General features: G+C 38.7%; 6 protein-coding genes and 1 long non-coding RNA gene across 16 annotated transcripts in view; 3 read left to right on the top strand and 4 right to left on the bottom strand.

The window, feature by feature from the left end:
- Positions 1–4,474, bottom strand: part of si:ch211-191i18.2 (uncharacterized protein LOC564095 homolog) — a 16,333-nt gene extending 11,859 nt beyond the window's left edge. For both annotated transcript variants that reach the window (XM_041967124.1, XM_041967123.1), the window contains exon 1: positions 4,259–4,474. In XM_041967124.1, coding sequence (XP_041823058.1) covers positions 4,259–4,325 — 67 coding nt within the window. In that variant the 5' untranslated portion in view covers positions 4,326–4,474. The remainder of the gene's footprint in view (positions 1–4,258) is intronic.
- A 33,412-nt stretch (positions 4,475–37,886) lies between these two features.
- On the top strand, positions 37,887–49,243 carry vps45 (vacuolar protein sorting 45 homolog). Of its 2 annotated transcripts, XM_042012150.1 has the most exons (16): positions 38,258–38,331; positions 39,098–39,209; positions 39,615–39,749; positions 39,856–39,916; positions 40,235–40,314; positions 41,235–41,303; positions 41,485–41,622; positions 42,273–42,383; positions 42,798–42,932; positions 45,209–45,322; positions 45,406–45,573; positions 45,736–45,894; positions 46,124–46,231; positions 46,570–46,691; positions 47,960–48,091; positions 48,247–49,243. In XM_042012150.1, the coding sequence occupies exons 2-16, from the start codon at positions 39,117–39,119 to the stop codon at positions 48,332–48,334; spliced, it is 1,713 nt and encodes a 570-aa protein (XP_041868084.1). In that variant the 5' UTR covers positions 38,258–38,331; positions 39,098–39,116; the 3' UTR covers positions 48,335–49,243. The 2 variants fall into 2 exon arrangements, with proteins under 2 accessions (XP_041868085.1, XP_041868084.1); XM_042012151.1 differs by lacking the exon at positions 39,098–39,209 and having other exon boundaries at positions 37,887–38,331.
- Positions 49,244–54,245: 5,002 nt separating this feature from the next.
- On the top strand, positions 54,246–79,230 carry plekho1a (pleckstrin homology domain containing, family O member 1a). Of its 3 annotated transcripts, none has more exons than XM_041967245.1 (10): positions 54,246–54,456; positions 56,128–56,277; positions 64,938–65,078; positions 69,362–69,466; positions 69,632–69,733; positions 69,822–70,127; positions 70,479–70,567; positions 71,195–71,357; positions 71,481–71,593; positions 72,055–79,230. In XM_041967245.1, the coding sequence occupies exons 1-10, from the start codon at positions 54,430–54,432 to the stop codon at positions 72,863–72,865; spliced, it is 2,007 nt and encodes a 668-aa protein (XP_041823179.1). In that variant the 5' UTR covers positions 54,246–54,429; the 3' UTR covers positions 72,866–79,230. The 3 variants fall into 3 exon arrangements, with proteins under 3 accessions (XP_041823179.1, XP_041823180.1, XP_041823181.1); XM_041967246.1 differs by having other exon boundaries at positions 72,058–79,230; XM_041967247.1 differs by having other exon boundaries at positions 69,632–69,730.
- A 5,870-nt stretch (positions 79,231–85,100) lies between these two features.
- Positions 85,101–98,451, bottom strand: anp32e (acidic (leucine-rich) nuclear phosphoprotein 32 family, member E). Of its 3 annotated transcripts, none has more exons than XM_042012033.1 (7): positions 98,268–98,451; positions 95,289–95,438; positions 93,960–94,082; positions 93,708–93,870; positions 93,532–93,623; positions 88,980–89,019; positions 85,101–88,889 (listed from the first exon to the last, which is right to left on the bottom strand). In XM_042012033.1, the coding sequence occupies exons 1-7, from the start codon at positions 98,319–98,321 to the stop codon at positions 88,804–88,806; spliced, it is 708 nt and encodes a 235-aa protein (XP_041867967.1). In that variant the 5' UTR covers positions 98,322–98,451; the 3' UTR covers positions 85,101–88,803. The 3 variants fall into 3 exon arrangements, with proteins under 3 accessions (XP_041867967.1, XP_041867966.1, XP_041867968.1); XM_042012032.1 differs by having other exon boundaries at positions 93,496–93,623; XM_042012034.1 differs by lacking the exon at positions 98,268–98,451 and adding an exon at positions 97,459–97,586 and having other exon boundaries at positions 93,496–93,623.
- A 3,463-nt stretch (positions 98,452–101,914) lies between these two features.
- gabpb2a (GA binding protein transcription factor subunit beta 2a) lies at positions 101,915–109,477 on the bottom strand. 3 transcript variants are annotated; one of them, XM_042012070.1, is made up of 8 exons: positions 109,375–109,477; positions 106,673–106,780; positions 106,302–106,469; positions 104,977–105,171; positions 104,307–104,475; positions 103,728–103,904; positions 103,535–103,653; positions 101,915–103,015 (listed from the first exon to the last, which is right to left on the bottom strand). In XM_042012070.1, exons 2-8 carry the CDS (start codon positions 106,778–106,780, stop codon positions 102,668–102,670), a joined length of 1,284 nt encoding a protein of 427 aa, XP_041868004.1. In that variant the 5' UTR covers positions 109,375–109,477; the 3' UTR covers positions 101,915–102,667. The 3 variants fall into 3 exon arrangements, with proteins under 3 accessions (XP_041868004.1, XP_041868003.1, XP_041868005.1); XM_042012069.1 differs by lacking the exon at positions 109,375–109,477 and adding an exon at positions 108,632–108,850; XM_042012071.1 differs by lacking the exon at positions 109,375–109,477 and adding an exon at positions 108,513–108,536.
- LOC121656876 lies at positions 108,294–111,370 on the top strand. 2 transcript variants are annotated; one of them, XR_006013486.1, is made up of 2 exons: positions 108,294–108,640; positions 110,801–111,370. It is a non-coding gene; the product is annotated as an uncharacterized LOC121656876 (long non-coding RNA). The 2 variants fall into 2 exon arrangements; XR_006013485.1 differs by having other exon boundaries at positions 110,804–111,370.
- Positions 111,371–111,465: 95 nt separating this feature from the next.
- On the bottom strand, positions 111,466–113,833 carry mllt11 (MLLT11 transcription factor 7 cofactor). Its single transcript, XM_042012072.1, has 3 exons — positions 113,697–113,833; positions 112,486–112,661; positions 111,466–112,370 (listed from the first exon to the last, which is right to left on the bottom strand). The coding sequence occupies exons 2-3, from the start codon at positions 112,648–112,650 to the stop codon at positions 112,278–112,280; spliced, it is 258 nt and encodes an 85-aa protein (XP_041868006.1). The 5' UTR covers positions 112,651–112,661; positions 113,697–113,833; the 3' UTR covers positions 111,466–112,277.
- Positions 113,834–114,266: the final 433 nt, after the last annotated feature.

Consider the following 114,266-nt stretch of genomic DNA (forward strand, 5'->3'; position numbering starts at 1 on the left):
GAAGGTTCTGGTGACTTTTGAAAGTTTCTTTTGGTCCTATCAGGGCTTCTAACAATTGTGGTTGTAGATATCCTTGAAAGGTCTTGAGGGAGTTCTTTGCAGTCTTTAAGAAGCTCTTTGTACAGGTGTATTGTATGGTAAGTGGATCTGATGATGATTTAGATGAGTGTTTTGGCCATGTGGGTGCTCATAATTGTCGTTGATTAAATTAACGGGTCCTTAAGGAGGTAGTGGACTTAAGGTGGCTCTACTGCTGCTGTAGAGTATTCTTGTGGACCATTTAGAAAGTTAAAGTAGTCCTTTATTTGCTAGTGGAGGTCATTAGTGTGGTTTTAGATGTCCCTAAGGAGTTTCTACTGGTCCTCCAGTTGGACGAACTGTATCTTTAGAGTGTTTTAGTCATGCTAAAGGTGCTAATTTTTTGTCATTCTAGAGGCTCCTGTTGCGTGCAACTGGTGATTAGTTCTAGCAGTTTTGGAGAATTTATGTCTCCTTGTGGGAGTTAAATGGTCCTTTTCATGCAATAAAATATTGCGTTAACCTCCAGCACACTTATTTTCATGGGATTCACTCAGACAACCAGGAAGCCTTACATCAACTGGTTTCCATCTTTATCTCACATATATTTTGAACGAGTTCTTGGAGAACCAGCACCAGAGAGGTTCAATTAAGGTATATTTATATCTATATAATATAGTATTTATCATATTATATCATATTCTTCCTGTGTGCATACCATCACCTGAACATAATTCTGTACATCATGTAATCTGTATAATAAATGGAATATTTTAGGAATTACCTCCATGTCCACAGCTGTTACTTGAATCTGAGTTAATACATTAACAGCAGGTGGGGTTAATTCTCCAGTCAGTCCAACTGAATCAGGTGGACGGAAAACAGCTTCAGATATGAATAGAGATGTTTTAAGATTGAAGAGCAAAACTGATGAGAAAAGCCCTCAGTTACAATCTGATGGGAAAGCTGCTCCCTGTGGACCATCCTCATCCTCCCTCACATCCATCAGCTGCATGAGTCCAAACCCTCCGAGTCTTTTCCTGGGAAAATGTTTCTGCTCATCCTCATGGTTTCACATTGTAACTCAGATTTATCAAACTTGTTAGTGTCTGATAATACCACAGAGACATCTGATGTTTCTTTCCTCCCAAGCAACAGGATTTATTTAGCTTTTATCGCATTTTCTGTGTACATTAATGTAAACACATAAAATTTATGTTGCTGTTTGGTCTACAGCTCTCTAACCCTCATCTAAAGCAGCTGCATCCTAATGATATCTCATAAATTTGAGAAAACTGTGTTGCTTGTTTCTCTGGCAGTATATAATTTTGATGGGTGAGAAAAAAAAAGATCAAAAGCTGTGATAAAATAAGGGTTTGAAATAGGCTTTTTTGTTATTACCAGCAGCATTTACAAATTTCTAAGCTTAGATAAATTCTGAGAGCTTCATTTTAATGACAGCATTATTTTTGATCACTAAATGAATATCATATCTACAAACAAACACATATCTTCTGATCATTCAACGCCAAAATGCATCTGCCTTTCTACTCAGAGTCAAAAGTAAAAACAGCTGCTGGACTCTGCAGGTGAGTCCTGACACTACTTCCTGCAGCTTCCTCGCTGCTTCTCCTTTACAATACACACATAAAGCACTCTGAATTTTCAAAAAGCCCTTTTAACATATGTTATGTGTACAAAAATTTGAATAAAAGTCCATATGAAGCGGAAATGTCCTCACTTTTCCACATATGTCCTCAGAGGTCAAACTGGTCCTCAAAAACCCAAACAAACACACACTGTAAATGAGGTCAATCTGTGATAATCTCCAGTCTTTAATCTGTAAAATCTGATCTGATTTGTGTCCATCATCGTGTCAAATAATAAGAATATAAATGAGCTGTGACACTCTGATGGAATAAATAACACTGAGGATACAGACCAATGTCAGGACTGGTCTGCTTGGTCACTTGGATATGGTCGGGTCCACAACTCAGCTGATTTAGGACTTGCTCAGTTTATCTCTGTTTTTGTACGACAGGTGGTCTGAATTTTTTGGTCTCATCTCTTTATTGCTTCTGTCAATTTGATAGGATTTCTGAGATTTGAGTAACATACAATCATTTTTTTTCTATGTCTCTGCAGTAACAAAACACATAAAGCACACACACCCACACACCCACACACACACACACACACACACACACACACACACACACACACACACACACACACACAGACATAAAGCAGTCCTATACAATAACCTTAAAACCCTTAGTCTAAACCATTAAAAAAGGGAACATGAGGTCCCCACGGGTCATGTGTTGTCATTTTAAAGTCCCCACTGGGATCTAAACTCTCATGCAATCATATGGTGGACTGATGGGAAATTAGGGGGTGGGCTGCTAATAAATCATCAGATAGGAAGTGTGTCATCTCTAACGGCCTGTCGATCACAGAGCTTTGTGACTGCAGAGGAAATGAAAACCAGCTGATACACATACACAAGCACAATGGTTGATATCATCTGTCAATCAAACTCTGTGTGGGTGAAGCTGGGAAAAATGGCAAATGAAGATGGGGAAAAAAAAGAAGAGTAGGGAATAAAGAAAAAACTAAAATAGACGGGATGATGAGAGGAAAGAAAAAACAGAGATGAGAGAAAATGTTGGTAGGTGTGGGAAAAGGAAATTGGGAAAGCCAGGATGGGGGAAGTAATAAAGAAAGAAGGAAATGAGGGAGCAAAGTTGGGAAAGGAGGGACGAGACAAAGAAAAATAGGGTGAAGGAGAGGAAGTTAAGGAGAGTATAGAAAAGGAGGAAAAGAAGAGGAGAAGAGTGACAGGAAGTCAAGCAAATATAAGCCTGAGGGGGTCTGTTACAGCGCGGGGGTGTTTGTTGGCAAAGTCACATGATCCTTTGAGAAACTTTACAAAATCCAGCTGTTTAACACACACTCACTGACACACACACTGAAACACACTTTCACCTTGAATACACTAAGTAAAAAAAAAAGAATTAACTGAAAGCAGTGTGCTGTTCAGGGACTGTTAAGTCATTCAGATCTGTAAAAACCAGCATAGTTGGTTGAATTCTGGCGCCACAGACAGCTGTTCATATCTGTCCTATACAGTCAACGCTGATCCCTGTAACCATGACGACCCTCTTTCACCAACCAGAGAGGAAGTCAATCGGGAAACTGTCACATGATCCATGAAGAAGCGCTTCAACTGCTACACTGTGATTTGCTATGATTAACAAACTGATTATTAAAAACTAAACTGTGAAATTAGTGTAAAGCAACAAAATCAAATAAAACCTCCGATCAGCCGTCTGGTCTGTTTTTCTTTTCTTTTTTTAAAAAAAGTGGTTTAATTTGGACTTGTGGAACACATCACCGTTACCAGGTGGGCCTTAAAACTGCAGGAAGTAAACAAAAAACAGGATTTACAGCAGGTTTAATTGCTTCTAAACACAACCTCCATTTTCTGCAGCTAGTGTTTGCTAATCTTTATGGTTGTCTGATTTTCCTCTTCAACAGCTGTCACAGCTCCATGATCCCAAAGTCCTGTCAGATTTACATCTGATTTGACTTGAAATGTACGCAAACACCAACAATCTCTTGCAGAGCAGTGGATATTTGCAGAATTACTGCATTTTCCACAAATATCCAGTGTGAGATGACAGACATGGGAGAGAATCTGTCGCAGTGACCATGTTGTGTTTAATCTCACATGGGAATCAAGTCAGAAATCTGCAGCACTAGAAGAAAAAGAATGTTTTCTTGCTAAAGTAGAGGCAGTAATACCACAGAGTAAATGTACTGTATTAAAAGCCGCAATATCTAAAAAGTACATGGGTTTGTTTTTCTGTGTATGCTGCTTATTTACTAAAAAAAAGTATCAGACTTAAACCTCTGAGGATTATTTGCATTTTAAAAGTAAAAAAATATTAGAAATTAAAAGTTTTTTTACTTTTAAAAAACTGCAGTTTCTTTTGCAGATTTAAGTTCAGTTAATTTTTTTTAAATAAATAAGTTTAAACAAATATGCACGTGTTAAAGTCAACATGTGGGCTGATTGTGTTATCCTCATACAAACATAGAGCAGGACTTCCAGTGGTTGCAGGAGGAGGAGGAGAGGAAGAGGTGGTTAACATGTCAGCTTACAGTTAACAGAAAAATTATTTCACCAGAACAGGAAGTTGAACAGCTGCAACAGTCAGACAGTTGAAAGACTTACCAGCAGTCAGCAGCAGCAACAGCGAGCCTCCAAGCAGATTGACTGAGAGAAACCTGAAACTGGACATTATTCACATGGGCAGGGAGAGAGGAGGAGGAAGGATGGATGGGTGGATGGATGGGTAGAAGGATGGATGGGAGACTGCCAGAGAGACAAAGAGTGAGCAGAGACAAAGGACAGGGAGGTGTGATGGTCGGAGCGACTGAGCTCTGAATGAACATGATCACATTTTAGAGAAAAGGGGAGGAGAGAGTGTAGGAGGGGGAGGAGAGGGATGAGAAGGGGGGAGGGTTGTCCTGGTTTTCCTGCCAAGTTTTTCCCTGTTTGTCAAACATGAAGAAAGAGACATTCACAACCAAAAACTGATTCACAAGGGCAAAGTAAAGCAATACACCTCTATTACGTTTAGTCATTTTATATATATATATATATATATATATATATTTGTTTTTGATGTTGTGCAAGCTGCTTCAGCCTGCTATTTATTCTCAACTCAAAGGAAAATTGTAGTTTATCCTAAAGTGGTTTGTTTCGCAATAGCATGTCTGTTGTGTCTATGAGTCATGCTTACTCTGCACTCTGTACCTAAACCAGACGAGGAGCATGATATATTGGGGGAAAGCTGCTTCCCTTAAAAAAAAGTTTTATTTGTTTAATTTTACTATCCCTTTAAGATGGTTTAAATCCATAAAACTCACCAATTGTCAAAAAAAATACTTGTTCGGTAGTTACATTTTTTTAAATGAAATGATTCTTCTAATGTTTACACAGGCCGAGTTGTAACTTTACCTCATTTGACATGCATAGATCAGAGAATATGCTAATTGGCTACAGCTGCTGAGCCTTCTATACAGCTCTAACAGTCCATCTTCACTTAGACTCTTTGTCAACCAAAATTAGTCTGTAGATGTGGGTTTTTAAAACAGTGGTACACCTGCTAAAACAAAGCGATTAAATCTTTTCACACTGCCAGTAGTAGCATGTTTTAGCCCAGTGTTCAGAGGGCTATGCTTGTACTCACAGAGCTGTCTAGTAATACTACTACCTCCCACTGGTACAACCATTCAAGCTTCAACATCAAAAGATCTCATTACTCTCTATACTGAACCATAGCCTTTGATGCACATGTTTTTGAGATACTGAAGCTAATTTATTATGTTTTGATTGGACAGTAGAAATCAGCCTCACACAAGGGGAAGTGAGAGTAAGCTCCCAGCTTGCAGAAATTGTGAAATCAGACAGTTTGTCCTTTTTATCTGCATGTTTTCAACTTTAGGGGTTTTCTTTAAGGCTTTACAAGAAATCATACGTTTCCATGAAAAAGTGATCCGTGCACTCCCAGTGAAGCACCCTCGTTTAAGCGAAAGCTTTTAAGATTTTATATAAGATTTTTACCTAGCAGACGATGCTAGAGATTTCAGACAAATGACACAAATCTGAAGTAAAATAGGTGATTATTTTTTTATCTTGTTTTATCATCTGATATATAAGAGGTGAGGAACCTATCTGAACCTGAAGAACCTACAATCTGATGAGGAAACTTAGAAACATGTTTAAATACTTGTGAGAACACACATTTCCATTATGAAGAATTATTACAGACTCAAGAGATAAGCCATAAAAACTCCAAATTTTCTCCAATAAATAGATGAATTAAATAAAATTAATTATAAATGTCATGTTAATGACGAGACAAAAAGAGACTGCTTGGTTGAGCTCAATCAGACAAGTTGAGGTGTAGTCCTATAAATAATGTTAAATCTGCCTCCCTGTCACAGATCAATAATGTAGTGTGAGCACGCTATAACGTTCATGAGAGAAACACTTAGGGTATTGTGACTAATGCAACAATCCAAAGAAGCTGAAAATGTTGCAGTCTGAACTTGGATTCAGTGTTTTCACCCTGCTGCTGCGTTTCCCATCAATAGCTGATGAGAGTCAGAGCAGATGCAATAGTCATTTAACACAAAAACTGGATTCAGATTAAACCCTTTGCAGTGAAAGGGTAGGTTTAAGCTGTTTTTTTCATCGGTAGGAAACTTGCTTTAACAAACAGCTGGTAAATTTTATGAAGTTTAACAATATTATGTCCCTATTAGGTGTGCAACATTAAATGTTCAAGTATGTTTTACAGCAATGCAGTTTGAAAACAAAAATGCTCAGCCATGTGTCTTTCGGCATTTAAATATGTAGACTGAAATTAGTTTTTCTTCATAAGGAGGATTTCAGGCTAAATGGAGCAGAAATTTGCTCGCTGGCTTAAGGATCTTCACCTGGGACAACCGGCTCTCATCATATGATTCACAAAGGAGGCAATAACAGCCAATAATGACATTGAGAGAATTTAACTTGTAGTGGTTGTAAAACTGGTGCAAATTGTGGTGACTGTAATGTAGCCCACATAATATATTTTGGTCTTATTTATTTATTTATTTACATTAAATAAGTTTGTAATCGCACCATGCATCTTCTTCTTCAGGAGAATTTTGTGACCTGTTAAAGGAAACATATTTGTGCTTATATATAAAAATGCTCATTTGCTCATTATGAACTAATAGCAAGCTGTTCTTCAAAATTCAAGACGTAAACAGAACATGAAACTAAATTGTAATGTTGCAGCTGCAGAACTGGTTGTGTTCCTCTAAAGTAAACCACAGAAAACAGTTTTCAAGTTGAGATGTTATCTGATGATATTTTACATGCTGAATTTGGTAAGTTATAGTCTCTGAGACATCAATAAACAGCCAAACTTACACAAGCTCTAAACTCTTTCCATCATTATATTTTAAGTGTGTTATCAGTGTAATGTGCATTGATCTCCAAGCAAGAGAACAGCAAAGAAAAGTTTTCCTGTTGACTTAATGTTTAATATTTTTATTAAGGTAAATAATGAAGCAGTTTATTGGTTATATATAATTTCATGTTTTTCTGAAATTCTAATGCACACCTCTTTACCTTCACAGATGCGTAAACCATCCAAGCCATGGACACCTTGTATAGATAACAGCCTGGCAGGTATTTCACATTGTTGGCACACAGAAATACACGTCAGTTTTTTTTTTTTTGTTTGTTTGTTTTGTTTTTTTCCATAAGCACCTGAAATAGAAACTCATCTGACTATAGACCACATCCCTGCTATCTTTCTGTCCTTCTGAGATGAGCTTGTGTCCAGAGAGCTCATTGGTGTTTAGTTAATATAGCTTCATCCTAGCGTAATTTTCTTTCAGGTTACATTTCTGGTTGCAACACCAGACTGTGTTGACTAAAAATGGTTTCCCAAGGTACTCCAGAGTCTGTGATGATATATTAGTCACAGAGGTAAAACAACCTCTTCCACAGTACTGCCTGAGGGTTTCTGTCCTTGACCTTCACACACAGAGATTTCCCCAGACTGCCATAATTTTTTTCCACACTATTATACACTTTAAATGCTGAAAGACCAATATTCTTTTAGTTTTGGTGTTAGGAAATCTATTTTATAAAGCTTATTGGTTGTTTCAGTGAGCCACTATTCTGGTAAAGCTGAGCCTTTCCCAGTCCATGCACCCTTACCTGCCGCCATTTCCTCTGCTGTTTGTTGAATCCTCCAGATTGTTATTTGTCTTTTTCATAAATTGCTTCTTCAAATTTTTTGTTTTAGTGTTGATAGTGTTTTGCTGGTATTCAATATTTTTTTTTTTTATTTTGTCTGTGAAACTCTAAAAATCATTTAAATCTGTGTGGTGAATAAAGGTTTAAACAAATTAGCAAAATATGGACAAAAGCATTTGCTACTTTTTTAAAAAAATTTACATTAAAATTTTTAGCTTTTATTTCTGTTTTTATTACGTTTTGCAAGACTGATTTTTTTTTACAGCCAGTCTGCACAAAAAGCTGCAGAGAATAAATGCATCAGGGATAAACTCCTGCTCGCTCCTTCAGAAATGTTTTTATTAGATTTTTCTTGTCTGGTCTTGCTCGTCCCCTTGCCCCACATAACACCTTATAATAAACATGCAGGAAAACCCACTGCTGCAGCAGAGACCGAACACAACACCTCAGCAGTTCATGTTTCAGAAAGTCTGCAAATTCAGTTCAGCAGACATAAAGTGCAAGCAGAGCAGCATCACACTGAACCAGTTGGTGTGTAGAGGGTTAAAATCTGTAAAGAATTTGCAGTCTGACCCTTCAAAGAGTAATAAAAGCTCTTTGTTACTTGTCTTACAGCTGGATGTGAAACAATAGACTTGGGTTTCTGTTTTCAGTTCTCAGGGAAATCCACCGCTGGGTGACCTAATCAGTGATGTCAGCTTTGACCACATAAGGACATCTGAATGTTCAGTCTGTGAGGAAACATGATCAACTTTTCAGTTTCCATCCTGTTTCAGCCTGGAGACAAGAGTTGCTCGACAAGAGTTGGTTCTTTTTGAGTCTAAGACCTTTGTTTAGGGAAAAAAAGAGAAGAGAAATAGTGGAAATTATAAATAACCCTCCAAAAAAGAGGAAAAACTTAAATATTGACCATAGGTGGTTTTGTTGGGCCACATGTACTGAACACATTGTGAGAAAACTGATCTATTTTAAAGGAATTATCCAGTGACTAATACAAGAAAAGCAATTAGTTGAGTAAAATGAGGAAAAACAGCCTAAAACTACAAAAAAGAAGAAATATTCATCAGACTGCCTAAAGAATATTATTGTCTTTCACAATGCTCAGCTCAGCTGCAAAGCTTCTACAGCATTTATCTAAAAGTTAAGTTTAAATTCTAAGATTGATTTTTTCTGACAATAAAGATTTTTATATCTGTTGCTGTACTGAAAGCCAGATCTCTTTCTTTAAACCCTGTCTAATAATTAAGTTAAGTAAGCTGAAACTTAATGATGATCCCAGACTAAACACAAAACTGTAATAAGTGGAAGCAGAAACAAGAGATATGGTAAGATTTATAACTTAAGTGGGATTTATAATGTATTTAACCTGTTAAATCTGATAAGGATGCACAGATATAAACCACACTTAGCATTGGCAGTTAATCAGCATGCTGACTGCAGTTAGTGTATTTTTTTATTGTAACATTTTATGCTAAGTTTTTTTTTTATACATTTGAAACTGAGCTGATCCAGAGATAGTAAAGTGAAGGATGAACTACTTTTTATTATACGTATTTCAATGTTTTCCAGGCATTAAATTATAAGCTGGCGACAAAAACAATCTGTATCAGCTACTGGCCATCAGCCAAATTATTATCTTTGTTGGTACTGGACTTGTGCATCCCTAATATTTGACATGCAATTTGATTTTCAACAGGTTGGGACAAGAGAAAGACATCATTTTAGGTGATAAAGATCTATCTTGTATTTTAAGCAATATTTTAGAGCCGTTTTCTCAACCATTAGATTTGAATTTTGTCTCAGGAAAATAAATGTTTTAATCAACATCACTATTTTTTTTTTTTTTTTTTTTCCATGGATTATTTTAAATTTCATGACTGGGAAAGAAAATGTCAAGCAATTTAAAAGCTGTCTGTCAAGGCTTTATGAGGAAAGCCTACCCTGAAAACAAGTTTTTATTTTTTCTAAGAAGATTTGACTCCCTTACCAAATACCAAACTCAGAAGCAAGCACAACACAAATCAGTTCAAGCTGTATTAGATGGAGCTGGATTAAATCAGATTAAAGACAAATCAACATACTTTTTTGTCACACACATATCTGAGGTTCGTCAAGACAACTGAGTAAAAGAAAAAAACAAAACAAAAAGGTTTTTTCAGTTTGCAGGTTCTCACAGAGCAGCGACTCACTGTGAGGTCTGTAGATGATTCCTCTGTAATTATGACAAATCTGCAGGTTTAACTTTTGTGACAGCCATAATCATCAGATTAAAGTCAGGAGCAGTTTTATCTGAGTGCTAGCGCCTAAAGTCCGCTCTGACTTTTATTACAGTTGGCATGTGAACAAGAGCAGCTTAAAATAAAACAAGTCAAAACATCAAAGCTGCTATGATTGACTTTGCAATGATTGATTTTCTTCCTTGGCCTGAAATGTCTTCCTGCTGGTCACAACAGCAGGCTGCATGCTGGGACACCTTTCACAGTGCTAATGCTAGTCAGAGAGATGCTAACAAATGCTAATAGATGCTAATGGGTCTCATGCTGGACAAATTCTCCAGCTGTGCCATCCAGAGGTTACACTGGAGCTTCAAAGAGAAACACAAAAAATAAAATAAAAACAGAAAAGAAAAGAAAAGAAAAAGGCTGGAATAAATTGCTTGCCGATTTAATAGACTCGTGTCAGATTCCGATCAAGACAATCTAAATAAATAAATAAAGTTCGCTTCATTTCTGTGACAAAAATCATGACGTCATCTAGGAAATCCGAACATTAATTTCTGACAAGGCTCAAAGTCGAAGTGAAAACAGTTCCAGGTGACAACATCCTGATTATTATTAATATATTTAGTAGGCCTTTGCACCGTAGGCGGTTTTGTTTCTGCTGTTTTTTTCCTTCTTCTTGTTCTTCTTCTCAAAAATGAATTGCATTTTTGGGGACCTGAACATGCTCGAAAACTGATTCACATTGACATATGCTGGAAATATGGCTCTATAGCAATAACAAGGTCATGAATGTTTCAGATGTCATCACTGGTCAGACTAAGGTGCAAGTTGATCCTCTCATGAGGAAAATCACCCTTTAATACAGAAAACCTCTGGTAGAACGTGCATATGGCTGCGGGCGACAGCGGCCGTGCTGTAGGGAGGTTGCCGCATGATGGGGCGGTGCCGGAGCGCCACCGTAGGTACGAGGGCCTTCATCGCTGCTAGCAGCTTTAATTGTTATTATTATTATTATTATTATTATTATTATTATTAGACTCCTGCATCCACACAGATTATGGCGACTTTGAGGAATTTTAACCACAAAACTAATATTTAAAACAAATCTTCATACCATCTTAAGATCTTAACCCATTGATCTGAACTCTCTAAGGATTGATATTTGTCCTAAATCTGAAACTAAATTTAAACAAGGAACAGTCAAGGTCCTGAAATCCTTCCCACTATGCGTCCCCCAGCTGGCTAGGGTTGTCCTTGGGGGTCGCTGCCTTGCTCCTGGGCATGCTGGGAAAGTGACTGTTCTCATGGTTTCTAAATTTAAGTGTCAGCAGGGATGCTGATACCACTGAAGTTAGACTAAAACATGTGGGAGTTTGCACATTACTTTCTAAAAGCTGCCTACTGCTAGTTTAGCTGCAGTCAGTATTTTATATTTCCTAGTTTAACACATCTGTTTGGCTCCAGGCTTAAAATGTCATATTATCCCAGTGAACCAGTTTAATCTGACTTATATAATATTTAGAAAATGAACATAATTAAAGATTTACTTTAATTTTGTGAAAATAAGTCAATAAATCATTTCTTTGTGACAACATTTTATTTTCTTTAAAATACAACCCATGTAATAATTCATGTTCCAGTATAACAAAGTCTTTTTACAAAGCAAACACCAGTGTGAGAATAAAAAAAACATAATTGGCATCAGAACTTGTGGGGCTGAAAGTCCGGGATGTGTTTTTGACAAAGTAAAAAATCAGAGGACAAACCTGAACTTCAGGTTGCTGTAACAGCATTTTAATTATTTTCATAATAAAAAAGAAGTCACGTCTGTACATATAAATGTAATTAAATGTGGTAAACGTGATGTATGTACAACGTAATGTTGTAAAGCAGATCTGCTGCGCAAGCAGTAATGCTTCCAATGATAATTTTTGTATAAAGTGCGTTGTGGCTCTTGATTTCAGATAAAGCTTGTTTACAACCAAAAATGATCACATGACACAAGACCCATTTAATTTTTTTCCAGCTCCTAAACCATTAAGATTTCTGCCTTTTTATATAAATTCACAACATTTGTTTGCCCCTCCCTACTATTAAGAAAGTCACAAACACTAAAATATTAATGATCAACTTCTCAAAATGATTAGATAAGCTGAGGTCCAGTTTGAGATGCGTGATCAGTTCCCTTACACTTATTCCTTAAAAAAAAAAAACAACAACAATAAAACAATATTCAAACAAAAACAAAAAAAAACCCATCACATTATCATTGTTCCAGCTCATCAAAATGTCAGAATTTGCTGTTGTGTTTAGCTCTACAGTTACTCGGTTAAGTGGGACTACTGAAAAAGGTTAAATTAGAAACATGTTTTTATTGTTTCCTTGTGTTTCAGAACCACATGAATAATTTAGTAATTGACCATCTATAAGATCAATGCTCAGCTTTGCCTCTGGAGTCTAGGTCTAGGACGATGTCATAGTTCAGCAGCAGTACATATTTCTGAAGCAGAAGATGATGAATCAATCATCCAGAAAACCATGAAATGACTCCTGATCGCTGTCGTTGTTGAACACTTCAAGCAGAGCAGATGGACTTTTGACAATAAAGTCTGGCTCTTCCTCCATGTTATCCTCTTTTTCCTTTTCACTTCTGTCCTCAAGTGCCTCCACTATCTTCTGATCGTCACTTTCATCCTTCTTCTCCTCTTCCATTGCCATCAGTAGTGCTAACTGATCTGGTTCTGGTCCTCTGGTCTCTAAAGGCTGGATAAGAGCGTTGGTCAAAGCTGTGATCATCCTTGCTGCCTCGCCTCGACCCTCCACAGGGTGCAGGCTGCACGCCAAGCTGAAGGATCTGAGTGAAAATACTGACATTAATACCCAAACCAAAGAGGAAGAAACCCTGAAGTAAGACCATCACATGACCCAGTACTGTGAATAATTAAAATGATTTATTATTAGCTGATAGTTACAACCAGAAAATGTTATAAGGACTAGCAGAGGTTCAGTGTTGGAACTGAATAACTTTAAAAATTCAGAATCGTCTTTTCATCAATTTTTGCCTTTCTCATGACGTCCCTCTCCATGGTAGCACACAACTATACAACTATACTAGTGATGGGATGTTCTGCTATTTTCAGAGAGCCGGCTTTTTTGGCTTCCGATTGGCTCTTAATTTAGCATCTTTTGTAGCCCCATAATTTACATTAACTTCTCAAAAATTAATGGTAAATGTATTTTTTGCATTATTTATAATCTATTGTAATTTAAAGTTGAATTTTTCACTAAAAGTTGTTGTTTATATACATAGTTTGTTTATAATTGGTGCAATAAAAGTACATGTTTTTCCAAACATGGTGAACGATCATGATTTATAATCGTGATTACAATATAGATCGAAATAATTGTGAGTACTATTTTGGTCATAATCGTGCTGCCCTACTTAGCAGTTGGCAACTGACTGGTAAACTGTTGTTTAAGGAAATGCCCTGGAAATAAATGTGATCCGCAGATTGGTCTTTTCACTGTTTCACAGTCCAAGTGCTGTGTACTTCCCCAAGTAGTGACGTCCAGTATCGGGCGTTTTGGCTGCTTTGTGCTGCTGTTCTATGGCGAGTATACAGATGGACGGTGCAGAACGTTGACGTGCACATTTGGATAAACAGCAAGTATATCCCAGCCCTAAACCAGACAAACTGCAAAAACAACCAAATCATGACATTCACACCTGCGCAGGAAGTGCCTCTGTGAGTTCAGAGTGGAGGAAATTTCACTGAGCCAACAAGCCATAGTCAGAGCCAGCTGATTCAGTCCAAGACCATCCAAACCCCCATCGGAGACTAGTTGATTCCACCGAGCCTGACAAGACAAGGACCGTCAACCCCTCACGTTAACAGTGAATAGGACAGGTGAGACAGAAAACAAGTGTGAGAGATGAGAGTACCTGAAGGAAGCCTCTGAGCACTTGCGTCACACAGATGTCGAGCGGCTGCACGCGGCAGCTGCATCCTGATGGGATGAAGGTGATGGCAGTTTTGACAGCAGACAGACTCTCGCTGAACTTTTCGCTCAGGTGACCTCGATGGACGTCCATCACCAGAAGAGTGTTGTGATTATACTGCAAGGTCACGCTGGGACACCATACCTGTGGGACAGGGAGGATAGTGTGAAACAAGGGGTCACATGACAAGCAGCAGAAAGATCATGTGACAGCAGGATAAAGTAAAAACTTTAAGATTTTGGAAATGCAAGAGACTTATCCTGAGGAATGACAAACAGCCCACAATTTATTTGAGGATAAGAGAAGCAGTTGGTCTACAGATGGAAATGAATAAGAAACCAGAACTCCAGACTAACTTTGACAACTGGTTGTTGAAGTTTTTGGGAGCATTCCAAATAAACACAATTTATTTGTCATTATAATTTTTATCCATCATGGTTGTCATTTGAAAGACTCCATGAAATCAGACTTGATGTTTGTATATGATGTGTCTGTTCTAGAAGACGGCAATTTCTCACTGGGAAATATTCAGGTGGAAATATCGCTGTGTGGCAACTTTAATTCAGTTTTAATTTTCTAGATTATATTATTCTAGTATTGAACCACTGGTGTTTCTTTTTTAAAGTTATGTAGAAGTAAATAACCCTCCCTAACCTGACTAAATTCAAACATATAAAAATATATCAAATTGAAATAAATCTCTTGTTCCCTTTCTGAATGTTGCTAAATATTTCCCTTTAGTATGAAGTTAAAAATCTTGGACCTTATCGATCCAGATTTGCAGTCGGTCCTGGTCGGTAAATCCTTCCTCACGAGCTTCCAGCAGCACGTTGTCAGGAAACCCATCTGGAACAGATGATGACGTTCCTGTGAAGAAAAGCAGGGGGGGCAGAAAGGTGCCATCTGACAGAGCTGAAAGGACGATGTCGAACACTGGTATGTCCTCAGAAGAGCCAAACAGCTGGAAGGCTGTTGGGTTTTGACAGGAGAACCGATCAGAGTTAATGAAAACTGGGACCTCGTCCATGCAGCCCCAGCAATGATCAGGCAGAACCAGACTCTGGATCTGAAGGAGGTGGAAAACAAATGCACGATTACATTAAGTTTTAAGACTGGTGTGTCTCTTACATTAGACGGTGAGGTTGCTCACAATGAATGAAAACTAAGTCATGTGAAGTGGTAAATTAAAAAGGAAATGATGTTATTGTTACTGGGGGGGTGAAATGCCTGTCTGTTTAATTTGCGTGATTGTGAGTTTCTGATTGACAGTCATCATCAGTCATATCTGGTGTCTGACCTGTGAGTAGAGATTCTGTATGAACAAGCTGCTGCTGTCCCGGATGCTCTTCAGTCTGTTGTTGTTTGTAGTCTGTAGTCCGAGGTCGTGTCTCAGCATGAAGTCTACGGTCCAGCTGTAACACTCCTCTGCCTGGCTCCTCTCTCCCAGGGTCGCCCTGGCGGTCAGCAGCAGGATGTCTTCGTTCACGCTCAGCTGTTGCTCCCTTCGATTGAGCACCCACTCTGCCATCTTGTCTGTTCTCCAGCACCACTTCCTGTTGGACAGCCCGCACTGCTGCTGAGAGATCCAGGACCGGATGGTCGCAGGAGAGACACGGTAACGTTGAGACATCTGAGAGATGCCGTGACATAAAGATGAGAGGACGACGGAGAGCTGGGAGAGTGACAGAGGGGTGATCGGAGGCTGAGGAGGAAAAATGAGACGTTAATTATCACCACTGTCATGACTAACATAATCGTCACCAACATCTTGGGTTGAAATACTCAGACTCACCTGTACAGATTGTGGCTGGGGCCCCAAGATCTTAATGGTCATGGCTGGTATAAAGGAGGGAGAGGAAGGGGAGCTGAGGGGTTTGACGGACAGCTGGGTGGAAGTCTGGCCAGGGGGGATGAGGTGAATCGGGACAAAGGCTCCGTTTTGATCACGGACCGGTACACTGAAGAAGCAAAGAAAGAAAATCTATAAGTATTAAAAACTTAAAAAAAAAAGAAAAGTCTGTTTCTGAGTGAACTGATTTCTAATCACATTTCAGTGTTTGTTTTTTTTTTTTTTTTTTATTTTAAACATCTTAACCAGAAGACAAAAAAAGGCTCATCAGCTAATTATCGCTGATCCATGGAGTGACGTGTAAATTAAATCCCATCCAGGATTCAGGTTTGCTACCATTCATATTAACAGTGTGGGAAAAAATGATCTATAACAGATTCTGAATTGATACACAAAACAAAACAAAAAAAGCCACCGACTCAGTCACTGCTTAAGTTAAGTTGGAGTCAGTTGTTTTAATTTATATAGTGCCTCGTGTTTGGGCACACTTGAATAATATAAAATTCCACAGTGAAAGAATTGGGAAACAGATGTCAAGCATTTATCAGCTCATACCATCTGAAAGAAGCATTAGAAGTCCCACTGCTATCTAATTACACCATGTTACTTATCCCCCAGCAAATTCTGAAAGCTAAAAAAGGAAATCAATTGCCTCTTTCATTTCAAAAGACCTACACCCACCCAGCATTACTTAACAATAAAGGCTTTATATTCATGATGCAGAGTTGAGTAAAACTGTCACGCCCACAGCATCATTTCTTTTCAGTGGAGACTTTATCTCAAACACATTCTTTAAAAATATGAATCATATAGGCTATGAAGCTTGTAATTAAAATAGTCTGATATTTTATATTGTTTTTATGAAATATTACTTCAGCATCTGCGATGGACCGGTGACCTGTCCAGGGTGTACCCTGCCTCTCATCTGCTAAAATGCTGGGATGGGGTCCAGCTTCCCCGCGACCCGTAATGGACAAAGCGGTTGAGAGAATGAATGAATTACTTCAGTATAATGATGCACGCATGCGTCGCATGATAAGGATGGGAGGCTGCCACAGATGCAAGATAAGCTGAGTGGTGGCACAAAGATCTAAATATTTAAAACTTTTATCATTTATCTCATTATGTCCTGCTGCAACACATTAGCTTTTACATTTTAAGTCAAACATGGTGTGCTACCACTTTAGAGGCAAAAAAAAAAAAAGATCGATAAACACAAGGACCAAGTTTAATTCAAATTAAGGCTGAACACTTAAGCTCGTTTCATCAATCTTTTTTCAGAGAAAGAAATTATCCAGGTTTAAAACAAGCTTTAGATCATAATGGGTTCAAGTTTTATCATTTGTTTCATATTGAAGAAATAATTTAAATTCAGATGAGATGTTGATGTATTAAAATAAAGAATTTTTTTTATTTTTTTTGTTTAATTACCAGAAATCAAACATCCTCTACCAGCTTAAGTACTTTACTACTTCAAACTTAATTTGTTTGGTTCTGTGTTAATATCATTTTAAATACAAATATTTCACAACTTTGCTCATTCAGACCCTTTCAGGTGTGCTTCTGCTTTCTTGGACTTGAATACATTTCTTAATTAGTACTTTTAGTCACAGACTTCTCTTTTTAGCTCATCATTTATTTTGCATTATGAACTTACAGTTTTTTCAGGTCTTGATGCTGGTTTTCTTGATTAGTCTTAGTTTTGGGTGTTTGCTCTGTGTTTACCTGTCAGAGTGGTTTTCCTCCGTTCCTTTCACTACCCGCTCCTGCTTGGATCCACAGGTAAACTCACCTGAACAGAAAACACCACCTTTAAACACTTTGCAATTTGATTTATATTACTTTCATCGGGTAAAAGCTACATCAGATAATTCTCTGATAATTCGGTCCAATTTTAAACAATCATTTTTACTTTGACCCCACCTTGTGGTAATGAATGACACTGCAGGGTAACTAAACCAGTAAAACCAGTTTAGACTGCATCATCTTCCAAGTAAAAACCGTCTTGACAGTGCAATAACACAAACAAGCTTCTCAGTTTATCTTTAAATGCATACAAGTGGGATTAATTTACGTAAACAAAATATAAGCAGTTCAATTAATACTACTGTCCAGAAATGTTTGAATGAAGAAACCATCCTAAGGAATATCTTGTGTCTTCCGAAATTTTTTGTGTGTTAGGTCTAAGGATACACCGATCCGATATTGGTACTGATATTGAAGAAATTTCTAGATCAGGTATCATGACAATGGGCCCGATCCATAGGGGCAGATCTTTTTAGTGTAATTCTAAGCTGTGCGCTTTGAGTGACGTTGTGTGCTTTCGACAAGCCATGCAGAGGCTCACATTTGTGAGTGACAAGATCAGCCATCTGCAACACTTTCAAACTACCTCAGCCAACACATTCAGCGGCTACGTGTAAAACCTGCGCGGTGAATGAGCGGGTGGTTGAGAGTCCTAGCTGCAGTTTAAATCTATGCTAGACCACAGATTAATACAATAGAGCAGAGACGTCGATGAATAGCTGTTAATGTTGAATAAAACTACAATCAAACTACGCTTCATCAGTTCTAGCTGCAGGATGGAAGGTAAATTAGTGAAGCCTGGTTATCATCTGTTATTTACGACACATTTTCCGACACACTCACCTGCGTGTACACGTGTCTTTGCATATCTGGGCAGAGAAGAACCGTTAATGTGCGACCATGTAGAGCAGGGGTGTCCAGCTCCGGTCCTCAAGGGCCACAATCCTGCAGGTTTTTGATGTGTCCCTGCTCCAAAACCACCTGACTCAAATTGATGAGTCATTGTGCAAAATTTAATAGGCTGTTGGATCGATTTTATTTGAGGAAGGTGTGTTAAAGCAGGAAACACCAGAAAATCTGTAGGACAGCAGCCCTCGAGGACCGACTTTGGACACCCCTGATGTGGAGTCAGAAAGGACATGCCATCATATATAATAATCATTATATATGATGGCATAAAATAATCATTCAAGGTAAACAACTTGAGGCTGGTATGTTTTTAAACACTGGTGCTACATGCCACGGTGGTTGAGCGTGGATGAAGAAATAATACAACAGCTGAACGCCAACCGCTAATCGAGATCAAAATAAATACAGACAATAATTAATAATTAAATAATTGCAAAAAACTATGGTTGATTTCTGTTTAGTTTTAATATCTACTAACCAAGATACTGGTTGACTGGTGGAGCTAATGTTGCTTTGTTTTGGGTTTTTTCCTTAATTACAACTCCTTTATTACTTATTTAACACTGACTGAACCATTTAAAAAGGTTTTGTTCTTGTTTTTACATGTTGTTTGTCCACAGTAGTCAAGCTATTGTGTTGTTTTTTTTTTTGTTGTTTTTTTTTCAGTTTCAGAACTTTATTATTTTACATGTAACATGGGTTTTATACTCCTACTTGCACTGACTGAACCAGGAGAAGTTTTGTTATATTTTTACGTTTGACCAAGCTCGTGATGCTTATTTAAAATGGTTAAAGTTGATTTAAGATTGCTGTACTGGTGCTCAGTTGTTAAGTAAGTATTTCAGTACATTTATATCTGTTGTTTTTAAAAAATTAGAAAGGAAATTTTTAAGTCATGTCTGATGTTTGCGTAAATCTGTATCGGTATTGGCGGAAACTAAATCTCAGATATTGGTATCGGAAGGGGAAAAAGTTGATCGGTGCATCCCTAGTTAGGTCACTGATATATATGTTTATAAAAGCCAATACTCTGAGACAGTGGTATCCCTGTGCACATAGCTGCTGATGTACTTTACTCATCTCTGGGATTATAACTGCCTTTGCCAGGATACAAATTGTAGCTGACAGAAAACAACACTTCCATAAGGAAGTTCAGCATATAATCAATGTAAAGAGAAACCACGGTAACACTTGCAATTAATCAAAACTGTGTGAAAAGCCACAGCAGTAAAGTTTAGTCTGGTCAGTTTGGTCAGGAAATGCATCGTTCCTCCACCTGTTAACTTGGCGAAGGTGTGATCTGGTCTCTCTGTCAGGTGGTTGGCCATTGCATCTCCTCTGTGTGTGGAAAGTGTACAAGACGCACATTTTATTGTCTGTGAAGACCTGAAACACAAAAACACAATAAACCCAACAGCAGGTTAGTTTCTCCGTATATGAAGATTAGCAAAAAGTTTACAGATTTATTTTGGTCTCATTGTCTCAAGACTTACTGTGGGTCTGACTTGAAGATGGTTGGAAACTGAGGGACTTTCTTGCAGGTGGCATGATTACTGTGGAAAAAAACAAAATTATGATAAGAATAATACACTTTCATAGGAGGTGCATTGAAAAGACACTAAATGGAAACAACTGTCAGAAAAATGACAAACTTCATGAATGCAGTCATACTTGATCATGTGGTTGGCGTAGGAAGAGGAGCAGCAAGTGACGAATTTGCAGAGCGAGCAGTGAACCAGAGACGGAAAGTGAATCTTGAAGTCAGGGACTGAGCTCAGACACTCAATACAGAGTTGAGGATGACCAGAGACCCTGAAACAGAAAATCATTCTATTCATTTTGATCCTAGTGGGTCAACTACAGAATAAATTATGTGTAAATCAAGCTTTGTGTATTCAGTGTCACATATTTTCATTCACATATGGTAAATGGTAAATGGTCCGTATTTATATAGCGCTTTACTATACCTGGGATGATACCCAAAGCGCTTTACATTATACATCACATTCACCCATTCACACACACATTCACACACTGATGGCGGAAGCTGCCATGCAAGGCGCTCAACCACGACCCATCAGGAGCAATTAGGGGTTAGGTGTCTTGCCCAAGGACACCTCGACATGAACTCGACTTGGCCGAGGATCGAACCTGCAACCCTTGGGTTACAAGACGACCGCTCTACCTCTAATACTAATAAGTATTGTTTGTAAATTTAAAGTACGCTCATCAGTGAAGTCGTTTATTGTGGTTCTGATGTTTATATAAGACGTGGTCCATCATCAAATTGTAGAGAGTCAATTCAGCTGATCCAGGAGAATAAAAAAAAAACAAAAAAAAAACAAAACAAAAACTGGATTTTCAATCAAGTGGAAACTCAAAAAATATTACACAAGAATCCCAGTCAATGACTATCAAACAAAATACCTCAGCATACTGGAGGCCTTTACATACTATACATACATACTATTTTTTTTTTTCACTCAACTTTACCATGAACTATAGTTCAAATCCACGGAAAATCAAAAGATTAGATTTTCAGAAATAAGTCTTGTTTTTCTTTTGCTGCTAAAAGGAGACTTGTTGATGCTACGTTTATGCCTCTGATTGACTATGGAGAAGTTTTATATATGCATGCATCCTCGCAATGTCTTAAGTCACTGGATGTTGTTTATCGTGGAGAGTTGAGGTTTATAACTAATCTCGAAAGACAGTTTTTGTTTCATTATGAGAAGAGACACATTACATAATTTCATTGATAAAGACCATGTATATGAGTTGCTGATGTTAAAATTACACATGAAAGAGCATGAGGTTTGACTTGTCTGTTGACGTAGCTTTGAGAGCTAGCTTCATCCAAAAGGCACTGATGCAGAACTCTGACCAAACATCTTCACTTTAACTCATAATTTGGATGTTTTATATAATTTATTTGCCAGTCTGTAATTAGTTTAACACTGTGATCCACCATCAGTGTTGAAATGTAAGTAGGACTCCTTTCAGAGGGTCAACTGTGTCAGAATGCAACATTCAGGAAGACACCAGGAACAGCGGCGACTCTGTTGGCTCTGCTGTCACTTACAGGACAAACTACAGGCTATTTTCAAGAAAAAAAGACCACTTCAGCTTCATTCCCATCACATTACTAATAATGTTACAATAAATATATAGTGTATGATCAGTTTGCTCAAAAAAATGAGCTTATTTTTCTTTGTTTCTTTGTCCATCTCTGTCTGACAATTAATGTTTTATAATAAAAATTAACAAAAATGGAACACAAGTCTAAACTGTTGTGTACTGAGGCTTAACTGGAGTATCACGATTTATTGATAGTATTTGTACCTGTTTTTGCTCAGACCAGCCAGAAGCTGTCCCAAACTTTCTACTGGTTTCCTCCTGGGAGGCTCCTGTGTGGGAGGCGGCGGGGCAACATCTACCACCTGATAACCAGAGGTAGAAGAAAAACGGACATAAGGACTGAAAAACACAACAGCAGGTCTGGAGGATGCAGAGCAAAGACATAAAAGGTATTTCCACCTTGCATGGAGCGATTATCTTCTTCAGTTCATCTTTACTTTCAGATTCTCCAGTCACAGAATATGTTCTAACAGTCACCTGCAGACGAAAAACATTTTTCAGTTATCAAAACTCCAACCTCATCCACTGACTCAAACAACAAAACAAGTTCAGCTAGTTTACGAACAAGATCCACGGGCAAATCTTGCCAGTTAAATAGTTTTGTTCTCACCACACATTCGGTCTAGTCCTGATGATAACTTTCCATCTTTTAGCACCTGCATGATACCATCCAAAATCTTAAATCCAGATGCTCATGCACCCTTCTGATCAGGATTTAAGATTTTATGATACAATGTCCAGCTAATCCTTTAGTCCAAGGTTCTTACATTTTTCCCCAAAGTCAAAGTTAAGCACATTTAAACATTTTTAAGGTGAAGACTCAAACTATTACGTCAGATTCATTGTAAAAGTAAAGGAGTTTCATTTCCAAGCTCAGTCAGTGACTTCATACAAATGTTAAGCACTTTTCAAACGTTGAAAAGAACATTTTATATTGTTGTAATTTAAAAGGATTTATAATATCTGTTTTGTTTTTTTTTAGTTTTTTTTTTAGCCTAAAGATAAAAATTGGGGGGAAACAGTTTAAACGTTGACTAAGAAAAATGTGGTATGCTAAGAAAAATTCTCATTTTGGTTTTATTAACTGGATACTCCCACTCCTGGATACTTTTTCTAATTTGAAAACAATTTCTTTTTATGAGAAGTTCTCTGTTTTTAGTGTGTTTTTTTTTTTTTTTTTTTTTAGATTGACGAGGATTTAATCAAGCAGGTGAACAAAGCGTACAGGGGCCTGGCATACCTTGGTTCCAGGTTTGAGTCCGCAAAGTTGAGAAGGTATGATGTGAGTTTTGTGATGCAGCACTTTGTGTTCAACACGTTCCTTAACATACAGGAAGTGAAGACGACACTTGTCACAGCTAAACACATGTTTCTTCTAGAGGCAAACACAGACAAAATTACACAAATTACACACATGAACAAACAAAACTGGAGTGATCCATTTCAGAGTGATGCATCATTTTGTGAAGAAGTACACTGTGCAGTATTTATCTGCTGCAGTGTTTTGTGTACCTGATGACGTGCAAAGTGCTTCTGGTAGCAGGTGTTACTGCGAAGTACTCTGAGGCAGTACTGACACAGCAGGTGTCTGGTGTTGGCGTGAGCCTCCTGGAAGTGAGACCAGAGATCGGAGTAGAAAGACGACCGGAAGTCACACACCTGCAGACAGAGGGCAGGGCTTAGCGATCTCGTATTAAACTGACAATGACGAGAAGGGCGTGTTTTTGCCAATCAGAGACAGACCTGGCAGACATAGGGCATTTCTCCTGGTTTGTGGGTGGTCTTCATGTGCCACAGGAAGGCTGGTTCATTATCAAATGCCATCTCACAGATCTTACATGTCACTGTAAGGAAAAGCAAAAAATAACTACAAGTTAGATGCTTCGTCTTCACCCAAAGTGCTTGTGATGTGCTTGGCTCTAGCAGTCTCCTGAGCTGATCAAAGCTAGACTTGTGTTTCTGGAACATCGACCTCACCCCTACCAAACTTGTCCTCTCCAGATACCCAAGTCTTCTCCTCTTTCCTCCAGTGGAAAGGGAGTCAGGGTGGGAGACTGCTCCATTTCAAGTCATAAACCTCATGACAGGCCTATATATACACAACAAACCTCAGTGCTTCAGGTTTATTGTAGCTGCACAACTCTGACCTAAACATATCTCTTCATGTTATTAAAAGAATACTTGAAATTTCAGGCACATTGGCTCACATTGGTTCACCCCCAGACATTTAAAGCTTGTAAGTATTCTCTAAGAGTAGTATTAATACTAAAAAAAAAATCTGAAAATTGAGGGAAGACTGTCTAATTTTTCTCATGCTGAGAGATTCTGGATGCATCACTACTAAAGTTATTATAAGCAGTTTATTTAGGTCCAACATCAGGTTATGTATGTATGTTGACTTAACTGTATGGTTAAACACACAGTTGAGGTAAAAAACAAGCTAACTTTATTGAAGGTTCAACTGTATTAATATACATTTACTCTTTACTTTTTTTTTTTTTTTTTACAAGAAATGCTAAAAGACGAAACATTAGAGCATGTGTTATCTGACCCAGAACCACATTATCTTTTAAGGCCCATTTATGCTCCATAAGGCCTATTTACGTACGTAAATAGGTATGTCCGCTTCAAACACTGTCATACGCTGCAGTCTTCATACTTCCATGCATCTTTTTATGTTGCCACGGTTGTTAAGTCAATTCATCAACTAGTGGGCGGTGCTGAAATTAGAGTTCACTTCCACATTCTGACATCAGTTTCAGACACCAGTTGGTGGCAGTAATGCACCAGTGTTAAGTTGTTGGACACCTCCCAACACAACCAACATTCTCACACAGCCTTCAAAAGCTCCCACTATCGGGTGACCCGCAACCTCTACAATGGTTTGTTCCTTTTGCTGGTCACATGTCAGCTTTACTGTTCAAAACGGTGTTATTGCTCCGTTTGCTACATCAGTTGACGGCTCCACAAGGCCCCCGAAATCTGACCCAAATACGCACGTAAACAATGCAGGAGACGGACAAAAATGCTTGTACGTCTGCCTATCCATCTTCTGAATCGAGCATGAATGTGCCTTAAAACTTGTTTTAAAAAGTACAATTTTTAATTAATTAGGTCAGACCTAAGGCCCATTTATGGTGCCTTACATATGTAAACAGCAACATCCGTTTCATACGTCGCCATCCATGCGTCTTTTGAGTTGCCATGGTTGTTAGGTCAATCTCTCCGCTAGTGGGCAGTGCTAAGTTCAGAGTTCATTCCCGTGAGCCGACGTCAGTTTCAGACACCGCTTGGCGGCGGTAATGCACCAGTATGAAGTTGTTTCCAGCTGCCCAGCACACCCTAAACACTCATATCCTTTCTTCAAAAGCTTGCGCAATTTCTACAATTGTTGTCCTCGTCTTCATTATTCTTCTGTTTTTTTGTTTCCTTCCTGATCCTCTTCTTCTCTGGTTTGTTGATTTCACTGGTCGCATGCCAGCTATTCGGCTCAGCACTGCCCCCTGCCATTTCCGGTGGTATTGCTCTGTCTTCTGCGTCAAGTGACAAAAAGCTAAGCTCCCTAAAAACTGACCAAATTATGCATGTAACCAACACAGGAGACGCACAAAACTGTCTGTCCGTCTGTTAATCCATCTTATAAGCATAAATGGGTCTTAATGAGTTCACATTTATTTTAAAAGTCAGGTTTTGGTCCGACAGACACAAAAAATTGTTTTTTCCTTAGTGTCGTGCAAACTTGCTTTATAACGACACTAAAATGCATATTCTGAGAAACTTTAATTTACATACAAAGACAAATAACTGGAAAATAAGAGAAACTGGAATGAGGCTTTTACTTTTTTGTTTTTTTATGCGTTACAGACCTGTGGACTCATACTTGCTGTGAACAACTTCCAAGTGACACTGAAGCCTGAACGGAGATAGGAAGGCACGGAAACAATGTGGACAGGAGGTCTCCGAGCCAATTTCTCTATCATTCTGAGGCATAATGGACACATGCTCCTGCATGTGATTCATCAACCTGGAACACAGAGGGGGTGTTATTGCAAGGCATGTAGCTCTACGAGGTCACGGGCTCTTCCTTGCCTAGATCTATTCTTTCTTTTAAAACATAAAATGCCTAGTATGAAATGTAGTACACAATATTACATAAATGTCTGTTGCTAAGTCCAAAAATTTCAAATACTGCCATACAGCTGCTGCTGAAAATTAAGAACAGAACCAAAATGTCAGGCTATTAGTCCTTATATGAAGATATCGATCCACATAGGTTATAAACAGCAAAACATTTAATTTAAGACTTTATCCTGTGCAAGAGCAAACAAGATGTTCTGTATTACTGAGGCAACTGTTTACCAGATTGAGCTGTTATGCAAGAGGTAAACATAAACAAACAGAATATAAAGTCTAATAACAGAAAAACTGATCCATATCGATTCATAACACAATCTATTTACATATTAGTTTGCTGTAGGAAATCCAGTCAGTTAACCTTAGTTTGGCTTTACTCTCCTCAATTTGGGGGTTTACAAAGAGAAGTACTAACACTTATTATATATCCATAAAAAAATGTCCAAATAATGAATATGTGATCCAGCACCTCAACTAATTGTCTATTTTGTACATTTAATATACAGTAAAGCCAAAATATGTCAGAGTAAGAGTGTTTGTGAAATGTTCGCCATTAAGAGTATCAATTTTTCTGGCATGTGGAAGCATGTAAGGCAGTCAGGCAACAACATCCACCATCCATCACATCATCTCTTTTATCCTCTTATACCCAATCCGTCCCTGCCGACAGGATTTTAACACGCGTACTTCTCATAACCATACCTCCTGAACCGTTTAAGATATCTTATATATCTATCTTAGGCCAGTCCATGGCGGTTTGAGGTGTTCAATGTGAGGCTCTTTCTGTAGCAGAGGAACTGCTTCAGGGACTACCACACCACATAAAAACTACTGCCTTTATTGTAAAAACAGGCAGAAAAATTAAGGCCTTGACTGCCAATTTCTTTTTGTACATATGTAAAATAGTTCAAAGTTCAAATTGTTCATGTGAAATTGTTTGTTAATGTTATTTCAGAGTTCTTATACTGTTGTAAACAGAAAAAATTAGATTCCTTTGTTTTTTTCTCCTCCTTTTACCTTTTTTTACAGGCCATAAACACACAATAATGCTGAATCATAGCATAATAATAATATTAATAATAATGCCAAATACTTCCAAGTTGAGTTTATCTTGGAAAAAGCAGCAGAAGTACTCACTCATTGCACATTTTTTGACAATTCTACGGTTATAAAATCAAACCAAATCCAGGCGGTCTGAATATTAATTTTGGTCATGAGAGGGTTACGTTTACTGCTAAATCTAATTGTGCCAAATTATTATCATGCTCAGTGTTTCCCCTAGGCTTTTTCTTCTTTTTTTCTCCCTGGGTAGGTGGCTGGGTCTATCTATCAAGCTCTGCACAATGTCTAATTAATTTGAATCAGGTGAGTTGGAGCAGGGATACAAGGAAAACCTGCTGGATTGCAGCTCTTGTAGGACCGAATTGAGTAGCGCTGATCTAAACCGTGCCTCTGCTACAACTGATGTGGGTGTGAGATTGTCCACTATGCACTGACACACTGGACTGATATTACATACAGATGATTGGGAACTTGTTCACATTAACTATTGTTCTTCCAGTCCCAGCTGCTCATATTAGTGTGTCTGTTCAAATGTGTGATTTTTGCCTTCATTTGTTTGATGGTATTTCTTAGTAGTCTTCAGACCATATCTGAGGCTCAGATTAAATCTTTACAGTCCGGTGAGATTAGAGATTTTTTCAGCAGGTGCAGTTTACAACTGTATAATGCACCAGTTTTACTATGCAAAAAAAAAAAAAAAAAACTCAATGTGAAGCTGTCAATAAGTGAAACCAAATATTATGGCATGGTAGCATGTATAGGTGTGTCTGTGGACACGTGTATGAATCTCACTTGATGTTGTTGAGGAGTGTCTTGGAGCAGTGGATGCAGTGGTACGGTCCAGTGTACTTCTCGCCTGGCTGGCTGGGTTTGATGATGGTGCTCCCAGGGTCACAGCCATAATAAAAATCCTCCACTAGTATCACCATTTTACCCTGAGGGAGGTCAGCTGGTGGTCCAGACTCGTGTTGTCCCAGGGGGCTAAAGGTGTTGGAAGGGGTGGCAGACCTGGGTAAGTCATCTGACGAGACGTCATCAGAATATCTGCAAGTCCTCTGAGGAGGAGAGACGACTTTAGCCTAAAAGAGATACAAAAGTAAATGATGTGAGGCAAACACAAATGCACAGATGTTATACCACTGGTGGTGAACTGGGTGAGGTCTGCTATCTGTCACAACCCACCCTAGCAGCAGCAACCAGCGACAACCATGCTTATTAGTATTAGAACCCAGTTATAACAAAGAAATGTCTCCACCTCCACTTCCATCATCTCAAGCCTATCAGACCAAAACTGCAGTAATCCACTTGTGTCATGGGATCAGACGCTGCTGAACCTGCTTTCAGTATTATAACTGAACATCCTAACAAGCTGCATATGTGGTGCTGACAGTAAATCCTGCTACTTAATCTTACTAAATTAAAAATATTAAAAAACAGGGAGACCTATAAGAATAAGACATAGTGAATGACTGCTTTTCACAGAGTGAGAAAACATTAAAATTATTTAACATTTCTTAATCAGACATGTGGGGATCAGATATGTAGATCGTCTGTGGATCCAGAGTCTAAACTCACAGCAGAGAGCCCTGGTCGAGTCTTGGGAACTTTATTGGAGTTTTGAGAGTCTCTGCTGGTTTTTAGTGTCTTGTTCTTGTCTCTGCTCCTCCTATGGTGCTTCTTCGACTGCATCTTCAGGTTCCTCAGACTCAGAGCAATGGCAGGACTGCATAGCTGGAGAAGGAATATTATTGTGAGGAACTGCACTTCGAAGTGTCCACAAGAACAGATGTAATGGGCATACTGTGGGACTTACACACATAAATCCTCGCAGCTCTGTTATGAATTTGTATTGAGAAGTGCAGACAGTACAGTTTGGGGGGGAAACTGGTCCGAGGTCACCTGAGGGGAGATACACCACATTGGAATCTGGATCACTAAGCCACATTAGAGCATTACCGTTGATTGTGGGGATTAACTTCCTCCACGATGAAACTGCCTCATATATGATAGATCACCAAAATCACAAAAGACTGTTTTTCATTAAATTTCTTAAGGCTCAATGGTGCCTACTAAAAACCCTTTTTAGCTAAAATGTTCAGAAGGACATATTAGTATGGTCAACTTTAGAAATAGCTAAAAAAAAAGGCTGACACAGACACAGATGATTATTATTACTAGCTGTGGTGAAAACACTGCAAAGCATTAATCTGATGAGGCAACATCTGAATTTCCATAACTGAAAAGCAGCTTCAGATGAGGAATCAAACCTTTTCTTAGTAGTTTGTGAGGAGCTGGAGGTCTGCTGCTGGGACTAGGCTTTGTTTTGAGAGATGCTCGGCGTTTTCTTTGCTGTGACTTGGCTTTCATGGTAGGGCTTGGTTTGAAGTTTACTTTGTGGTCATTCAAAACCTTTTGAGCTTCTTCCCCTGAGACCACACCTGGATCAGAGAGTGGGGTTTAGTTTAGTTTAAAGAGGATCTTTTGTTTCCTAACCTGTAGCTGGTTGCAGTGAGTACCTGTGATAATGGGGATGTAGTCAGGTCCAGGTCTAGATGCAAGTTCAGAGGAATGAACTACAGCAGTAGAGGAGGTGACAGTGGCAGTCAAGGAGGCGGTGGTGTTAATATGGCGGGGCCCACTAGGGCTGTGGACAGTCAGGGTAACGGGAATCTGGACTTTGGTGAAGCCACTGGCTGAACCTTCAGGATTAGAACACAGCCTCAGCTCTGCACCACAACCTACAGGACAAACACAGAAACCCTTTAAAACAAAGATTAACACTTATTTCAACGCCAATTATTCCATAGCTGCTGACCAGAAAATAGTTTTCAACGTCAATCTCCATTTCTAAAGATTAATTAAAAGGTTTCAACCTTAATTTTTGATTTATCATCAATGAACAAGTTTCATACTGTAAGTAACATTGACTGTAGATCATGTTAAAGCAAGATAAAGTTAATTTATTTATATAGCAGATTTCATTCATTTGGAAACCAAATGTGCTGTAAGGCTAATACAGATTAAATAGTTTACTGATGTTTAGTATAAATGTGAATCCTGATAGTCTCTTTGTGGCTGAATCAATTGCAATGATCACAAAGGAACCAGTTTGTTACTTAATTATATATATATAAATATAATTATTTATGTAAAATGTTTATGACAGGAATTAATAAACAACAGTGACCATTCACTAGCTCTTACTGGTTATGTGTAAAGGAACTGTGCTACTATTTACACAAAAAGTCTTACAGCGTTGGTTCAGAGCAGAATGTAGTTAATCTACTAAAAACACTAAAGCACTGGTTCCAGCCCCTAAAACTAGTGCTGCAGCAGCACTAACTCTTTGCTGGGCTAGAGAAAAAATAAATGCTTGCATTGGAAGCCAAGGGCAGGGTTAAAAATGCTGAGCCAGTTTAGCATTAATCTCTGCTTAATTCAAGACAGCATAACAAAAACCTGTTCTTGAACACAGCTCTGTTGTTTAACTTTTCTACTGATATCTTTAACTATTAATGTGAAGACAACAAATATTTCTAACCAGTTGCTTGTTGTGTAAAATGTTAATTGTAGCACACGTGTATAAATAGAGAAGACTGACCTCCAGGCAGCAGGGGGACCGGTCGGCCGTTTACCGTGAAACCCAGAGCAGAATCTGTAGACTGAACACATCAGCTGTATTAATACAATGACCAGCAGCAGATCCATCCATCCATCTCATTATGTGAAGTATCTCATTACCGTTACTGTACCGCTAGCTGTGGGGGAGCTACAGCTAGTTACAGACTGGATTGGGATGGGAATGATCCTAAATGGTACAGGGTTCCTTTCTTGCTCATCCCTCATCAATGTGACTGAGGACTGGACACCTGCACACACAAGAGAAATAAATTAAGTTTGTTTCAGACGCAGTTTTAATATATTCAAAATTTATTTTATGGTAAGTAGGATAAAAATCTATATATTTAATAATCTCTATCCCATATTTAAAGATTTACATAAGACACAACTGATGTAATATTTATCCAAGTGAAAATCATATCAGCTTTACATGCAACAACAATTTTAGTGTAGAAAAAAGTAACCACGTTTAAATAATCTATTCATAGAATTATTACATCTAATGTTAATTTGACATGTTTAAAGGGTATTTCTATTTCATTTCAACCTAGAATATTCCTTGTCATTGGGTTTATTATAGCTGTATGGGTTATGCTCAGCTTCCACTCTCTACAGCCCAATAGTTAAACCTGAAATTAGCTTAAAGACCAACACCAAGGCTAAAATTTGGCTAACAATGTCTCTTAAAACAGATAGTTCCAATTGACAACTAAGGAGGTTTTTGTTTCTCAAAACTAGGCACATAAAAGTTTGCATAGGCTTTTGCAAAAGCTTAACTGGGCAAACTGGAGAGCTTTTTGTAATTGTTACTAAAGCTAGATTAGATTTAAAAATTAAGACACAAAGCTTTCATTCTTAAAAAAAAGGAAGTAGCTGACACCAAGAACACCATCTTAATTATACACAATATAATTTACATCATAAAGGGAGCTTAAAGTGTAACTCCACCCACTGCCAAATTTTGGGTGTGGGGGTGATCGGGAAGGGCAGAAAGTGGGTGGCCACTTGCAAGATGGAAAGCAATACAGTTTCACAAAGCTCCTGTGCCAGGGAGCCATGTAGATGCTAACAGCTGCAGCACTAGAGCACATGAGGTGAGCTTTTTGATGGTGGAAGGAAAATATGGATGCTAAACAGAACAGCATGTTGGCTACATGGAACTACGTTGGTTAGAGGAGTGTTGATACACTACAAACACAGATACTCTGTAAAGGCGGATTTATGCTTGCACGGCATCTGAATAACCGCCGTAGGCTCAGTGTAGTGCCGCAGAGGCTCGACGTGCACCTCTTTCAGACCTGACGTGCACCCCTGCTACGCAGACGGTTAAGTGGAGGTACTCCCTTGTGATTGGTCAGTTTGGGATCACGTGTTGCCGGATATCTGGATCTACTCGCTGAATTTGTATGGTAACCACCGTTTTTAAAAAACAATAACCAGTGGATCAAGTTGATGAGAGGCTGATTGAATTATTTCTATATTTTCTTTCACAAGCTAATAAAGACACTGGACCATACTGGACACCATTGTTGTTTTAAAACAGAAAATACCTACTGAACTGAAGTGAACCTTTAAAAGAGCTCCAACCTGGTGAGTTTACCGGCCGATACGACCCCTGCTGCCACCCCAGATTAGGAGTAGAAACTGCAACACAACACCAAAAGACGCGTACCCCCTACGCTCGAGTGCAAGCGCAAACTCACCAGCGTCAGCTACACCGTAGCCGACTGCACGCAGACGCTGCGTGCCCATTTTTGGATTTTCTGGGAATGACGACACGCATGCCGCCCAACAACCCAACAACCCGATGAGCTTCAATTCAGCTCTTCAGAAACCTACGGGTGACGTCACGGAGGCTCCGTCCATCTTTTATATACAATCTATGGTTGTGACACATCTTTATTGTGAGCCCTAATTACCTACCTATCTAATTATCTGCCAACAAGGACAGCACTGTAGATATCTGGACTGATGACTTTAGACAATGGTCCACAGTTACTGATGAGGGCATCTTATCTGGAGTTATCAAATATATTCTGTTTTTCGTATTAGACATTGTAATACAAATGTAAACTGCTTCAATGGACAGAAACTGCTTCAATACACACTGGAATATAAAACAAATCTTATAATTTATTAAAAGTTGATATAGAAACAGCTTCAGACTTTTGCAAAGGCTGTCAATTTTCTATCTTATTTCTAGTCTTTATGCTGAAGCACATCATAGTACATGATCTGTTTGTGTTGCTGAACAAATTATTTTTATTAAGAAGAAGAGTTACTAAAATTTAGCATAAGCTAAAAGAACGCTACTAGCATTATTACAGCACAAGCTATAAAGTTCAGCAGATATCTGTGTATAAGTGCCAGTACGTAGCTCATACGTAGCCAATGGAGCTACATATGAGAAAACATCAAAGCAGTAGTTTAATTTATTTTCTTTATCAGAGATGATGTCATCATCGCAACTTTCAACAGTGTTATTGCATATCACATGTTTTCCTTATATCGTGAAGCCCTACTAGTGAATCTACGCCAGATAGTTTATATCTGTACATGTGCATCGGTGGAGGTGGTTTCATTGCCTGCAAGGGGGAAACCTGCCTTTTTTTTTTATCTAGAGGGAGGGGGCTGTGTGTGTTTTTTCATTTTCATTTTCTCATGATGTAGAGGAGCACAAGCTACGGCTTTACATCATGTTTGAGCGTGAAAAACAAAAATTGGTTTTACCCATGTAGGGAGTAATTTTTGTTTTGAGTAATTTTTGACCCATAAAAATCCTGAATTTTAAAGAAATTTTAAAAAATACAAATTTTAACAACAATTTAGGTGGTTTTCATCACAATCAAGAAATACTATGTTGTTTACAGCTCAAAAAACACATTTTAGGGTGCACTACCCCTTTAAATAAGCCCTAAGCTGGCATTTCCGTTCAACAATTAAGAGTAAATGCACCACTAGTGGAAATGGGGAAAGTGTTAATTTGCCTCTGCACTTGCCGCAATGAGTATACCTGTATTGGGAAAAAAAAACAAAACACTTGTTTAAACAATACTTTTGATGTGACATTCAGTGAGGGTGCCACTCTGACATATGGGCATGTGAACTAAAGCTTGTAACATATTCTGCAAGAGACAAGAACTTTGTTTTGGTCCAGTCAATTCACACTCCACGAGAAGCTTAGTCTGCGACGAGGCAGGGATTATTACCATGTGGGAGATGTCTGTGTTTTCTATGTGCAATGAAGAATTATGTAAGTATATATATATACCATTATATACTGTTATTATTACACTATTACGTTTACTATTATTATATTATCATCTCACAAGTGCCCTATTCTATTTTTCTACTTTCAAAATGTCATCTTATGGTATTTTTTATGTATTTTTGTGTACTATCTATCTATCTATCTATCTATCTATCTATCTATCTATCTATCTATCTAACTGGCAGTTTACCTATTTACATTTAACAAACTATTAATTTTATAGATATTTATCCTAATTCATCTTTTCATTTAACATTAACATCAGCTATGCAAATGTAAATTTTCACATAGGAAAGGCCTGGTAATATTGTCAATGTATTTGTTCTTTGCAAATGTGTGCTTTTGGAGGCCAAGAGGAAAACCTGGTGGGGGTTTTTATTTGAATACTGTTTTCAAATAAAAGTGCTTGTGACATGATGCTTATGGCACTGGTTAAACCTAAACACCTTGCCCAATTCATATGAACTAACTTTATAAATTTGATATAGGCATTCAGTCTTAAATTACTGAGATATGAATTCAAGTTTTTATCACCCAGCCCTAATCTTTTATGCTTTCCAAACAAAATTTGTGCATGGCAAACACCACACGACCACAGTGACACAGGTATGCAACAACATGAAATCATTAAGTGTTTAATCTTAGTGTCAGTCTACCAAGCGAAGCAGAAATATAACATTTCAATCAGTTTCACTCAGTTGTTTTCAAACAGGTGAATGAAGATGATTATGCTACCGTGATCAAAATTAACTGTGAATCTGCAATTTCATTGATCGTGACAGGCCTCACCTTCACCCAGTCTCTCGTCTTGTTGTTCTTCATGCCCCTTTTGTGGTGGTAGCAACACATTATGCTCCTCCTCATCACATTCCATCAGAAGGTCAGCACCATCTCCAGCAGCAGTTTCCACCCCTGTCATCATCCACTCCTTACCTGCAACGAAAACAGCATCCATAACATTTATCATGCATAGACCACCTACTAAACTGAAGACTTAGCAAATAAACTATTTTAATATTATTTAACATCCATATTAAGGCAGGATTGCTTAATCCATTGCAAAGGGTTTTAGCATCTTCAGCACCAAATGGTATTTTTCTATTGTACATTACAGTAAGGAACCATACGGTTTAACATTGCACAACTCTCTCCATAATTATTTTCTACAGAAAGTGTGTAGAAAATAATTATTATGTTATTCACATCAAATTAGATGTGAACAATGTTTTGTTTTAACTGCACTGAATAGGTTTCCAAGAGCCTTTAAGGATTTCAATAGATTTTAAGGTTGATTATCATGACTTTGAGCTAGAGTTTAACTCCGGTTAGTGGAGAGATAAAAAAGAGAATAATTTGTGAATTCATATCAATGTTTAATAATCCATTCCATAAAACAATAAATCCATGCATGCAAATGAAATACTCATTATGTTGTAACATGTGTAGCAGCCAAATGTGTAAATATGTGGACTACTGCAGAGACCTTGTTGCATATGCCTACAAAGGATAGCCCTCTTTGACCAACCAGTTTATACCACCACCTTGTCTTGTGTAGAACCTCCGTTGAAGCACTGACAAAATAGTAACATCTAGCATCAATTATGTGGTATTATGTACAATATAAAATAAAACGAGGAGTCATACCACTCAATATAAAGGAAAAAATTTAGCCCTGAGGAACCACTACACCCTATACAGACACAATTCTTTAGCTGAAAATCCAGGATAGGCTTAAAAACTCTTCTATAAAGCACTGTCAATGAGTACAAATTATCACTACATCGTCAAATGAAATGTTTAACTCAACCACGGATAACACTGGCTGAAATGGAGTGGCAAACTGGACTGGTCTGATTAATCGCTTTAAAATAAATAAATAAATAAATAATCTCCTGAGACATTCAGGCAAAAAAGAGGAAAGGGATCCTGCTTAACACCTCTGTTCAGTTTTAAAAGTCATATCTTGATGACATAGCAAAGCAATACTGCACGTAGCATGGGTAACTTGAATATCAGGCACATGTAATGCTAATCAACAAATTCAGTCTTTTATATAAAAATGTTATTTCAACAATGAAATGCCACTATATTAAATATTACTCACTATATTATACTATACTCTGTGCATCCTGAGTAATAATAAAAAAAAAGCTAAACTGACACGTATGCGGGCCTAAAAAACCACTCTGAGTTGCAATATATAAATATTTATATATCACAGCAGGTTATTCTATTAATTTCAAATGTGTAACAATAAGGTAAATGACCAACAAGCTAACCAACAAAAGAATAACAACAAATTAATGACGCCATGTTTTAAATATTTTATACATTAACTTCAAAATTCATTAAAAATATTCTAGGATTACTTAAAACAGAGACAACTGCTGAAGACCAAGTGTTTTATTTTAATGATGCTGAAAATTGGAGAGAAAGTGTAACAGAAATAAAGAAACATCAAAAATACATTTAAGCAAACAAACACAGTTGAGTTATTGTTGTTGTTTAACAACCAGATCAATCTGGTGGATTTAACAGACCTGCATAACATGAAAACACGCAAAATGTTATTTCAAACATCCATTTCACACCTGCCACTCGCATCCTATGAATCTCCTGCTAAGTGTTGCGTCCAAATTTGACAAATGAAAGATGTTGATGAAGTTACCTTTCAAACGCAGGTTTTACTAAATTTGACTTAAATTACACTAATGACCAATGCTATTTAAACTCATCCTGACTAAGTTACTGATCTGTTAATTGAACTAGAAGTAAGATGACTTTTTAGGATTTAACAGTCAATTAGAAAGCAGAGCCAGCTGACTAAAGAACTGTCCAAACATAACTATAACACTTTAGCTAAACATAACAGTAACACAGCATGCTAAATGTTCAAGGTAGTTGATTGCAATTTTCCTTATACTTCTCCAAAGTTACTGTAATAAAACAAGCTCGGAATGCTGTATAGTGTGCATCTCTCTTCCACACGAGCATATCCTCACCCCCAGTGCACCCCTCCTTCTTCAGCCTGCTTAGCAATGAGCTAAAAAAAAACCTAGCATTTTAATGACTAGCCAACAGCTAACTCTGTGACTTTATTAACTCTGCATGGTGTGAGTTTAAGAAGTGTGCTACGTTATCGCTTACCTTAGCCCGATCTTTAATATGTGAAATGAATGTTTATTCCGTTAAAATTCCGATTTTAAAATGTGCGCTTTCTAAGAATAAAGAGTGAATGTCTTATCTTCACAAACTGGAAGCTGTTAGCTGGTCCTACGGAAAACACGTTGGAATATGTCTGTTGCTGTTAGAACGCTGATGTATCCCTCCGCCTTTCGAGATTTGTGGTCTCTTTCAGTGGTACTACGTTTTGACGGGGCGGAGTGATATGCACCCGTAGTGCACTGCGACTTCAGTAACTTTATTACGAAATCTTAAAAATACGTTAAAACTATCACTATCACACACTGTTACTACCATATACTTATGCACATAAAACGCTTATCTTTCATTCGACATCAGTTCAGACCACGTTCAGCCTGAGGTAGATGAGAGCCTCACGTCTGTATGCTAACAGCGATTAGCGTCCATTATCTAACATAAACTGATACATCTGGCGCTTTCCTGACCACGTTATATTAGCTTTATTTTAACGGATAACAAACAGTTCAAACTCTAGTGAAGAGAATTCGATTAACATGAATGGTTTTTCGATATTAGTGCTTATTGTGTAAGCTGCACGCTACGAGCAGTTAAACTTGGAAAGATGGCTGTTCACGGGCAGCAACAGCTACTTATCATGTGTTACTCGTTGCTAATAACATACATCATATTAAAAATAAAATTGCTTCTGGGTTTAGCAATAAGGCAGTTAAATTAACTGAAATTAAAGTCTAGTTGGCTAAATCGGGTTGAGGTTAATCCAGTCTAATATAACCTAAATTGGCTATGTAACATAAATAAAACCACCATAAAACTAAACATAATAAACAAATACCTCAGTTGTATTTTATTGCTTTACTAATTAAAGTGTGTTAGTTGTATGATGTTAAATATTTTGCAAATGGCTTCCTCCTGGCAACAGCTGGCGTTAACTTGCCAAACAATTATTTATGTGAACTCTATAAAAACTCGCATAAATTACTATAGCCAACAATTAACACATGTAAGTACAAATTGCTGACCTTAAATAAATGACTGAAAACGTTTACCACCATATACAATTGAATTTTCAACCATTTTCTTTAGCAGTTGCTAACAGGTGTTAGCCTAGCTAATGTCATCTGCTAAAATGTAGTTATTCATTCGACATGTATATTAAACCTCTAGATTTATAGGTTGTATAAAATTTTAACTTTTTTATAAATTAATACAGAAAATATATAACACTATGATATTTTAATAACACTAAAATCATTATGTTATGGAAAAATGATAAAACAAAATCAGCTTCAACAACAGAACACACAGGTAAGGATGACAACGATTTTCTGCGATAGGTCGTGGGACATGCTCAATCTTGAATTTTGACAACAGACTCATGATTTGAATTACAAATATGTTTTTAAATGTTGCAGCATTTAAATTGCATTCTTGAATGACATATATCAATAAATTGTTTAATCTATTTGTTTTTAAATCCTCTAATCCTGTTCAGGGTCACAGTTAAACCAATGTTCTTTAGGCTTTAGCCTACGACGTAGCATGGAATGTATACATATTAGCCAAATGCTTATCACTTGTTGTGGGAATTAAATATATTTATTTTAATTGTTTGCACTAATACTAAACCACAGGTAAAACATTTCTTGTTTCTTTAAACCCTTTATAGTGTATCTTTACATTAAAGTGTCATTTAAGCAAGTTCTGAAAAGCTCTACCAAAAAAAAAAAGAGAAAAAGAAGGAAATCCGTTTTCTAATCAGAAATGAATTAATGTAAAATTAGAATACAATGATGAATTAATCAGCTCAATTGAAATATATAAAATACCTAAAAACTTGATATTTATGAACATTATCTGGTCAACTTCGATACATATAGGTTATCGTCACATGCGCTGTCGGCGTGGTGACGTCAGGGACCCGGAAGAGGCCCGCAGTTCTGTTGTTGTCACAACAGCTCAGCTGATAGTTCCCTAAAAGAACAGTAATAGAGGGTAAAATCCCCCCAGACAACGTGAAATAGGCCCTCTACGGGTGGTACCGCTTTTGTTTCTTTCTTTGTTGTTATTGTAATTGTCTTATCGTCGTCATCATGAACGTCACTCTTGCGGTGAAGCAGTACATCTCTAAAATGATCGAGAACAGCGGGCCTGGGATGAAGGTGCTGCTCATGGACAAAGAGACGGTGAGACATCGGCGGTGCTGATTGTATTACTTTGTTAAAATGGTACCTGGACTTATACCTTGTAATCTTAGTTACTGTGTAATAGTTGCTTCACTGCGACTGTGCCACACTGCTGCTGCTACACGTTTCTACTGTACTTTTACCAGTACTGTGTGGTCATCAGTTCCAGCGGTACGTGGTGGTGGTTCTGATGGAAGTTACAGAACTGGCGCTCATTGCTACTGTTATCTGTACCCTGTAGCGAAAACTGTACCAGTCCTCTTGCGCAGTGTGATCGAGTTCTGTTTTTTTTTCTTCAAATATTTAAATTGCTACTCTGTTTCCAAGTTGGAATTGAGCAATGTTTGCAATGGTTAAAAAAAAACAACAACAAAAAAACACAACTAAATATATGTCTATGCTTAGACCAGCATAGTGAGTGTGGTGTACACCCAATCTGAGATCCTGCAGAAGGAGGTTTACTTGTTTGAACGGATCGACTCTCAGAACAGAGACAGCATGAAGCACTTAAAGGCTATCTGCTTTCTTCGCCCAACTAAGGTACAAAACAACACACGTACACAAAACAAAACCTTTCTCTCAGTCTGTGTGGGAACATGGATTTTATACCTATGATATTTACACTTGTTTGTGTTTCTTCCTGCAGGAGAATGTGGAACACCTCATCCAGGAGCTAAGGAGACCAAAATACAGTGTCTACTTCATCTGTAAGTCACTTCGGCAACGCTGGCAATCATCATTAGGAGAGATGAAGCGAAGATACACAGCAGGGTGACAGTAACTTAGTTTGTCTGGTGGTGTGGCTCTTTTTCTCAGTTAGCTCTGTCAGATTTCCTCTCACAGTATTGAAACATGCATGTTCACATTCTTAGATTTGTTTTCACCTTCTGGAACATGTTCATTTTAAGGCCAACACCAACAAAGTTCCTAGGAATTCTGTCTTGGTAGAGAGAATTCTAAATACTATTATTCTGTTTCATATTTTGCTGGACATTTCCTGAATAATGCTAATGTGTGTTTTTCAGATTTCAGTAATGTGATCAGTAAGAGTGAGATCAAAGCTCTGGCTGAAGCTGATGAACAAGAAGTGGTGGCTGAAGTCCAGGTGAGTCAGATCTTAATTCTAGGACAATAATTCCAACAACCTGCTTTACTGTGACAATATTCTCATACAGACAAGTTAGAGCTATTCACAACACACTGACAGGATCTAACAGACTTGTTTACATTGTTGAACATTTTTTTAGTGGAAGCTGAAACAGGTGTGATGTAACTCTTAAGTTGCTAAGGCCTCTTGTGCATTTCCACCAGCATTTCCACCAACTTTTTTCAGTAAAAAAACAAAAAACATTGATTGTATGCAACAAAGTCTGTACAAAAAGTTCAGTCAGTTTAAAGTCACAAAGGTGCTGGTGCCACTATAATAACCATTTACTTTTCTGCTTAGACAAACTCCTTTTGTTTTCACTGCAGTTTAAAGCCTTGTTACATACATTCTTGTGATACATTCTTGTTGAAACGTGATACAAAACAAAAACTAAACTAAGTTGTCCTCAGTTGCATGTTGTTAAAATTATTGTTTGAACATGGTGAATAGAAGAATGATTAGGAGGATAATTATCAAAATTCATCAAGATGCTTAATCTTGAGACTGTCATAACCCCAGATCAGGAGTCATTTGTTGGTAATATTACCTCTGATTTCTTTAGAGGAAACACAAGTAGTGGAGCTCAGTTCCTTACAGGATACTTGTTGTAGAGACATGCCTACAAATGTTTATCGTTTCTCACTGATGCAGCACGAGTCAGAAACAAGCTTTTTGTATGAGAATGGCCCACAGCGATGGAATACCCGAATGATGCTGGTCCTGAATCGGTCTATTAATAGATTCTTAATAAAGTTCTTCTGTTGATTTGAGTGCGGCTAATTTGATTCTTTTTTTCTATTTTTAGTACGGTTGTTCTTAAACCCAAACCAGTAAAATCATAGCTTATTCAATGTGTGTGTGTGTGTGTTTTTCTTCAGGAGTTTTATGGAGACTTCATTGCTGTTAATCCTCACCTCTTCTCCCTCAACCTGCAGGGAGTTGCCAGGGTAAGAAAAATGGAGGCACTTTAATAATTTACTCCTTCTGCTCTACATGATCAATATTTATTGAAAAATTCTGAATTAAAAATGTGAAATCAGACAAGCACAGTGTATGTACAGTTTGTGTGTATGTATCTGAGCTTGTAACTAAATGTTGTGTGTCTCTGTATGTGTGTGTATGTTTTAGGGTCGGAGCTGGGAACCCTCCATGTTGTCTCGCTGCACGCAGGGTTTGACCTCAGTCCTGCTTGCTCTGAAGAAATGCCCGATGATCCGCTACCAGCTGTCCTCGGACATGTCCAAACGCCTTGCAGAGAGCGTCAAGGTTTCCACGACAACAACTCCATCATACCCGCTCATGTTATTTACTCAATTGGAAGTCTTTATTACTGCCCCAGTTCCAGCTCAGTTTTGATGGAAATTTTACACTTTGTACGTCCTCACAGTTGGTCTAAACAGTTCAACAAAGCATCCATTTCTATCTGCTGTGACTAAAAAGGATGCAGCAAATTTGGCAGTTTAGTTATTTCTGAGGACAGGTTTAATAATTAACAGATTGACTCACCAGCTGTCGAGCTTTAACTGACTCAATATGTAAAAGTGTCCTCAGGCTGAGGATCCCCCCACCCAATAAACAGCAGTCTTAAAAAATTTAAAAAATTTAAAATTTAAAATTATATGACAGAAGCATTGCTGCAGCATGTGTTACATGAAGTTTAATCTGAGTTTCAGCACAACAATCAACCTTAGTTTGTGTTTTTTGCAGCTAAAGACACTTTTATGCTGTAAATTTATTCAGAAATATCTTAATGAAACTGAAGATTACAGATAAAGTTCATACATTTATTCATCGCCAACAACAATCTCATCATTTATGTTTGAAACAACCTTATTGAGCATATTTAGTCTATTGAGTACATTTAACTCATGTTACTTTGTACTTTTATTTACTGAACCTCATCTGTCTCATGTCAGCAAATCATCACGAAGGAATACGAGCTGTTCGACTTTAGAAAGACTGAAGTTCCTCCTCTGCTGCTGATCCTTGACCGCAGTGATGACGCCATCACTCCGCTGCTCAACCAGGTGATTGGTCGCAGCGCTGCACTCAGTGGCATCGTCAAGTTTTTAGAGGAAACATGGCGTATACTCAGTTCTTTTCAAAATCGTAATCACTTTTCAAGTAATCATAATCTTTTGTGCAATTAGTTTCTGTTCAAGATTTTAGTTGCAATAAGATTTTTATGGTGTTTTTGCAAATGTTCACATTTCAAATCAAGAACAAAATATTATTCAATATTATTATAATCATATTTGTATTTGAATAGTCGTAGTTAATTACCTTTTACCCTATAATTCGGATGTCTGTCTCCTCAAGACAAGTATTTTTGTCTATGCTTTAAATATTTGTGTTTTAAAGATTTAACATGATCTGAAACTCTTTGCAGCCGCTGTATGGATGTTGCTACACTGTTTACAAGGTGTTGGTGTGTGTTGCAGTGGACGTACCAGGCGATGGTTCACGAGCTGCTCGGTCTAAACAACAACAGAATTGACCTGTCCAGAGTCCCGGGGATCAGTAAAGACCTGAGAGAGGTGGTGCTGTCTGCAGAAAATGACGAGTTTTATGCTAATGTGAGTCTTTGAACAGACAGGACACAATGTAACAATTTGTAGTGGTCTCTTTATTCTCTTTTTTTCTTTAAATTTGAGAATTTCGACAGATTAAATCAGGACAAAATGATCTGCAGGAGAAGAAACAAACAGCCACATACAGACATGATCCTTGTACTCCCTTTATGGTTGTACTGCATTACTATGGTCATTCTGTGGGAAAAGAGGATGGATATTAGAGGGTAGATACCAGTGCAACAATCTTTGAGAGTATTCCAGCTGTCTGGATGTCTGTAGAAATGTTCTTTTGTATTAGATTAAAAATGGTATTGATGACTGAATTGACTGCAGTTTTTGACAGTAAGGACACAGGGAAACGTCTGACTCTTGTTTGCACTTATGGTTTAAATTTATGTGTCCTCTCTGTACAATTGTTAAACTGGGATTAAGGTGAGATGACAGACTTCTGCACAGTTTTAGTAGCTATCCTCTTCTAACACTCTTCTGTGTGCTGCCACCAATCCGGCATTGAAATATGTAAGGTACTAATGCCAGTTTTTTAGGTGCTTTTATCATTGTGTTTGTTTCCTCCCTCACACTGTCTTCATTCTCTTTCACTAATGTTGGTTTCTCTAACAATATACATTTATCTGCCACTTTATTAGATACACATTGCTAGTACTGGGTCGATCCCCGTTTGCTTTCAGACCTGCCTTAATCCTTGGGGTCATAGATTCAACAAGGTGTTAGAAACGCTCCTCAGAGATTTTGCTTAAAATTGACATGACAGCATCACACAGTTGCTGCAGATTTGTCTGCTGCATCCATGATGAGAATCTCTCGTTCCACCACATCCCAAAGCTGGTCTATTGTATTGAGATCTGGTGACTGTAGAGGCCATTGGAGTCCAGGGAACTCATTTTCTTGTTTAAGAAACCATTTTGGGATGACGTAATCTCTGTGACATGGTGTATTATCCTGCTGGAAGTAGCCATCAGGAGATGGCACGCAGTGGTAATGAAGGGATGGACATGGTCAGCAACAATACTCATGTAGGCTGTGGGGTTTAAATTATGCTAAATTTGTACTAAGGGGTCCAAAGTGTCCTAATTATATCACCATCAGCAGCCTTAACTGTTGATATAAGGCAGAATGGATCCATGCTTTCATGTTTATGATGAATTCTGACCCTACCATCTGAATGTCACAGCTGAACTAAAGACTTATCAGACCAGGCAACATTTTTACTAAACTTCTATTGTCCAGATTTGCTGAGCCTGTGATAACTGCAGCCTCAGCTTACTGTTTTTAGCTGACTTAAGAGATGTGGTCTTTTGCTGCTTTTGCTAATCTGCTTTAAAGTTCACTTGTTCCTCTGCAAGGTATGCAGGGACGGCATTCTGCATACCTTGGTTATAACCAATGGTTATTTGTGGTACTGTGTTGACTTTCTGTCATCTCCAACTAGTCTGCACATTGTCTTCTGGCCTCTGACATCAACAAGGCATATTCATTCAGACAACAGCTGCTTCACCATGTCTACATGCCTAAAGGCATCGAACTGCTGCCATGTGATTGGCTGATTAGCTATTTGTGTTAACAAGCAATTGAAAAGGTGTACTTATTAATGTGGCCTGTGATTGTATAAGAAGAAACATGACTGGATGAAATATTGTGATACATTCAGTATGTTTAAATACAGAATTCCTGGGTTTTCTATTAGAGATGATACAAAAATTATTTGATATACATGTGAGATTTTAAGTAATAGACCAATCATGTATCTTAAGTGTTGTCATCCCTCTAAGAGCCTCACACTCTTTACTTTTCATGAACAATCCATTAGGTCGTAGAATGAGGTGGGTGTTCGACAGCTTTGTTCAGGGTGTAATAATGTTATTCATATGGATAAATGTAATGATAATCATGATTGCATTCTGAGAACTTAATTTATATGTGTGTTTATCATAGGTCACTCATTTATGCTCAACTTTCTGCACTTGCCCATTCAGCTTGTAGTGTGTTTTTGCGATGCAGTCACATTCATCATCCTTGTGACTGTACTCTCATTAATCACCTCCAGTTTTGTAAAAACTTTTATAAATGGAATTAGGTCTGTCTGCTCCAGAGTTACACTATTTTTCTGCTGACTCTGCTACAGAATATAAAACACATTGAAATTGAAGACGCTATCAGAAAACTGCCCGCACACTTTTAACTACAAACTTCACAAAGAGCAGAAACTGTCTGAGTTGGTGATTGAACGTTGGGATTCTGTCTGTCTTTGTCTATATAAGAACCTGTACCTCAACTTCGGTGAGATCGGCACCAATATAAAGAACTTGATGGAGGATTTCCAGAAGAAGAAGCCTAAAGGGCAGCAGAAGCTCGAGTCCATCGCTGACATGAAGGTCAGAGTTGGATTCTGTATGAAAGTAGCTTTTATCCAGTGAAATGTACTCGAGATGTTCGAGTGTCTTGTGTCATCCTGCAGGCTTTTGTAGATAACTACCCTCAGTTTAAGAAGATGTCAGGCACTGTATCCAAACATGTGACGGTGGTGGGGGAGCTGTCTCGGCTGGTGTCAGAACGGCAGCTGATGGAGGTGTCTGAGGCAGAACAGGAGCTGGCCTGTCAGAATGACCACTCCAATGCTCAGCAGGTACTTTATGTTATTTATTTTCCTGCTGTGCAGATAGCACTGCATTTTCTTTTGTTCTTTACTTGTTTTGATTTACAAGTTAGATTGAAAGCAATGAACACTAAGAAGTTAAAGGGTGTAACAAGATGTGATGAGCTTTAAAACAAATCTGTTTGCTCCCAGAGCGTTCGGCGCCTGCTGCAGAATCCCCGTGTGGCGGAGCTGGATGCCGTCCGTCTCGTCATGCTCTACGCTTTGAGATATGAACGCCACAGTAGCAGCATCCTCCCTTCTCTGATGGATGAGCTGAGCAGGAGGGGTGTTTCTGAGCGCCACCGCAGGGTAAGGATGCTATGAAAGCGCTGCCTTCTGTTTTACATAGTCAACCTCTGTTATCTGATTTGACAAAAAAGACACATTTTAGTGAGAATATTTTCCTCAGTTGTAAAACAGTTGTAGGACAATCAGAAAAAGTGACTGATTTTTAACAAACATGAAGTTTTCTGCATTTAGGCTGGAGATGGTGGAAATGTTTAGCTTGAGGGATTTTTATGTGTCCTGTCTTTCACAGATGGTTCAGTCTGTGGTGGAATATGGTGGGAAGAGAATCAGAGGAAGTGACCTCATCACGCCGACAGATGCCGTCGCTATTACAAAACAGTTCTTCAAAGGTCTCAAGGTACCAGATCACACACTCGCATCTGGTATTAACAGTTCTTAAAATGACTTTTTTTCCCCTCTAATTTTCTTCCTCATCACCTGACTTGTTAATGTTATACAGTAAGATTCCATAATATGTTTATTAGTAATCTGTTTATTTAAAATCTTGTTGGAGAGCATATAAATGTACATATTTTATGAGTTTGACTCATGTTCACATATGCCACAAATGACAAAAAACCTACAGAAAGTACATGTTTTCTCTATGAATGCTGTTACAGCAATGAAAACATAACAGCAGAGTGTATTTTTTTACCTGTGCACATACTTGTTTGAGATTTTAATGTTTGTTTTCAGGGTGTTGAGAACGTCTACACTCAGCATCAACCTCTGCTCCATGACACTCTGGATCAGTTGATTAAAGGCCGACTCAAAGACAGTCAGTTCCCATACCTGGGAGCCAGCAGCCTCAGAGACAGGTAACACACCTGATGGGCTGTTAACTCACACATAAGACAAATTAAATACTATAATAGGCAGGCGAGATATATCCAAGACCCACAAGAGACTGAAAACAGACATCTGGGAGATGGGTTTCATGTAAGAGTCAATGTTAATATGTGCCTGACACAGTTTACTTGCACTTGTGACACTTAACTTGTACCTAAGAGATGTGTAACATCCCGCAGAGGCACGGTTAATACGCACCTCAAAGACAGATTAGACATGTTTAAGACACACTTTAGACAGATAAGATCCACCTGATAAAGATTACACATCCATCCACCTGGGAGGGAGTTAATGAGACCTTATATTTAGGTGTGTCTGAAACACCTGAGACAGAGATCATACAGCTAAGACAGAATACAAGAAAAAGTGTCCCTGAGATACAAATAACAATCACCTCAGAGATGAGTTACAACTACAGAACAAAAGCTTTGCAGGTACTATTCCTGGGGGACAATTAACCTGCACCTGAGGCCTGAGTACACACCCAACAGCTAAGAGGAGACTCACATCCCTCTGAAAAAGATTGTGTGCTCCTCAAAGACATATGAGATATTTGGTAGATAATATTCACCTGAATGTTCATGACAGACGAGTATCTTCCATCAGAGAGCTGCACATGAGAGGAAGTTAACTCACACCTTTAAGACAGGTTAGTCCTGTAAACAGCTGAAAAAGTTAACATATTTTTAAGATGATAACACATCTGTGAGAAGTAATATGTACCTTAAACGTACCTGAGACAAATAATGTACGTCTCACTCAGAGGTGGGTAAATCATTTCCTAGAGACACACATATGAAAAATACTTTCAGAGGGCACAAGACAGATAACTCAACATCAGGTTTGTTATATAGAAGGGAAACCTTGAAAGGAACACCTAAGATGGATATTACATACCTGAAACAAGTATTAAATCCAGTCCACTTTATTTATATGCCATAATGCATGGTTGCCAATGTGTTGTACATATAAAACATAATTGTTGAACACAGAGACACACACCGTTAGAAATCATCCAAAAGACAATAAAATACTAGAGAAACAAAATACACTAATATGTCTGAAATATCCTGAAGAATTCTAGAAACTAAAGTACACTAAATACGCTAAAAGATTAAGAAAGGTAGAATACACTAAAAGAAATTAACAGACTAAAAGACAAGTAATACACACATGAGAGAAATAAGCCATAGCTGTGTAGAAAGTCACATGATGAAAATATGTGTGTGTGTTTCAGGCCTCAGGACATTGTGGTGTTTGTGATTGGTGGAGCCATGTATGAAGAAGCTCTGACTGTTTACAACCTGAACCGTAACACACCTGGAGTCCGGATTGTCCTCGGAGGAAGCAGCATCCACAACACTAAGAGGTATCAAACATCTGAAACACTGTTTATTAACTTTTTAGTTTAACTTATCAGAGATCCAAGTAATATGAAAAGAGGTCCCAGACCACAGTTCATCTTATAAAGACACATAATGTCTTCAGTTAAATTTGACCCCTCTCTTTATTTGTCTCTATAAGTTTCCTGGAGGAAGTGATGCTGGCGACAGGTCACAGCGGCAGCAGTGACAGAGCGCAGGGAAGCGGTCGGCATAGCAGCAGGCGCTGAACATTGATGCTTGCTCTTCCTCTGCTTCTTCACTCCTCTTCGTATAAACAGCATCATTCCTTCTGTCTAAGTCTGTGCATTTGTGTGTTTGAAGGAACAGTCCAATATTTCTGTGAATCCTCTGTGCCTCATCCTCAGACACAGAAGCAATTCTGTTTACAAACAAGAGGTGGACACAATATCAGAAACACTTAACTACCATAAACAACAACACGTTGGCACAACAGTTTTAACTAAGTTTGGTTATGTCTGATATGAAGCAGTATTATGACACAATGTTGATTTTTATTAAGCATAGTACACTAAATTTGTGGTTCAGTGTGCGTAAGTCACCATTATTAAAAAAAATAAATAAAAATTTTTTGAGCATTCAAGTGTCTGATTGAGCTCCTTATAGGAGTTTGACAGTGTGAAAAAGAAACTATTTCTTGCTGCAGAAAGTTATTAAAACCTCTAATACAAATGAATATATAGCAGTTATAACAAAGACACAATGTTTGCAGCTTCAAAGGTCAGCTTTGCTAGCATCATAAATCTAATAGATATATTGTTTTGAGGATGGACAGAATGTCAGTGTTAAGAAATGTCTGACAGAATCCATTGAGAACTGTTCTAGCCCAAGAAACCAAAACTATCAAATCAGGATTGAGTCTGTTTCACTGTTTTCATGAAGTTGCTCTCCATGCAGTCCTTTTTTAACATTTTGGCTCCAAGCTTCTCAAGATTTTGGAGTCTAACTGTATTTTTTGTTATTTTCTGATTCTTGTTTTTGTCTAGTTAAATGAAACACATTCAGTCTCTGTTGGATTTGTGCATTTTCTGAGTGGGATTTCTCTTTAGGCTTTTGTGTGATTGAATGTGATTAATAAAAGGTTAATATTAAAAAATACAAATAAGTTATATAAATGACATGCTGTGTTTTGTTGTTCATAAAAAGATCACACATTCTAATATTTTGTTGGACCGCCTTTAGCTTTGATTACAGCAGCATTCTCTGTGGCATTGTTTCAGTAAGTTTCTGCAACATCACAAGATTTATTTCCATCCAGTGTTGCATTAATTTTAACCAAGATCTTGTATCGATGATGGAAGAGTCTGATCCCTGTGCAAAGCCTTCTCCAGCACATCTCCAATCCATGTGTGAAAATGGTGTTGCATGCTCTCTGAATCTCTCTTTCAAAATCTGAGCCCGATGAATCCTGGCATTGTCATTTTGGAATAAGTCCGTGCCATCAGGAAAGAAAGTTCATGGATGGAATAACCTGCTCATTCAGTATATTCAGGTAGTCAGCTGACCTAATTTTTTGGACACATAATGTTGCACTAGGCATGATGGCTGCATCACTTCACCTGCTTCTCTTCTTACCCTGATGCTCCCATCATTCTGGAATGGTAAATCTGGACTAATCAGACCACATGACCTTCCAGCTCCAGAGTCCAATCTTTATGCTCCCTAGCAAATTGAAGCTTTTTCCTCCAGTTAGCCTCATTAATTAGTGGTTTTCTTATGCCTAAACAACTGTTTAGTCTTAATCCCTTGAGTTCCCTTTGCATTGTGCATGTGGAAATGCTCTCACTTTCACTATTAAACATATCCCTAAATTCTAAACATTTAGGGTTTTTTTCTGACCAAATTTCTACCTTGAAGCAGATGGTTTTCCAAAATCCTTCCAGATTTTAATTATGTGTTGGACAGTTCTCAACCTAGTTTTAGTTGATAAATTTCCTTTGATGTTTTCTCTGCTTGATTCCAGTGATTTGACCCTTTTTTAATCAGACTTCATCTTACCACGACCACGGGCTGTCTTTCCACATGGTTGTTTAAGAACTTGAAAGCTACTCGTGGCATCTGTTGGGGTTAAATAACTTGTTGCCAGCTGACAGATAATTGGCCATGCAGTAATTATCCAATAGGAGACTCATGCCTATTTGCTTAGTCATCATTCGATTGGGAAATTGGGCTCTGCATTGGACTCATCTCTAGATGAACTAGAGAGCAATGGTACATCTAGAGATGAGTCACATGCAGAGTAGAATTTCCCAATTGGGATTAATAACAAAAAACTATATATTATTAATCATTATTATTATCACAGAATCATTACCATAATAAGATTTCATATTTTATTCAAAAGCACTGTAATTTCTCCTCTTTTACTCTTTTGCTCTGTCTGGAATTTGGCTTCCCATGTAGTCTGAAAGCCAAGTACAAGGGCTTTGGAATCTCAAAAATATTCCTGTAGCTTAATAATCCTAGTAGTAGTGTCCTTATCTGCAGTGCACTCTAAGCTCATCCATGTGCCACAGACTATGAAGTGAATAAATGGTTTATAATTACTTTTCCTCAGTCTCCGTTTCAGTTTACCCCTTTCCTCTCCCCTTTCATTTATTTAGGGATTTATTTGTATTCAGAAAGCTCAGTCAGCTCCTCCCACTTGTGAAGCAACCTTTCCATTGGCATCCTATTTTTTATTTATTTATTCATATTTTTTCTATTTTTATAAAAGTTGTTTTACAGTGGTATAACGTAAGTAAGAAGTCTTACCTCTGGATGCTGATGAGATGAACGCTGCTGGGAGTGAATACAGGAAGATAGCGGAGTGTGTAAAGTTCAACACGGGGACAAACTTCCGCTACGATGGGAAAGCAGGTCAGAGATTAAGCCACGCATGACAGCTGCTGTGACCTGAATGGTCCTGTGGCAAACACTTGGTGTTGGATCCCTTTAAACATTTCAGTTTCATAATTTTCTCTCACAAACACGAACCATATAATAATTTACAGCATAAGGCACTAGTCAATATCTATAATATAATATGCAGAAGTTTAATCAGCAACATGTGATCACTTGGTTGTCATTTGAGCCATTTTGCCCTTTTGTTTTTATTGTAAAGAACAGCTGAACAACAGGGTGATTCAAAGCGCTTTACAGAGACATTAAAACATCAGAAAATAAAAAGCAGAATTTAAAATTACAAACAAAAGAGAAAGGAAAAAGGAAGAAAGAACGTCAGATAAAACTATTAAAACATGATCAAGTCTAAATATTCCAGCTTAAAAGAGACAGATGCAGATTTGGGCTTATAAATTAAAACTATTTAAATGCAGCAGATAACAGGTTTTCTCTTTAATATGGATTTAAATAAACTTGTGTTTCAGCTGATCTGGAGCATAGAAGCTGAACGCAGCTTCTCCATGTCTGGTTCTGACTCTGGGAACTGATAAGAAACTGGATCCAGATGACCTGAGGGTTCTGGTAGGTTCATAGTGGGTCAAAAAGTCACTGATGTATTTTGGTCCTAAACCATTCACAGCTTTATAGACCAGCAGCAGAACTTTAAACTCTGACGACCAGGCAGCCAGTGTAGACCTCAGAGCTGGACTGACGTGGTCCACTTTCATGGTCTTAGTGAGGACTCGAGCAGCAGATTTCTGAATAAGCTGCACGTGTCTAATTTATTTTCTAAGTAGAACCTGTAAAAACGCTACAAAGACATTAGGTCTTCAAAGAATGAGTCAATTTACCCATCTACCTATAGGGAAAATAAAAACAATAATTTTATCTATTGAACAACTCAATGGCTTTTAAAATAAAGTGTCAAATGTATTGATAATTGCTTTTGGCTGCAAAGCGAGGCAGTTTGTCTGTGATGGACCAATAACTCAGCGTTGTTGATGTTCTGTGTGTACTGAAACGTGCAAAACAAGAACTCAATGTTACATCACAACATTGCACCAAATAAATTCAGGATTAAGAAAATTAGAAAGATCTTCGACGAAATATTCACAAAAGATTTCCCTAGATAACAACTACATGAAGGTAGTTGGCACACCTACAACTACCGTTAATGCTTAAGGTGTTTCTGAAACTCATGTGGCTTCAGATTGATCCTATGAATCACTATCCAAGATGAATTATTCTCTCTCTGAACTCGTATACAGAAATAAATCACTTTCATGTTTGATTCCTGTCCAATCCAGTTAATCAATATCTATTTCTTAGTGGAAAAGGACCGACTGTTTGATTAAATTAAATTATTCCTGTTCTATTCACTTCAAACTGTGCTGCAGATTTAGCCTTAATGTTTTAGCCTGTATTTGACTAATTAAATAGTTAAATGATCTGGTAAGAGTTATTAGACGCAATTATGAGACCATGATCTTGTAATCATTATTATCATCTCATGAGTAGGAGATTATGTACAAAATGGTAATGATGCAGAACTAAACGCTTCAGGCAGATGGTGGGATTTCATATTTCTCGGGAAGCACATAAATCAGACACAGTCTCCTTTTGTTGTTTAAGATCTGGTAATCATGCATGATTCAGGATCCCTGGGTGTGGCTGGTGATCCAGGCCATCATGGATGATATTCTGGACAAACTGTTGACTTCAGTCTTATCTCTGTTTCTCTGCAAAGTTTCATCCTGATAAGAAGGAAGGAAAGGAAAGAAGATGGAAACATGATGATGAATGTTTGTTTTTTTGTTGTGTTGTTTTTGTGCTTTTTAAATCTTGTGATTAGGCCATTAAAACACATCCAATAAACTTTATGTATCTGTATTGATTTTACAGAATTTGTAGTTGGAAATGACTATAAGACTGAATGTTATTGTATCTGCGTTTAGAACATTCATGTGAAATCTGAAATATTTACTAACTAATACACCGATCAGTATTATGATCACCTGGCTGACGCTGAGTCTTCAGGACACCCAAAGAGCTCTGCCCAGTCAGGGTGTAAACAAATATGAAGCTGTCCTGGAATATAGGTAAGCATTAGATCAATCGGGCCTCGTGGGATGGAGTCTTTGTGGGATGTACTTGCTTCCCACACATTACCAGATCCCATCAGATTGACTTCTGGGTAGTTTGGAGGCCTGATAAACACCAAAGACTCTTTGCCATGTCCTTTAAACTCTTCCTGAGCAGTTTTGGGTGGCACACCGTTTACATGTCCTGGATGCTTCTACAGCAGTGATGTTGGTCCTCAAGGACTACAGTCCTACAGGATTTAGGTGTGTTCCTGCTCCAACAACATCTGACTAAAATTGTTTGGATTTCTTTCAACAGTTTGTTTCTCAAGTTTAGCCCAAACCTATTAAACACATTAATCTGTGTCAGATTGAAGCAGGAATCATCTAAAACCTGCAGAATCACCCCTTGAGGACTGGAAGTGGACATCCCTGTTCTATGGCAGTTAATGCCGACTGATTGTCGTGTGAAATGGACAAAATTTCTGTTTCAGACAGTTAAACCCATTAAAATTTAAGTGATCAGAGATAATGAAAACACTACAGACTTATCCTGTTTAAAAGTATTAAACTGCGATTCTTAGTCATTTTAGGACAGGTCTGACATATTAAAATATTTTTTTCATAATACAGACACATTTAAAATGTAAAATGTTGATATAAATTAGCATACCTGAAATTAAAACTAAATTCACACAAACTGACACAATAATGTTGAGTGAGATAAAAGTTTAAGAAAATAAATAAAATTTTAGGTTTAAAAAAATCCTTTTTTTGTTGTTTTCCTATAGACTATAGCATCAGTTTACATTAAGAAGTCTGAGAATTTACTGTTTTTTTACCTAAAATATTTTAAATGTAATTTCTGAAAAATATTAATTTAGTTTATTTTCTTGGTGCTCTAACGATCTCATTAACTTTTACCTTAATTTTACAGTCAGATGTTTAATTGTGAATGTTGACTCTTTCTGTTCCGTCTTAAATGTCGCTACTCCTTATGTCCGCTAGATGTCGCTCTTGGGTTCCATGTACCAAAAAAAATAATAATAACAATAATCGTGAACCGTGCGCGTCCGCGTGAGAGAGAACGTGCATGTAGAAAAAGAGCAAGAGCATCTGCTTCAAACGTGCGCGGACGCGCTGGGAGGATGCATCCTCTGTTCAGACAACAGGGGCACCGCTGAAGAGGAAGAACCGGAGCGGACCGATCGGGCGCAGTAACACCGATATCTGGATCTGCCGGGACCCGACCCGGGCTGCAGCTCCCACCCCGGACCGGACCGGACCGAACCTCCTCCCCGTCGGTGTGATTGTTCGCGGAGCCCCAGAGTGGAGAGAAGATGAAGAAAAGCAACCAGAGCAGACGGGTCAGTCATTCACAGCTTTATTCAGATTTTTACGGGTTTCTTTCTGTAGAACCGAGTCAGTTATAATCGTTCATTCGGTCATAATTCATCACTCATCTGTAATGTGATATTATGATTCTTGAGAGTAAAAGATGCTCTCCAAAAACTCAACCCACAGATTTCTGATCAGTATTCATTATTCATCAATATGCTGCTCAGCAGATTAAAAAAAGAGAAAGAAAGAAAGAAAGAAAGAAAGAAAGAAAGAAAGAAAGAAAGAATGAAAGACCCACATAAAAAAATTAAATAAATCTGTTTCTTTCTTCTGGCTCTCTGGCTTGATATGATTCACTCATAAAATCAAACAATAGCCCTTGATTAAATATTGATTATTGTCAGTAGGGTGTATTCAGGTTGTTTGTGATTTTGATAACTTTCTTTTAAATTAAGCTTCTGTTCATCTTCACACTTGTAGTAAACCCAGGAGCTGTTGCTTGAATATGGTTTAGTTCTTTCATAATTTATTTATTTATTTTATTCACCTTTATTTAAATGGCTGAACATTAAATCCTTTTAACAGTTAGTCACAATAATTCAGTTTTTGCCTTCCCTTGTTAACTCATTCCTGATATGGACTGTTTAAGGTGGCTGATTTTCATGCTGCATTTAGAACAAATGAAAACCACCCAGTCTGAGACCTGATAATGACTTTCTGTTTGAGCAAGTCAAAATGTGAGTTTTTAGAGAAAGTCACAGGGGAGCTCAAATTAATGCTAACAATAAAATCTGAGCTCCATAATATCAGGAACAACTAAATATGTTGAATAAAAACAGCAGAACAAACTATCATGAATACATGAGGTATTTTTCTGGCTACGAGGAGAATGTTTTGTGATATCATGAGATGAAATGAAATCACAAGCATTTCTAGGTTGTTCTAACCTACTCTGAGGTCGCCTTTCATCTCTTTAAGATAGTTTTTTTTTGTCTCTGAGGTTTTTTTTTGAGTCTTGTCTCTTAGGTTATTCCCAAACACTTTGAAGTTGCTTCCTGGTTCTTTGATGCTGCTTTATTATTTCATTTTGCTGTGCAGCTCTTTCAGTGACATCGTGCTCGGTTTCTTCTATCAATGTGCTGTTATGTAGTTAAACTGGGTCAGACTGACAGAGAGCAGCGGGATCATGACAAACATGATCATCACGAAGACGATCACTCCCCCGTTGATCACATGTTATTCCACTTCTTCACTTTCTCCTCTTCAGTCTGAGACAGAAGCTTTAATCTAATAACATCCTCTTCCTCTATTATCCTTTTGAAATGAACACACTTCATCCTCACTGCTGTTTCATCCTGTCTTCATCTTTCTCTAAGCTTAATCTCCTCATCCTCCTCCTTTATCTTAGTTTTAAATATCAGACACAAGGGATTTCCTCTGGATCTTCTCTTATTTCCCATTGATTTTTATTTAATTGTATTCCAAATAGAAATTAACCTTTTTCCTTCCCTCTATTTTCATTCATTCTGTCATTTCCTTCCTTTACTAACCACTGCATTGTTTTATCATTTCCTTCCTTGTGCCACTTGTGAACATAAATTAAACATTTTGTAAAATGCTTACTTGATTAATTCACATCTATAAGGATCTCTGCTGGTTTCTGTGGTCCAGCTCTAACTCTTCACGCCACCTTTCAGGGCGTTCAGGACTCCGGTCCGCTGGCGGTCCAGCAGCCTGAGAAGGTGGGCTGGATCAGGAAGTTCTGCGGCCGGGGGATTTTCAGAGAGCTGTGGAGGAGTCGATATGTGGTACTAAGAGGAGACCACCTCTACATCTCTGACAAGGAGGTGAGGACAGAGGACACTGAAACGCATTAAGGAAATAAATAGAGTCCAGTCAGCTGATGAGCTGCTGGTCTCAGCCTGTTGCACAGGAAAAATGGGATTGTGTGTGGTTTTCTGGCAGGTTTGTGTGTCAGACTGTGACCAGCCCCTGAGCTGTGGGTTATGAGGAAAAGAGACAGGACAGTTTGTATCCTGAAGCTGCAGCAGAGAAGAAGAACAGCTACCGATTTAAGTATCCGATTTGGGATTTTTTTTGGTCAAAGTGATTCCTCTCTCTGTCAGAGATTACAGACAACTTATGTTATTACAAAGAATGAAAGTTCACAGGTGCTTCAACATGCGAGATTAAAGGTTTTTATTTCTAATATTGACAAAAAGAAGTTTGGTTCACTTGCATTGATCAGAGCCTGAAGCATTGGAGGGACCTTTTGATTAGTGTCTTTGTAATTTTTAACACATCCTGATTAAAAAAAATAAAGGCAAACAGAAGTAAAAGGGCCACAAGGAGACAAGAAAGAGATGTAAAACAACTAGAATGGGACATGAAATAATCAGTGGCCACAAAAAGATCTAAAACAACATCTACAAAGTGATGTTAAACAGCCAGAAAGAAAAACAATACAACCAAAAACAGATGCAAAAACAATAGCCAAGAGACAGGTCAGCTATAAAGAGATGCAAGATGTTCTTTAATCCTTTGAGTGATGTGCCTATCTTTTAGGCCTCTGCTCAAAAATTGCCTCTCTGCTATTATGAGGTCTATATGAATCCCATTGGGAATATTGATCAGATGTGTAAATATCAGTGTAACTAGGGAAGAATGAATGAAGATGGCACACAGCACTATTGAAAAAAGTTTTAGGCCTGCTGAAAAAACAAACAAAAAAACAGACATTTTCAGGATAAATATCTGTTTCAATTTACACAGCTGCAGCTCTAAACCTAAAAAAATCACATTATAGTACAAAATCTGAACATTTTATCTGCAAAGTTCAACTCTGATAAAGGGACACTTAACAAAATTAGAGAAGTTTTAGTACAGACAGTTTAGGAAAACTGTCTGTTCTCAAAAGTCTCTCAATGGGGGACCCCAGGCTTTAAAAATGTAAGAGACATATGAATGATGTCAAAGATACATAAAAGTACAAAGAGGCACAAACCCAACACTATTGCAGTACACACGAGGAGCAAAACATCCCCAAATAAGATGCAAGGCAAAAAAGTGCAAGATCATGATTGAGAAAATAAATAAAATAAATAAATAAAGATTAAAAATAAAAAACAAAACCACTAAGAGACAAGCAAAAAACATAAACAATGCACAAAACTGTAAAAATCAAATCACTCACTGAGAGCTCCACAAGAAGACATACCCAAAGAGATGGAGAAAAAAAGACTGCTAATAAATACAAATGAAACACCAAAAAGATGCACAATGACCTCAGAAAGGTAGAAAATCAGCATTAAAAGATGGAAAAAATACAAATGAACAATGACCACAAAGACAAACAATAAAATCTTGCAGTCACAGGACAGAAAAGAGGGAAAAAAATACCTCAAAAAGTGTCAAAACAACCTGAAAATTGACTTATTTAACTCATGTGAAAACTAACAGATTATTCCACAGTTGAAAATGGTCTAACAAATATGCTTTTCTCTATTTAACAAACAGCTGTTTTAACCTTGTTTTCTTGTAAACAAAACAGTATATTTATAAAACTTTATGAAACATTTAAACCCTCAGTGGGAATTTGTGTGTTGAGATCAGAGTATGTTGGTGTGTAACAGTTATTTTATTGGGTCATAGGAGGAACAGACCGCTCCTCATTTATGTTTATTTCCACCTCAGATGACACTTAGTCTCTTCTATACAATGCAGAGTCACATATATCATATGGACCGACCTGTCATGATCCTGCTTTACAAAAACCAAAACGTTCTAATAAAAGAAGTGAATTTATAGCTACAATGACAGAGAGAAGAGGTTATGTTGTTCATGTTCTCAGGCAAAACTGAGGGCAGGAAGTTAGTTTTAATGTCAAATGTTTCCAGAGGATATGATTATCTCTGATGTTCTCCAGATTTACTCCCAGCTGAAGGTTTGTCTTCCCTGGATTATCTGATGACAAGATTTGTTGGGTTTTACAGTTTATCAGCGAGCCCCTGATCGTGCAGAGTATAGGTGCACAGTAGCTGCAGAGTGGGTTTGCAGCAGGGCTGGATGGATACTAAAGTGCTGAGTGTTCACACTGACTCTTTTTCTGCTTCACATTATGTAACAGTCTGTTACACAACTGCACACAGAGGCTTGTGGGATGCTGAGTCAGGCTTTCTCAGGAACACTTTATTCTGTCTGTTACATCAGGTTTTAGGTGATGATGGGTCAATGGACAAGACACCCAACTCAAAGAGTTTATGCCACAAATTTTATGTGTGTTTTGTATGTCTTTCAATGCCTGTCAGAGCTACTTGCATAATGTTGGAATGTGAAACCACAACAAATTGGCCTGAAGAGCCAAAAAGACACAAAGGAAGCTCAAAGAGGCACAAAACAACTCCTAAGAAGTGCAAAAAAAAAAAAAAAAAAAAAAAAGGTGGGGGGAATTACAGAGTGACATAATACAGTTACAAAGAACCACAAGCCAAACAGAAATAAAAAGATCACAAAGACTTTAGAACTGAGACAGAAAATCACCATAAATTAAGGGTTGAAAAATGCTTTAAAAAGATGGATGACTGCCACATGCAGACATAAAATGAAACATAAAAAGAAACAAAATCACAAGTCTCACAAAGATGGATACAAAGAAAGACAACAGACGTGCAAAATGACCAAAGCTAAATGGTGATCAACCACAGCCAGATGCAAGACAGCAACAAAGAGACTAAAGAAATCTAAACACAAAAATGACCAGAGACTCAGAACAAAGAGACAAAAGACGATTATACAGAAATGTAAAATCATGCAATGATAAAGCATGACAAACTACAGGAGAATCTGCTTTGAGGTCTTATATATCTGTAAGGCTTTGAGCCCGGATTGTGTTTGGCGCAAGGGGCCGGGACCAGGGTCCATGTCTCTGTGTTGCTCTGACATCATTAAGTTCATGCTTGTGACGTTTATATAAAAGTGACTCATGCAGTTTTTCATCATCTACATCATCTGCCTAAGAAACATAATTTCAGCTAAATGTGGACCGAATGTCAGAAAAATACAGTGTGTGTTTATGTTTCCCACAGAGGTTTTATTTTTGTCTGTTCAGTTTGATTTCGGTGGAAACTCGCGTTGTCGTTCCTGTTGTTCTGCGGAGATCGACCAAGTGAACTGAGCAGCACATGATGACTCACGTTCACCCCGTCTGTGTCTGTGTGGATTCCTATTACTCATAATGTGTGGATCAAAATCTGTTTACACAGTCACATTATGAGAATGTTTCTTTTCTCAGAGCAGAAAATGCAAGTATTTATATCACATAATTTAATTTCAGGGTGAATCTATGCTTTAAGGTTGGGATTAGCATGTTTAAGAATCCAACAAATAAGTCAGTGTAATGTCCTCTGAATGTCATGACAATAAGACTTTGTGTTTCCTGTAATTAGGATTTTTTTTGTGCCTCATCTTGTTTCTGTGTCTCAGCACATTGACCCAGGACTTATAAATACAGCAGCCTGAGGGAAGCTTCACAGTGTGTGTGGAACAGTGTTCCTCTATCACTAAGAGGACCAGTTCTACCATTAAGCCTTTGTAGTGGGGACATTTCTATTCTGAGGATGTAACAGCCTGTCCATGCTTATTCAGGTTTTGGCTTTAGGTTAGGTTCTCTCTGCTGCATGCTTTTGTTGTGTTTTTGATTTAAATTACCTAAGATCTGATCGGAGAACAGTGCAGATTTGGCTCACTTGATCATCAGAATGAATCTCACGTTTTTTCGCAGGGCTGTCTTTCTGGTCTAAAATGTGTTTGTTGAGCAGAACTAAAGCTCGGGCATCGTATTGATCGTATAGATTGCGATATTGACAAATGTTCGGCTCCAACGGCTTCGACATGTGACTGCTGGTCGCTCCAAGACCCTGCAGGCATTGAACACTCCATGTGACTTTGAATGCACACAAAATGACCATTATTCTAATTACTGCTGCATTCATTAAGTTTAGATTATCTGCACTACTTGAATCTTATTGATGGTAATGTGGAAGATATAAATTTTTAATTCATGTACTTTTATCCATCTAAAACATTCACTTTTAAAGTATCCCCCATGCTCATTAATATTTCCCCAAATTCTAGCAACCACGGGCTGAAACTGAAACTGAAGACATTGAAAATAAAAGTGTAAGACCACCAAGAATCAATAGACACTATATGTAAAACATTACTGGCTCCTTTTCAAAGAACTTTCAACTTCTCCCATGAAAATAAGACATACAAGACATTATGATGTTAGATTAATTAAAACCTTTTGATTAACTATATTATAATTAATTATATCCATCATAAAGTAGATAGAAGTCCTCAGAGAGATGTAGACTTGGGGTGGTGACTGGCTTGACAGACACATCTGGAAGTCTGTTAACGGAAGTGGGACATTTTGAACACTATAATTTGACCAGTTCTCACTTCCAGCTCATCACATTAAGTCAGGAACCCATTTGGTTTTGAATGCAGACGATACATTCAGTTTCACTTTTAGATGTGCAGGGTTTCCTGAGCTGGAAACATACCAGTAGTGGGACTCGTTGCTCTGGCAATATTATAAATCTTGATGAAGTTTTTCCACATATTATGGCAGAGCTCTTAACATCTGGTCCTTGAGAACCACTGTGTTGCAGAATTTAGTTTTTTCCTGCTTCAATACACATGATTAAAATCAAGCTGATCTCTTCAACACCTTGTTCACCTGGCCCAACTTAATGAGCCACTAAGTTGGGCCAGGTGAGTGCAAGCAGGGAAACATTTAAAACCTGCAGGGCACTGGCCCAAGACCTCCTGAGTTGGTGATCCCTGATCTTATAACTTCGACAAGGTACCCTGTTTTTCATATATTTTAGCCATGTTTTTCATTATTTTTTTATGTCAAATGAAGCAGGGCAAAGGAAAATCAAAATATGTCATGGGTGGGTGAGTTGTGATGTTCTGCTCAAGCCCATCTGCTTTACTCTGTATTGATCTTATGAAGCAGAAGTGTTGTTTCAGCATGCCAAATGTCACGTAACCATACCAACCGAGGCCACGTTGTATCAGACACGTGTCGGGCTGCTTCATAGCGCTTTTGAAGGGGCTGGTCTTGTCAGTGTCAGTCCTTTAAAAGCAGTTTCAGTCCTTTACATCATAACTTTATTAATACAGTAATACAGTCACCATCCCAGTGGCATAAGCACCCTCCTTCTCCTATTAGACATTCTGCATAAATTCTGGACTCATTAAAGACATTAAAATTTGAAAAATAAAAATACATTAAAAGTAGAACACCAAACTATGTCTAAAAGACACTAAAATATTAAGAAAAACTAAACTACACAAAAAGATATTAAAAGACTAAAAGAAATAAAATGATTAAGTAAGATACACTAAAAGAAATATAAAAGGTAGAATACACAACAATAAATAAAAGACTAAAAACAATAAAAGACTTAAATACACTAAAAGCAATTAAATACAATAAAATAAATTAGAAGGCTAAAATACATCAAAAGACAAACAGAAACTGCACAATTCTCAAGATAAGGAGTAAAAATGTGTTTTAAGGTGTGATTTGAAGTTTCCAGAGTGGGGGCCACTTTGATCTGAGTGGGGAACTTATATTCCACAGTATGGGTGCCAGTAATGACAAAGCTCAGTCTCTTCTGGTTTGGTGTCTGGATTTAGGAATAACAAGCAGCAGCTGATCTGCAGACCTCACTGCCCTTGTGTATAACATGTCTGATATGTATGTTGGTACCAGTTCATTGAACAATTTAAAAACACAGTAAAATCTTAGAATGAATTCTATGACTGAGATTAAAATCACTTTCCATTTTAACACCAAGGTTTTCCAAAAGCAGTCTAAGCAGCCTCAAAGAGAAGTCTTACACTGTTGGAAAATCTATTTATTTCCCTTTTAAATAATCGTTAGGTAACATTAGACTTTACATTTTCCAAACTTATAGGCTGTTGTAAAATCATTTGTTTCGATTAGTTTTAGGTTTGTCTTAATGATGACTTGAAACACATTAAAGGGAATCTCTTATTCATTTATTTTAGTCAGTAAATGTTTATTTTCTTCAAGATTTTCTTCATGATTTAGTTTGATGGACCTATTGGTAACACAGTGATGATGCTGTGTATCTTAGTTTTGTGTTCCAGTAAGGTGCTAAATGTCACTTATTCCCTCCTCCTGTCTGCATCTGGTAATAGATGACCATAACATGATAAGATAAGATAAGATAAGATAAGATAAGATAAGATAAGATAAGATAAGTCTGTACAAAAACTATATAGACTATCAAGTCAGCTCTGGTGCAAATCAGTGGGCGAAATTACTGCTTGCTACATCTTATATTTTCTCTAGTTCTGTTTGTTTACTATCATGCAAATAAAACTTACTTTAAAATATTCATAAGATAAAGATAGAAATTAGAAGCAGTCTGCAGAGTCATGAGCATGGTGAAGTCTGTAGGCTGAGTGGGAACACGGTTAGAAAACTAATGAGGATGTGCTGAGCGCCTTACAATGCTCACATGATGGGAGAAATCTATTCAAATGAGCTGATATTAACTTTTAGTCCAGTTTATTTACATGACTGTAGTTTAGTAACATAAAGACGTGTATTATTCAATTAATCAAGCTTGGCTCCTGAGTCCTGTTACTGCTTTGTCTGATTTTATTAATTCACATTAACATTTTTGGGTGAGTTAAGTCCTTATTATCGTCTTCACATCTCGGTCAAAGCCTTGCTGAAGTGGTGATAATACTCCCTCTTCACTCCAGTCTCTGCAGCTGTCCTCTTATGAACTTTTTAAAGATGAACGAAGGGAAAATGTCTGATGAATGAAACATGGAAGCCAAATGCAGAGCAAGTCGACTCATTTAACTCCAGCTGAACCTTTTACTGACTCCATCTTAGTTTTTTTTATTTAAATTACATCTGTATCGTTCATTCAGAGATAGATATTAATCCAACATATGTTGTATTTTTTTTCCTTATTTGTTTTTTCAGTCAGACTAACTCAGACAAAGAGAGACCCTGAGCTGACAGTATCATGCTTATTTATGTGGATCAAATCAGCCAAAATTCTCAGGCTAATGAGCCAGATGTTTAACCTGATCTGGTGGAAAATGTGATGCAGAAAAGACACATCTGGTCCGAGAACAGACTGAGTTAGAGGGGTTTTTTTACACAGTGAAAATTGACACAATGATACAATCAGAGGACAAATCTGCAATAATGATTATTTAATAACAGTTGATCTGTTGATTATTATTATAAATCTATCATATTGAAACTAGTTCCTCACAACCTTGTTAAGGAGAAATCTAACTTTAAGTATAATAAATATAAACACAGAAAAATTGAGTGATATTTTAATTTCAGGTATGTTCAGCTATGAGGGAGCAGCTGCATTTCATGTTTTCACCAGCTGTTACAGTTAAAACACACACACACTTATTTCTGTGTGACTTCTTTTGCATGTGTTAATGTGTGTTAGTATGTGACAGATGTACACAGAGTTGTTTGTGCATAATTTCTGAGTGAACATCCAGATTACTCCACAGAAAGAGACAGGAGGAGAGGACACAGGGGGTGTGTGATGTGTAGCAGGGGTCTGCCAAGCAGGAACTGAGCACAGGGGACATTGTGGATGCCATTTACGGTTTCTGCTTGAAGAATAAGTAACCAACCTGGATGTGAAGAGCAATGTGAGATTCAATGTGCCAGATTCTGCAGCTCTGGTTTTGATCAGAGGTTGTGTTAAGAGGTTTAACCCAGGTATCCCACTTAATTAAAAGAATAAAATAAAATAAGAAAAAAAAATTGTAAATTAATTTGTGCATAGTGCTGTGAATATACTATATATTTGAGATGTCTTTTCGGAATGCTTAAATATCCTAAATATGCTCAATATTTATATGCAACCCTTCTGTAGAAGTCCCTACAAGGTGTTGAGTAATTCTACTCTGATTCTATTATTTATTCTTTATTTTCTACAGATTCTTCTTCAACCAGAAAATAAATAAATAAAAACAGCCCAGTCTCGTGTAAAAATGTGAACATCTGGTGTGTCCATCATATTTTGGGTGTTTAGCCAAAGGGTTAGGTCTCTGCAGCCAGTAATCCAGGAAGAGGATATTTTGATGCCATATATTATTAGTGTTGGTTTTAATGCAAGCCACAATGTTTTCCAAGTCACGAAACAGTGACTGAATCCTAAAATGACAGTGGTTGGGATTTGCATTTGACTGTTAACTCCAGCCCCTCTGACCTCCAAAACGTCATCTTGGTCAGCTTGCAAATACGATGCTTTTGTTGCAGTTTTAATAATATTTTTTTAGGTCATGTGTTTCTGTGAGACTGGGAGAAAACCTAAATGTGGAAACAATTTGAGGTGGGGACAGTCTTTCAAAAGATTGTTAATATAATTGAGCGAGATAAAAAAAAACATTGCTTCATGTTTTGTGTTTGCAGGTAAAGGATGAGCGTAAAGCACAGGAAGTGTTCGACCTGGCTGATTACGAGCGTTCTGAGGAGCTGAGGAAGGCGAAGAGTCGCAGCAAGAAGAACCACAGTCGCTTCACAGTGCTGCGCTGCAGGCAGCCAGGAAACAACGTGAGTCCACCTGTCTTGTCTTTTCCACTTTGAGTTTAAATTTCTGTCTGTCCACGTGCCTGCCCTCCTGTATGTGTCCCATCTTTCTGTCCACCTCTCTGTCTTTTGTCCTGTCTTTCTGTTCGTGTATATATCTTTCTGTCTTTCTATAAGACTTGTATAATCTCAAGTAATTAACACAGTAAATAAAAAAATGGTGTGTTTTTGTTTCTGATGTTCTTGTGTGGCCACCAGTTCACCTTGACCTGGCTTACTATGTTTCTATGTCCTGGTCTGAAAGAAACTTAATTCTCTACGCTTGCATTATATATGCATTATTATATGCTAAATAAACATAGCTGCAATATGTCTTAATTTAATTTATTGTCGATTCAACAAAGACATGGAGAAGTAAGTATCAGTGTTCTTATAATGTATCACAATATCAGCTCCTGCCTATTTCTAAAGCCCATCCCTAAATGTTCCACAGTGTAAAACAGCAGAGACTTTAAAGATCTCACCATCTACAGTAACATCATTAAAGGATACGGAGAATAAAATGACGATACACAATGCTAGAAATCACTCTGTTCCAACTTATTTTAGATGTATGGCTTTTTAAATTAAATAAAAAATAAGCTAATATTTTCCATGATGTGGCAAAATATCTCAGTTTCAACATCTGATTTGCTGTTTATGTTCTACAGGGAAAAATATGAGTTTATGAGATTTGCAATGAATTCCTTTGTGTTTTTATTTAATTTTTACACAGTGTCCCTACTGTTTTGGAACTGTGGTTTTATCTTCTTGTGTACACATACACATGCGTACTTTATAGGTGTCATTTAGTGCAATAAACAAAGGAGACAAACACATCCAGAGTAGTGAACTCTGATCAGAACTTGCTGGATACACGTCATTAACGAGACAATTTTGCATAATAGTTTTTTAAAGCACACTATTTATTATTTGTCCAAGAGTTTACCGTCACATCACTCTTTACACTTTACAGATGTGCTCTTTCAGCCACTTACCAGTTAAAGATCGCTCTATGGTTTTGTGCTGTAAAATCTTTCCACTCAGTTGAAAGCAAGAGCAGCACACAGTGTCCAGGGTGGACTGACGTCAGAATGCAAGTCTTTGTACAACATTAAAATCAGTTCATTAACAGAAAGAATAACCATTTAATCAGTACCCAGTCCCAGTTAGTGTAAAATAAAATAACATTTGTTTTTCTTGTTTTCTTTTCCTCTTTTTTTTTTAAATGATCTGCTTCTTGAGTCAGATGATAGCAGTTCTGCCAAGTCTGAGTACAAAGAGACAAACAGCCTTCATGGAAACTGAAGAATATATCTCAGTATGATCCATTATAATGCATCCTGTTAATGCATTAACAATTTTCCTCAATTAAGGAAACACTTTGAGATTTGGTGCAGCATCCTTAAGTAAAGGGCGCCTCCAGTGGATGTATAAAACATTATGAAATAGTGGTCATGGGAAATGTAGTGATAGCACTACCAGGACAATTAATTGGTATTTTTAATTTATACCCATCAAAATTTATTTTAACCCACATTCTGCAGGATGATGGGTATTCCTAGTTGATAAATCAAAGCCCTATAGCAGTTTTATTACATCACAGACAAACTGAGGAGCCTGGCTATATAAATGGATATGGATTTTCATTATCTGACCTCATTAACTCATTCATGTTACATCACATGAGTGAATTGAGACCTCAGACACTGGCTATGAGTACTTTTCTAACCTTTAAGTGGAACAGATGCCACTTGATGACCAATTACAAATAAATCAAGAAAAATAAGAGGTGCATATTTGTCACAAAATTAGCAAACAACACAAACTATAGCCACAAAATAAAGAAGGGAGGTTGTAAAAACAAGCAAACTCTGCTGAGTAAATGAGTTTATCAATAATACTTCATATAAAGTACTTTGTAGCTCTGACTATGTGTGTTGCAGGTGTTTTTTTTATGCTGTGTAAGACTAACTTTACTGTTTCAGCTGCAGCGTTGATGATATTATATTGTCTTGGGATCAAGCAAAGAACAAATATAAAAACACAACTTTCAAATTGGAAAGTAGGCTTACTATCCTATAAGGTCAACATGTACAAGCTTTAGTGCTACAATAAGTCTGTCTTAGATAAGCAGTTCCCACTGCACTACTGTATCTCACATAGATGCTCATCAGGGAAATCTTAAAGGGCTTAGATTATCTTTAACTTTATCCGCCTCGGAGACTCCCCCTGTTTTCCATTTATTCCTTTTCAATTTTCTAGTAGAATTGATTGGTCAGGCAGCCATGGTGATCTCATGAAGCATAGCTGCTCTTAACCTGAGTATGTTGGGTATATTGAACAAATGGTATGAAGTAAACATACAGCAAACTATCGATGGAAACTAAATGTTACATCTAGATTCTTGTCCTGTACCACAGGTTTCATTTTAATGTATTTTAAGCAGTCTGTCCAGATGTGAAAGCTCTGTACTGCAGTTTGTCCTCTCTGTGTGTCTCTTTTCATCCCCGTCCGTCCTCTGGCTCAGAGATTACGCTGTCCTTCCTGACTCAGACCGCCGCCTCATTGGTGGATTTCCTCCTACATCTGCCTCAAGATTGGTGGAACTGAGTTTGTATCACCCACCCATCGTGTCTAAAATGCTGTGATTGGCTGAGCTTTGCTGTTTTTTCCCTTCTCAAAGGGTTTAATCTGCAGAATCCCATTAGTCCATGAGTTACAGCAGAATAATCCCTGAAACACTCTTAACGTCAGTCTAACCCTGCTGCTCGTTCGGTTCAGCTGCATTCATGTTGCATCAAAATGTAAACACTAATTCTGCTTCCTCTTATGTGAATACTCTGTCTAAATAATGTGTACTTATGTCTGTGGAGTTTAAAAAGATTCCTCACCTGAGGTGATGTGGATGAAGTAGCAGTTGTTTGAAGCTATAACCACATAACACGCGTTTAATAAAACCTCCATCCCACTTTATCCAACTGTGATCTCTTCATTATCCACATGTCAACATTTGCATCAAAAGCAGTCATTCAGCATTTAAGGGGATGTCTCCATTTTTTTAAAGAAGGGTTGTGTGAAATGCACATGAGCAGTCAGTATATTACCTGCAGTGATTAGAGTCCTGTTAGTTTGGAAGATCAGACGTTTTCCTGTCAAGCGAGCTAAAGCTAAAGGTTACCATGAAAAAAGCAAGTTTTTCATCATTTACAACACTCCAACTTCAAACATTGTAAAGCTGTAAACTCTATATTTCACACATCACTTTTGTATAAAACAGCTACATGGTGTTACAACCTGGTGCTTCTCTCGCTCCTTTGAGTCAGGTAGCAGCAGGGTGGTGGATGGGTACAGGTATGAGCTTCTGTGTTGCTGGAGGAGCTTGTTGGAAACTTTCAAGCTGAATATTGACTTAAAATAAAATTTAAAAGCTTCTTTTAGTTTCTGGAAGAAAAATGATCTCAAACAGTAGTAGCCTACAAGAAGTCTGCAGCAGAACAATGGTCTATAGCCTCAAAGTACTCTTCTGTTTAAGTTGGTGATTACAAAATAAAGACCTGGGCCACTTCCTCAGAAAAGTTCTCTCAAAAAAATCTTTTAAAAACTTCTCAGTAAGGCAAGGCAGTTTATTTGTATAGCACATTTCATGTACAGGACAATTCAAAGTGCTTTACATAAAACAGTAGTGAGTTTTACTTTAAGAAAAGACAAACACTTCTTGTACAGTTGAGGGAAGTGGTTATTGCCTGTGCTTGTGGATGCAGAGTAAACATTTAAGTGTAAACGACATTATCTCTAAGCACAAAGAACTGTCCACTAAACCAATTATCAATTGCTCTCAAGCAACAAATATGGCAGACAAAAAAACATGCTATACAATGCTAGCAACAAGCTAGCATATATTGTAAATCAATATACATGTTAGCTTGTACAGCACCTAGATAGTACCTGGTGCTCTAACAGTATTTTACAGTATTTCAAGCTCTTTAACACAGTGATCTTTAACAACTCAAATATACTCTTTTATTATTTTTATTATTTACGTTTTTTGTTTTCATTAAATGTACTCTAAAGCTAACTTCTAAAGCTAAGTTCAACAAGAGCAAGATTTCTAGGTTCAATTAAAAAGCAGCATCAAACAACTTTTAAAATTTGAGTTAATACAATATAACAAAAGGTTAGTTAGTGAAGCATTTTGTGGATAAACAACTGAGGCATGTTGTTTTTTTATGATGGGTTAAATGTGCTAAAATTCTGTCTTTCTCCAGGTACCTAACCTGGTGTTTTTGGCTGTGAGTCCTGAGGAAAAAGAGTCATGGGTCAACGCACTCAATGTAGCCATTATTAAGGCCAAGAACAGAGTTTTAGATGAGGTATGAGTTGGTTTTATTTGTAGTAATTATAATTACATATTTGATGGTAACTTGTCCGAAACAATGATAAGCCTTAATGTTATGAATGTGATGAATATCTTAATTAATGATGCCATAATTGTCTTTAGATATAAAAAGCTCCAATGTGTTTCTGTGTCTGACCAGGTGACCATCGAGGAGGAAAGTGCTTTAGCTCATCCCACCAGAGACAGAGCAAAGATCCCTCAAGGCCGCCGGCTGCCGACCAAAGGACACCTCATGGCCGTGGTACTAGCATCCCTAACTCAATCTTTCTGTTGCTCCAAATAAACATTATCTTTAATGAGATCATATTGTCGTTAATCTCCAACCACAGGCGTCTACCTCCTCCCACGGCATGTTGACCCTTGACCTGGTTGCAGAGGAGGACGGCTTCTGCCCTGAGTATGATGATGACTTGGATGAATCCTGGGAGAACAGCTTCCGGATTGACCTGCAGAAGGGGGGCTCTGGTGAAGGTGTTGGAGGTCGTCAGCGAGCTGGAACAGATGTTTCAAAGCTGCGGGTGACTTCCAAAGAGCCCAAGGTGAAGACAGGAAGTCTGCCCAGGGGGAGTGAGCGATCCTGGGGCAAACAGTCCCATCTGGAAGCTTCCAAGGCTCACAAGAACCAGCAAGTTCAGGTAGTACATTATTTTACAATAGATTATAGTTTTTTGCTACACATATCTGTGCATGTTACATGAAACTGACCTACAAGACTAAAAGCTAGACCCAAAAGGGTCTGCACAAGGCCTGGACCTGAAGATCCACTAATACTTAACTGATATTACTGAATTTCTTCTTTAGAAATCATTGCTGACAGTTTCTAAAACACAGGTTTTTCTCTTGGTGCAGAGACATAAGAAATGTTTTTTTGTAAGATTTTCATGGACTGTCTGAAAGTTTTTGTGTCATTAGCTGGTTTCTGTGAACCCAGGTAAAAAGAAAACTGCAGATATAAACAACAGACCTGTTTTTTTCGGGTCCTTCAGGCTAAATCTCGGACACCACAGCCAGGAAAGAGGTTCAGCATGCAGGGTCGAAGTCGCTGCGCTTCCATGGATGAAGTCCTCTCCTCCAGGTATTCAGACACCTGACAACTAAGAAATTATGAAAACACATCTACTTAAATAAAACATGACTTTAATTGATAAAGAAGAAAAAAAACTACTTACTCATTCCAAACAACCTACCTTCATAATACACATCTTGAAAAAGGACTTTTCAGCATGGAAATTGTTTTTATTTCTTTTGTCTATTTGTTTTCAAGGATTAATATCAATGTGGCACAATGTGACCCTACACTAAGCAAAGGTTACATGGGTGTTCAGTTTCATAGTTTATCTTGAATGATGTTAAGATATTTCCAGAAACGAATGGGGTGTCATCCCACTGGTTTTCTACAATCTTCTCTAAATTGAATGCACCAGAAATATGTAGCTCTAAATAGACTTAAATCAGATGACCAGATCATGGCATCTTTTTGCAGGATTTATAAAATCCTTGTCTTGATTTTAAGCCGGCTCCTGGCATCTATCCAGCGTCATAAACTAATTTGAGATTCTTTTTTTTTTCTTTTTTTTTTTCTTTAAGCCACTGGCCAGATCTCAGGACTGTTGATCCATTTATTAAAATGTAAATTTATGATCTGGCTTTATCTGTTCTTTGCTGCTGTTTCTGTTACTCTGTTTTCATTTCCTTTCTTCAGACCAGCAATGATTCGTTCAGAGTTTCGTTCTGCTCTTCGTCGCTGTCCAACTGAGGAGGAAGCAGGGGGCGGAGCTGCAGCCCAGCCTGTCGGTCAGCTGCAGAGCCTCATTGCTCAGAGGATGCAGAGAGCTCAAGAGCTGCTGGAGGAGATGAGACTGCAGGTCTGAAATCTTCATTCATGAGAACTTCAATATAAAAAGTTTATAAAAGTTCAGCTGCTGTGAAAATAATGCAACTGATGGGGAAACAGAATGAAGTTGAAACTAATACACTGTGACTGACAGGAGCTGCAGAAGGCCAAGGCGGAGAGGGAACGAGGCGGCAGTTCAGCTTACATGAAGGGTATCGACTCCCCTCGACTCCATCACCTCAGGGGCTCTGACTCTCCCCATTCCAGGTTTGTTTAATCAGATTCATTTATGTTTAATCATATTTCTCCTGTGAGCTGTACTGGTATTAAAAAGCAGCAAGTAGAAGGATCAGAATGTCTCAGTGAGCCTTATCTTAACTATGATTGCCAACACATTTCTAGGTGATTACACTGAGACTTAATGGTACTTGTTGAGTTTTGAGATTTGAAAATATTACCTTGAAATAATGTTGAACATTAATAATTTTGGTTATGACACCAGACAAAGATCAAGTTTGGCTCATTTCATGATGTTACTGGCTTATATGCAAAGTGAAATGATAAAAATAATAGAGGTTGAAAGCTTTTCATTGTGCATATTTGAGTGGACTCTGTATTTGAAATGGTCGGTACTCCAGACTGCAGATTGGGTTGCATAAAGATGGATTCTACAGTCTATAAAAATTTAAGTTTAAGATTGATATTCAATAGATTTCTGTCATCCTCAGCAGGTCATCGGGATCTCCGAGGAGCAGGAGTAGTGATTCTCCTCGCCTCCGGGGCAAAGACTCTCCTCGTATGAGAGGACGAGAATCTCCTCGATCTAAAGCAAAAAAGAATCGCTCAAAAGGAACCGACTCGCCACGCTCCAGGGGATCCAACTCACCTGCAGCTAAAGCCACAGACTCTCCTCGACTGAAAGATTCACCTCATCTGAACGGCTCTCCTCGACAGAAAAGTTCTGACATAGTTTACTCACCAAAACTCAAGGGATCGTCCAGCAACTCTTCCAACAAACAAAACAACTCCCCTGTACAGAAGTCCCCTGAATCGTCTCCATGCATCAAAGGATCTGAGTCCTCTCAGTTTATAGGATCCGATTCACCACGAGGCAGCGAAACTGGCTCCCCTCATTCAGAGAGCAAGAAGGAGTCTGCTTGCCATAGTCAGGACTCCCCAACTGCGTCCAGATCCTTTGATTCATCACAGCCCAAAACCACTGAGAAGCATCGCCTGTCCCCTCCTCCGTCTGCCTTGCAGCTGTCAGAAGAGGACTTGGAGGTGGAGAAGAGGAGAGCTGAGGCAGAACGCCTCCTGGAGGAGGCTGTGTCATCGTGGAAAGAAGCGCAGGAGGTTCTACAGGAGGTGAAGGAGCTGCAGAGCCAGACGCTGAGACGGCAGCGTAGGAGGACCTATGAGAAGATGACATCGTCAGCAGCAGCAGCTGGACTGCCCACAGGGACCTCAGCAACAGAAGAAGATGACACGCCCGCCTCCCCAACATCACCTGAGGATGACGACGAATCTGAAACACCTTGATGAGGATTTTCTTGCATACAAATATCTATTCAATTATTGAATTTTCTCAGTGGAGGTAGCAGCGTTTTTCAGCATGCTAATGCACAGAAAAAGACAAGATTTGCTTCATTTGGAATTTTTCCAAATCTATTTGTGAAATGATTTTTATCTTTCAAAAAAGGAATGACGGATTGCACGTAACCACCTCCGTAAATATGGATTTAAAAAAAAAACAAAAACAAACAAACAAAAAAAGAAAAAACAGTGAAACCGTTCTTCCGAGGAGGTTTGATGACTTTAATCCTTCATAGTGCACTATACCGTCACCGAGCAAAAGCCCTCTCACTTGTGCTACCCATTTATTCCAGGAAGCCTCCCTATATGGCAGATGGGTCACATTTGTTTTCAGCAAACACAGATTTAATGGAGAGGCCCTCCCTTTCACCCCCTCAAACAGCGCTGCACATTGTTTTTTTAGTGGAAAGTGAAGCAAAAAGCCTCACTGTTGATGTCAAAGATGGTTTTTAGAATGGAAGTTTTGGGTACATTTTTTTTCAAACAAAGATGTCAACATTTATACAAGAAAAAACTTTTAAATATGGCAAAAACGTGTACCATTGAAGAGCACTATGTTTCCTAAGACCACAAACAGGGAGATTTGCTGCAAATTTCTTCTTTTTAACATAAAAAAAAATCCTGAAAAATGGACTTCCAATATCAACAGTTATTGTTATTGAGATTTTATCTATTTATTTGCTAATATAGGTTTAAGTCATCTTTGTTAAAACAATCTCATTAATTGCTGGCTTCCAGTTTTGTTGTAGCCCTCCACATGTGTCCTAAAATGTCCTTTCAGCTCACTGCTCATGTTTTTTACAATTACAGTGAGTTTTCTCAAGGTGCAGCCGAAATCAGGGATTTTAATGTTGTACACAGTGAAGAGAAAACAGCAATAATGAACATGGAGAAAATGTTTACTTGTTTATCGTTGAAACAGACGAGCTTCATGTTATAAATTCTGCACTATGGACTGAACTCCTTTTCAAGAATTTCGCTTCACTCCCTTTTTTACTGTGATTAAAAAACAACACAAAACAATTAAGCATTTTATCCTGAAACTGAAATCACGAGGATTTCATTTGCACTGAAGTAATCTGACAGATGTTGGATATTTGAGGATGACACCTTATTTGAAACACCCAACAACAACGCATGGTTTCTTTTCAATAAATCCTCATAAAACTTTTAATATGTTCAGGAAAATTTTTGTTGGATGTTGTTTTCATAGAATTATAATTTAGATGTGGGGATGTAAACATTTTACATCAATAAAATTAAAACTAACATCTCACACATGAACCAGAAGTGACTAAATTAGTGACAAATGAGAACATATAACTGTTAGTGATGAAAAAACTCATGTATCCTGAATTAAACAGCAAAGCACACAATTTCAGATCTGACAGACCCAAGTATTATTTATGAAATTTCAGTTCCATGAATATGCATGAAAATGTTCGGTCATGGAGATTAAAGTGCATCCTCTTGCAGTTCTACGGTTTTAAGTATGATGACACAAATAAAATATCTAGGTGCAAAGCAAATCTCATTCATGTTTGGTCCTGGTTGCGAGGCAGCTGAAAAGCTATCCGGGAAGTAACTCCTTTTTATAGCTACAGACTTGGATACAGGACTGATCTGTCAAGCTACCAAGAGGAAAGCACTGGCATGACAGGAAATCTCATGGCAAGATGGAGTTTGGAGGGTATGGGCTCATCCAGGAGCTGTGACTGCTTCCAGCTCTATTTTGGCCTGAGTAATTTGACAGCCTGTTGGGGAGAAGCTTACAAAAAATTACAACCAACTTCAGGCAGCCATCACTCTATGAAATGTTTGGCAGACATGAGTCTGAGTGCCTCAGACTGGATGTGTCATTATACAGTGCTATTACAGTCATTGAGACAACTGCCAAACGAAATATTCTAACGTCAGTTCAGCATCTAAAGCTTGGCTCATAGTTGGTCATGCAATGGGACAATAATCCCAAGCATTTTGTGAAATTGCTGCAGTTAAGCATTGCAGCAAATTAAAAAAAATGGCCATAAAAGTAAAGAATCAAGGTGTTGCAAAGTTCCAAAGTCCTGACCTAGTGGTAGGAGCTTAAGGGAGCTCTGCATTAATGAACTGCAATTGAAGCAATCTAATAAAGAGTGGTACACAATTCCTCCACACTGATGTGAGGGGCTGATAGCATATTACCACGTGATTACTTCAAGTTTTTGGTGATGTAGTTGGTTGTACAAGTAGTACTTAATTCTTCCCACAATGCTTTAGCATTTCAGTTTGTTCTTGTTAATTAGATAATGACACTAAAATATGCCTTATGTTGTCGTTCATTCAGGGTTTAGCTCATTTTAAAACCTTTCAGATTCAGATTCCTTTGTTGTCATTGTATATTTAAGTGACCAGGAAATTCTTTTTATGTCCTGATAAGTAAAACCTTGGAACTGAAAGAGGATCTACCTTCTTTTTTAACATGGCAGTATGTTGCTAACAGGATGAAACTTGATGCAGACATGAAAGCAGGTGGTGAAATTCCTGTGTCATGGACATGAAAAACAAAATTACAAGGTTGCAGATGGGCTGCTGACAAATTTTTTACACATGAACAAATTAATATGTCACATGAGCTGTGTGACAAGTGTTGGCAAACGTGACAAAAGTGGCGTGTAATAGATATAAATGGCCCAATTTAAATATTGTAGATGGGATTAGAGATGATAAACTATACACAGATCAGCTTAAATGTATTATTTGCTTAGGAATGTCACTAATGGTGGAGTTAAAAAATATAGAACGGCCATTCTATTTGGTTTGTCCTCTCTGGGCTACTGTAGTAACAAGGCAGATCAACATAGCACAGGGATGATGAGGCCTACTTACTATATTTTTTGACAAATTGCTTGTTTTGTGGTAGTTAAAACACACTCATACTCATAGTCACGCAATTCAACACTACTTAAAACCTAGCTATGAATATTATATTTTGTTTTTGCTAATAGATTGCCTTAAATGTTACACACTGGATCTTTAAATATGTTTTTCAAGAGTGAGAAAATGTGCTTGGGTCATTTTATAAAGATCAACTTCAGTTTTACCTTGTGAGCAAATTTAATTTAAACTACAATTAGAATGACATTGAAATGACTTTCTTTTTGATTGATAACATGATATATATAAAAAAGAAAAAAGTAAAAGCCACATCTGCACTGAGAAAATACCTGCAAGTTTAATTATATGGTAAACTCAGTAATCAAAGAAATATAAAATGCTCAAAAGATATTAGAACTGCTGATGTTTTGTTTGGTTTAGATATCAGCTGATAAATAGATAGAAATAAACTGACTCTGCTTAAAATAACAGTTTTTAACACACAAAAAAATGGACATCTGAGTTTCTGTTGGTTGCTGGTGTCACAACATTTGACCCGTTTTTTCTCCAGTAGGGATGTTTTTGCACATTTGTCATGACTGTTGAGAGCATGCATACGAAGACACTGACACTGAAAGAGCTAAATCATTTAACAGATTCTTTGTACTGTGATTTACATTGATGAGAGGATGTTGAAAAAATTGTATTTATTTTTATTTATTTTAATGTGTATGCACATGTGAAACAGCTTTTATGAGCAGAATCCAATGCTGTATTCATTGTTAATATGAGAAAACAAATTACATTTAACTTCTTTTGTTTGCTGACTTTACTTGACTGTACATGTATTTGTTGATGTTTTTGAATAATGTTTGAACTACTGCGTTCAGCAATGCATTGTGCGTAAATAGTGGCAAAACAAACACTGTTATTTACTGTCTGGATGGATCCAGAGCTCATTGTTTCATGCAAACCAAGCCAAGCTAAGCTAAACTGTATTTGGGTGTGTCACGAACTGGTGCGAGTTGCTGACTGATGTGTGTTGCATATGCTCAAATAAGACTCCTGCATGGGCCATAGAAATAATAACACCTGGACTTCCAAATCTACAATAACATTTTCAATTCTTAACCTTTTTTTTTTTAAAATAAAATAAATTTGTGCTCATAATAAACATGGGAAAAAGAAGTCAAGCTAGTTATTTTGAGGAGGTTAGTCAATGTATGCAGATTAAATGAATCTTCTAAATAGCCACAACTCAATGTGGGCCATTTATAAACAGCATTTAGAATTTAGTAAATTAGGTTGCCAAATATATATATATATATTAAGCAGACTCCTGCAGGCTGAATACCATTATGCAAACCATGTCACAATCATTTACCTGAAATATTTTATTTATATATTTAATAGTTGCTATTAAAATGGTAAAGGTTTGTCATAGAGGTGATTAAAAATGCCATTAATCACTGAATTTAATACTGGTATAAAGGTTCAATTTAAGTGACATTCATGTCTCACAACAGGCAGCAACTCATCAGATAGTGATAGGGTGAAAGCTTTCGCCTGCTCTGGCATGTACACGCAGGTTTATGGTCATTTTAACATGCTGATGCAAAAATGTTTGGGTTAAAGTGACTCAGATCAGGTGGATGCCTCTCATAGCACAGGCTACAGGTTTTTCTTGTTTGAATAAAACAGTCTTGAAAGTAAAAGTTAAGACCAGTGTGTGTGTTAAATTTGCTATTAACTGGTGATGGAAGTTGCTGTGTTGACACAGCTCAAAAAAAAAAAAAGAAAAAAAAAAGAAAAATATTATTGGTACAGTTTTTCCTTCACCAATAGATGGGTTTCTGTGCAAGAGGTGCCCAGCAGGCAAAAAGCATTGCTTAGCTTGGTTTGTTTGGCAGAACCAAGCTCAGAAATGACAGCAGTTTACTTAAAATATCACCTAAAAGGATGGATGGAAATGATTCAGAATTAATTTGCTAAGAGCAGAAGAGAATTGTAGATCCAGGTCAATTGAAGAACTGACAAGGATCTGCAAATCCCAAAGGCAGAAGTGTAATTGCAGTGTTAACTTTGTGCATCAAAGCACAAAGAGCATGCATGCTAGGATTCTCCTGCACGCAAATTTTATTGTGTAAAAACACTCAGTGATATTCTCAGTGACATGTATAAGGCCATATTGCTCATTAGGAAAACAGCTAGCTTGGTCTATGCCACTTTTGTTTTTAAATTTTTTGGAAATCTGTATCAAAAGTCCTGAACTCTGAAATGTTGTTTCATGATTGCAATCTTTAACAATAAGCCTTTGCACTTCCTGTGTGTTTGGGCCTAATAATGTAGTAATAAAGAATTGAGACAGAATAAATTAATAACAAGGGTTTAAAAAGACTGATAAATTCAGGAAGTACTTGTGAAAATGAATTAGTCTTTTTTTAAATCACTTTATGTGAGGCTAATAAGTTAGCCAAGCAAATTCATTTCCTGAAGCTAGAAGCTGTCATGCTAAGCTAGCTAGCTAGACAACAGAAAATTGTTCGCACACTCTAAACAATTTACCCATTCACACATAACACAAAATATCCCTTTCAGACATGTTTTCACAAGTAGTAATAGTACAGAGTATCCAGATTAGTTTTTTATTAGATTAGTTTACAGCTAATTTGGCAGACCAACAGTTTTCACATACTTTTTCAACATATTACTGCAAACTGCAAGCAAAAAATATCATACTTGATCAATTTAAAATACACTTGCCTTTACTAGATATATTTACTTAGTTGCTCATTCATGCATTATCTGGACTTAATCTGGACTCCCTGCAGGCCCTAGCCCTCATCACACGCTGCCCCTCCATGTAATGTCTTTAAAAATTGAGGATGACACGGCACGAGTAAAACTACTAATGCATTACTGCTAATGCAAGTGAATATAGTTAGATTCCTTAGCAAAAAGTAAAAAAACAGGTATGGAATATGTCACAGGTTGCCTCAGAGAGACATGCACAATGCAAACTCTCACCAGCGATTAGGTTCCAGTTTTTAAAAACTAATTATCTATATTACAACCAGCTCCAAAGATAATTGTTAATTGTAAAGATTTTTTTATTGTTTGTAATCACCATAATCACCATATCTGTCCCACTGGTTTATGTGTGCTGCAGGTGATGTTTCTTATTTTTTGTGCACGTGTGTCCATAAGGAAGTTGAGCCTCCATACTGCTACTTCTCTCCACGTCAACACAGACACTCAGAGAGTGGGTCAATGAGCAGTGGTGAAGAGCTAAACAGATGTAGGGCAGGACAAACAGCATTGCTCCATTACACAGCTCCACCTCCACAGCTACACACACTAACACCCACTCTAAGGCATCAGTCTGTGTCTGTGATTGTGTATGCATGCAAGAGCATTTCTTAATGACTAATCTGCTGCCATTATGTGAGCTGCATTTGCACCACCCTGCCAAAACTAGCATGAAAACTAGAAAACCAGATCCACCTTAAAGGAACAGTCTGCCAGCTTTAATAAAACATCCTCTCTGTCTCCATCGTTTCATCTCTGTGTGACAAATTTACAGGATCAATGAACCAGATATAAAGTGCTTACTGTGCTTTCTGGACAGCAACAGAGTCACGCGTGAGGGTTTATATTTAACCTCATTCTGCAGCAGGAAGTGCAGCATGTTATTAAGGACGAAAGTGATTTTTTTCTGCTCCAATATTTTCTTTTATTGACGGCAGTTTGATTATCATTCCACATCTACAAGATAGATTTGATATAAAATAAAAAAAGAGGATATTGTTGTTCCTTACTGAACAACAGCAATATTTATAAACATGAGTTCTTAGAGAAATTTAGTGCTCACACACCTGTGTTTTTGAGGCTGAATGTGTTGCAGCAGAATAAGTGTTAACACCTTATTATTGTGATGAGAAAGCATGTGTCTCTCCTGGTTTGATTTTACTAATTTGTTGTTGTACAACTACTTCTACTAATTTCTGTCTGTAGCATTATTGCTCAACTTTCTGCATGTAAAATATGAATGATAAAATATTTACTACTGAGATGCTGAAACCAGAAAACGTTGGTGTTTCTTATTAAGAATTTTTATTGGATGTTGTTTAGGTGATGAAACAATTGTATATAATGAACTTCCCGACAATAACTGTGCGGTTCTGGGCCCCTCAGGATGTCGATCCAGCCATGAGGCTTAGGTGCTTGTTCTTTCACAGAGTTATTTACTGAAAGACAGTCGGGGCTGATTCATGTTCACATCAGAATCCAGTAAATTATTTACACTGATTCTCTCCGTGTATCATCACGCTCACTCGCTCTCTGTCTGATGCTTCTAGTTTAGTTCTCTGTTGGGAGGAGGAAGGGATAGGGTAGCGGAGGGGTGTTATTCCATGTTTTATTAAAACACGCACACATTAACACACACTCAGAGGCCCAGTGTACCAGGTCAGTGTTACAGTTTGTTCTCAGTTAAAGCAGGAAGGATTACAGAGGGAGGTGGGGGATGGTAACCGTGTGAGTCAGAGCCCTGCAGCGTCTGTTCAAAGCCTCGACCTCGTTTATTCCCCTCAATCCTGCTTCCTTCCCCATTTCCTTTCCTATTTTTCCTTTTGTTTCCACTCCTTTCTTCATCCTCCTTCCTTTTCCTTTAGTTGCATTTCCACTCTCCTGTTATCATGCTCATTTTGCACAAGTTGCTCCTTTCCAACCTGACGATATTACCTACGCCGTCAGTCAGTTACTGATCCAGACATTTTAATTCACTTCTGAGGAGCTGTCATATTGTCCATCTTTATTCATAGTTTGTGATTTGAACATCTGAAGTGGATTCACTATCATTCTGAGGTTGAGCTTCTGAATAATAATCTGCTGAAGCCTCTGCTTTTTTCTATGTAACTTTTCTTTTGAAACAGGAGTGAAACTCTTCATAATCAAGGACAGATGCTACTTAATCCAGGACATTTTGGAGAATGGCCAGCTATCACTGGCTCCCATCACTCTGTTGGATGCTCTTCTGGATCATCAGGCGTATCAGTTATTTCATTTTCTGAAAATCTCTCACTCTCACATATGGTCCAGGGGTCAGGATCAGACTATTCACTTGATCCCAATCTGCAGCATCGTGATGATCCTATGACGCCGTGAAGCCCGAAGGCCCTTCACCACAACTCGCTTGGTGACATCATCAGGAGGGAGAGGAGGTTCAGCAGCAGTTTGTCATCCTGCAGCTCTCGTAGCAACAGAACTAAAAATACTTCCTGTTTATCATCCACATGCAGACACACTCACACATACACGTACACGTCGGAGGGCACTTACTTACATGCACTTCCTAAACCTTAACCTTAACTCGAAGAAACATCTTCATCTTTTGATTTGATTATTGGTTTTTGTCCCAGTGAAGACAGCATGTCCCCAAAATGTGACTGTGTACACAGACATAGGTCCAACATGAGCACACACATACATGATGCCAATAAATAAGGAAAGAATGTGACATCAGACCAACTGTAGTGATAAGTAATAGTGATGTCACTTACCCATCCTTCTGATTGTGTGCCTGCAAGGATGTGCATTTCTGTTATGTGTGCATGCCAGTGTATCTGTGTCTTATAAAAATAACATGACAACCAAAAGTCTTTTAGGTTAAAGACTTTACATTTTTCATATGATCTAAGACACAAGAAGCTGGCACTCTTAACACACACACTTTGCTAGCTCAAGGTTGGACCCCATCTTGCTCCAGTTGCTGCAGATTAGTCAGCTGGACATCCATGATGAGAATCTCCCGCTCCACCATATCCCAAAGCTGCTCTATTAGGTTGAGATCTGGTGACTGTGGAGGCCATTGGAGTACAGTGTACAGTGTTTCTAGCTCATTATCAAGTTCAAGAAACCAGATGATTTGAGCTTTGTGACATGGTGCATTATCCTGCTGGAAGAAGCCATCAAAAGATGCTACACTGTGGTCAGAAAGGGATGGACGTGGTCAGTAATAATACTTAGGAAGGCTGTGGCGTTTAAAATCCCCCACACCATTACACACCACAACCAGCCTAAACTGTTGCTACAAAGCAGGATGGATCCATGCTGTCATGTTGTTTATGCCAAAACTCTGATCCTACCATCTGGATGTTGCCACTTAAATCAAGACTCATCAGACCAGGTAACATTATTCCAATCTTCACTTTTTCCAATTTTGGTGAGTCTGAGTGAACTTCTAGCTTCAGTTTCCAGTTATTAGCTCAGTTATTGACACCCATTATGGTCTTCTACTGCTGTAGCCCATCGGTCTCAAGCTGGACATGTGCATACAAAGATGGTATTCTGCACACCTTGGTTGTAACCAGTGGTTGTTTGAATTTCTGTTGCCTTTCTGTCATCTCTGGTTTGCCCATTCTCCTCTGACCTCTCACATCAAAAAGTAATTTTTGTCCAGATAAGTGCTGCTCACTGGATATTTTCTCTTTTTAGGACCTTTCTCTGTACACTCTAGAGATGGTTGGGTGTAAAAATCCCAGTAGATCAGTAGTTTCTGAAATACTTAATCCATCTGACATCAACAACCATGCCACATTCAAAGTCACTTAAATCCCCGTTCTTCCTGATTCTGATGCTCAGTTTAAATTTCAGCAAGTCGTCTTGACTACATGATGTAATGCATGAAGATGCTCCCATGTAATCAGCTCATGAGTTATTTGTGTTAACACTTTATTGAGCAGGTGTACATAAAAAGGTTGCCGGATTTTTATTTTGAGTTTTTAAGGGATAAAAAAGAAAAAGAAAGGGGAAAAAAAGTCTGGATATGTCTGGCAACAATTAACAATACCAATGCAGTCACGTCTTCCTGTTTTGTAGAGGCAAGAAGGTGGTGGCTTTAAAAAATTTTTGGTACAATTACACAAAAGCTACCCAGCTGACTGCCATGCAACCTGGTGGAAAACTGTAACATCAGTAAAGGAAGAAGCAACAGTATGTTTGATGTGTTTCGGGATAAATTTCATTAGAGATTGTGGTGTGCAGATTTGAATTTAGGGATGTGTGCATTGTGACAATTTGATCACAGAGCTGCAACATCTGCTGGCTAAAGAAGAGATAAACTCTGACCTAGGAATCTGTTGAGCAGCTGGACACAAACTGAAAAACCTGGATTTATGTGTCAGACAGCTTCAGAACAAGAAAGATATTTGGAAACATCCTGTGACCTCAGCTGGAGCTCTCCAAATCGACCTGCTTAAGCCAAATGGACTTTGATTTAACGGGACTTAAAGAATTTGCTTCACATGAGGGTAAAATAATTACATGTATTTAAAGATGTAAAATTATATCCTCACAAAAAGGACCCTCCACAACAGGGAGCCACAATGAATGCCTCCTTTATGGCCTTGTTTTATTGACTTTTAGCCTTCCTCAGCAAATATATCAGCTTCTGATGACTGATTGATCCTTTCACGTTTCTTTCTGAACTCCACACACTCATACTATCACCTCATCCTAAATGACCCATTGATTCCCTGATTGATCGCTGCAGCTGCGGCTCTAATTTCAAACCTTTTCTTGGCTCCATGATTTGCCATTACTAGATATAAACATATTACAGTCATAGTTGCTGAATAAATCTGAGACTTTATCACAGCGTGTCATTCTTCTGTGATCAGCTGACCTTTAGTGACCAACCAGAACAGCTGTAGCCTGCAACTGACTGCTGAATAATGAGCAGTTTGAAGCTTTCTCTCCTGGGAGGCGGTCAGACAGGAAGCTCCCGGGGGAGGCTGCAGAAGGTGGGGGACATGCGTGTAAATGTGTGTGTGGTCGCAGCTGTTGTCTCCATCAAAGAACAATTTATGTGTTTGGCCACGGTTGATCAAGAGGAGAAGAAGAAGAAAGGGGGAGGTGTCAGGGGTCACAGTGTGTATCCTCATTTCACCTTCTTGATTCCTTTACTTGCTCACTTGTTTAAGAGTAACAATAAGAAACTAATAAAGACTTTTATTAGTCCCTCAGTAGGGAAATTTCTTCGTTGCAACAGTACTGGGGCAGTAAGCAGAAGCACACGCGTGATTTCAAACAAGAACACACACAAATAATAAATAATAATATCTACAGTATATGGTCTGACAGGGTGAGTATGTACAGTATATACATATGTACATAAACATGTATATGAATATGTAAATACAGTTTACATGTGCTCATTGTAAAAAGTCTGACAGCAGCAGGAAAGAAAGACCTGCTGTATCTCTCCTTCACACTTTTCTGCTGTAATCAGAACAGAGCATAATAATAATAATAATAATAATAATAATAATAATAATAATAATAAATGTGTTCCAGGAAGGTAACAGATCAAGGAAGGATAAGGCGAACTAACACACATGCATACACGCACACAAAACAGTCACATTGACCTTCAATTCAGGTCTTAAGGACTCAAAAGTAGCTGAAATATTTGCATTTGTAAAATAAAATAAAAAAAAAAAGTCAAAGATCACTTGGAAAGCTAACAGGAGGACAATAGCCCCACCTGCAGGACAAACTGTGAACACACCCAGTTTAAGGAAGGAAAAAATGTCAACATATAAGTTAATATTTAACCAGACAGAAACATGTTCTCACTTAAGCTCTAATTATCAATAATAATAATAATTTAACAATTCACCCAAAATACACAAGATACCACCCACATATAATGTTCTATTTGAGCAGAACGCTTACATTCTTGAACATTATGTCAAATGTTCATTCCTCAATTTATAATAAACGTTTTATTATATATTTCATAATCTATTTGTATCAGTTGCTCTTTCAGTTATTATTAAAATTAGGTGTTCATATCATATCTGTTAATAATTTTCCAAGGAGCTTCATTCATCTGCAGTAGTAGTTAACATCTCAAACTATGGTTTTGTTGTCATTAAGAGCAGCTGTTATTGTAACTTAAGTAACCAATAAACGTTGGTACGCTACCTTCACTTTACCAGGGAATGCAGTAAATTAGCAGAAGTGGAGCTTATCTAATCCTGATTGATACTCACCTGCTATGATGCTTAAATGGTTGGAGACTCATGTTGTTAATGGGCTTCATACCAGACAGGCTGATATGCTGAGGAAATCTGGCTTAACTTAGTTCAATTTTACTTATGAAAATACTTTATGAAAATAATTTGACTGTTTTGACAACATTCAGGAAGCAGGAAAGAGTCACAAAATGTAGGAACAGTAAAATCTTTTCTATTTCTAGTCTTTGTTTTCTACAACATCGTGATATTTGATCTCATGGGAACAAATAATCAAACTCTTGATGCTCATTTTGTATTTTTTATTCAAAACCCCTGAACATGTTTTAGTTACACCACAAAAAGTCAAACACAATTTTTCCCCCAGAGGGGACGATGGAGGGCTGACGGAGGATCCAGGATGATGGGTTAAAAGGGGTGTCTACTATTACATCACTGCAGAAAACTAGAGAAAAAAAACTGTCAAAGGTCTTGGGAAATCTGTAACTTAACTCGATTCTATTTACAATATTGCCTTGAAAACCAGAGTAACCCTGACCTCAGCAGGTCTGACAGATATGACTTTTTTCCTTTTACTCTCTGAAACACAACACACCAGTTAGCAAAAGCCCTGTGTCTGTTTTATTTCTCTCTGTCCTGAATTCTTTACTGGTTTCTCACCCAGAAATAAGTGAAGACAACACTAAAATCAATTTAGTTATCAAGGAACCAGTAAAACATCTTTAAAGCCACTGTGACTGTGTGGGGACCACCCGGTCAGGTGAATTAAAAATTAGTCACGATCACACAAAGACACATTTTCCTATAAAAACCATCACACGGGTGCATTTTAGTTGCTGTGTTGTTTCCAAGAATGTAAAAGTGAGAAAAGCTAAAAGTTGACAGCAGTTAATTAAAATCAGAGCTGTGCAGAGACCTGCTGACTGAACAGGACACATCAGGAGAAAAACGAACCTGGACAAATAACATCTATACGTCTGATGTTTTTTTTTTTTTATTTATTTAATTTTTTAAATAATTTTATTTATTCATATTTTGCAGATTTATGTTTCTGCGTCTGCACTTGTCAAATGTTATTTGAATGAATGAAGTCACTTATTTTCCATCCTGGTTGGGTTCAGTCCACATGAACACAGCAAGAAGTAAAAAACTTCTGCTTACAAGGCTGCAGAAACAGAGCAGCAACACATGAATCAGATGAGATGTGAGTGAACCCTGTTTCTGACTTTAAAATGAGATGAAAAAAATGTAAATGTGAATATGAAGACGTTCTCATTTCTCTATTTTGTGCATGTCCCTTTGAGCATCAAGTTTTTTTTAACATAACTGACATTTTAACCAGGAGCGACATATATAACATTGTAAAGTGGCCTGAAAGTTAATATGTATATGTGGTCAAGATCGTTAAATTGCTCTACCAAAACAACTGGTCGATGATGGAGAGACACTGCATGTTTAATGGACATCTAATTAAACAGTGCTTTCCTCCTTTCTTCGGGTTTCTTTCCCATCTCCCGTGTTTGTGTGTGAAGTGGAAGAGACTAAGAGGTGAGGAAAATAAATAAGGATGCACAAACTGAGAAATTAGAATAGGAGGAAGGGTAGCCTCCATGTCCCAGGATGCAGTGCAGACCTGGTGACTTCAGGTGATTTCTGACAGCTCAGACATTTCAAAGCTGGTAAAACAAGATGTTATGGCCCCAGCTCAGGATCTTCTAGCCAGATCACAGGCATAGTCACATATTTTGCTAAGCATTTATCTAAATTGTGAAGCTAGTAATCAAAATATGAGAGGATTTCTAAACTTAGACTGTAAGCTTAAATTTGGAATCTAAATGTTGCCTGTTGAGCATTCAAAGTTTTTCTTGACTAAAAACAATGAAATTTCTTTCTGTAAAATTGTGACTTTTTGACTCAATATTGAGACAGAAGACACCTGAATGCACCCCCGGCTTTGGTCTGTGTAAAAGTAAACTGTACGGTGGTTTCAAGCGGAGCCCGAGCTGCGACACAGCAGCGGTCCGAGCATTTCGAAAGGAAGGGCAGTTTGAAGATGAGCAACTTGGTTATTCATCAAGCTAAGAATTATTGACAGCCATAGATCAGTAAACACATAAACAGAAAATAAAAGAACACATTAACCAAAACCAAACAAACAAAAAACCACCCACAGAGCTAATACGTTCACCCCCTCCCCCCGAAAAACCCTACATTAAATCAAACACACACTGGAACAATATCATAACTAGGATCTCCTTTGTGGACCTGAGCTAACTATGAGTGGGTGGAGGCGGCAGAGTCCATGTAATCCTCAACAGAAAAAGGGCAACTTCCCTGACAGGTTGCGAGTTGCTGAAGTGGAAGCTCTCCTGTGTTAGGGCCTGGCAGAGTCCAGAGACTGATATGGCTGCAGTACAACCCAGCTTCTTATCCTTGGGTCTATTTAACAGGTGTTAATCAGATTTGGAGCACATGCTCTGTCTTGTTTGAAGCTCAGGAATTCAGAGAAAGACTAAATGGTCAACTGGAGGCTCCTGAGAACTAATTTGCTTTCTGTTCACCTCTGATGTTTAAAAGGTAAACAAAGAAAAAACAAAAAAAAAGGTAAAAAGCAAAAGGTCTTGACACACCGGAAAGATGGAGGGGAAACTTGCAGGTTAGACTTCCTCCTTAAGGTGCAGATGCAGACCTCGATGGTTTGTCTGGGCCAATTTAAGGTTTCCAAGCCAGTACATCTGGCACAAACTTTGCCATTTGCGAAGCAGGAGGTCTGCAGGGCCTTCTCTGACATCTGCATTCCTTCACCAATTACTGATTGGGTAGAGACTTCTGAATTATACTTCTGTTTCATGAATATATAATAGATCTGTTTTGAGGAACAGCATCAGGCTTGTAAGAACACACAGATCACATTTTCTGTCTGACATTTTTATGTTATACCACTAACATAGGTTCTATTCTTGCCATTCTGAAGTTGCATCACAGATCAGCTTGTACCCAAATCATCACACGAAGGAGCTGCATGCGTCTGCTTCTTCATCCACAAAGCTCCAATCTGCTCATTGATGTGGAGATGAAAACCACAAACTGGCCTGTAGCCTGACAGCGATAGTTTCAAACTAAACCTGTGCAGACAACAATTCCTGATATGTCCCAGTGTGCTGCTACACTGCGGTTCGATTACTGACCAAAAACTCAGGATGGTTTCAGGAACAGATGGATGATCAAATCTCAGAGGTGAAATTCAGGCTCTGTTTGAACCGGTTTCTTCCATTAACTTAAATGTGATCACGCAAGACCACCAGGGCTTGATGGAGAGGGGGGTCTGTGTGCTGTGAAGTAAATCTGGTTGCTTGTAACTTGACAGCATCTGCAGCACCACTTAAGATATCATCAGAAACTGAAGGAACTCAAAGCAGTTGTGTTTTTTCCCAATTGTTCAGAAGCCGATGTGGGACGAACAGATCTTGAATCTTCTCTGGATGTTGGCAGAATTTTACATCTGCAGGCCTATTTAGTACCAGCTGGAAAAAAAAGTTGTCCCTGAAGCTCTTTAAGAAAAATCAACCCTTTTCTTGGTGGATTTCTGTGCTTGAAGACACAATGAACAGATTCAGATCAGTAGAAGCTGCAGCAAACAGAGGAAGATCCCAGAGCCAAACTTCAGCCGTTCCAGATGTTCAGATGAGGACCAGAGTTCAGGATGTGGAGAGGAGACAGACTTACTGGACAGACAGTTTGATCCTGAACCAGGTTTTAAAGGGAAACGTCTGGAGTCTTTAGCTGGAACCGACAGGTAAAGTTCAGATAAAATCTTTCTCTGTAAATCTCATATATTATCTAAAAATAAACAAGTGATTCTATTACAAACGGAAACTATCTCAGGTCACAGAGCCACGGCTGCTGTTTGGTGGAGGTTTGGGTCCGGAGGAGGACTGAGACGGACAGAGACGGGACAGGATGACACACAGGCGACAGTCAGCTGGAGGACTAATCGTCTTCATCGTCATCATCCTCTTCGCCTTCGTCGTCTACGTCTCTCTTTCTCTTCTGTCCCTGAACACCTGCCTGTTCCTCTGCAGAGAAAGACCGGCCCAATCACAGCCTGTACAATACCGCTGGGTTTCAAAATCAATATCAGCAGTAACATTTTAACACATCCTCACCTTCCTCCTCTGCATAGTCATCCTCTTCGTCATACTCTTCCTGTGATGAAGCACAGACAAAAATGAGAAGACAGGCAGATGAACTTCAGCTGAGGATGTCTTTTTTTAAATGTTAGAGAAATTTGTCCATTTCTGATTGGAGGACACTAATGACGTTCTACGGATACTCAACACTACATGAATGTGACCAGGCCAACGTCCATCAGGCCGACTCTGACAACTGCTTTTAAACGTGTGTGGTGTATAAAAAATATACATTTACAACATAAATAAAAAAAAATAAATTCCACCTATATTTATTATAAATTACCATATTAACCTAATATAACTACAAAGAATTTTTTCTTCTGCTTAAAATCTTATAATTCAGACTCAAATTGTCAAAATATATTGTAATTTACAGCTGATTTATAGGAAAGTAGTAGGGCTGGGCAATATATTGAGATTTTCAAATGTATCGAGACTTTGTCAGACGCAACATAGAAGGAAGGAATAAAGTTTATATCGAGATAGCTTGTTTTGAGTTAAAAGCATCTTATCTTTTGCACTTTGCACAGCTGTATTTTTTTGTTATGGTCATTGAAAATTATTTTTAATTTATTTTGTTTTAGGAACATTTAATTTAATATAAAGGTACTTTAATTTAATTCAGCTGTTTTAATGCACATGTGCTGCTGAACCTTAATAAAAGTATATTTAGCACTGAAGACTGTAAATTAGAACTGTCTCTTTGGTTACTTGACAAAAAAAACGTATATCGAGATATATATCGTATATCGAGATTCAGGTAAAAAATATCGAGATATAAGATTTTGTTCATATCGCCCAGCCCTAGAAAGTAGGCAGAAAATTTAATCCACAGACGAGGTGCGGCTCAAATCACCCTTATGATGATGAATAAACAAGGACCAAGGTTTCCCTTGCCCGGACATGGGTCACCGGGGCCCCCCGCTGGAGCCAGGCCTGGAGGTGGGGCACGCAGGCGAGCGCCTGGTGGCCGGGCCTTTGCCTATGGGGCCCGGTCGGGCTCAGCCCGAAAGGGAGACATGGGCCTCTCCTCCCGTGGGCTCACCACCTGCAGGAGGGGCCATATGGGGTCGGGTGCATTGTGAGCTGGGCAGCTGCCAGAGGCGGGGACCCTGGCGGTCTGATCCTCGGCTGCAAAAGCTAGCTCTAGGGACATGGAATGTCACCTCTCTGGCGGGGAAGGAGCCTGAGTTGGTGCGCGAGGTTAGATATAGCTGGACTCACCTCGACGCATGGCTTGGGCTCTGGAACCACTGTCCTCGAGAGGGGCTGGACCCTCTTCCATTCTGGAGTTGCTCCCGGTGAGAGGCGCCAAGCTGGTGTGGGCATGCTCATTGCACCCCAACTTGGTGCCTGTAGTTGGGGTACGTTGGACGAAAGGGTAGCCTCCCTCCGCCTTCGGGTAGGGGGACAGGTCCTGACTGTTGTTTGTGCTTATGCACCAAATAGCAGTTCAGAGTACCCACCTTTTTTGGAGTCCTTGGAGGGGGGGTATTGGAGAGCACTCTTTCCGGGGACTTCCTCGTTCTGCTGGGGGACTTCAATGCTCAAATGGGCAATGACAGCGAGACCTGGAGGGGCGTGATTGGGAGGAATGGCCCCCCTAATCTAAATCCGAGTGGTGCTTTGCTGTTGGACTTCTGTGCTCGTCATGGATTGTCCATAAAGAACACCTTGTCGAGACATAAGAGTGTCCACATGTGCACTTGGCACCAGGACACTCTAGGCCGCAGTTCGATGATCGACTTTGCAGTCGTGTCGTCGGACTTGTGGCCGCATGTCCTGGACACTCGAGTGAAGACAGAGGCGGAGCTGTCAACTGATCACCACCTGGTGGTGAGTTGGCTCAGATGGTGGGGAAGGATGCCGGTCAGGCCTGGTAGACCCAAGCATGTTGTGAGGGTCTGCTGGGAATGTCTGGCAGAGTCCCCTGTCAGAAAGAGTTTCAACTCCCATCTCCGGCAGAGCTTCAACCATGTCCCGGGTGAGGCGGAGGATATTGAGTCCAAATGGGCTGTGTTCCGTGCAGACGCAGCTGTGGCCATAAAGTCGTCGGTGCCTGTCGTGGCGGTAACCCCTGAACACGTTGGTGGACACCGGTAGTAAGGGATGCCGTCAAGCTGAAGAAGGAGTCCTATTGGACCTTTTTGGCCTGTGGGACTCCAGAGGCAGCTAATGGGTATCGGCGAGCTAAGCGGAGCTAAGCGGAGCGCAGCTTCGGCGGTCGCTAAGGCAAAAACTCGGGCATGGGAGGATTTTTGAGAGGCCATGGTGAAAGACTTCCGGACGGATTCTGGTCCACCATCCAGCGGCTCAGGAGGGAAAGCGGTGCTCCGTCAACACTGTGTACAGTGGGGATGGGGGGCTGCTGACCTCGACTCGGGACGTTATGAGGCGGTGGAAGGAATACTTCGAATACCTTCTGAATCCCATCAACACGTCTTCTGATGAGGAAGCAGAGTCTGGGGTAGGTGGTGCTGGCTCTCCTATCTCTGGGGCTGAGGTGGTTAAAAACCTCCTCGGTGGCAAGGTCCCAGGGGTGGATGAGGTCCGCCCAGAGTTCCTTAAGGCTCTGGATGCTGTAGGGCTGTCTTAGTTTACACGCCTCTGCAGCATCGCGTGGACATCGAGGACAGTTCCCCATGACTGGCAGACTGGGGTGGTGGTCCCCCTATTCAAAAAGGGGGACCGGAAGGTGTGCTCCAACTACAGGGGGAATCACACTCCTCAGCCTCCCCGGTAAGGTCTAGTCAGGGGTGCTTGAGAGGAGGGTCCGTCGGATAGTCAAACCTCGGATTGGGGAGGAGCAGTGTGGTTTTCGTCCCGGTCGTGGAACAGTGGACCAGCTCTACACAACTCTTCGGGGTCTTTGAGGGGGCATGGGAGTTTGCCCAACCAATCTACATGTGTTTTGTGGATTTGGAGAAGGCATTCGACCGTGTTCCCCGGGGACTCCTGTGGGGGGTACTCTGGGAGTATGGAGTGCCGGACTCGCTTGTTCGAGCTGTCCGGTCCCTGTACGACCGGTGTCAGAGCTTGGTCCGCATTGCCAGCAGTAAATCAGAATCGTTTCCAGTGCGGGTTGGACTCTGCCAAGGCTGCCCTCTGTCACCGATACTGTTCATAACCTTTATGGGACAGAATTTCTAGGAGCAGCCGAGGTGTCGAGGGGATCCGGTTCGATGGCCTCAGGATTGGGTCTCTGCTCTTTGCGGATGACGTGGTTCTTTTGGCTTCATCGGGTCATGATCTTCAGCTCTCACTGGAGCAATTCGCAGCCGAGTGTGAAGCGGCTGGGATGAGAATCAGTACCTCCAAGTTAGAGACCATGGTCCTCAGCCGGAAAAGGGTGGAGCCCTCTCTCCGGGTCTGCGACAGGGTCCTGCCCCAAGTGGAGGAGTTTACGTATCTCGGGGTCTTGTTCACGAGTGAGGGAAGGATGGAGCGGGAGATCGACAGGCGGATCGGTGCGCCATCTGCAGTGATGCGGACTCTGCATCGGTCTGTCGTGGTGAAGAGGGAGCTGAGCCAAATGGCAAAGCTCTCGATTTACCGGTCGATCTACGTTCCTACCCTCACCTATGGTCATGAGCTGTGGGTAGTGACCGACAGAACGAGATCGCGACTACAAGCAGCCGAAATGAAAGGGTGGCCGGGTTTTCCCTTAGAGATAAGGTGAGAAGCTCGGTGATCCGGGAGGGGCTCAGAATAGAGCCGCTGCTCCTCCACATCGAGAGGAGCCAGATGAGGTGGCTCGGGCATCTGGTTAGGATGCCTCCTGGACGGTTCCCTGGTGAGGTGTTCCGTGCACGTCCTAACGGAAAGAGGCCCCGGGGAAGACCTAGGACACGCTGGACAGACTACATCTCTCCGCTGGCCTGGGAACGCCTCGGGATCCCTCCGGATTAGCTGCTGAATGTGGCCGGGGAGAGGGAAGTCTGGGTTTCCCTGCTTAGGCAGCTGCCCCCGCGACCGGATAAGCGGAAGAAAATGGATGGACGGATAAAAAAAATGTTCATATCTTATAATACCAAAAGAAATACATGCTGTGTTTAAACAACTATTCAAGAAAAATACCTCTCCCTGTATTCTGTTCTCTGGGTCATGTGTCAGAGGCGGCCATTTTGGTGCTGAACCTGGTCTAGTTCACTGTCACACCTTAGGTGAATCCATCAGACCAGCCAGAGAACTGAACTTCCTCCAAGTCTTCTTAAAAGACTCACTTCAGAATCAAATTCCAGACTGTCAGACAGCAGCACCTGATCCAGATCAGATCTGGTGGAACTATTAAAGTTTGCTAGAGTTACTATAGAAACTACTGATCAATAATAATCTTCTGAGAAAAGAAAAGATCAAAGCTGTTTTTTTTCTCACAAGTATCACTCAGTATGTGGTCTAGACTCTGTTCTCTGCCTGGCTGAGCACAGGTGCATGATGGGATGGGGACTTGCCGTGGATCTACCTGCAGGCTAAAGCCTGAGTTGCCCACCTGATTGACCTGGTTCACCTGAAAGCTCAACCCCACCTCTCCTCCCTCTGAGCCAGCCTCATCCTCCTCTTCATCCTCCTCTTCTTCATAATCGCCGGTTGGCCCTGCCCCCTCCTCACCATCTTCATCTATAAACACATATGGCCATCATTCAGAAGCTTTCACATGTTTACAAAAAAATAGGGTAGAAAGTCCAGAAATCAGTGCCCCACCATCGTCATCAGCCTCAGAGTCTGGGGCCTCATTGTCCTCCTGGTCGAAGCCATCCAGGTAAGTAACCTGAGGAAGCAGCTCAAACACACTCTCTCTGTAGTCCTCCAAGGATGTGATCTCGCAGTTGAACAGGTCCAGACTCTGCAGACTTTTCAGGTTTTGCTGCAGCAGGAAACAGCATTTTAGCATTTCTGACAATCTACTGTCACTTCTTTACAGTTTAAAAAACAGAAGAAGAGTCAATGACTGACCAGCGCCTCCACGGTGCTCAACTCTTTTATCTTGTTCCCGCTCAGGTTGAGGTAGTTCAAGTTGGGACATTTCTCCGCAAGAGTCTCCAAAGACCCTGACAGGTTGTTGTCACTTAGCTCCAACTGTGGAAATAGTCAAAGTTTTTATTTATTTATTTTTAAACACTGTCTTTTATTACAATGCAAAAAAAAGGTCAAGGATCCACAGTATAATCCAAGAGACGGTACTGTATTATTACAAAAACAACAGAAATAAACGAATACTCTCTTGCTCTTCTTTTAAGATCTGGTGGACACAAATGCAACCGAGTCATTTTGCGGTCTAAATGCATATTTACAGACAGAATCTTTAAGTTTCATCACCTCCCTCTAAAATTTCTTTATCTTGTCACATTCCCAAATTTAAATTGGTGTTGGCTGTTTGGGATTGGCCTCCTTATAGGCTGTGATCCAGTCCCACAGACCCAAAGTCTATTTTTAGTTTTGCACTCCCTGTATCTAGTTTGGCTGTTGATATCCTGTCAGAATCAGATACCAGGTAATCGTAGGAAACAGGAATGGTTAGTAGAAGAGTCAAAACAGTCAACAGAGCAAGCAGGAGAACCATCACACCAATCAGAACAGTCCTCTGTCTTTTTCAGTAAATAACTGTAAATGACAAGTAGTTCATATAAAGTGTCTTGATCTTCCACTAATGCCTAGAACATAACATTTATTGATTGATTAACTAAAGGCAGTGAAGATGCAGTTTTCAGCTCAGTTTTCTTCATCGGAGTTGGGTGAAGTGATGTAATGTGCTGCAATGTGTTGGTCAGTTTGGTTGCTTGCTTTTGTTTTCACTCCAGTCTGTCTGCAGTAGCTAACCCAGTAGCTAACTTAAAGCAAAATAAAGGGCTGCACACAGGCTCTCCACATACAAACTTCGCTCTTCTTGCTTTGGTTTACATGCCTGTTTATAATATTTGGTTAGAATTTATAACTTTAAGAGTGTTGACATTATAAAGCTCTACATAGCCACAGGTCTTTTGTGATTATCAAAACTCTTGGTCAGTCACAGTTCCTACTTGAAGTATAATCAAGTAAAAGCACAACAGCAACACTTACTGGACCACAAGGTGTCCCACAGTCTCTTCAGCACATATATAATTCAACCAAGCTTTATGTTTATTTCCCTGACTGCAGAGACTATCTTTCCACATAAAAACAAACAATTAACTAAGAATATTGTCATGATAAAAATCCCAAAAACAAAACCAAAGAATCTGCAAAACACAAAGTTCAGCACCTGGAGCTCCGTTCACCGAAACCTGGCAGCCAAGCAGAGCTTACCTTACGTAGTTTGGGCAGTGAAGGCAGCTTTGTCAGTGAGCTCAGACCCACGTTGACCATACTAAGGAACTCGAGCTCTGTGAACTCATCCGTCAGACCCTCAACTTCCCCATCAGCTGAGCGACTGTTGTCCACCACCAGCTCCACAATCTGGTGAAAAGAAATAAAGCAGTGCTCTGGATGGCTGTATTCGAAGCAACTGGGCATTTTAATTCCATTTCATCCTAACCTGCTGTTCACTGAATGTCCATCAGATGACAGCAAAAACACAAAGTGACGTATGTAAAGGTATACTTTCACCATAATGATGAAGAACACTAAATAATTTAAAACGCTTAACAACAATTGATTCATGGTTACTGCTTGTCTTCTAGGTGACTGATTAATCTGCTGCAGCTTTTAGCAAAACTCTAACCTGAAGTCATTCTGCTGGATTATCCCAACATTTTCTTACAGGAATGACTAAATAATATTTATTGCAGCCCTTACACAGACAAGAACATGTTTTGTTTTATCAAAGCTCCAAAAGGCAGTTATGTCCTCATTGCTTCATTTATTGACTGTTTATTCCACCCAAAGAGTTCAAGTATAAATAAATAATTTCATTAATAAAGAGCAGAAATTAATAAATTTGTTCTTTAAAAAGGATTTTAAAACATTTATTTTTACATTTACTTCTAATCCTTTCAGCATTTCGTATATCCATTTGCCTTTAGTTTTGTGGGTTTCCTCATTTTTGTATTGACGTTTTTTTCTGGACTTCTAGACTCAATTGTCCCACTTTTATTTATTTCTGTCTATAAACAAAGTAGAATATCCACGACTAACACAACATTAGCAGTTAGCTGAAAGACTTGCCTGAAAAATGAACTAAACGGTATTTGATTTATCCCCAAATGGATGTTATATTGGAATAGTAATGATATTGAGGAAAAATGAATAAAAATAATAAGATAATGTTTCTGAAAATCATCTGATCAATTGTTGGAAACATATAAATCCAGGATAAATAAGCAATAAAAAAGGTATAGTAAAGTCAGTCTTTGTAATCTTTGCTTAACGGGAGAAATAATAAATAAAACAACCTTTTAAAATCACATTTGCAACACATTCTTAAACTAGTTATATTTACTTGAACATTTTTTATCCTCCTTACCAATTATGTGCAACTACGGTGAAGTTAAAATGTTAATACTTTACTTTACAATTAATTGAAATGGAAGAATGTAATATTTAAAATATTTGCATTGTTTGTTTTATTCAATATTGCTACAACAAAAAGAAAAGAAAATCTATAAAAGGAATAAACAGAATCCAAATATTCGCATGATACTGATGATAAAATGGACTGTGTTGTGGTATGCCATGCAAACTGATGGTTGCTTCTATTTCCCAGAGTTCCTTTGCTCTTCCTGCTTATATAACCACAAGAGCTTCAGTAGACAGCATCAGCCTGCAGCTCCACCATCTCCACTGTGACTGCGCAGGGTTTTAACCCTCTATAATCTGCATTCAGTGTGGAGGTGCTGCTGCAGGAGGAGGAGAAGGAGGTGGAGGAGGAGGGGGTTTCTATACGTCCGCCATCTGCCGGCTTCCCCCAATTCATAAAACATGAAAGAAGCGTTTCATTTGCTGAAGTGAATTAAGTTAGAGTATTATTTAACGGGAGATAGGGGTTATATAACACATACACACACGCGCGCGCACACACACACACACATGCAGCATGGAGTCGTGTTGTATAGAAATGGACGACACAACCTGACACGTCAATTACACCGACTTCGTAACTGCGGCCATATCGTCCATGTACCAATGCTTAACAGAGGTAAACAGGATAAACTAGTAACCAGTAATCTGGTTAAGTTGTGTGAATCTATTCGACCAGAACCGACAGAAATCACCTTGTCATCTGTGGTACTTGAAAGCCTGGAGTAACGTAGTCTTTCACCGTTACGACGCGGTTATCCCTACACCGAACCCTCGTTCACACCGTAACCGCGTTACGGTAATGGGCCACGGCGTAACGCAGCATTATCAGTGCTTTTAAAGGTCATGCAAGTTAAAAATTTCGTCGTTATAGGCCATCATACCAGTCAACACGACAGCTAATCCGCTTTCTAAAACGGTAAGTCGGTAACGCGTTACTGCTCCAGTATGTATGACCTACCTCAGTGCGCCACCGAACTGGTTCGCACCGAAATGTCAGCAAAAGCCAAAAAATATGATATATTTTATTTTGAATACATCTGGGCACAGTGTGAAGTGACGGGACACGGTTAAAAGAAGTCTGCTGTAAGACGTTTCCGTCGAAGTTTGAACCGCCGGAGACTTAAAATGTCCGCTCGTGGAGGAGGACGAGTCTATAACCGACTGCTGAGTTGTTGTTGTTGACGTGCTTCGTTTAAACAGAAGATGAGCCCGAAACAGTCCGGTGGTCACCTGAAACCCTCCGCACTAACCCCCAACAAACACCCAGAAGTATTGTTTTTATTAATTATGCTTTATATCGATGTCCTACTGTTAAAGCTGAGCAGCTCCGAGCCGCTGGGGAAGGCTGAAAGTTAAACTTCGCTTGGTCGTGTCCGTGACGGTGTTTCAGTTATCAGTTAATAAGTGTTGATCGACTCGGTGTGTTAAGGAGCGTAAATCGACCCCTAACTGGTGCATTTTACAGAATAATTTGAACCTCCGTGAGAGACGGGATTTCACTGGAAAGCAGGAGGGGGCGGGCGGACGGATGAAGCAAGCCCTGAGATGCTCCACATCCAGCTGAATTCGGTTATACGAGATGGGGCAGCAGATCAGACTGAGAGTTGATCGATATTTGCGGTTAAGCAGCCAAATTTCCGAACACAGCGATGTGAGTGGGGTTTAGAGGGACGGAGGGGAAGCAGCCAGCCTGAGCTCCGGGCGCACATCACCTCGCGGATTATTTCAGACAACAATTAACATATTATTAAAGTATAAGTAACTTACCTCTGCTGGACTCCGGTTCCGCAGCTCCAAAGTGATTCTCTTCTTCATGTCCATATTGATAAATATGGTGCGGTTGTTAAGAAGCAAGCGACGTACAGTTAAGAAAGTACCGGGGATCAGAGCGGTGGTTGCCCTCCTCCACTGACCGCAGTTTGCCTACTGATCCTCCATGATACCTCGTGCCCTTCCCTCTCCACTACAACCCCGCCCCCCGGCGCACAGGGTTGGCCGTGTTTATGATTGCCGCCGCTGATTGGTCAATGGACACGTCAATCATTACTGATCGGATAATAATCCACTAACTGGACAGTTGGATCCCAAAAGCCACAGACAGCCGCGCGCATTCATATGGGAGTTGTAGTAATGCAATAGAAGCAGAAATTAGTTTCTTATTTTACCCTTAAACGCAAAAGCACAGCTCATCTCGGCATCAGTCATTAAAGAGTATTTTACGCTTTGTGTTTAATAATTTTTATATGTGATGATGTTAATCTGTTTCTTTCACAAAAAAACCTTTTAACTTAGGATTTTAGTAAAGGTCAACATGAGATATGAACCAGAACCTTTAACCCAAACTGTAATAAGCCTTAAGTCATCAAGTTTTCATATGGTAAAATATCAATCTTTCTATTTCAGACCAAAATATAAAACAAAATATCTTATTCTATTTTGTAAATGCATATCTTTACGTAAAGCTGTTTATCACAAAGTTTATTTAAAAAGATAACTATCATAAGTTAAAGCCAAATCAACAAAATGTTTGCATATTTGCAACTGCAGTGGCATAATAATGATAAAAAAAAAAGATCCTGATGACACTAAATGTTTTAGTTCTTCAAAGCCTCACAGTGGTTCAAATACTATGGAAAGCTGTCAAACTATGTAAGGTGTGGTCAGTGAATGCCTCATGCATATCTCAGCTATTGCTCCCAAGGCATAAAAAAAACACAAGAAAGATGTTCATATTCCAAAAAAACAAGTTTATATTTTAGATTACCAATGCAGGCAGCCATTATCATCATCATCATCAAGAAAGCAATCAGGTACAGTTAAAAAAATACAACTTTATATGTACATACAAAAGGGTTGGCTTCGCTGAGGTTATAAAAATAACTATAACTTAAATGATGCTGAATCACAGAATAAAGGAAAAAAGGAAGGGCATGACAGGTAGGTGAGAAGATACAGGTAGGCTAAAAAACAAGCAACCAATGGATATCAGCTCACAAGCAGCATCAGTAACTGGTTTCTCATCAAGGCTGAACTGGGCCAACATGTGAGAGCCTTTGTGTTTCACCTTTGACTGGATTGTTAACTGTAACCTGCTTCACAGTGTCATAGGGAGGGGTACTTGTAAAGGTTGTAGTTTATATTGCCTTGTTATGACAACATTAAAAAGGGACATTCATTTTAAGCAGTGATTAAGTCGAGAGCAAAACCACAACTAAGACTTTGAAGTGCTGGACCTCTGACACTGGTTTCTTCAGCATTGTTAAACAAATGACATTTTTTTAAAACCCCACAGCGCCTTGACAGGTCATTCTGTTGCACTTTGTAGTAACAACCATTGCATTATTGAAAAAATATTTTTATTTATATACTTTTAACCTCAGCCGACAGGCATTATTTGGTATTTAGACATTGTCCCCAATTCATGAGCTGATCTGTGGCTGACGTGAAAACCAGATAGTAAATTGGAGAAACTACTGCAGCTGGGAAGGCTCCTGACATTAGCTCCAATTCAGAAAATGAAAACTTCCTAATATTAAAATGTTGCAGCAGTGCTCTCTGATTGGCTGATCATCGACAAGGTTTAGCAAAGCTGACAGAACACATGCTGGTTTATAGTTTTCCAATGAATCGAGGTAACACTGGAAGTCATCAAGTAACTTAAACTGACAGGATCATCGTTTTGCTTGGATATTGTGAAATGTTGATGCAGCATTAGTTGTCAGCACTATTCTATTGACACCCACTTACAGTCCTGATACCCTACAACTGAAAGATTAGCTGATTCATCGGGGTCAACACAATAATGTAAAGGCAATTCATGGTTTCTTCATCTGCTTGACTTTGAGGCCTGCTTTATGTAAATTTCATCATCTTCATTAGTCCCTAAGGGTCCACCACTTCCCTCTGCAGCCAAGCGCATGTAGTCCAAATATTTATGACCACACATACTTCACTGCGCCTAATACACATCCCTGAATCAATCTCCTCTCAGATAAACAGCATACCAAAAAAAAAGCAAAATAACAACATAGGACGCTTGCTTTGAATAAAGGCTTTGCATGAAAATTGCCATTATAAACACTTTAACAATGTACTGACAGGGTAACTTGCACATGAATGGAAGCTTTGGTGCAGCTGACCCAAATGGCATGTATGGGACATCTGCACGAGTCCCAAACCACTTATCCAGCCTTCCCAATGTTTCCTGTTTGATTCAGTTATTTGGAAGTCTGAAGAGTTAAAGTTTCTAGTAAAAAAAAAGGGCCTAGAGTATTTAAAACCATTCTGTGCATGTACAGGCCAAGTCGTTTATATCCATTCAGCTACTGCAGTAGATGTAATGTAAAATAAAAAATACTTTAGCACAAGTCAAAGTGTTTCAGACGAAGCGTGAAGATAATGCGACTTTTTTTTTTCTTTTTTTTAAACGTGTAACATGCACCTCTAGAAGCTGTTGTGTGAATCTTAAGTTTAATAAAAAAAGTTTAGGAGGCATTTTTCAAAAAGCTGTTAAGGCCATCGAGGCCCTATAAGAGGACAAATGAGCAGCAGACAATCTGGTATTCATGAGCTACATAAAGGCTGGACATCCAAAGAGGAAAAGTAGCATATAGATCTGGACATTGTTGTTTTCTGTTATGATGAACCCTTTTTGGGTTTAAACTGTTCCTTGGTGGAAAAAAAAATGTTTGAAGAAGTCGCCTTTGGTAACCTGATTTATTTATAGCCTGAAAATGACTAAAAATAATAGAGATAATGATCAGTGTTTGAAATAATTAACAGTCCAACCTAAATCTAGGCCCATTTGGCCTTGATAACCACCTGATGGAGGAAACACAGTTGATTTTAAATAATAATTTTCATCACTTCATGAAATGATGTTTTCTGTGACTTTCCAAACTTCAGATTCCAGTCATTAGAAGGATTCAGGGAATAATGAAATTCAGTTTGTCAACTGTTAGACCAACAACAAAAACAAGAAATGAGTCACCAGGCATCAGGCTGTGTCCCTGAAATGATTCCTCATGCTTATGAAGGAATTCCAACGAGGCCTTTTAGCTTAAAATTAGAATAACTATCGAGAAACCAATGAGAAGCGCTGCTTTGTTGTTAAGTGATTATATGCCTACATGATTTGCTGCACTTGAAAAAGCCCTGAAACAAGTCATATGCAACATCAGGACAAAATGTGAAACAAGTTGGAAAGACTCCCAAAAAATGACAAGAGTCTTTCAAAAAAATGACCAAAAAATACAAATTGTCCCTGTTTTTCCAGCACCTATCTGTGGCCGTGTTTTCTGCCCTGCTTCACTATTACAGGGAAGGAAAATAGTGTCAGAGAGGAAAAAAAAATAGTTAAAAAGCCATTAGATAAATTCTTGATTCTGGGATTAATTAAATGAAACGGCATAGAAAAAAGTGAATATCATTTAATCCAAAAGGGCTCAAACAGATAACACAGGGACAAACAATGACATCCAAAATATAAAGAGGGAACATTGTTATTAAGGATAAACTAAAACCTAAACTCCAGCTGTATATCATTTACTCTACGTGAAGCACCCGTCCTCAGTATTATGGTCTTTACTTTATAACCTCTCATTCTAATTCAATCAGGAAGCAAAGTTCTGGGTATAAACAACATTCAAGGAATAAAAATGGCTGCTTAGACCGTGAAGCCTTTTTCCCAACACGGTTGTTTAAGATTACTTTGAGTAAAGGCTCCATCTTCTCCTAAGTTCACTCATCTTTTCCTTTCTACTTGGAAACAGTTTCCATTTTGCTGCAATCCCACTTGATGAGGGATTTAGGAATAAGAAACAAGCAGAAACTCAAAACTGTGAATGATTGAAGTTCTCCATCCTTCATTCCTTCCATATCCTCCTGATCTGTTCATAGCAAATCATACAGGGACTCAAAATCGCACAGAACTGTACTTTCATTAGTCCTCTACCAGTCCATCATTAATCTTTTTAGAGAAGCCATTTTGTCTCTCTTCTCCTAATAGTTGGTATCAAACATTTGAGGGGGATTCAAAACGGTGCCATGAGTCAGCTCCAACCCCTGTCTCAAGTCAAATGTATGAGTCTAATCAACCATTTCCTGCTATGAGTGTGTCATTGGTGTGTCTCCCCCTCCTCACCCTTCTCCTCGTCCTGCTCGTTCTGTTACGAGCTGACCTGTGTCGCATCTCCCCCCGTCTCCACCAGTGTCACCTGCCCCTCTTCTCCCTCCATGATGATGCCCCCCTCCTGCAGCACCACCATCTCTCCCTCTTCTTCCACCACACCGGCAGCCCCCTCCTCTTCATCTTCCCCTCCCACCACCTCGTCAGGACTGGCAGCGTTGGCGGCAGTGCTGCCGGCGCTGTTGGCGTTGGTGCTGATGGCCTGACTTTGGGCCATGGCCTCCAGCTTGATGCGGTACTCCTCGGCTTCCTGCTCCTTGCGCAGCAGCTGCTGTCGGTACTCCTGAGCCTTCCTGTTGGCTTCCTGTAGTTGTCTCTGCAACAGCTCCTGACGAGCGAAAGAAGAAACGGAGGCAGAAGAGGAGGAAGTCATCCCATCCATGAGAAGTTTAATTAGAGCTGAGATACTAAATTATTTGAGTTTATCATCAAAAAGAAAAGTAATTACAACTATTTAGATAAAAACCTGATGACTTCTTACAGTTGTCCATAATTTAAATGTATGACAACTATGGTGATTAGATGTGGAAATTTCCTTCATTTTTTGGGTTAATAAACTAGGAAATCTCCTCAACGTGCAGACAAAAAGTTGCTTGATTTATAAGAGATAATTGATTTACGGAAAATGAAAGTAACAATTAGCACCTTCCCTATTTTCAACGGCTTATAAAAATAACATCAGAAAACTTCAGATGTGGTTTTACAGACTGAAAACCACATTATAGTGTTTTGAAATCTGTTCATATTTTTAATTTGCAGATTTCAAAGTTAAATTTATTCTTTCAAATCTTGAATTTAAAGTAAAAAAAAACCTAATATCCAGCACGAATAAACAGGTTTCACTTACCGTTTCTCCTGTTTCACTGTGGTTGTTGGTTACCTCCAGCTTCCTCTTCCTAGAGGGGGGAGGCTGAGGTTCCTCTGTCACCACCTCCTCCGTTACCGTGTTGGCGGGCACTGCCAGCACTAAAAATAAACAAAATGATAATCAGCAACAAAACAACCTTAGGATGACTTACAGTCATTGCAGCGCGCCGTACTCTGCTGTCCGTGCTGCATTGTGACAAAGAACGGCTGTGCCATCCCTCCGGTGGTCTGCAGGTTGCCATGCTGGTCCGTTACTATGGTGATGACTCTCTGCCCCCCCTCGTTGACGACAGCAGCGTGCTGAATGTTAGAATCCAGAGCGCTGGCCGCCATCGCTTCCTCTGAATCTCCTGAAGTACAAACACAAAAATTAAACAGGATATACTGTGGAGGGGTGGAGATTTCATGGTTCCATTATTGTTTTTAATGCCCCTTTAGACCCATCACATTAGAATAAAATGTTTGAAATAAAGCAAACAAAGAAAAAGTCACAAAACGTTTTATCCAGTGTTTTATCCATTTCAACTGTTCAAGATAAGTTTGGTCTTCCAGCGCATTTTACTCATAACTGTTTCACTTTAAACATGAGTACCACCACCCTCTGTTCACATTACTTTACCCAGTTTTCTCACTCCATAACATTTAATATGCACCCAAGCTACTTTTTCTTTACATCTGAAAAGTTTATTACAAATTCTCTACACTATTATATATAGGGCAGTGAAATAAGAGGTTTGTGTGTATGTTCTCACCTGCACTGGCTTTGTTGAGGAGCTCAGCCAAATTTACCACCCCTCCCTGGATGGCAGGTATCCCTTGGATGATAAACTGTGGCTGGTTGGTGGTGCTGCTTGTTTCCACGTTCATGCTCACTTGGTTCATAGTCACCTGGTTCATGTTGACCTGGTTCTGCATCCCCTCCTGCACACATAAGTTAGACACACACATTTTTAAAATTACCATGACCAAGCTCTTTAACAAATCCTGTTTGCTTTAACCTCTATTTAGACCTAATAATAATAATAATAATGTTCTTCTGTGTTTGATAATAATAATACAAAAAAAAACTCATCACATACAGATAACTGACAAAACAAATACTGAGCTGCATCATGAGATAATGTACACATTTAACAAACAAATCGGAGTAATAATGGTTTATTTTAACATTTTTGTGTCCTTATTTGGTTTTCCACAGTAAAGACAGGAAATTCAGGGTATCGTGTCCACACATATACAAGCTGTGTCTCATAAGAGACACATTGGATAAATAAGGTTACTCTTTAATTTACATTGGCAATAAAATCATAAAGGATATTATATACCAGAAGGGAAGGCAGCTGGATTTTTTAAAAATTCCTCTAGATGATGTAAGAGCGCACAGCACGTGACTGACTGGACGTTTTTGTGTTTTTGTCTCACCTGCAGCAGCAGCACCAGCTCTGTGTTCTGGATGTCGACTGCAATGTCAAACGGTGTCTTGTCAAATTTACTGAGCGCGTGCACATCTGCCCCATGTTTGATGAGGGTCTCTGCCACGCTGTGATGTCCGTGCTGTGCTGCCCAGTGAAGAGCCGTCATCTTCAGCATGTCTTTGGCGTTAATATCTGCTCCGCTCTGAAAGACGTTTTTTCAAACCACATGAGAGACCTGCAGATACTGATGGATTCCCTGACCAGATATTCTGATTATGGACTTGTTTTCCAGTTAATCATTACCATTAATGCATTTTCCATTAACACATTAACTAATTTGTTTCAGGCCCTTCAGAAACAAGTAGAATTGGCATGTTAGGACAACAACATAAGGAAAGAAGTGTTGACAGAAACATATCAAATGCCAACAAATAATCTCCTAAACCTGTGGTTTATGGAAACCTTTGAGGCCTGAACACATCCTGAAGACCAGACTGTTTTTTTGTTTTGCTGCTACAAACTCACAGCAGCGAAAGAGCAGTTACCAATCAATGACTAACTATTTGTTGTAAAAACAGATTAGAAAAATATAGACCGATGAAGCAGAAATGGGGTTATATAATGAAAAAACACCACCAGTAGATGACTGTTACTGTATAATGCATCTGTGTTACAGGTGTTCTTTATCTCCACCTTTACTGGCTGCACAAATTAAAATGTGCACTTCTTTGGGTCTAAGAAAGCAAAACCAAAAAGCTTTCTCTAGTCTGGCTCTGCTGACTTAATTAACTCTGGTGCTGTAACTTGTTGAGTTGTTGTCAGTCTGGTTTAACAAGCTGATGTAGGACGATAATGTTTAGGAGCAGTACAACTGGCAAATATGCGTCCAACAACATTAGCACTGAAGTGTTGCTGTATACTCTCAGTGACAATGTTTGCGTGGAAAAGATAATGCAACTTTATTTGTGCACAGTAGTTCCAGCTGTAAATGAGTCTCTGCATCTTTTTAGCTTAGAAGACTATTTCAAATAAAACCAACAAGACTGAGCTCTGCTTTGAGGATGTTCTTTAAATTCCATTTAAACAGCTGCAGGTTGTTCACCGTTGCAAAGTTTATTCTATGTGTCTGATCTCATTTCTACTTGAAAATTGTGCAGCTGCTGTTGGATTCTTTTGTCACAACAACTTTAAGTCATTATTTACATGTTATTCAAGTTAAAGTTTACCAATCTTGTTTATGAATCTGGTCTTCAAATTCATTCTGTGCTCATTAGATGCCTTAAGGCTCTGGAAAGGCCTGACTATCAGTGAAGGAAACAGCACAGGACCTACCCTGACAAGCAGCTCTACGATGACTGTGTGACCCTCGGCGGCAGCCATATGTAGTGGGGTCCTGTCCACTTTGGTGCGGGCGTCCCTGCTGACGCCAGCCCTCAGCAAGACGTCTGCCGTAGAGTAATGGCCGTGCTGGGCCGCCAGGTGGAGAGGGGACGTCCCCAACTGTGGGTCGTATGGGTAAAACACGTGACGTCACTGCAGCAAATAAACTATGACAACATCAGTAGCTTCAAATGTTTAAAGGATGTGAAACTATTCCAGAAGAAAACTAATCCTTGAATTGTTTCAAAAAGCTCAAACTCAACAATAATATGCAACATAGTCTAATGAAATCCACTGTGAGGCGTTCAAGGCCTGCCTCTTACCCAGTCGGTGGTGAATGGTGCTCCATTAGCCATCAGGTTTCGGACTTCATCATCCTGACCTTTCCGAGCTGCCTCCAGCAGCCTCTTCCCCAAGTCCACCAGCGACATCTGACAGATAAAAACAGGTGATCAGTTTTGAATATTAAGCAACATTCATACTCTGAATTATTTTCCTGCGTCTGACACACAAATAAACTTCTGTGTGGAATATAAAAACTGGCTCATTTCACACTTATAAACAATCCACATGCATGTCTTTTCTAATATCACCTCCTCTTCTGAGATCTCTAACATACCCAACGTGAACTTTTGTACCTGTTCTACTAGTTTTTGAAAAAAAAAAAAAAAAAAAAAAAAAATGATTAATTAATGCTTACACTAGGTCTTTAACTAGAACAGTTAAACAGCTTTAAAACCCCAAAATGTGAGGATTTAATTCTGTTCTTTGTTCCACAAGAATAAACTATCAAATATCTTGCAATCTTTTGTTGATGTCAATGAAAACTTCGGCATTTTGTGACATTTTTTTTTATCTAGTTTTTCAAATGTAAATTGGTTTTCCCCTTTCTCCTGTGAGATAAAAACTGCACAAAACTATTTCAGTTCTTTAATAAGCACATTGAAATGGAAAAATTTAGACAGATTGTAGTATTTTAACGCATTACTCTGATCAGTATGACTGATTATTGATTTATCATATATAAAGAACATGACAAATAACACCACTGTTTCAAATGTAGTAAAAACCATTTCAAATTGCAACCCAAAATGTTGCTGTCAGATAAGAAAATTGTTTAAAAGTGTGTGAAATTAAACATAAAAAACAGGTTAAAACACGTCTCTCTAAAGATCTGCCAAGTTTCTGTTTTTCTGAACTATTTTTTTTCTGTATACAAATAAAAAATAACTACATTTTTGTTTCAGTGATTATACACATACAATCTGGTACTTTTGCAAGTACGCAAGAAAGATTTAAGAAGTTTCTGTAAAACCATATAAATTACACTACAAATAACAGCTAGCCCCATCCTCACCACTAATTTACTTTAACTGTGCTCGTTTTCTAAAGCTAACTACTATGTGTCCATTTTCGGACATGGCTCCGCCTATCAATATCCAACAAAAATCTAAGGGGTTTCTGAAAAAGTTATTACTTTTTGCACATTTTACTGCGGAAGGGCAACGTAAAACGCACAAATGCTACTGTCTAAGAGCTAAGTTGACATCGAATTAAGATTTATTTTAAACCTGCGAAAACAACACCGCTGGTGTCCGATATTGGGTTTAGGCCACTGTTGGGTTCCAGTTTTGGGCGCTAACAATGAAAACATCTAAAAGATTTAGCTACACAAAAATAACATCATATACAAAAACGGAAACTATGGTTCTGAAGAGAAATTGGCCTAACGTGACTGAGCTATTTGGGTATGATCGGAGCATTTTGGTTTTCTTTAGTAGGAAAACTGTACGAAGCCACGTCCGATAATAGAATCTGAAATGGCACCAGCTTTTGCAATTGCGAAACAGCGGAGAAGGACGAAGCATTTCTCTGTGCGGCCGAGGAGCCATTTTACGCGCCTTCATGGACAGAAAAGAGTCCGCCATGTGCCACGTACTCCCTTGTCCCCTCTCAAAGCTATTATTTACCATGTTCACCGTGTAAATACACTTGTGCCATCACTACATTTACAGTAGCACAGACAGGAAACTGTTTGATATTAAGTTGTTGGTTTTCCGGGGGAAGTCACACAGAAATTTCCTATTTTACACACGGAGAAAAAAACTACTTCCACATCCGGTTAAGTTGCATTCTGTAAGCGTGCGCCATCAAACCGCTCACCGGAGACCCAACTGATTATATTCTTTAACCTTTGTCCTTTTTTTGCTGATCTTTTACAATGTAAATGCTAGGAAAATACCGGTCTTCTCCTTCCACAGGACGGCAGAGAGGCTACTTACCGTATCCAGGTTTGTAAGGGGCCAGCCAGGCTGTTCCTCTTAGCTAATGTTAGCACGCTAGCCAGCTAAACAGAACACTCCCCTGTGTGAGAAGGGCTAATGCACTTTTATCGCTCCGCCACACCCAGAAAGAGCTGGTGATGTGCAGACTTTATTTCAAAATGCGCAAAGCATCGTCATAAGGCGCCACTACAGTCTACCGGGCTCCTCGGGACTTGTTTACTGCAGAAAGTTGGCAAGAGGCGGCCGCTACTCGACCGGATGTTATGGATTTGGCGTTCAGAGTAAACGTTGGGTGAATTGCTTAGCCTCTGATATTTATTTGTTTTTACGAGCGGGTTCGTTTTTCAACAGCTTAATACCTTACAGGAAATCTGGAGAATTATAGTTTATATAGATATGACTTTAAAATTACATTTTGGTGACTGAATTTGAAATAAATATGCGCATTTGCCAAGTTTTGTTTAAAAGGTCAATATAATTGAATAAAATGCACTGGATATTCAGTAAACAAATCTTTTAACTTGCTATGGTTAACATTAATTTTCGATTTATTGCTGTACATGTTATGTCTAAATGAAAAATTAAAATAGTTCATTCACAGTCGGAACTGCATGTATTTTATGCTGAAAGTTTTGTCAGGAAGTGCGGGCTTTTCTAACAGCATTTTACCAGCTGGTTGTGTTAGCAGTTAGCCTGCTTGCATGCAGATAGTTAGCTGGTTAGATTGGCGCAAGCTTTACCTTCCTTCTTGGTAAATCGTGCAATTATTCGTGTCCTGGTGCGAGTCTATTTGTAACAAGTGTTCACCCACCGAGAACGCTTTTAAAATGTCTTCATGTTTGTGTTTTATCTGGTACAAATATGGCGGTCTCGCGACACCGGAGGTGGAAGCCAGGCAGTGCGTTTAACCTCCCCGTGGGCGGGCATTGCTAGACAACGTTGGGGAAAAATGGAATGTGCAGATTTTCGAAAACCACCAAGAAACGGTGCATTCCCACCAGTCCAGACTGTTTTCCACTACAATGAATTGGGATCTCGACATTAACACCCAGATCTGTTAGTGTTCTATTATGTTCTCTTAAACACAGCTGCAAGTTATATAACCATGAGATTATATTCAACACTATAGAAAATACCTCTTTCTTTTCATTTAAATCTGACTCGCTTTCTCTCCACACACACACACACACACACACACACACACATATGTATATATACATATATATAATATACACTTTGGTCAGAATTTTTGGCTAACGAGTAGCTGTTACAAGTTTGTGTTCTGTAATGTTCTAAGTCCAGATTTATAAGATTAAATAATGTTTTCAATAACTTGTTAAATTTAGCATTATAATCTATATGACTTAAACGTTTTTTTTTCTTTAAAATTTAAAGGATTATGTAAAAGTGGAATGTCAATAAAATAGTTAAAAAAATTCCAGAATGATTCAGTAAAATTTAGTAGAAATTATTTTAACCACAAACTGTTAAATTTATATTATTAGAAACCAGATTATCCATTTATCATGAACATGCAATATTTTATATGTGTGTGTACACACACAACTCTAGAAAATATTAAGAGATAACTGCACATTTTTCAGAAATCAGCATCTTGACATGACAGTCGTTCTCTTCCAATGTCTTTTGAATTTCAACACAAGAACACAGATTTCTACCTAAAAAGGTACTGATGAGGTGGTCTCTTTAAGAACTTCATAAGAAGTCAAGAACAAGATAAAAAAAAGCAGATATTGGGAACAATAAAGATACAGTCTGATGGAGGTTGAAAACGACTCCACTGACCAGGATGACGTCACCTAATTCAAATGTCACTCAGGAACCGTAGACATCAAGTGACCATCAAGACCCTGGCAAATGGCAGGGGTCAAAACAGGCTCCTAAAGGCAGGGTTCAAGTCTTGTAAAGCTAGAAAAACAGCCCATTATCAGTGAGAAGCAAAAACAAAAAAAAAAAACGCTGAAGTTTATAAAAGACCTCAAGGGCCATAGACGACTGGTGTAAAGTCTCCTCTAATGAGTCTTAATTTCCTGCTCAGCAAGGCTGGAGTCTTTGCAAGTTACACATGAATCAAGCTGTACAAAGTTACCCTGGAAGAAAACTTGCTGCTGTCTGTTCCCCAATGACAATGTTGTTTCTTTCCAGCAGGACAAAGCTCTATATCGCACAGCTGGGCCAGTCAAGGTGTGGTTGGAGGACCACCAGATCAAGACCTTGTCATGGTCAGCCAAATCTCCAGACCTAAACCCCACTGAAAACCTCTGGATCAAGAGGAAGATGAAAGGTCAGAAACCATCCAAAAAAGCAGAGCTGCTTGAATTCTTGTGCAAGGAATGGCATAAAGTCATTTTCTACAAATAAATGCTCTAATACAGTAAATGCTCTAAGACAATATTTGTATTTTGAATTTATTTCTAAGTTTATCGAATAAAACAAAATTTTATTCCGTTTTTTTAAAGGAGAAATAAAATGTCTTCCAAAAGCTCCACAATTTATTGCCAAGAAGCATTGTTATAAATAATCAGCTAAACACATTTTTCTTTATTCTTTGCTGTTTAATATGTGCATTTCCTAGACGACCAAAGCATACCTGAACTAAACTTAAAATGTCATGTTGATTATTTCTTCTTTTTCATTTTACAGTTTACAGTGGTGTCTTATTTCTAACTATGTAAATAAACTTTTTGACTTGCTATAATAAAAACATCTTCAATATTGTCTTTTTGATTCATTTAAATCTAACAGTTTTCAGGTGATTTTGCTTTTCTACAAGACTGATTTCTGATGAAAAATGACAAGTTACTCAGATGAAAAAGAAAAAAGGGACATAATGTTTTATTGTTTGCAGGCAGGTGTTCAGCCTACTCTGACAGGACAAAATAAGCTGAAGTTCCAATAACTATAGCACAGCAGCAGAAATAAATAAAGGAAACATGTTAAGGAAGCTCCAAATAAAAGAACAAAAAGGCACAGGTAGAAAAAAAGATGGTGCTTTTAACATTTAAACTCATCATTAAATAAAAAACATTTAAGGCTTTGCTTTACACATACATACAGTTGCCTGTAGAGACATGAAAGCAGCAGTTTTTAGGAAACTTTTCCTTTTTTCCTGCCTGTAAAAACTCCCAAGATTAGTTAATATTCAGTCAGATAGTGAGGTCATAATTTTGTCTTCCATGATGCGATTAACCCTCTAAATTTTATTTTGGCTTGGCACATACATTCTTGGCTAAACGTGATCGTAAAGCAGTGCAATGTTTGTATTCTGTCATACGAATAGGATTCAAATATCCACTGATCAGAACGAGATCAGGTTTAAAGCAGCAAATAAATGAAGCTGAACAAACTGAAGGATGCATCAATAAAACAGGTGAACTGCATCAGGGTCGGTTCAATCCCTAATCTGATTTCATCCCACCTCTTTATTTTAGATGAAGGACAATACTTTTTTTTATGTCTGAAAAAAAAAAAACAAGTTAAAGAACACTGATCCAGAGTCAGAGGTCAAGTGAAATTCATCAGTCCAGTTGTGTTGGACTGATCTGGGGTCAGAGGTTAAGTGATGTTCGACCAGTTGGGGTCAGCATATGTGGAGCAGGTCTGGGGTCACGTTTTGCTGGGTTCAGAGCAGCAGGTTGAGGTCAGCCAGCAGAGCATCCACGTCAGCAATTGGAGCTCTCCAGTAGTTAAAGGAAGAGAATTCAGAAAGCTCACCCTGCAAGAGCAAAGATAGTTGTACTGACAGAACCAAAAGCAATAATCCACAACACAACTAAATAAACATTCATTTAAGTCATCACTTAATGAACTCAAAGTGCCAAAGATTTCACCTTCTCATCCTCATTCCAGAGCTGGGGTGTCTTGTCTTTTGCTTTGCTGCTGCTGATGGGCTGGCCGTCAGTCAAACCCATGTCCTCCAGCTCGGACAGGTCGAGGGCCGGGATTGGCTGCCTCCAGAAGAGGAAGGAGTCATACTGACTGTTTGATTTCTCCATTATGTCGGAGTCTGAAATTAAAAAGAGTAATCCAAACATCAAGAATACAAGTGGGAAGATGCAGACTGCAACTAAACACAGCTGGAGAAAGTGGAGAAGATATATATATATATATATATATATATATATATATATATATATATATATTTGCATCAATACAATGTTGTAGTTACATTTGTACTACTATTTGCATTTGTACAAATGTAGCCATTATTTACAGTGGACATTTTATATTTAACGTTTTTGGTTCACTTTAATATTTTAACAAAATTCTGTATAACTGGATTAAATCTGTTGAAGCCCTTTAGCAGATTCAGTTTCTGAGCTCTGTGAGGCTGAAATATGAGCTGACAATTAGGGGGAAATTTATCTGGGTCGGTTTTGAGGCTGTTGATTAGAATGACGAGTTCATGGTTTGTTGAAACCTCACAGAGACAGTACTTCTTTCTCAGGGTTGTTGTTCCGTATAACGGACCAGACACGTCCGGCCATGCAATTTATGTGGGGCTGATGCAGATTTTTTTTCACCCCCGACCCTAGAACAGAAAGCGGGTCATCGTGTCAGCAGACTGGAATAAACCTGCCACCAAACCCCATTCATATTTCTGGCCATTTTATTTTGGGCCGTTCTTATTCTGGGAAACGGATCCCGAAGCTTCCACAGATTAGGACCAAAGGAAAACCAGTGACCAGGATGGCGACTCATAACAAAAGGGTGTGTTAAACAATGTGTCGCTAATTGTGTTGTAGCGATTGATTATGCTTTTTGCGGCAGAAGCGTATCAGCCTGTTTAGGCGTTGGCCGCAGCTCAGGCTTATAATAAAACCGACGCGAGACACGAGACAAATTCAAGCTACAAATTTTAAATAAAATAAAGTATGTTCAAGCTTTCATTGATAAACTTAATATTTAGTAAATATTAAAATATATATATTATCTAATTTCCAGCCGGCTGCACCATTTACAGGCTTTATAAGAAATATTTTAAATCACAAAGAAACAGCGAAGGATGATGAAGCAGGTTTTACCTGGTTATCTAACCTACCTGATTGTTTCCGGTGTGGAAATAAAAGAGGTTTTTTTTGTGATTATCCTGCTTGTTTAGCTGGTTATTATATTGCCGGTGGATCAGATGGTGTTGCTGCCGCAAGTTAAATGAGCGCAACGACTGCGTCAAATCCCCAAAATGGGTTATTACCAGTACTTCCGGTTACAGATTTCAAAAGACACGACTGCCCCGTGTTTCTTTCCTGTTTATGATAACGTTACCATTTTATGAAGGGTTTCTTCAAACTCATCACAACATATTCATTGATTAATCCGCCCCCTTTTTTTGTCAGTTTGTGCTAAATTTTTGTTAGAATTTAATTTTGCATTCCTGAAGGGACACAGCCACATTTTAGGGGCATCCCAACATGACACCCCTCTGACTATGCCCTTGGGGAGGAAAAAGCAGAGTAACTTACCCAGAGAGAATGTGCAAACTCTGCACAGAAAGACCTCAGCAAGACACAATCCGAGAAGCCTCTTGTAAGAGCAATGGCACTAACCATCACACCACCTATCAGCCACATCACTTCAGTTTTTCTTAATTAAAGTGTATTATCGCCATGTT

The sequence above is a fragment of the Melanotaenia boesemani genome, chromosome 17 (assembly GCF_017639745.1).
Source record: "Melanotaenia boesemani isolate fMelBoe1 chromosome 17, fMelBoe1.pri, whole genome shotgun sequence".
In the NCBI taxonomy this organism is placed as follows: domain Eukaryota; kingdom Metazoa; phylum Chordata; class Actinopteri; order Atheriniformes; family Melanotaeniidae; genus Melanotaenia; species Melanotaenia boesemani.

Coding starts and splice junctions, on each gene's coding strand:
- vps45 (XM_042012150.1), top strand. CDS start 39,117: ATGAACGTCACTCTTGCGGTGAAGCAGTACATCTCTAAAATGATCGAG. Junction 39,750..39,855: donor GCTTTCTTCGCCCAACTAAG/GTACAAAACAAC, acceptor TTCTTCCTGCAG/GAGAATGTGGAACACCTCAT. Junction 46,232..46,569: donor AGTTCTTCAAAGGTCTCAAG/GTACCAGATCAC, acceptor GTTTGTTTTCAG/GGTGTTGAGAACGTCTACAC.
- plekho1a (XM_041967245.1), top strand. CDS start 54,430: ATGAAGAAAAGCAACCAGAGCAGACGG. Junction 56,278..64,937: donor TCTACATCTCTGACAAGGAG/GTGAGGACAGAG, acceptor TTGTGTTTGCAG/GTAAAGGATGAGCGTAAAGC. Junction 65,079..69,361: donor GCAGGCAGCCAGGAAACAAC/GTGAGTCCACCT, acceptor GTCTTTCTCCAG/GTACCTAACCTGGTGTTTTT.
- anp32e (XM_042012032.1), bottom strand. CDS start 98,321: ATGGACATGAAGAAGAGAATCACTTTGGAGCTGCGGAACCGGAGTCCA. Junction 95,439..98,267: donor GGAACCGGAGTCCAGCAGAG/GTAAGTTACTTA, acceptor TCTTTTCACCAG/ATTGTGGAGCTGGTGGTGGA. Junction 89,020..93,495: donor AGGTGAACCAGGTCAATCAG/GTGGGCAACTCA, acceptor GCTTCATCACAG/GAAGAGTATGACGAAGAGGA.
- gabpb2a (XM_042012070.1), bottom strand. CDS start 106,780: ATGTCGCTGGTGGACTTGGGGAAGAGGCTGCTGGAGGCAGCTCGGAAA. Junction 103,654..103,727: donor AATGCAGCACGGACAGCAGA/GTACGGCGCGCT, acceptor GTTTATTTTTAG/TGCTGGCAGTGCCCGCCAAC. Junction 103,016..103,534: donor ACAGTGAAACAGGAGAAACG/GTAAGTGAAACC, acceptor TTCGCTCGTCAG/GAGCTGTTGCAGAGACAACT.
- mllt11 (XM_042012072.1), bottom strand. CDS start 112,650: ATGGAGAAATCAAACAGTCAGTATGACTCCTTCCTCTTCTGGAGGCAG. Junction 112,371..112,485: donor TCTGGAATGAGGATGAGAAG/GTGAAATCTTTG, acceptor TTGCTCTTGCAG/GGTGAGCTTTCTGAATTCTC.